At 38.0% G+C, this 121,896-nt stretch overlaps 2 protein-coding genes across 3 annotated transcripts; both read right to left on the minus strand.

Annotated features, from left to right (window-relative positions):
* Positions 1 to 48,721: 48,721 nt before the first annotated feature.
* Positions 48,722 to 66,942, minus strand: rbm6 (RNA binding motif protein 6). Of its 2 annotated transcripts, none has more exons than XM_079840296.1 (23): positions 66,889 to 66,942; positions 66,125 to 66,235; positions 62,694 to 64,242; positions 62,285 to 62,374; positions 62,032 to 62,101; positions 60,623 to 60,696; positions 58,327 to 58,398; positions 57,908 to 58,196; positions 57,653 to 57,810; positions 57,443 to 57,543; positions 57,275 to 57,338; positions 56,905 to 56,989; positions 56,747 to 56,811; positions 56,514 to 56,637; positions 54,022 to 54,119; positions 53,641 to 53,937; positions 53,420 to 53,563; positions 52,358 to 52,429; positions 51,923 to 52,159; positions 49,785 to 49,859; positions 49,517 to 49,593; positions 49,361 to 49,412; positions 48,722 to 49,268 (listed from the first exon to the last, which is right to left on the minus strand). In XM_079840296.1, exons 2-23 carry the CDS (start codon positions 66,169 to 66,171, stop codon positions 49,176 to 49,178), a joined length of 3,933 nt encoding a protein of 1,310 aa, XP_079696422.1. In that variant the 5' UTR covers positions 66,172 to 66,235; positions 66,889 to 66,942; the 3' UTR covers positions 48,722 to 49,175. The 2 variants fall into 2 exon arrangements, with proteins under 2 accessions (XP_079696422.1, XP_079696423.1); XM_079840297.1 differs by having other exon boundaries at positions 66,125 to 66,252; positions 66,889 to 66,908.
* Positions 66,943 to 69,489: 2,547 nt separating this feature from the next.
* Positions 69,490 to 115,216, minus strand: camkva (CaM kinase-like vesicle-associated a). The gene is made up of 11 exons (XM_079840398.1): positions 115,030 to 115,216; positions 78,662 to 78,769; positions 78,303 to 78,434; positions 77,995 to 78,069; positions 76,704 to 76,842; positions 76,312 to 76,432; positions 75,789 to 75,864; positions 75,311 to 75,447; positions 74,535 to 74,613; positions 74,365 to 74,452; positions 69,490 to 73,168 (listed from the first exon to the last, which is right to left on the minus strand). The coding sequence occupies exons 2-11, from the start codon at positions 78,754 to 78,756 to the stop codon at positions 72,935 to 72,937; spliced, it is 1,176 nt and encodes a 391-aa protein (XP_079696524.1). The 5' UTR covers positions 78,757 to 78,769; positions 115,030 to 115,216; the 3' UTR covers positions 69,490 to 72,934.
* Positions 115,217 to 121,896: the final 6,680 nt, after the last annotated feature.

The following is a 121,896-nucleotide window of genomic DNA, read 5'->3' on the forward strand; positions in this document are numbered from 1 at the left end:
AAAATAGACATTATAAATGGTGACTTGCCAATTAACTGAAATGAAAGAAGTTTAAATAGAAGTACTAAATGGAAATAAAATATATATATTATAATCGTTTAATGCACTGCTAGCCGTGGATTATCCCGCTTATGCCTTGGTCATTTGCCAACATTTAACTTAAAGTTGTTATTGATGTTGGCAGCGCAATATTTGACCGGAAGGTAAAATGTATGGTTATTTTCGTCAGCTAGGCCTACGGCTCGTGAGCATTCTGCCCGATTTGAATCAGACACAGAAATAAAGTAGTGTGTAAGATTAGGTTTGAATGAATGAATCATAGCATTTATTTGAATTAATTATCGAGAGAGAGAGATTGAGAGAGAGAGAGATTTGTACCTGATAAATATACCATGTACCATAAATATAAATAAACACACACACATATATATATATAAAAATACATACATACATACAAATAAAACATACATTTCAAAGCACAACAAATTATTAAAACTTAAACTAACATTACAAATTTAAACTAAAAATATAGAAATAGAAGCTGATTCAAAATAATAATAAATACTATAATAGTATATACATATACTAAAATAACACTGTGATGGTGACCTCGGACAAAAGAGGACACGTTTTCAGAAAATTTGAGTCAGATACTCAGACATTTTAACTGCAATTAAATCAATTTCAATTTCAATTTATTTAAATATAATAATACAAAAAAATTGCAATATTTGGGTATATAGAGTAGCAAAAAATGTACACATATGATGCTTGCACAAGGTTGGGCTTTTGTGAACACATCAAGTGCTGTACAAGATCCTTCCTCGCTTTCATCAGCGATATGTTCATTCAAACATGAAAACCCACATCAATTATTTAAAGTTTACAGAATCCAAGGAGACCCACGATCAATTTTTTTCTTCTTTGTAACAGCAACAACCTCCACTGTCGAGTAGTGAGTTAGAGAAAGTAAGTCCTGCAGCATGCCATGAATTTATCATCACAAAGCTGTGGAGCAATCGATTGCACATAGAACGGAGAAGATGAGACTAATGCAGGGTTCAGATTGAAGCCTGCCAACTGAGGCAGAAGGAGAGGAGAAGATGATGGAAAAATCGATGGCCCCCACCTGGCCCTCACCCAGGTGACCGACTTTCCCCAGTAATGAACAGACCAAGCAAACGGATAAACGAGGTGCAGCTCTGGTAGAGCGTCACAGCGCCGATTAACCTTTTTAGCCAGTTTTGATTCACTAAATAATGGTGTATTTGGCTTTTTGCAACATTAGTGCTAAAACGTTATAAAGAAAAGGAAGTGCAAGGGTCCAGCATCTTATAAACATAACATGGTCTCTTTTGACTAGAAACCACCTATAAACGATCCAGAAAACTAATGTGACAAAAACCCTTCAGACAGTTTAGCAACAGAACAGAATTAAAACATCTTGTTTGCTTATAAGAGCATATGAAATGTCTTCTTTTAGAGACATTAAGAAGTAAATAAAGATTTTTTTTTTTCAAAAGCTAGAGGACATTTTAGCTGAAATTATTTGTAGACATTCAGTTAATTTGATTTAAGTCGTCACCATGCATGTACTTCCTTTTCTCTATTCTTTCCATCCAAGCAAAGTGTTTCCCCTCCAGCACACTCGTCTTTCTCTTCCTCTCCCAGGTCTGTGACCCGTCAGTCAGAAGGAGAGATCTTGGCTCCTGTGCTCATTTAGATTTTAACAGCCCTAAGTTCCCCTGACAGCTGCTGAAATTGAAATGATACAGAAATAACAACAGCTGGGTGTTGCACACACACACTCCTGAGACAACCTCACTGTGGCCCATTCAACCATGTATCCATTCGCTTCAGGCTTTCATTAGTCCAGGAGGGACAATATTTATGTAAAAGCTCTCAGTTTACCAGGTTTACTGACAAGAGAAGGCAGACAAATTAACTTCGTAGTTTCCAAGCTGTTTTTCTGTTGCTTGTATACAGGGTTGGAAGAAATATTTTACTGTAGGGTGGAACTTCTCAGACAGCATGATTTGTTTTCTCTTTTGTACCAATTCCAAAGTACTCAAAATCTAATTGAGTAGCAACCATAGAAATATTTACAACACTCTTTATATTTTAAGGGCTTAATTTTGCTTAGCTGCAAAGCTAAGAAAATATGTTTGTTGGTGATGTAAAGTGGAAGCTTTTAGACCGAGCAGAAGCCTCTGCCAACCGACTGCATTAGCAGCCAATCAAACATGTCAAAATCTATTTTAAAACTAGGGAAATTTCTCTGGAATTCATTTAAAATAAGGTATAAATGAATTTAAAGAAATTCTGGGAAATGAAGTGTTCTTCTGGCCCACAAAAGTTAATTTATTAAATGTATCTGTTTTGCTAGCTAGTCCTGGCTTTTTAATCTTTTTTTTTTTTAAACTAAAACTAAACAACAGCTATTACATAAAGCAATTTCAATTCAGTTTAATTATATATCTTTACATTCCGATTCAAACTGCAATTCTGCATCCTGTTTGGTTCAATTCAAATTGATTCGGAATTTAAAGGTGTGATAAACTGGCTTTTTAAAAAAAATTTATACTGTTGTCTAAGGTCAACTTATGACGTTCCTGTGGTTTTTACATTCAGAAACATCATAATGAATAAGTAATAGGCTATTTTCTGCCATGGTTTTGAGGCTCTCTGAAAAACGGTCGGTTTTGATGGGCGTGCCGCAATGAAGACTTGGAAGTAAACACCCACGGCTAGGATTGGATAAGATTTGCATATTAAATGAGCTTCAGCTCCCTCAGTACATGTGGGGATTGTTTTGAAAGCGTCTGGGGAAACGCTCACAGGGCTCGCAAAATGCCTTTATCAAACAAACACAATGATTCATCTCTCATCCATGATTGGAATGTTATTTTTGTATTACTTGGCCCGCCCGATCGGTGAATAACTGCGACCCGTACACACACACACACACACACACACACATACATACACGCGCGCGCAAGAAAGGAATGCTATTTCACTATTTAAGATAGCCTATCGGCAGGCCGGTGATATGTTTTGGTAGCCGTCTGAAAAACACATAGCCCCGGGACTTTGGGCTTTGCGAGCACTGGCATTACAAGTCCGAGTCTGATCACGAATTAACCAATAACACCTTCTCTAGCCTGTGACCGCGTGCTAAGGTATGTAATCAATATATATCAAACGATCAATAACAATACAATACTAACACATATAATTATGTTAATGTTTATGTTTACATATAAATATGTTTTACTCACATAAGTGTGTTGCACCATTCCTGTCGGATCCAATATAGAAGACACAGCATTCTACAAATCCAGTCTCGACCTGTATCTTGTTTACAATCGATTCTGCAGTGAAATGAAGCGAACAAACACGCAATGTCTTACGCACGTGAGCTGGAACCGGCATGTTTATTGCTCGGTAGCACGACCCGTTTAGCTCCACGAGTCGGTGGTTCTGCATTCTTTGATGTCAATGGTCGACATATTCTGAGATCTCTCGTTTTCTGGGCCTGGTGTCAACAAAAGCTTTTCTTTGACCAACAAGAACGTTTTCAGCTCTGAAACTTACAGGATATTCTTATATCACGATTAACTTTTATATATCAAAGGCTCAAAGGAAAATTGATTTCTCAATTCATCACCCTTTTAAAATGCATTCTCCGTTTAAAAATAAATGGCCCACAACCCTAGTCTAAACACGAAAACAAGATCCATTAGCATAAACAAAATTAAATAATTAATCTCTGAGTCAGAATGTTTTTTTCCCCTTGCTTGTATGGTCTAAAATGTTACGTGGGATACTTGGATGTATGAAACATCACTATCCACTAGTTTAACATCACAATAGGACAAGTACCTCAAGAGGATGTTAACATCCATTTATCACTCTACTGCAACAACAACCTTATTCAGTGGTTGCTAATCAAGGGAAAACATTCCCAAAATGAAAAGGTTAATGATGTTATTTACTATCATCTATGTTCCTCAGATAATTCTGACCCAGGAGTATACAGTAGATGTTTAGTGGATTATATAGTTAGCATTTAAGCTGACATCTGAAATGTATAGTCTTTAAACTGGTTCTTTAAGGCAATTTATCATACCAAAAACACGTTCTCTCAATTACTTGGCCATTTTCCCATCACATCGATCAAAGCCATGGGGGTAGCATTCTCACACACTTGAAAGGAGTCATCTTCTCTTGATTAGCAACCAATGAACTGAGATGATTGTTCTGTATCTGCTTCATTTATTCACTAAAATACATCTACGTCATATGATAGATTCTTCAGTAGATGCTACAAGACTCCCTTGTCGCTTACTTCATCCATCTATTCTCTGTCTTGTTGACAATACTTTTTCCGGTTGGCAACAAGTCATTTCTCTTAATTTCCCTACTGAACAGAACTTCAGTCCAAGGCTATTGACAAATGAGAACAAAACCTGGAACCGTTCCACCTACTGTCCACTCTGGGCCCCGGCAAGCCCTCAAACTCCATGGTGGCATTCCGGGGTGGACCTAAGACAGACTCCTGAAGGGTGGCTTTGATTCACAGAAATGCCACTTTTTGTTTCAGGAGAGAAAAGAGCAGGAAAACCTCTGCAATTTCTCACCAAGTCTGAGGAAGAGGAAGAGAAAGAGGAGGGAAGATCAGCTCGGTTGGAGTTAAACCTCTCTCTTTGTCTGTGTTGGGGCGGGTGTTGTTTTGAGGAGGTGATTTTAACCCTCCAAACACTCCCTCCTCCTCAAGGACTCCCTGGAAACCAAAACCTTCTGTCCGTATCATCTCCATTCATTTAGCATCCAGTCAAGTGGTTGAATTATTTATAAAGGCGCCAATGCCTTTTAATGGCTGCTTGGAAGTAGTTTGTTGACACTTCATGGCTAAGGGAGGGAAAACAGACAATAACCCACTGTTCTGTCATTAGTGGATAAAGAAAATGAGAGCCTTGAGAAAGCATACAATGCCACACTTAAAGGAACAGTTCACGCAAAAATGAAAAACTCTGTCATTATTTACTCATCTGATAGCACACTATTAAAGTAAAAACAATCAATACTGTGGGAAAAAACCGACTCAATCAAGTAGTCCCTTAAGTAAGGAATAATTGACGGCCCAGAGTCAATTATTCCGCTTATACTACGGCTACCACACTTCAAAATATTGTTCAGGTGATTTCAAGACATTTGTTAGGTTTTGTCATTAAAACACACAATTTTTACGCATCTAATCCCAAGCCTCCGTTGCTATTTCCAAAACATCATTTTAGAGCTAGTAACAGAGGCTTGAGCCATTGGAGTATGTGTGTTTGTACATAATTAAACCTAATTTTGTGGAAAAAAACATGGAAATAATTTGTTGTTTTTATCCTATTGTTTACTATATTTCTTTGCTTGGTCAGTGACACTGTGGGTTTTGGTTATTTTGCTGTTGTACGCTGTAAAGACATTTGAAATAACTGAAATCATTTGGCGAAGTGATATGGAACTGCAGTGAAGACCTGCCTGGAACAACTTTAGCCATGCTTTTCCCTGAAAATAATTGCACTTAGAACATTCGTCAGCCAATCATATTCAACCATTCAACAGCCCCGTAGTATAACAAGACAATAATAAACTAGTGGTGCACAAATATAATGAAATGAATGAAAGTGACAGGTGAAGGTCAAGTATGGTAGCCTGACGTCGTCATACTCAGATTCTAGTCAGAATCTGAGTCTGATACTGCTCCATTGGGCTGTGATTATGGGTTTCAACCGAACCATGAAAGAAAATGCCTCTGCACTCAATTGGATAGACAGAGTACCGGAGTAAGTGACATGTTGAGTGACGCATAGTTGTCAACAGAACTCAACTGCACGCACGCTGGAAGAAGAAGATGAAGATGAGAGTAAACAATCGTTTCCAGTGTTGTAAAAATAATTTAAGGATACACAGAGTACTTACCAACACGATCATCATTTTTGAGAGAAATAGTAAAATTGAATGCATATATAAACAAGCTCTCCGTTTAGGATTAGAACGAATTCAACCCAAGTGCTCTTTGGTGACATGGATGATTACGTTACTGTTGATCATCTGTCCATCATCGTATAAAGCCCGCCCTGACAATTTGATTGGTCCGAACATCTCTGGTTCGAGCATAGTTGCTCCAATCAAGTCCAGACCGAACTTCCCGACCTCAAATGTTGTGGGCAGGGCCATGTGTTAAGTATGGTAACAGTACCGGGACAAGTGGATTTTTTGAAGGGGCAAGTGAAAAATAATTTTACTTGCCCGACGGACAAGTATCCTGGTTAAAAGGTCAAAACAAAAAATTACTAGGGAATCACTAAAGTGCAATAATGATTCTGCATTCAGTGCATTACATTAAGTCACATTAAGTCACTTACATTTTAGATGCAATATGGACTGTTTTTGTTCTATTTCAGCAGCGAAAATAGTTCCAAACAAATATCACAGCAGAACCGTAACGCATCACACAGCAACAGCGTGTTACTGAATGATTTAATGAATCGGTCGAATCAAAGATTCAATGACCTATTCGTAAACGACGCCAAAATCTTGAATGAATCAGCCGTTTAAACAAATCGACTCAATGACACGACTCAATGAGCGTGTGAACAGGCTTAATGTCGAGCCCTGGGTAACACATATTCAGAATTTGTCCTCTGCATTTATTTAACCCATCCAAGTTAGTACCCACACATTATGAAGAGTGAGTAGTGAACACACACACACACACACACACTTCAAACCTTGCTCAAGGGCACCTCAGTCATTTCCTGACGGTATTAAGAAACCAACCCGTAACCTTCGAGTTACCGGTCTGACTCCCCCGATACTGCCGATATAGCCAATACTGATATTCTATACTATTCTACTGTCTATTCTTGGTCTAAATAAACACAATATAGTACAATAAAAACTCAAATTAATCATTTTAAAATGGTATATTATAGGGCTGTCACAATATCCGATTTTTCACTACACGGTTATCATGGTCAGAAGAATTCACAAAAACGATATATTGCAATATTTATAGAATTCTTAAAAAAAATTATAAATAAATAATGCTATCAGTTAAATAGAAATTATATTATTTTATAGTGTTATATACAGTGATAAAAGCATTTTGCCAGGCCGCAACAGCTAGAGGCTGTCTACACTGGATGCCCCAGCGACCGTTGCCAATCCAATTGTCCTTCCTAGGAGTATCACGAGTGCTTGGAGTACATCACAAATAGAACGAGGCATCAGTTCACAGTCAGGGATTTGTCGTGTCGCGCCACACCGCATCCAGTGCAGACAACATCAATGATTATAATCAAGTGGTACTCACTGCAGAGTCAAATGGCGTCCAGCTCCACCTCTCTGGACGTCTAATGGGGTGGAGGGATAGATTTGTGGGTAGGGTTAGGGCAGGCATTCTCAATCCTGGTCCTCGAGGTCCACTGTCCTGCAAATTTTAGCTCCAACCCTAATCAAACACACCTGAACCAGCTAATTAAGCTCTTCAGGATTACAGGCAGGTGAGTTTGATCAAGGTTGGAGCTAAACTCTGCAGGACAGTGGACCTCGAGGACCAGGATTGAGAACCCCTGGGTTAGGGTGTGGTTGGATATTCCAGCTCCACCCATTAGGCCCAAATTACATTCCAAATGGGTGGAGCTTAAGTCTAGCTCCTCCCCTCAGACGTAAGCTCCACCCATTTGCTCTGCAGTGAGTAGCCTCTCATTATAATGGATTTTCTTTGGTCGCGCCGCAACCGTCCGATGTTCATTTTTACATTTAACAGTGTTATTAAATTATTAATGTTTTTAAAGACTTTACGTGAGCATTATATGCTGGCAAAGACAATTCTAAATGTTAAACTGTATATAAAAAATATACAGCATCAAGTATTGTGCATCAATAAAAGAAGCATTCTTGAGAAGGAATAACAAATGTATTTATAAAAAAAATCTAAATGGGACATTTAATAAAATGTCATTACGTAATCAAGGACGAAGACCAGCTAAAGTACTCCCTGGGATACACATATCCCTGGTTGGGAATCACTGGTGTACATGCAGAAATGAACACCTTTGTACCCTGCAGGACAACAGCAATAACAGCCTCACAGCTGCCCTCTAGCATTCTGTGCAAACAATGCACAACCATGTGACTTCCTAAAGCTCCAGGGTTTTTTTTTTTTGCAGCAGCAGCAGCAGAACAAAGTAGCCAAACTGTAAAGAGCCACCACAGCTGGAGAGCCAGAGAGCACGTCAGGGAGGAAGGAAGAAGGCCAAGCGAGAGAAACTACTTGAATGACACTCCATGGGGAACGTATTCTCAATTTTACTTCACAATTTTCTTTAATATGACAGGGCAGAGGTGATGCTGGATACTTTTGGAAGGTCGTAAAATTTTGCACTGATAAACAAATTCACATGGGACCGGGAAGAGAACGAAAAGAGAAGCCAGATGTTTTCTCTGTCATATTTACTTTACCATTCTTCTAAGAGAATCAATCCCAGCCTTGTTTTGGGTTGGCTTAGCTGGTGTTTTGTGCAGATGTGCTGTAAATAATTTGCATGCATGTCCATCATGTCCAAATCTCCTGATTTTATTCGCAAAATATGGCCTGATTTTAGACATGTCACCCCTCAATATCCAGATTGGCTGACTGAAATTTGGCTTACTAACAAAGCTTTCAGTACTCACAGATATACAACAGTTAGAAACAAAATTAAAGAACTACAACATATTTACAATATAATATTAATATAAAATAAATATGAAGAGTATATGTACAGCAAATGTTCATGCTGTAAAGGAGAATCTGTATCAGCAAAGGAAATATTAATACACTACCATTCAAAAGATTGGGGTCAGTAAGTAAAACAATAATAATAATATTGTAATTTTTGTGTAATATTATTACAATTTAAAATAATTGTTTTCTTTTTAATATAATATAAATTTTAGCTTTATTCTAATGGAAAAGCTCAATTTTCAACAGCCCAGTCTTCAGTGTCACATGATCTTAAAGAAATCATTCTAATATGCTGATTTGCACATTTCTCTTATTAGTGTTGGTTGGTTGTGCTACTTGAAGTGTGGAAAGTGATTTTAGATTAACATTAAGAAAAGCTCTTTAAAATTTTTTTAAAATCTTTCATAACAAAAGTATCAATTTCGTTCAAACAAATATTACTGAACCCACACTTTTAAAAGCTTACTTAAACTACTACATTTGGACCCTTACATCCTTATCTTAGATATCCTAAATGCTCCAAGATTATGGTCCTAAAAGTCTTGAACCAGAGATTGTAATTTGAGATATTTTCATGTTCGTGACTTACTAAATCTAAAGAAGCTGTGGAATCTGTGAACACATTGGTAGCCACAAGCCAAAGGAACATGATCTGGACCGAATCACAAAGAGTTTGACAGACAACAGACACCTTTTTTCAATACAATGGCCATTGTACACCTCCCAATGGCTGCAAGCTGTTACGGGCTGACTTTGCGAACCCCCACTGTGAATATTTGTCTGTGCTAGCCAGCATTCACCTCGCACAGCAATACACATTACTCTGGCATGCCCTTCAGAGAAGTCTCTGCCCAGAGAACCATCTAAATTCTCCTACAAGGTGGAGGTGGAGGAAGGTAGCTTGTTTCAAGGTCAGACTTTTACTACTTTCATTTCCTTCATATTTGGCCTCTAGGCTTGTCCTCATGTCCTGAATCCTCATTTGTATGGGCTATATGCTATGAGGCTGATTTATATGAAATTTTCCAGATCATTTACAAAGAGGGCTTAGCACAGGGGCTAGAGCAACAAAATGGATTTTGTACATACAGGTCTGTCTTTGTAATTTAGCTTTATGACTAAACATATTCTGCATTACTGTTTTTGAATCTTTCTTATACCAGGATCACATTTTTTATGACAATGAGGCTATAACAATCCACCATTAATGAGTTGATATGATATGAACACAATGTGCTGTAGGGGGATGTAAGGTCAGGTGTGTAGTGAGAGTGACAGAAAGACGTGGCTAATATTTGAACAGTTTGATTAAGATTCAGCTCCATTCCATTCTGATATCTCTTCCTCTACCACACTCACTACAGCAGATAATTGACTCTTTATTGGGAAAGCAATTCAGCCAGTAAAAATGTGTGTATATATGAAATGAAAAATGTACCACCCTCAGCCCCATTAAGCATCAAATGAGAAAAAAATCCTCTGCTTTTGCATGCACTGCTCGGAATTAAAAACGTAAAAATAAAACGAGTATCATAAAAAAGTGTTCTCTTTAGTATATTGATTGTTTCTCCAAAACAACTAGACAAATTAGGTCTTCTTGAAGTCTCTTGATTCTCAAAATTGTCTCATGAGAAAAATACCCTAATAGTCTGAAAAGTAGAAGCAGAAGAGATCTCAACAGTGACTCAAAATAAGCAGCATTGATGGATGGATGGATGGATGGATGGAATTATATTAATAAACAAAGAGGAGTATGATAGCCGTGCTAATATACACTGATCAGGCATAACATTATGAAGTGAATAACACTGATTAACTCTTCATCGCAGCACCTGTTAGTAGGTGGGATATATTAGGTATTAGAAGCAGGAAAATGGGCAAGCGTAAGGATTTGAGCAAGTTTGACGAGGGCCAAATTGTAAAATGCGACTGGTTCAGAGCATTTTCAAAACTGCAGCTCTTGTGGGGTGTTCCCAGTCTGCAGTGGTCAGTATCTATCAAAAGTGGTCCAAGGAAGGAACAGTGGTGAACCGGCGACAGGGTCAAGGCACATTGATGCACATGCGGAGCGAAGGCTGGTCCGTGTGGTCCGATCAAACAGACAAGCTACTGTAGCTCAAATTGCTCAAGAAGTTAATGCTGGTTCTGATAGAAAGTTGTCAGAATATACAGTGCATCGCAGTTTGTTGCATATTGTTGCAGACCAGTCAGGGTGCCCATGCTGACCCCTGTCCTCTGCCAAAAGTGCCAACAGTGGGCATGTGAGCTTCAGAACTGGACCATGGAGCAATGGAAGAAGGTGGCCTGGTCTGATGAATCACGTTTTCTTTTACATCCTACGTGGATGGCCGGGTGCGTTTGCGTCACTTACCTGGAGAACACATGGCACCAGGATGCACTATGGGAAGAAGGCAAGCCGGCGGAGGCAGTGTGATGCTTTTGGCAATGTGATGCTTTTGGCAATGTTCTGCTGGGAAACCTTGAGTCCTGCCATCCATGTGGATGTTACTTTGACACGTACCACCTACCTAAGCATTGTTGCACACCATGTACACCCTTTCATGGAAACGGTATTCCCTGGTGGCCGTGGTCTCTTTCAGCAGGATAATGCGCCCTGCCACGAAGCAAAAATGGTTCAGGAATGGTTTGAGGAGCACAACAACGAGTTTGAGGTATTGACTTGGACTTGAACTCCCCAGATCTCAATCCAATCGAGCATCTGTGGGATGTGCTGAACAAACAAGTCTGATCCATGGAGGCCCCACCTCACAACTTACAGGACTTAAAGGATCTGCTGCTAATATCTTGGTGCCAGATACCACAGCACACCTTCAGGGGTCTACTAGAGTCCATGCCTCAATGGGTCAGGGCTGTTTTGGCAGCAAAAAAGGGACCAACACAATATTAGAAAGGTGGTCATAATGTTATGCCTGATCTGTGTAGATCCATGTATATCGACGGAACACATATGCAAATAAATAAGAAATAAAAAAAACACTTTACTTCCACCATGGATTCAAAGCTGCTGTTTATATTTAAACAGATGTGCACAAGCCTCCGTTACCAATTCTAAAATGTCACTTAAGAACTAGCAACGATGGCTTGAGCTGCTTAGTGTATTATTGAGATTACTGAGAGCATTATGAGAGAGATGCTCAGCATGTTCAGTCACTGTACACACTGTTTGTCTCCCAATGAAAACCTCTAAAAATGGAAGAATGCTATCACATCACAAGGCTTGAAACTACGGCAGGAGTTCAGTCTAATGAGGGTACCCAACTGAGATAGGCATCTTTAGGTCAGTCTCTTTATCAGTGATGATATTATAGAGCACATTTTAATGGCTTTGTCTGCTACAACACAAAAGATAATATCTAAAGACAAACAATATTCTGCATTAATGAACATCTCACTCAGACAGGTCCCTCAGCATCAGACCTAATTTCAGCGAACATTCTTCACAGACCGTGTGCCTTCACACAGCAGGAAAACCAGGAATGACTTTGTGGCGTATTCTGCCTCAGGCTACAAATTGCACAGGCATAACAAGGGTCCCATCGTGACAGTGTTTCACACAAAGACATCTGTATTCCACATGCACTTTGAATGTCTTTTTTCCCTTTCTTTTTTGGGAGGTAATGGCCAGGACAAACCTTAGCTAAAGGAGAGCTGTAATAAATAGTCATGTTCCCACGCCTCGACAGGCTGCATCAGAATCAGAAGTCACATTTCTGAGTGTGATTTAAAGAGAATGAAAAAATTTAAAATTTAAAATTAATTTAAAAATTATTTTATTTACAACACGGAAACACCTGGAACTCAAGGAAGTGTTGTGACGCATGACACAAAAAATAAAAGACAGACAGTAGGGGTGTAACGGTACACAAAACGTCTCGGTTACAACTGTAACCTTAGTTCCCTGATAGGGAACGAGACGCTGCGTCAACGCTTTGGGAACGCCTCTGCGTGATTGCGTCGTGAAGCACGTATGTCATCAGTCCAATAGAGAGACGGAACGTCATAGGCGGGTGACGTCATAGACCCGGAAGCTATAAAGCACACTTCTGAAGCTTCTGAACTTAGCTTCTGAAGAAGGCCTGAAACAAGGCGCTTGCGGGCATGCGAGGAGTATGGCCGGGTGACGCAGCGTCTCGTTCCCTATCAGGGAACTAAGGTTACAGTCGTAACCGAGACGTTCCCCTTCAAGGGAACTCGAGCTGCGTCACCGCTTTGGGAACGAGAATACCCACGTCCCCATGCGAGTCTGGATGCCCGCCTGTAACAGCTACGAGGCGAGCACCCGAGACCCCGGAGTAGCAGAAATATCTAGTTCATAGAACCTGACAAAAGTATGCGGCGATGACCACCCCGCCGCATCACACACTTCCTGCAGGGAGGCCCCTGCCAAGAGAGCTTGAGAAGCAGCCATACTCCTAGTGGAGTGGGACCGAACAGCCAAAGGAGAGGGCTGTCCGGCCGCCACATAAGCCAGTGAGATAGCCTCGACTACCCACTTGCTCATCCTCTGCTTTGACACCGGACCCCCACGGGATGGAGGTCCGTAGCAAACAAATAACTGATCAGTTTTCCTCCACAGGGCAGCTCTGTGGACATAGGCGTCTAAAGCGCGAACTGGACAAAGCAGATTTAACTTTTCCTGGTCTGACGTCACAAAGGGAGGAGGACAGAAGGCCTGGAGCACAATAGGTCTCACAGGATTAGTGAGGACCTTAGGAATATACCCGAGCCTCGGAGAGAGAAAGGCCTTAGGGGCAAACTCCAAGCACGAGGGTGCGACAGAGAGGGCTTGCAAGTCCCCAATTCTTTTAAGAGAAGAAATAGCAAGAAGAAAAATAGTTTTGAAAGTGAGAAACTTTTCAGAAACTTCCTCGAGCGGCTCGAAGGGAGCCTCGGAAAGGCCTTGAAGGACGATGGATAAGTCCCAGGCCGGCACCCTGGTGCGTGTCACAGGTCTCAGCCCACGGAGGAAACGAGTTACTAGAGGGTGTCGCCCTAATGAAACTCCACTCAAAGGAGTGTGGTAAGCAGCTATGGCCGCCACGTACACCTTTAGTGTGGAGGGGGCTAACCCAGCAGAGAATCTCTCCTGCGGGAACTCCAGCACCACACTCGCAGGGCAGTTAACTGGATCCCGCAGGTGATCTCGACACCATAAGGTGAAGAGTCTCCACTTTAGGTAGTACAGTTTCCTCGTAGAAGGAGCTCTAGAGTGTAGAATGGTCTCAACAACCTCAGTTGAGAGACCGGAACTTATGAGCTGGGCCCCCTCAGAGGCCAAGCCCACAGTTTCCACAACTCCGGGCGGGGGTGAACAAAAACTCCGCCCGCCTGAGAGAGAAGGTCCCTCCTGAACGGGATCTCCAGGGGAGAGCCGTCGAGAAGAGACACCAGATCCGAGAACCATACCCGGCCCGGCCAGAACGGGGCTACTAGCAGGAGACGGGCCCCGTCCCGGCGCACTCTCTCTAGAACTCCCGGAAGCAGAGCGATCGGGGGGAAAGCGTACAGGGGCAGCCTCGGCCACTCCTGTACCATCGCATCCAGTCCGAGAGGAGCTGGAGGCGACAAGGAGAACCACAGATGACAATGAGAGTTCTCGTGAGTGGCGAACAGGTCCATTTGGGCCCTGCCGAACTTCTCCCAAAGGAGCTCCACCACATCGGTGTGGAGTCTCCACTCCCCGGGCCTTGGCCCCTGCCTCGACAGGATATCTGCTTCGACGTTCAACCGCCCAGGAATGTACATAGCCCTGACTGACAGCAATTTCCCCTGAGCCCAGAGGAGGATAAGGCGCGCCAGCTTGTATAAGCGACGGGACCTCAAACCCCCCTGATGGTTGATGTAGGAGACCACCGATGTGCTGTCTGTGCGTACAAGCACATGATGGCCCCTGAGATGCGGCAGGAAGTGCTTCAGAGCCTGAAACACCGCCAACATTTCTAGGCAATTTATATGCCACGAACGCTGGTGCTCCTGCCACAGACCCTGGGCCGAGCGACCACTCATGGTCGCCCCCCAGCCCGTCAGGGAGGCATCCGTGGTCAGAGAAGTACGCTGACACGGTGCCCCCAGCGACGGGCCCTGGGTCAGGAACCTGGGGTCCTTCCACATAACCAAGGTGCGGAGACACCGCCGCGTTGCCTTGAATACGCGAAAGGGGTTCCCCCTCGGGGAAAAACCCCTGGTCTTGAGCCACCACTGTAGCGGCCTCATGAACAGCAGGCCCGAAGGAATAACGTTGGACGCGGCTGCCATCAGACCCAACAGTCTCTGAAACTGCTTTACAGTGAGCGGCTGGTCTAGCTTCACCCCTTTCACGGCTGAGAGGATCGACCCCACGCGAGGCTCCGACAGACGAGCCTGCATAGCGACCGAATCCCAACTCACCCCGAGATAAGTGATCTTCTGCACAGGAGAGAGAACACTCTTCTTGGAGTTGAGCCTCAGCCCCAACCTCCTCATATGCGCGAGAACAACATCTCGATGCTGAACCGCGAGACGCGCTGACTGTGCTAGTATCAGCCAGTCGTCGATGTAATTGAGAATGCGGATCCCCTGCAAACGCAAGGGAACCAGAGCAGCGTCCACACACTTCGTGAACGTGCGGGGTGAAAGGGCTAAACCGAAAGGAAGCACTCGATATTGGTACGCTTCTCCCCTGAAAGCGAACCTCAGGAACTTCCTGTGCTGCGGAAGGATGGAGACATGGAAATATGCATCTTTGAGATCTATCGTGACAAACCAGTCCTCGGACCTGATCTGAGACACGATCTGTTTGAGTGTCAGCATCCTGAACTTGAGCTTTGCCACGGCTCGGTTCAGGACGCGAAGATCCAAGATGGGGCGCAGCCCACCATCCTTCTTTGGCACTATGAAGTACCGGCTGTAAAAGCCTGACTCCCTGTCCGGGGGGGGGAACCCTCTCTATAGCCCCCTTTTGCAGCAGAGTCTGTACTTCTTGAGTCATAACCAGAGCCTGCACCGGGTCCACCACAGTGGAGAGGACCCCGTTGAAGCTGGGGGGACGGCATCTGAACTGAATCGCGTACCCCAACTTTACACATCGCAGGACCCAACGAGATATGTGAGGCAGATTTTCCCACTCTGACACAAAATCTACTAAGGGAACCAGCCTCTCGAGGCTGGTCTCTGATGTACTCTGCACCGCGAGTGCAGTGCCCTGAAGCGGCGAACCGGCAGGGAACGACTGACTCGACGGCATAGTTTCCCTCCGCAGAGGGTGCGGGCCATCCTCGAATGACCCGCGGGGCTCCTCCGCGCCCCGGCACTCGGGCGGGGTTGGCGGACTGACCCCGTGAGGGTACCGCGGACGCATGTACCTTGGTTTTGAAATCACGGTTCGATACGAGTTCGGTACAGCAGTTTTACAAAATTGCTTTTTAGATTTAACAGTGGTTTACTGAAGAAGAAAAAAAGTGTCTGTCCTTGAATGAATTCAATTATATCTAAAAGTTTACTGAAGACATTTCTGTAAATTATATAGGGAGCCCTTACTTGCAAATTAATATTAAAGGTTAACAAAATAGAGCCCAAACTATTAGCCTAAATTCAGTTGCTATTTATTTTTAGTTATAATAATCAACACTCAAACAACACATTGTATGCAAACATGTAAACTTCACATAAGGCAGTTTTTGTATTAACTTCTAAATCTAATTATAAAAGTTTTTTTCTCCAATTCGTTGTTGAAATATAATAATTTATACACAGTGTATTTATTTATTTAACATGCATGAAATAATCCAGACATCACTAACAGGTTAAGTAGAATATAATGAATATAGGCTAATATAGAGCATATATTTAGTGAAAGAGTTGATTTCTCTAATGAATAAAATTCTGTGGACACTGAATGACTGCCTGAGGTAAATGTGATGCTAACGTTACATGACATTTTACAAGCAGTTATATTGACGTCTTTCCGCCGATGAAACACTGATTTAGCAATTACACCACATGACAGTAAGTTGTAATGTATCCTCAGCATAACTTCAGATGGCCATTCATGTTTATTCTTTAGTAAGAGATGATCGATCGCCTTCACAGATGATCGCGTGGCCGCTTGAACTGTGATCATGAAGTGACCAGTCAAGCCATATAGAGTGTCAAAACGGCATTTATCGTTTGAATTTCGTGATAAAATGGACTGAATACTTAATATGTTCGTGTGGGAACTCGGGTTGAAGTGTGTTCCGCACTTCAAACAAGCCGACTGTGAACTGTTAAAGATTGCACCTGGAAACCGTTCGGTAATGTTACACGCGTGCATTGAACCTACCCCCCACCCCCCCTCCCTCCCAAAACAAAAACTCTCCGGTTATACGCGATTCACGTAAATGACCCAATTGACCAAGAAAACGGCGATTGTCGCCGAAAAGCGACAAGTTTGCAGGTGTGCATTCTCGCTTTTCCGGTCATGAGTATGAGGTAACGCAGCTCTGTTTATCGTATTAGATACATCTGAGTGTGTTGAAAATGATGTTATGATGTTATGATGTTACTCTGTGCGTTCTCTCGGCGGCTGCTATGACACTTGTTGCACTGCAGTGAGAGTAAAGCGTTTCTGCAAAATAAAACCGAGGGTAACGCAGATATGATGCCATTGACAGGCGACTCCCTCACACGTCCCGGTTCCTTGGTTAAAATAGCAATTTCTCACGATTTACAAATAGTTGGAAACATTTGGGATATTGTAAGTACTCAACTGAACAAACTATATAACACTGGCCTAGTGGTTTTTGGATATTTTACTGCAAAAATTTTACATAGTGCACCTTTAATATAACAAGTGCCGTCAAATAGATTATAACAAATATGTTAGATGTGATTAATCGCGATTAATCAATTTGACATTACTAAATATAATATTATAAATATAATATAATTAAATAATATAATTAATCATATAATATAACAATCAAATCAATTAATATAACATAAATATGTTAGATCCAACATATATATGTGTGTGTGTATATATAATATATATATAATATATACTAATATATATAATACATACACACACATATTTTATAAACACAAACTTTGATGTTAGATGTGATTAATCAATTTGACAGCACTAAATATAATTAATATAATATAATCAATATAATATAATTAATATAATATAATATATGCTGTCAAATCAATTTATATAACATAAATATGTTAGATCACATCTAACATAAAGGTTTGGGTTTATATATGTTGTGTGTGTGCATATATATATATGTGTGTGTGTGTGTGTGTGTGTGTGTGTGTACACACATTATATAAACACAAACGTTCATGTTAGATGCGATTAATCTATTTGACAGCACTAAATATAATAATATAATATAATATAATATACACAATTAATAACTACTGTCCATTTATTTAATTTAAAACTGTGTAATAAGAAGGATAATGTTCAGCCAGGCAGTTTTATCTGAAAATAAACTTCAGAGGTTTATTTAGCCATAATGATTGTCTGTTATCCCTCTACTGTACATATAATATTATCTTTAAAAACATGCCTGGCTGTTCTTAATGATCTAATAATGCTACAGTTCTTACAGTCAGCAAACCTCCTTGGACCAATTATGCTTAAATTAATTATGTTAATTACAGTTATTGGCCTCCTCAAATGTCTTTAACACAATTCTTTTTAAAGAAAAAAAAACATTTCGGATTTATGCAAGTGTGCTCCTTCACAATCACCTGTACCTTAATGGCATAACAAGAATCAGCAGGATTGAGCCTGGATCATCAGTATCAACAATTTAGCACAATTACTTTACAAAAGCCTGTGAACATTCCTTGTCATTTAGATGTTTTTCAAAGGAAACTAAGCTGCCGGGGCTCCACACACAGACACTGAAAGCAGGTTTTGAGTGTGTTTGTCAATGTATGTCTGTTACAGCCTTCTGTCAAGTCTCAGCGTCTTATACTGCCCAGTAGTTGACCTTGGGTGGTGACAGAGTGGGTGGAATACATTAAAAGCCCTATCGCATCTGTCAACGAGAACACTAATGAGCCGCCAACAGACGGACAGACAGACAGAGCGCGCGCGCGCACACACACACACACACACACACACACACACACACACACACACACACACACACACACACACACACACACACACACACACACACACACACACACACACACACACACACACACACACACACACACACACACACACACACACACACACACACGTTGTGCATACACACACCTGTGAGTAATGAGGCATTAATGCAAAATGCAATCACTTCCAACTGTCTGTCAGGGGGAAAAAAGAAGAAACTGTCTGGCACGGAATGACAGCAGGCTCTACTGTTCATACACAAGAGGAGGCTGTGGATATTTATTGAGCTGCAATGTCTATCTGGCATTGGATTGTCTGAGCAGAATCTGCATAATGTACATTTCGAATATTAGCAGCCTTGGACACAAATACATGCCAGATACACACAAGACAATAAGGGACACATCACTGTTGTTCACTGCCTGCATCGATTTAAAAATGTCAATTTTTCAAGTTATACTGCATTATTGTTTTATTGTTTTGCTTGTATTGTGTTAGTAAGATGGCATTATGAATCTAATATATGTGCATGATTGTTATGTTTGTGCTTCTTTCACCTAGCACCAACATCAATTTAGTTTTTGGTTTCATATCAAACATTTCTTGGAAGGATTGTTTTAGAAGGATGTAGAAACTTACATTCACTGAAAAAATAAGTTGCTGCCTTACATTTTTAAATATAATCAACTTGGATGTTTAAGTAATTTCAACTTAAATTACATTAAACTGACTTAAAAAATTAGTTGAATCTTGTATAACTTGAAAATTGTTTAACTTATTTTGATGAGTTAAAGCAATGTAAAAACATGTCGTTATAACTTATTGATCATATAATTTACATTATTGATCATATTTGAAAGATATAAAAGAAATTAACGAAATAAAGATAATATGCAAATAAATAATAAATATATTAGGAATAAATATAAACAAAACATTATGAATATTATTGTGTTGGTCCCCCTTTTGCTGCCAAAACAGCCCTGACCCATTGAGGTTTGATGTGGTATCTGGAACCAAGATGTTAGCAGCAGATCCTTTAAGTCCTGTAAGTTGCGAGGTGGAGCCTCCATGGATCGGACTTGTTTGTTCAGCACATCTCACAGATGCTCGATTGGATTGAGATCTGGGGAATTTGGAGGCCAAGTCAACACCTCAAACTAGTGCTCCTCAAACCATTCCTGAACCATTTTTGCTTTGTGGCAGGGTGCATTATCCTGCTGAAGGAGGCCACGGCCACCAGGGAATACCATTTCCATGAAAGGGTTCACATGGTCTCAACAATGCTTAGGTAGGTGGTACTTGTCAAAGTAACATCCACATGGATGGCAGGACCCAAGGTTCTCCAGCAGAACATTGCCAAAAGCATCACACTGCCTCCGCCGGCTTGCCTTCCTCCCATAGTGCATCCTGGTGCCATGTGTTCCGCAGGTAAGCGACGCACACGCACGCGGCCATCCACGTGATGTAAAAAAAAAAGTGATTCATCAGACCAAGCCACCTTCTTCTATTGCTCCGTGGTCCAGTTCTGATGCTCATGTGCCCACTGCTGGCGCTTTCGGCGGTGGACAGGGGTCAGCATGGGCACCCTGACTGTATTCTGACACCTTTCTATCAGAACCAGCATTAACTTCTTGAGCAATTTGAGCAACAGCAGCTCGTACATCAATAAGCCTGTCACCGGTTCACCTCTGTTCCTTCTTTGGACCACTTTTGATAGATACTGACCACTGCAGACCGGGAACACCACACAAGAGCTGCAGTTTTGGAGCTGCTCTGACCCAGTCGTCTAGCCATCCCAATTTGGTCCTTGTCAAACTCGCTCAAATCTTTACCCTTGGCCATTTTTCCTGCTTCTAACACATCTACTTTGAGGACAAAATGTTAATTTGCTCCCTAATATATCCCACCCACTAACAGGTGCCGTGATGAGATGATAATCAGCGTTATTCATTTCACCTTTCAGTGGTCGTAATGTTATGCGTGATCTGTGTATATTATGCAAAGTATAAAAGTCTGCAAAAACATAATTGACGAACCTGACATCGTTTGACAGCGCTTGGCCCCTTAAATATTATATTTGCCTTGTGGACATTTATTTAATATGTACATCTAGGGTGTTTTTCTCACTGGTAGCCTCCAACGTTAAAGCTGCTTTGGAACAATGTGTATTGTGAAAAGCACTACACAAATAAAACTGGCTATACATTTGTTGGAAGAAATAAAGCAGTAAATGTATAATTACCTTTGAAGTTCTTGTCACACTCATGCACATACTGAAAGAACAAAAACAGAGGTGCATGTGTGCATGTATATTTAACGTCTCACCTCGCGATGGTCTGGGTTAATGTTGTGCTTGGCGAGATTCCACATACAAAGAAACCTTATACTGTGTACATTCTCCTCTGCTGTCATATTTCTGCATATAAGCTTGAAAGAATTTGGTGCAATATGTTCCATTCAAGATGTCTTCAACAAAAACAATTATATGTTTGCTATAGTAACTAAAGGCAGGTACTCAACGGTGTAAAAGGACACTACTCTGAACAGTGTCAAGGATTTCTATACATTATAATATTTACATATTCGAACTGGCTATCAAGCAACTATCCTGATGTCTATCCTAACCTGATGACTGTACTGACCCGTAACCTACATCACTTTTTTCAGAAACAAAAGGAATGGAATTCAAGCAAATTCCTACATCGTGAAGGGTGATAATGGTAATTAGTACCCTCAACGGCGTTCAAGTGAAACAATGACAGTTGACACAAAAATTGCTGTGAAGTGCAGAGCAATTTGTGCGCCCATGTCAGAACACACTTATTCATGCAGATTACCGCTGATAAGATTCATATTCAAAAGTGGAGGCATTAATAAAAAAAATAAATTGGGATGTGTGAAAAACATGCCATCATAACAACAGAAAGTCATGAAAAAGATCATGACATTACTCTAATATATATATATATATATATATATATATATATATATATATATATATATATATATATATATTACATACACTCTACTACTACTAAATATACATAAGACAACTATATATATACATAAATCTTTTGGTGTAATATAATAGTATTATGTAAATATAGATGTATATTACTGTTGTAGAATATTAAAGTGAGTTTGCTGTGTTATTAATAATAATAATACAATTAACTCTACAACTACTTCTAATAATATTCAATGACATTGAATTAATATTATTAATAATAATATTAATAATTGACTTCAATATGCATAGACAACTATACACACACACACACACACACACACACACACACACACACACACACACACACACACACACACACACACACACACACACACACACACACACACACACACACACACACACACACACACACACACACACACACACACACACACACACACACACACACACACACACACACACACACACACACACACACACACACACACACACACAGTATATACTTAATATCACTTTAAACTCACTTTAATATGCAAATACAGAGATTAACATTATAGTACTATATTACACAATAAGTCTTATAATGCAGGGCTCAACATTAAGCTTGTTCACGTGCTTGTCCTTCGGAGTCCGAGTAAAACATGTGCTTGTCCGGAAAAAAAATGATATTTTTTGTGTGTGTTGTAAATAAAATGTATTCTAAAGCAAAATTCTCACCAGTGTTCAATCAGCTTTGACATATTTAAATCTGCATATTTGTGATATTTTTACCTTTTATAAAGGGCATTTTCCCCCTAATCTTATTAAATACAGGCTATGCTTCAGCTTTCCTTTTATATTCTTAACTTTTATCAATAAATTTAATTAGAAGACGACACTGGCTGTTACCAGTCAAATTAAATAATTTACAATGAAAAATTACAACTGCATTAAATAATGTTATGAGATTGTTTTAAATATTTTTTGAATATACAAATAAGAAAAGTAAGAAAGAATGTTTAAACATGAAACTAAAACGCCAGTAGGGGGCTTAGGTGACCCTTTTAAAGGCGGCATGAAATCAAATTTTACAATTCGTATTTTTATATTAATATTGTAGTGTTTACTATAACTAATTTATCTGTGCACTTCATTATTTTTTAAAAATTCATTTACTCTTATAATCTTTAATCAAATATGTTAACTTTCCCTCCCCCATCGAAACGACCTCTCTTCTCTCCAGGTCATGTGCTATGGCGCGAGGGCGGGTTTATCGCCCCGTCTCGTTTCTGCACCGCCTCTCAGAAACATGTCACTGATCATGGTTAGGAGCATTTTTCTCGGTATACACAATACCTTCTTCAAGAAGGACTTGAGGCAAAAAGAGAGAAATATATGAGAAATAAAAGCTTTTTTTTTTATGTAAAAATTACTCAATATAGTCGGACGAACAGCTTATCGTGACGACGCGCACTGAGGAATGCAGCGTGTGAACGCGCTTACGGCGCGCCCCCCTTATAAGGGAGAGCTGAGAAAAAAGCTTTACAGAAATAAAGCCATAAAAGGCTTAAAATACGTAAAATATGTAGCATAAACCAGCGAAAAGTGAGGAAATATGCTCAGTAACATTATGTAGAAAAGATTTAGAGAGAAAATACATTTATTTAAGAGATAGATCGAGTTTTTCTCCACAACTGAGTGCAAACTTCAAATCTGCCTCCATTTTGTTAGCAACGCCCAACTTCCAACGATCCAATCATTTCCCGAAGGACGAAATCAAGCCTCGCCCTACATTTTTTCTAATTTCAGAAGCCGTTTCACTCGGATATACGTCACAATAAGGAGAAAAAGACGATCTCAACTTCCGTTTCATGCCGACTTTAATGAGTGAGTCATTGAGTCGATTCGTTCAAACGGCTGATTCATTCAAGAATGAGGCAGTCGTTTCCGAATAGGTAATTGAATCTTTTTGATTCAACCGATTCATTCAAAACGCTGAATAATTCACTAATACGCAGTTGCGGTGACACACGTTCCATGTTTGGAACTATTTTCGCTGCTGAAATAGAACAAAAACACTCAATATTGCATCAAAAATGTAAGTGACTTAATGTTAATAATTGTTTATGGAACTGTCATATGAAATCAGTGTAATGTGGTCGCTGCAACTGTATCATATGTTATGAAAATAAATAAACTCCACATTTCTAAATTTTTACAGCAGTGTGTTAACTTAGTTTCTCTGTGTGAGCGGTGCACATTTGTTTTGATTTCTCCTCAAGAGGCTGCTTGAGCCTCAACAGCGCAACGTTATAGTTACAGTCAGTTCATTATACATTATATATTATTATCCACTATCGATCGGCACTTTTACACTAATGAATGCAGAATCATTCTTGCATTTTGGTAGCCTGACAAGCCAGACCCACGTCAAGATGTTTGGTCTGGAAACTCACCATTGGCAGGGCTCAATCCGAGGGGCGGGATAAACGGTTGTCTTTCAAATTCCCTCTGCATGCAATTGGATAGCGCAACAACCAACCGAGGCGGAGCTAACGTTAGTTGACAGATTAAACTCCGAACACATCTTCCTTTCTTACGAATGACTTAAGTGCCGTTCTTTGTTCTTTCCTCAAAGAAAAGCTTAACTCCAAGTCTTCCAGAGTAGCGGCCAAAACCGATTTGAAAGACGCTGATCGTCAGCTTCTTTGTTTACCTGTAGCACGCAGAATCTCCGCAACTCCGCTCCGTCATTATGTTAAGCCCGCCCACCGACTCTACACACGCTGTGATTGGCCTGACCAAAGTTTGTTTTTTCCAGCTCTGAGGTCTACAGAGAGTTGCTAGATTACACTCGCGGCAAAATACATTTTCTGCCACTAGGGTGCGTCTAGATTTCTAGGCTAGCATTTTGGTGATTCCCTAGTTATTTTTTGTTAATGACGTTTTATCAGACTACTTGTCCGGACGGGCAAGTAAAATTCTCTTTCACTTGCCCCTTCAAAAAAATCAAAAACAAGCGTTAATGTCGAGCCCTTTAATGTAATGTTTGATATTAGAAAATAATACCTGCTGAAAGCATGGATTACATAATGAAGGTGTCTACGATGTTTAGAAACTATAAAGATGCCTGCATGCATAGGCCCACAGTTTTATGCTGCCCCTGCTAATGCCAGATCAGATTTCTGTGGGAGATTTATACTGGGGCAGCTGGGCAGTCTCGCAACCTGTGCTCAGAAAAACAGTAGGTGAGAAACGGTTGTGTAACAAAATCCGAATAACCAAATCAATCCATCAAGCTCAGAGAACTGCGGATAATTATCCATGAACACAAGTGGCCCGACATTAGGGAAGGTTTATCCGATCCACTAACAATCCACAGCAAACCTGATACAGGATACTTCAGTCTCCATCATCATGAGCTGAGCTACTGTTTTCTGCAAATAGCTGACAGTTTATTTGGTTTTCGTTGTCATAGCACTTGCGGCTAGTTCCCAAATGCCAAACAAAAGTCAATATATAGCATGGATAAGGATGGCATAAGGCGAGCAATTATTTATTTATCCTGTAATTAAAAAGTCCATATGACAGTTCCATAAACAAGATGTTAATAGTAACTGATATTTCAGACACACTATGGCTAGCTATTTTTGTTCATTTTAGCTCCACTATCTCATATTATTTGTATAGAACAGTTCAAACAAGAAGTTAATATTGAACAACTTACACTTTGGATACAGCATTACCAATATCTTTGTCTATTTTTGTTCCATATCCGGGCAACACACAGTAGTGGTGTGTCATTCCTGAATTAATCATTTGAGTTCATGACTCAATGACTCGTTCAGTCGCTTGTTTTGTTCCTGAATGATTCTGTCTGAGTCCAAAATCGCATACTTCCCTATATAAAGTGAGAAATAATGTGAGAAAAGAAGCATGTCTGAATTCACAGTACTCATAAAAGTGTAGGCAAAAAGTACCTGGATAACCTACTACTTCTGACGAGATTCTGAAGAGTGCATACAATGGACATTTTACTATCCCATGAGGCCAAGTGAATCGACGTAAACTGACGCTGGTAGGTCACATGATAATGACAGCATGGCAAAGTGCATCCAGATTACATTCATACTATATATAGAACATACTTTTTAGCAGGCGTGCATTAATTACTTATTCAAAATAAGTACCTATTCAAGAGAGTATGAGATTTCGGACGCAGCCAGTCTCAGTTGTTTCAAATCCTTTCAGTGAATGATTCAATGACTCGCTCAAAAAAACAAATCAGCTTACTGAATGATTTAATGACTCACTCAAGTCAATTGTTGCCACCTACTGGCGTACAGATGTAGTGCAGAACTAACTGATGTATAATTCCTATAGGCCTATTATAATCCTTTGATATGTGACATACTGACATTATAAAAACATCAGTGTGATACATTGTGATCCATTGAACTGCTCCAGTCAGAAAGTGACATATAGTTCAAGACAGTGCATGTGATTGGCTTGATCAAAAGGTCAATGCAAGCAGTTTGTGAAACTGACATGCAATATGGTGTGAAGTTTAACCCTAAAGCCACGTTTAACACCACAGCATCAATTACATGTCGGACCAATGGCACCATACTTGACACTGAGGACAGATCTCCAGTGTGAAAGTCAAACGTGTGGCAGTCAGTCAGGGTGGCCTCCAGAGGCCACTTACTCTCACTGTTTGACGACAATGCCCAGTTCAGGTTTCCAGCACTCGCTGGGAGGTCAGACCCCGAGCAGGAAAAGTGGGGTCATTACCCTCTTTTGACCCCAACGACACCTCCCTTCCCTGATCCATCACGCTCATGACACACACACTCCCATTCCCACAGTCCAGAACACACACACACGTGAACGGAGAGCGTTTGACCTCATCTGATTTATTGTCTCGTGCATTATTCGCACAGGTCCAGGTGTGGTCAGCACCACTTTTAATTCAGTCAGACAAACCACTCTTTCAGAGGCATTCAAACACTGTGAAAGCTTCTAAATGCTGGGTTGCTTTTAACAGAGAAGCCCATCTGAGGAGCATACTAGCCACTAGAATGTAGAGAGTATTAGAGAATATATGCATTATTTCCATTAATGACAGAAAAAGAGATGCAAACAAAAATGCTGGAATAAAATAAATGATGTTCTCAAAATTCGTTAAATGAACAAAATTTAAGATTAAAATAAACTGAAATTGTTATCCATTCACAAGTGTGTCTACAGATTTTGGAGCTGACACAAGGGGGAGGTACACTTCAGTTCATCAGCTAGTTGACTCGATGTATTGGTTGGTTAAACTTTTGTTACCTTTTTGTTAAAAACAAAACTGCATGCATTATGCGGAAGAACATTGTTTTGGTTGTGCTTCGCTCTGCATGACTGTACGGATAAATATGATTACAACATTCACTATTAGGCTTAAAGGGATAGTTCACCCAAAAATGAAAATTAGCCCATAATTTACTCACCCTCAAGTCATCCTAGGTGTATATGACATTCTTTTCAGACTCATATAAAATCTGAGTTATATTACAAAAGTCCAGGCTAATCCAAGCATTAGAATTGGATTAATAGTTGCTCTGTTTTTGAAGTCCATAAAAAGTGCATTCAAATAACATGCTCCGAGCGGCTCGGGGGTGTTAATAAAAGCCTTCTGAAGCGAATCGATGCGTTTGTGTAAGAAAAATATCCATATTTAAAACTTTATCAAGTAAACTTTCGACCGACGGCCTTCCCTGTTCAATTTATGGAAAAATTGTCAAAAGACTGACACGACCAGGTACGCTCATCATCACGTCACGTACGCATCTTGAGTTTCACTTTCAACATTCAACACTTTTCCAAGGAAGGCGGTCGGTCGAAAGTTTACTTGATAAAGTTTTAAAAATTTATATTTTTCTTACACAAAATGCGTCGATTCGCTAGGCCTTTATTAACACCCCGGAGCACGTGGAGCACGTTATTTGACGGACAGATGCACTTTTTATGGACTTCAAAAACAGAGCAACTATGAATCAAATTCTAATGCTTGGATTAGCCTGGACTTTTGTAATATAACTCAGATTTTATTCGTCTGACAGAAGAATGTCATATACACCTAGGGTGACTTGGGGGTGAGTAAATTATGGGCTAATTTAAATTTTTGGGTGAACTATCCCTTTAAGTGATATAGGGCCAGGAGTAGACAAAGTTATTTTTGCGGCTGACCTTATTGGTTATGCATTTGTAGGAGTTGGAGGAGAGTATTTAAATGAATCATGAAAGGTGATTTACTAAGGTTTGCGTTTGTCAATTTAATGGTATTTGCACCATTATTTACCGCCCCCCCAAAAAAGCATGTCTTAAACCAGGCATTGCTCTTGGTAGATTGCGTTGGTCATTATGGAAATGATCCGGCTGCGTCTGTGTTCTTTAATTTGCGTCATCATTAGATCACGCGCAGAACATTCCACCCCCATCTACGCTTTTTTTTTGGAATTACGCTCCCACACTGTTTAGTAAATCTGGCCCATAACCTGTTAAAGGGTTAGTTCACCCAAAAATGAAAATAATGTAATTTATGACTTGTAACGTTCCACACCCGTAAGACCTCCGTTCATCTTCGGAACACAAATGAAGATATTTTTGTTGAAATCCGAAGGCTCGCGGTTCGGAGCGCCAAAGTCACGTGATTTCAGCAGTTTGGCGGTTTGACACGCCGATTATTACTATAAAAGTCATTATTTAGTTTTTTTTGGTACACCAAAAATATTATCGTTTCTTTATAATATTAATATTGAACCACTGTACTCACATGAACTGATTTAAATGTTTTTAGTACATTAATGGATCTTGAGAGTGTAAATTGCTTTGCTCCCTATGGAGGCCTCACTGAGCCTTCAGATTTCAACAAAAATATCTTCATTTGTGTTCCGAAGATGAACGGAGGTCTTACGGGTGTGGAACGGCATGACGGTGAGTAATAAATTACATTATTATCATTTTTGGGTGAACTAACCCTTTAATAAATGATCTCAAGTTGACTAGCTGAAGACGTTACTGTAAGTTACCAATTAATAGACATACAATAAATAAATTCTAGCACAGCGCTACAACCATATGAAATTATCCTTCACAATAGATAGATACTGCTTTACAATGACCTCTGTTCTTTATTAAAATATCTCCACTTCACTTTTACAACATTTCAAATCTCTCAGTTCTCACCATCTCCGAAAAGCCAAGCCAAGGTTGATTCTCATTTTATTAGGAGCTCTGTCGAGTCACAGACAAAAAGTTCAGTGTTTTTTTTAAAACGGGTGATTCTCCTGAGGTTGAAGAATTAGCTGATCCATGTCAACCTTTCTCAATCATTGTGATAGCTAACTATGCTACTCCCCACCATAAATACGCCAAAGTAGCCGGAGCAACTTATCTCTATTTACGGATATGATGAGACACGCACGGGCGAGTGATGTATGTACACAATTTCCAGTGAAAAACATCACGACAGGTCTAAATTACAAACGCTTATAATAGGCTTACCATAGTCAATCAGGGTAAGACAAAGCATGTTTTGGAAGAAGGATTGGTGAGGAACAGAGGTGGACAAAGTACACAACTCCTTTACTTGAGTGAAAGTAAAAGTACTACTGGTCAAATATTACTCCGTTACAAGTGAAAGTAGTTAAAAACAGTTTTTACTTAAGTAAAAGTACAGAAGTACTCGCTTTTAAAAGTACTTAAGTCTCAAAAGTAAATTTCCTTTTTTTTTGTCAATGCATTATTTTATTATTGTTGTATAAATGCACGGTGGTTTAAGCCCTTCAGTGATGCTCCATCCGACATGCTAGCATACGACCACTTTGAACTAATTGAAATACTTAAGTAAGCTGCTGTCACTTTAAGGGAGAATACACAAATCCTACACACTGATACACATCCGATATTCCCCCAACTGTTTACGTTCACTTAAGACATAATCAACTTTGTTTACATGAATACTTTCCAAAATGAAAATTTACATTGTGGGTGTATTGGTCTGTTTAAGTGCGAAAAACCCCCCGCAAAAGAAAGTTCTATTCAGTACTCGTGCTCTGGCATCTCAGAGGCACAAAAAACCAGACTAAACTGAGCTCTTTCATCATACTTTTTCAGATTCATCCATATGTCTATGCTTCTCTTTCTCCCAGACATTTACATTTTGCAAAAAAAAATAAACTTTTTAAGAAGAAAAAAAAATCATTTTTAAAGACTTTTAAAGCTGCTACAGAAACAACTTTTGACTTCGAGGATCTTGATAGAAATGTAGTGGAGTAAAAAGTACGATATTTGTCTTTCAAATGTAGTGAAGTTAAAGTAAAAGTATCCCTAAAAAATAATACTTCAGTAAAGTACAGATACTCAAAAAGTGTACTTAAGTACAGTACTCAAGTAAATGTACTTAGTTACTGTCCACCTCTGGTGAGGAAATATCATAGTGTACCGTACATTACAGAGTCTTAAAATAATTTATGTACACTATGCAGTATTCAAACAACAAAAGGTATCTCTTTAACCGAAAACATTTTTCCCCCCAGTAAAACAAGATAAATGCACAAAATTGTAAACTGCATTTGAGTAACAGAATTTAATGATAACATAAAATTGAATGAAAGTTAATGATAGCAACATATGTGATGAACAACCTAAAAATCTTATTTGTCGTTTGAGAGCATTTGTTCTGTTAAGCGTCTAATGCCCTCATGCGAACCTACTTTTAGTGCATTTTTTAATGCACAAGCTCAACAAATGCCTCTGTTTACACCCGCGGGTCACTTTTACACGTTTAAACTGAGAACAAACTAATCTCCAACATCAATTATACGACTCGCCAATAAATTACAAATAATTAAGACTTGCTTCTATTTTGGCGGTTTGACCTTTCGGGTACAAACACTCATCAAACATAATTAGGAAAGAGGAAATGAGAAATTTGCTGTTTGTCAAGGCTGCCTGTCATTACACAAAACTCTGACAGGTCATAATGTGAGAAGTGTCATTCATTTAGTTGTGTTTACCTAATGAGATGAGATGGCAGTTATAGAGCGAGACTCATGGATGAATTATGAACGTTACTGCAGCTTATTCTATGTTAAAATATATATCTTTTAGATCTAATCTATCCAATTTGTATGTCTGTCTGTATGTCAATCTATCAAAAACATTGGAAGGAGAAATATCTTTGTTGGCTCACGATTGCTATAGCAACAATACACCGGAAATACACAGAAAAACAATTCAACGTTCCTTTCATTCTTTTGCAAAAGAGCTTTTTAATATACAAAAGAAAGGCAACATCAGTTTCCAGCTGTAAAGAGGGAAGCCTATTCTCTATTCTTCCTCAAAGCCCAGGGCTATTATTCCGGCAGTCATCCTGCACAATTCCTTTCAGGTGAAATAATAAAGTCTTACGGCCTCATGTCTATCGTGTGGTTTACAATATGTCCTTTCAGTGAGGTTTTTTCCAAAGTTGGCACAGATTACAAAAAGTATGTACGAAGTCTTAGCAAGGGTGTTGTTCCGCAGGGCTTTAATTGCTGTTATCATGCCCCATTTACAATGATTAATAGTGTGATTTTTTTTGCATAGTAAAGGCGAACAGCAGTAAATTGTAGATGGATGACATGAAAGATACAGTACATGAAAGAGGAACATGATGATAATCAAAAAACATGGCTCATTTTTTATTAAAATGGATGTTCTATAAGTGTTGAGGAAATATCAAATGTCTTATACGCACTACAAAGAAACGAGCTACCTGATCCATTCCAGCAAATAAATGATTACACATGTTAAATATCGAAAAATGTGCTTTTCCAAAAAAATGTCTCTTCTCTGGCCAAGAGAACCCACTGACCTCCTTTAAACTTTGGACACTGACCTAATGCATGAGTGGCAACCATTGCATTCATTTCTAGGGCAGCGAAGACATGCCAAAATTAGCAAGCCATCTCAGTGTTATACTTCGTTTTTCGTCTAAACCGGAGAGGATGTAGAGTGTATGCGTTCCCTTCGGCCAAGGTGGACCCACAATGCGTCTCAAAGTAGCGCAACCTGACACCAAACTTAACATAAACAATCGTCTGACTGCATGTTAAATGCATTTGAGCGCGGAGTCCATTAAGAAAAACGTACAAACAGATCCTGCAGGGACAAGGGAGTACTCAAGCACTGTAAAGGAAAGGAATCAAGCGCTATTAAGATATAAGATGACCAAAATAACAGATTATCTCCTACCAAGAAAAGCTCATAATCAAAGTGTCCTTGTGTGTCGAGATCACTTACATGGGAAACGCCGTCCTAGAATAGTTTGAATGTTTAGCCCTCGGGCTGTTCAGTATTTTATAAATATATAAGCAAGTGCCGCTACGAAGCCTAATGACGGTAAACATGGTGGTCTTTGAATCCTCTCTATAGGGGCCTTTCTCTGCTGTCATCTAAAATGGAGGGTAATGGTTACTGTACACCACTCTAATGGCATGCGTAAGGGTCTGCATTCTTATGCTAAAATTGCATGCTGGCCTTTCAACCCCAGGAGAGAAGCTGAGATGCTATAATAGGCTTTTAACAGCCTCTCACTATGACAACAATTAAGAAAATAAGAAATATGAGATGAGAGAACATGCATGTACTTTATGAAAGAAAATAGGCTTTAACTTTAGATCTGACAGCAGTATGTCACAGTTGGCAATTTATTCATTTATTTACGCATGACACCATGGACACCTTGCATTGCACGTCAGCCTTGCAGTTTGCATTACAGAATTTAAAACACTGTGATATGTTTTTAATCGCCTTTTGTTTCCAAACCTGAAACCTACTATTACAGTTCACCCTCCAAGATATTAAACACGTTTATATCAGCTATCTAATGCACTTTTCCCACCACAAAACAAAATTTAAGGGACTGGGAGGCTGTGCTGAAAATTGACCTTTGAACTTTTAATCCCAAGGAATAATGTCAACTTTTGGCCAGGACTGTAATTCATTGCACCCTCAGAGATATTTAATGTATTTGTAGAAACACGAAATAAAACATTAATGTTTGTATGTACTGAAAACCCTTTGAACCTTTAACCTCCATAAGGAATACAGCTTAGAGAACAAATCCCCATATAATATATTTTTTGCTGAAAAAACACCATGGCAAGGAATTTTTGAAGGTACAGAAAACAGAAAAGTAATATATTATATAATAATATAGGCATGGGTCTAAAGCACTTTGAGGCTATATTTGTATAATTTACCTACAAATCTTAAATAATGCATAAAATATAAAGTCCACAAAAAAAGTGTACAATAAAGCAAAATTGCTAACTCGTGTTTTTTATTCGTGCCAAAGAACCATTTTGAAGGCAAACCTATTAATGGATTGTTTGCTATTCATTGCTAGAAAAAGGAAGGTTCTCTCAAAACAAAGCAGTCTGAAAAAGGAAGAGAATGTTCCAGCTTGAGGCGTTTGTATGAAAGGTTAGAATAACTATATCATGTTCACACCAGCAGAAAAAAGATTCAGTGTGGTGAAGTAATAAAACAGAATGATCCTAATATCGAAGCTAAAATGGTTCTCTTTCTCCTCTGCCAAGAAAAATGAACACACACAGAAAAATATAATTATCAAACCCCTATATTTTTAGTTTAATGTTGAAAAAATAAGTCTTAGGAAAACTAAAACTATGAAATAACTTTCACCAGTATCTATAGATCTATCTATCTATCTATCTATCTATCTATCTATCTATCTATCTATCTATCTATCTATCTATCTATCTATCTATCTATCTATCTATCTATCTATCTATCTATCTATCTATCTATCTATCTATCTATCTATCTATCTATCTATCTATAGATCTATCTATCTATCTATCTATAGATCTATCTATCTATCTATCTATAGATCTATCTATCTATCTATCTATCTATCTATCTATCTATCTATCTATCTATCTATCTATCTATCTATCTATCTATCTATCTATCTATCTATCTATCTATCTATCTATCTATCTATCTATCTATCTATCTATCTATAGATCTATCTATCTATCTATCTATAGATCTATCTATCTATCTATCTATCTATAGATCTATCTATCTATCTATCTATAGATCTATCTATCTATCTATCTATCTATCTATCTATCTATCTATCTATCTATCTATCTATCTATCTATCTATCTATCTATCTATCTATCTATCTATCTATCTATCTATCTATCTATCTATCTATCTATCTATCTACATGTCTGTCTGTCTGTCTGTCTGTCTGTCTGTCTGTCTATCTATCTATAGTATGTCTATCTATCTATCGATCTATAGTCTGTCTGTCTATCTATCTATCTATCTATCTATCTATCTATCTATCTATCTATCGATCTATAGTCTATCTATCTATCTATCTATCTATCTTCTGTCTGTCTGTCTGTCTATCTATCGATCTATAGTCTGTCTGTCTATCTATCTATCTATAGTCTATCTATCTATCTATCTTCTGTCTGTCTATCTATCTATAGTATGTCTGTCTATCCGTCTGTCTATCCATCAGTCTGTCTGTCTATCTATCTATCTGTCTATAGTATGTCTGTCTATCCGTCTGTCTATCCATCTGTTTGTCTATGTATCTATCTATCTATCTGTCTGTCTATCTATCGATCTATAGTCTGTATATCTATCTATCTATCTATCTATCTATCTATCTATCTATCTATCTATCTATCTATCTATCTATCTATCTATCTATCTATCTATCTATCTATCTATCTATCTATCTATCTATCTATCTATCTATCTATCTATCTATCTATCTATCTATCTATCTATAGTTTGTATGTCTATATATCTATATTATGTCTGTCTGTCTATCTATCTATCTATCTATAGTCGGTCTATCTATCTATCTATCTATCTATATTCTGTCTGTCTGTCTGTCTATCTATCTATAGTATGTCTATCCGTCTGTCTGTCTGTCTGTCTGTCTGTCTATCTATCTATAGTATGTCTGTCTGTCTATCTGTCTGTCTGTCTGTCTGTCTGTCTGTCTATCTATCTATCTATCTATCTATCTATCTATCTATCTATCTATCTATCTATAGTCTGTCTGTCTGTCTATCTATCTATCTATAGTATGTCTGTCTATCTATCTATCTATCTATCTATCTATCTATCTATCTATCTATCTATCTATCTATCTATCTATCTATCTATCGATATATAGTCTGTCTGTCTATCTATCTATCTATAGTCTATCTATCCATCTATCTTCTGTCTGTCTGTCTATCTATCGATCTATAGTCTGTCTGTCTGTCTATCTATCTATAGTCTGTCTGTCTGTCTGTCTGTCTATCTATCTATAGTATGTCTGTCTATCCGTCTGTCTATCCATCAGTCTGTCTGTCTATCTATCTATCTATCTATCTATCTATCTATCTATCTATCTATCTATCATCTATCTATCTATCTATCTATCTATCTATCTATCTATCTATCTATCTATCTATCTATCTATCTATCTATCTATCTATCTATCTGTCTGTCTATCTATCGATCTATAGTCTGTCTGTCTATCTATCTATAGTCTGTCTGTCTGTCTGTCTGTCTATCTGTCTATAGTATGTCTGTCTATCCGTCTGTCTATCCATCTGTTTGTCTATCTATCTATCTATCTATCTATCTATCTATCTATCTATCTATCTATCTATCTATCTATCTATCTATCTGTCTGTCTATCTATCGATCTATAGTCTGTCTGTCTATCTATCTATCTATCTATCTATCTATCTATCTATCTATCTATCTATCTATCTATCTATCTATCTATCTATCTATCTATCTATCTATCTATCTATCTATCTATCTATCTATCTATCTATCTATCTATAGTGTGTATGTCTATCTATCTATATTATGTCTGTCTGTCTATCTATCTATCTATAGTCTATCTATCTATCTATCTATATTCTGTCTGTCTGTCTATCTATCTATAGTATGTCTATCCGTCTGTCTGTCTGTCTATCTATCTATAGTATGTCTATCCGTCTGTCTGTCTGTCTGTCTGTCTGTCTATCTATCTATAGTATGTCTGTCTGTCTATCTATCTGTCTATCTATCTATCTATAGTCTGTCTGTCTGTCTATCTATCTATCTATAGTCTGTCTGTCTGTCTATCTATCTGTCTATCTATCTATCTATATGTCTATCTATCTATCTATCTATCTATCTATCTATCTATCTATCTATCTATCTATCTATCTATCTATCTATCTATCTATCTATCTATCTATCTATCTATAGTGTGTATGTCTATCTATCTATATTATGTCTGTCTGTCTATCTATCTATCTATAGTCTATCTATCTATCTATCTATATTCTGTCTGTCTGTCTGTCTATCTATCTATAGTATGTCTATCCGTCTGTCTGTCTGTCTATCTATCTATAGTATGTCTATCCGTCTGTCTGTCTGTCTGTCTGTCTGTCTATCTATCTATAGTATGTCTGTCTGTCTGTCTATCTATCTGTCTGTCTGTCTGTCTATCTATCTATCTATAGTCTGTCTGTCTGTCTATCTATCTATCTATAGTCTGTCTGTCTGTCTATCTATCTGTCTATCTATCTATCTATATGTCTGTCTGGGTAATGGGGCAAATCTATAAACATAAAAAAACTCATGGTTTTAAAAGTAGAGCCACAATATGTGCACAATATAACCATTCCTGTGGCAACATAATAGCTAAAACCTTAAAATGATTACTGTAAAACTTACAAAAACAACTTTACAGCTCATATAATACATATTTTTAACAGAAGAATGAATGAAGTGAGTGCTTTTATCAAATTAAAAGCTTCACTTATCTGCTTTTAAAACTTGGGGAAAAAATGGAAATTCATCAACATTATGCCATAAATGCTGTCAATTGAGCCTATTGTATTAAACTATGAATATGCCTCCCATAGCTAAGCAGATATCCCTGATATCCCCACCAGGTAGGTTGAGGCAATGTAGCACATTTCCTTTAAAGCTGACCACTAGGGACTGAATGTTTAACCAGTCTATGTTCAAGCATGCCGTGGTCTGGTTTCTGATATGTTAAGTTTAGGTAATGGTCTGAAGCTAATTACGGGACGTTGCTTTAGTTTAGCGGGCGAGTGTTGTAAGCCCTTTTCAACACTACCTTGATTCGCTGCACATTTAGGGGCCCGGTGTGGTTAGGTATTACCTTTAAATGCAACAGTGGGGGCCCCCCCAAGTCCCAGCCATCCTTCAGTCTCACATATACGCACACTCACGTGTGTGCACACACTGATGGACCTTTGCCATTAGTCAGTCGTCACACCGTAGAATTGCAAAACGATTGAGCAGCTGTTTGGGGCTGTGGAAGAAATGCTACCATCTGGGCTTAACCTCCAGGGCATTACCACCTCTTTCCTCCCACAGAGTCCAGAATATATACAAAGCAATACATATAAGCTAACATGCGTGGGACAGCGTCCATCTAACAGCTAGATGTTGTTACATTTCCTGAAAAACTTTAAGTGGTGCTTGCCCATGCAAGCCAGGGTCCAACTGCTAAGGTGTTCTGACTGTTTTTTTTGTTGTTTTCTTTAACTTGTTGCTATGCGGTTGCTAGTTGAATTCCTCCGGTCAATGCCAACATGTAGAGGTTGTGTGACATTCCCTCATCCTTAAAAACCAAGAACAAATAAATATATGCAACAAGGACTACAATGTGTTTCATGCAATTAATTACTGTCTGCTAAAAATATGAAACCATCAAATTTCCAAAGACATTTACAAACAAAAAACACTAAAACAATAAAGACAGACAATGTAAAACGAAAAGGTCAGTTTTCCGGCCTATTTCATGCAGCTTTTTTTTTTTTTTTTTACTTTTCAACTATAAAAAAATGTAGTACTCTCTTAGTTCGTTACTATAAGATCTTGGACCATAAGCAAAAACCATTGAGTAGATAAAGTATAATCTTGCTGATATTATTAGGACACTATGCAAAAAAAAAAAAAGAAAAAAGATTAACCAGCCTAAACTGGTTTGCCGGTTTAGTATAGTCTCTAGAGCCACCAAAACACCTATAAAACCAGCCAAAAGACCAGACTGGGAGACCAGCAAACCAACTTACACTGGTTTAAGATGTTTTATGATTTGGTAGGATAATTTTCAGCAAAATAAACGTGTTGTTGCCCGTAAACTGGAGTAAACATTTGCCTATTAAATAGAGATTTCTTATGGAGTTTTGGTCTGAGCGGATGGTTTGAGGAACAAAGAAATTGAATCAAATAAAGTAAATAAATAATTAAAATAAGAGCGTTAGGTGGTGCAGGGATTAAGAGAAAAGGGGCAAATGGACAAAACAAGAATGAAATGTCCAAGGGAGTGAGCAACAACCTTTCATTTCCCCAATATATCTCTGTAGGCCAGCGGGACAGACATCTCTACCCCCAGTAAATGACACAATGACAGATTACTGAGAGCAAACAGATAGAGGGGGGAGAACAAAAGAGCGTAAAATCCATACATCTCTCATAATGTTTTTGCGGAGCCCTTTCACCCAAACTCATCCCAGGATGGCATGATGACAGACTGCAGACCTTCATTCTCTCCTTTCCTCCCCTTCATTTTTGCCTCTCACTCCTCCCTGATGGTGCTAGTAAAAACTAGAGAGATGGTGCCATTAATCTCCTGTCAGAGAAGATTACACTTGATTCCAAAAGGCTAAACAAGGTTAAAGACATGCTTCACTTGCTGAAAGGCCGATGTTAACAGCCAGGGCCCACAACGAAAGTTACTTTGGTTTGTTAGCATTTATCAGTCTTGAACTGTTGGACAACACTATACTTGCTGATGAGATAAATGTGGATACTGACACTGGCTGTCGTTATGACAAAGAACCTCAGAATGAATGTGGAAATAAAGCCTGTGTGCGGTTGGGAAAAGGACAGACGTGTCAACAGTGAAAATGATTTGCTCTTCACAGCACCGTTTAACAAACAAATTACTGAACCATCACTGCCTATCGTTTGCACCTTGTCTGACAGTGACGTATGGAGTCAAAGCGTTTCATTAATAAACTTAGAAATGAGATGTATACATCTGAGGGAAAAATGTATCCGCATATGCCCAATAAGCAGTCCTACGTTACATAGCGAATGCAAACTGCTATATTTACGGCTAAATGAAGCTGACAGTTACAGAAAATGGACCGCGAGAACAAAGCTAGGGCAATAACTGCAAATATTCTGATTTATGAGGAAGTCAGAAATTATTGCAAGTCCTCATGATGACTGCAATAAAACCAGCTGATGACAACTGGAAAAAGACAATAAATACGTTCAAAAGAAATAAGCTATAAGTTATGTAGCAGAGCAGAACGCTGCTTGCCAATTGGCCAAAGACTTGATTCATTTCTTAATCACGGTTTTTGAAGTTTTTCCAACTGTACAAGCAAATGGTTTGGTGAAAGGATTTGAATTACAAGCCCCCTTTAAATCAAAGGTCAGGGAAAAAAAGATGTGAAATTTTACAGATATGAGCACTGAGCATTGCTTTAATTCAGGACCAACCAAACGATAAGCCATCCTATTTTCATTTCATACAATATTTTATTTACATACAAATGTATATGTAACCCCTCAGGTTCCCGGGTCCGCCGGCATGAGAGTCGGACGCTCTAACAAGGAGGATAAAGGCTGCAACCCCTAGCGTCAGTCGTTAGAGCGTCTCTTGAGATCAGAGGAGTGAGGTTTACTCGCACAGCAACTACTGGCTGGCCTCTGTTACATATACTATTATGAAACACACCCTATATCCGAATGTATGTATTGGACAGCATGGAGCAAAAGGCCCCCCAAGTATTACAAACACTAAAGCACATTTTTTTGTGGTTGTAATATCTAAGTTTTAATACTTGTTCAAAACAATCACTTCAGGAAGTTTGTACCATTCTGTTTTGATAAATAAAATAGTTTAAATTACTTTTGTTTTGTTCAATAAATACATTGTCATTAAAATGTTCATTTTAAAAATAATGAAAATATTAATAAAAAACAGATTCTGAAAACTTACACTGCTTAAAGGAGATCTCATTATATTGTAAGTGTATACTATGCAAAACTGCATGCATTTTGCGGAAGAACATTGTTTTGGTTGTGTTTCGGCTCTGTTTGACAGTGCGGATGAATATGGTTATCCTACTGCTCATAAAACATTCACTACAAGGCTTAAGAGATATATAATGTTAACCAGTTTTGATGGAAAGCTTAAAGGGTTAGTTCACCCAAAAATGAAAATTCTGTCATTAATTACTTACCCTCATGTCGTTCGACACCCGTAAGATCTCCGTTCATCTTCGGAACACAAATGAAGATATTTTAGTTGAAATCTGATGGCTCTGAAAGGCCTCCATTGGCACAATGGCACGGTTCACTCTCAAGACCCTTAAAAGGTACTAAAGACGTTGTTACAAAGTCCATCTCACTACAGTGATTCTCAAATAACTTTATGAATCGGCGATAATAGTTTTTGTGCGCAAAAAAACCCTAAATAACGACTTACATAGTGATGACGATTTCAAAACAAGGCATCATGAAGCTTCGAAGCGTTATGAATCAGCGAGTCGATTCAGCGGTTTGAATCTGCAAATTTCAGCAGTTTGGCGGTTTGACACGCGATCCGAATCATGAATCGGCTCACTGATTCATAACGCTTCGAAGCTTCATGATGCCTTGTTTTGAAATCGTCATCACTATGTAAGTGCCATTGTGCCAATGGAGGCCTTTCAGAGCCATCAGATTTCAACTAAAATATCTTCATTTCTGTTCCGAAGATGAATGGAGGTCTTACGGGTGTCGAACGACATGAGGGTAAGTAATTAATGACAGAATTTTCATTTTTGGGTGAACTAACCCTTTAAGCTGAATAGCTTTATTATACCCATTAATTGACACGGTATTTCCTTGAAAAATAATTTCCAGCTCAATACTACAACAACCATTAATGAAATCACCCAACACAATATATAACATTACTGCTTTACAATGAACTCTGTTAAAAAGCTATACATATGGCAATATATCTGTTCAATAAAATACCTTACTCACCTATTGAGATTTAAAAACGCCATCTCCCCGTTACTTTTACAGCATTTCAAATCCCTGTTCTCGTGCATCTCTGTAAAGACAAGCCAATGTTGATTCTCGTTTTATTACGAGCTCTGTCACATTCTCTTTTTGTCAGCAGACTGTTCCAAAGTAGGAACCAGGCATACATAATAGGCTACATTCAGAATGTCAATTTTGGGGATTGACATCCGCAATTAGTTACAGGTGTTAGTCTCGAAATTTCTTGTTCACACAGCAACTTACAGTAGCATCTCGAATACTGTTTGTATGAATGTGCAAAGAGAGTCAAGCCTGTATTCTCTTACCAGTAACCATAGCGACAGTGACCAAAGTCATATCAAAGATGGCGACGTCCATAAAAAAAAGACGGAAAAGTCTTATCACTTTTGACAAGACAAGTCCAATTGAGACGCGAGTTTATCCGTCAAATCTTCCTTAACCGACAGAATCTCGACCCTTTACCGTTGCACTCACGTCTAACGTCGCAGCCTCTCGCGCATGGCACGGATTTGAGTCGCGCATAGAACACAACTGACAGGAGCCGTTCGGTGGAGAACAGTGACTGGAATCTGGATCTATACACTTCAGATGACACACACAGCTCCTGTAAGTTACTGAAACCACACACGAAACCCTTCAGCAGATCTGCTCTCTCGCAGTCTATCACGTGACAGACGACTAGTTGTCCAGCGCGGTTCCGTATCCGTTCACACATCGCGGGTTTTCCGAGAATGCGGTTGTGAGTCCGGTTTCTGTGTGTGAACGTAACCAACTTTTAATGCTAACTTACAAGCCTGAGTCAGAAGGCCTGGACTAGGAAGGACACAGCATCACGAGGATGCAGCCTTCCATTTGAGAAGGAACCATGTTGGGTAGCAACTACAGTCAGAGCAGGGGGTAGCCTACATTGAATGAACAAAATAAGAGATTTAAGTATTGTTTGAAATAAAATAAAAACTTTACATTTATGAACACTAAATTTAGCTTTAAAAAAAGTAGCAGCTTAATTAATATTCCTAATGATAAGATTTATCATGAATTAAGATTTAAACTAATAAAACATTTTCAAAGCACAGTTGAAAGCTGGGCATGTTGGGTATGTACTACACCTGGAAACCAAACATACTTCATCACCAATACAGAAGTTTGAATTCAAATGTAGTACATACTATAAAAGTACAGGATTGCAGATGCAGCTCTGATATTCCCGTGTATTTCAAACATGCATAGTTGGATACTTAGACTAGAGTTTGTTTGTGGTAATTTTACACTCTTTCTTCAGATGGAAATTATTGCAAGTATAGCCGTCTTTTCAACTTAACTTAAGGGTCCTGGGGCCCGTTTCAGAAAGGAGGTTAAGTGAAAACTCTGAGTAGGTTAACCCTGAAATAAGGGAAACTCTGGGTTTTCTGTTTCAGAATGGGAGGTATGTCAAACCCGAGAAAGCAGGATAAGTCAAGCCCGTTTCTGAAAGAGAGGTAACTTATACTCAGAGTCAGTTACCAGGGTAACTTACTCTGTGAACCTAACCTGGTCAGAAGCAGGTTTTCTTTGGTAAACCCAGAGTTTGTTTCGTTCTCCTCCCATTTTTTAAAGCACCAGCAGTGTTTAAATACTTCATTCATTCCTTCAAACGCCACAAATGCTTTTCTTACTGAGTATTTTGGTCGTATTTCAAGTATAAATATAAAAAAAATTATGAATTTAATCTAAATCTAAAGTAAACGAAGTTTACTTAAAACAAATTAAATTATCTACCACTTGACAAAAATGCAAAGTAAGAAAAGCATTCTTTGCAGGAACATTCATTCATTGCTCATATTTTCATCATGAGGACACTGTCAAAGTGACAAAAATGGCATGTCCTTTTATACAGGATCCTGACGTTCACTTGATAATCCTCTAGAAGTAACCTAATAATTAGAGTTTCCTTTAGGATTTCCAGTGGTTGGATGCATTGACACTCATATTCCCATCATCACACTTTCTGAAAACGGATTATTGTATGGAATGGAAGGATGCTGCCAGATGGTAGTACAAGATATATGCCATAACCACCACCACAGCTGTTAAATACATTTATTTACATTTTTTTATAGTCATCTTTATTTCCTACAAATACTTTATTGTTTTTCCTGTTGGGTGTTAATATTCTTCCTCCATCTCCTCTTCATCTGTCAGTGGTGCTGGTGTTTGGCTGGCCTGAGTAGAAGTCAAATGTTAATGTCATTACCCTGATTAATAAATGTAACAGGTGGGATTAGAGAACATTTCATTATGTGGAAAGAGCATAGACCCTTTCACATTTCTGGGTTTCCGAAGCTGAAGTCGTCATAGTTGGGTTAACTCTTATAGCGGTGAATGAGAGAATACATTAAATATATATTTTTGTGTCTCCATTTGCTCAAATTGCAAAAGAAAAACTCCACAATAGTGATTTCACAACTTTCAAAAAGATGGAAAAATTAGAGTGAGATTGATAACGGAAGTGAAAAGAGAGAAAGATGTTAATTTTAACTATCACTCCCATAGACGCTGAATTAGAAACACTCTCACAGCAGCGGTAACTTGTTTTTTGTAATTTGATGCAAAAGTAATATAATACAAAGTATTAGTGTTATAAATGTACATACATCAAAAAAAAAAATACAAAAAACGTTGCAGGATTTACGATATTGATGACCATTAAAACACGTCATCACAGTCTGTGAAAAGGGTTTATGTGGGAAAAGCTGCTGCACATTGGACACTGAATGATATTTATTTAATATGTCAAATGTTTGTAAAGTCTACACCCATGAACATTTTATGCTTAAAGCTTTTCCTGATTGAATTGTTTTTTTGTTTTTTTTTAGCTGCTGCCACATTCTTTGTTTGTCTTTTGGATACCATGAAAATTAAACTTATTTAAAATAATTAAGAATTAAACTTGTGTATTGACCCGGAAGTATGCAAACATATTTTTGTTGGGTGCTGTTGCCATGGTTAATCGTAATTTCGGAGCTCCATTGATCATGGCTTTTAATAGTTGGAGTGCACGAGCTTAACTCAGAGTCAGTCTACTCAGAGTTGATTGAACTACCTCAATTCAGCTGTTCTGAAACCCAAAACTCAGAGTTTCCCATCTCAGAGTAAGTCAACTCAGAGTTCAGGTTTAAACTCAGAGTTGGTTGAACCTCCTTTCTGAAACAGGCCCCTGGTGTTTTAATGTTGTTAGATCGTGCTGATATAATTACGATTACACATTGTGGTGGGATCATTTTCAGAAAAATAAACTTGCAGTCCCCTGGAAATCACAAGTGAATGTAAACATTTGCACAGTAGGCTACTTATTAAATTTAGATTTCTGTGGGTTTTTCTTCGAGTTTCGTCGAGGAAACGGAAGAAATGGTCCAATGAATCTGGCGTCCATCTGATGGGGAATTAACATGAATATATTTGTATACCTATATATAGAAATTAAATGTAATATACAGATCAGTTTGCACATTAAGATGGTCTATGGCAGAAATCTGAGAATGGGAAAGAAAAAAAAAAGTGCCGTAGTAAAAAAAAAAAACAATAAAGCACACACATCACAAACCAACCACATTAATGTTGAAATGAAATCCCAGTTCTACACAGATGAATTACGTCTTTAATTAAAATGCTAAAATAATTGCTTCCTCTTGTATTGTTGGTTCAGCCCTGCACTCTGACTGTGTTGTGTATTTTCTGAGGGCCATCTCAAGGCTGGTCAGAGACCCCATGCAGCTCCCGCTCTACGCGCAAGAAGAAGCTTTGCCTGGAGATAATGAGACCCCCCGCACGCTTTCCACAGTCAGTCCTGCTGCCTCTGAGGACCCGAGCCGCACGTGCAGTGGGTACAAAACCCCAGACCCCCACATTCATCTTCACCGGCCCGTCTGTATCTCCACTCTAATGGTCTGGACTCATCTGAAGGCCAAAGGTAATTTGATGCGCTCCGCAGTAATGAGCATGGTGTTGCTGACATCTGGCCCACTAAGGTGCGAGAAGACAAGCGAGAATACAATGATGGATTACAAAAATACGGAGGACTGCAAAGTCTTAGATACAGAGGAGAATCTTTTCTTGTACTTGCAGAAAATCTGGTAGGACTGGAACTCCCTTAAGCCATCGAAGACCTTTGGCAAATAAAGAGGAAAGAGAGGTCAAACCGTGAAGCCAACACGATGCATTGTTGTTCGACTCTGCTGACAGATGCTCATCCAAACATTTGGAACACATTTGTTTGACAATCAGCAGGGTCCAAATGTCAGCATTCCAGGGGCCTGTTTCAGAAAGGAGGTTAAGTGGAAACTCTGAGTATGTTAACCCTGAAATAAGGGAAACTCTGGGTTTTCTGTTTCAGAATGGGAGGTATGTCAAACCCGAGAAAGCAGGGTAAGTCAAGCCCGTTTCTGAAAGAGAGGTAACTTATACTCAGAGTCAGTTACCAGGGTTACTTACTCTGTGAACCTAACCTGGTCAGGAGCAGGTTTTCTTTGGTAAACCCAGAGTTTATTTCGTTCTCCTCCCCCTTTTTAAAGCACCAGCAGTGTTTAAATACTTTATTCATTCATTCAAACGCCACAAATGCTTTTCTTACTGAGTATTTTGGTTGTATTTCAAGTATAAATATATAAAAAAATATATAAATTTAATCTAAATCTAAAGTAAGCAAAGTTTACTTAAAACAAATTAATTATCTGCCACTTGACAAAAATACAAAGTAAGAAAAGCATTCTTTGCAGGAACATTCATTGCTTATATTTTCATCATGAGGACACTGTCAAAGAGACAAAAATGGCATGTCCTTTTATACAGGATCCTGACATTCACTTGATAATCCTCTAGAAGTAACCCTGATAATTAGAATTTCCTTTAGGATTTCCAGTGGTTGGACGCATTGATGACACTCATTTACCCATCATCACACTTTCTGAAAACGGATTATTGTATGGAATGGAAGGATGCTGCCAGATGGTAGTACGAGATATATGCCATAACCACCACCACAGCTGTTAAATACATTTATTTACATTTTTTATAGTCATCTTTATTTCCTACAAATACTTTATTCTTTTTCCTGTTGGGTATTAATTTTCTTCCTCCATCTCCTCTTCATCTGTCAGTGGTGCTGGAGTTTGGCTGGCCTGAGTAGAAGTAAACTGTTTAATGTCATTACCCTAATTAATAAATGTAACAGGTGGGATCAGAGAACATTTCATTATGTGAAAGAGCATAGACCCTTTCACATTTCTGGGTTTCTCAGAGCGGAAGTCGTCATAGGGTTAACTTTCATAGCGGTGAATGAAAGAATAAATTAAATATATATTTTTGTGTCTCCATTTGCTCAAATAGCAAAAGAAAAACTCCACAATAGTGATTTCACAACTTTCAAAAAGGGAAAAATTAAAGTGAGATTGATAACTGCAGTGAAAAGAGAGAAAGATGTTAATTTTAACTATCACTCCCATAGACGCTTTATTAGAAACACTCTCACAGCAGCGGTAGCTTGATTTTTGTAATTGGATGCAAAAGTAATATAATACAAAGTATTAATGTTATAAATGTACATAAAAAAAAAATACACAAAACGTTGCAGGATTTACGATATTGATGACTATTAAAACACGTCATCACAGTCTGTGAAAAGGGTCTATGTGGGAAAAGCTGCTCCACATTGGACACTGAATGATATTTATTTAATATGTCAAATGTTTGTAAAGTCATTAAACCAACACCCATGAACATTTTATGCTTAAAGCTTTATCTGATTGAATTATGTTTTTATTTTATTTTTTATTTTTAGCTGCTGCCACATTCTTTGTTTGCCTTTTGGATACCATGAAAATTAAACTTCATTAAAATAATTAAGAATTAAACTTGTGTATTGACCTGGAAGTATGCAAATGTCTTTTTGTTGGGTGCTGTTGCCATGGTGAATCGTAATTTCGGAGCTCCATTGATCGTGGCTTTTCATAGTTGGAGTGCATGAGCTTAATTCAGAGTCAGTCTACTCAGAGTTGATTGAACTACCTCAATTCAGCTGTTCTGAAACCCAAAACTCAGAGTTTCCCATCTCAGAGTAAGTCAACTCAGAGTTCAGGTTTAAACTCAGAGTTGGTTGAACCTCCTTTCTGAAACAGGCCCCAGGTGGAAAACTAGAAACAAACGTTTAGAAATGACTTTGTCATTTAAAATGTCCATTATAAAAAAACGATAAAATTATACAAAAACGATAAAACCGATGGATGTTTATGTTTGAGGACATTGCACATTTCTATCTTATTTTAGCTGTAATTTAACTTCACACTGTGAACTAAAGGATAATCCTACAAGTCTCACCCTGGGACACGGTTTCTGGACTTCTTTAAACCATAGACACAGAAACAGGCTGAGAAGTATGTATGGGAACAAACTCGGAGAAGATTCAATACGACAAAAGTTCTCCCCTTCAAAAGAAGCTGGCTGAAACGGACATTTGCAAGCTCTCCTTTAAAGAATGACTAATTAAAAAGCAATTACAGATGACAACAACCATGAGGAGGAAGGAAAGCAAGCCGACCTTTGACATGCTCTACATTATACCATGACTACAGGCAAGAGCCATTTACACATCAAAGCAGAGTCTGATAAAAAACAGAGTACTAAAATTTGCTCTGTGGAGATCTGGACGCGGCGTCCATATATTACCCTAACACAAGTATTATCAGCTTTTATCTGCGACTGAAAAGGGAGGTGGAAGTGTAAAAGAAACCTTTTTGGGGTGTATTATTCTTTTTTTATGGTCTTATACGCCTGATCAATCATTCAAGCATGATTGACCAAAACAAACAGTCCACATTCCTCTCTTTCAACAAGCTCAAACTCAATGGACAGAGACTATTTGTCCAGCAAGAAAAGGATCAAACGCTCATTGAATGTCAGAGCGATGGATCTTTATTGCAGGTTCTGCTGATGTATTACTTGCTGCTGACCCAAACATACGCTTCTAAAAGTACATGTTATGCACATAAATGTATTTAAATTAGGTCAGGGGTGCCCAATCCTGTTCCAGTTCAGATCCAACCCTGATCAAACACACCTGTCTGTAATTATTAAGTGCTCATAGATCTACATTACCTGGTTCAGTTGCGTTTGATCAGGGTTGGAACTTTGCAGGAAGATAGATCTCCAGGAACCTCTGAATTAGATGCTTAAACATGAAGACTCATGTCGCACAGAGGTTATTGGCTCTAACAAACTACACGAGTTCAACATTTTATAACAAAGCACTAAAAGGTTCGGTGAAGGCTGTAGAACTTTGAAATCTAATCTCTGCCTTTGCATGCAGTGAACTAAAGCACGGTTACCGTCAATGCATCACTTTCAAGTTTAACTCGAGGCACTCTTCTACGAAGGAACCACAAGAAAATGGAAAATAAAGCCAAGGGGGAAGGCTTAATGAAGTATCGATGAAATTCAAGACTGCATGTGTAGATTCATTCTTTCAGCATTAGACATTTCTGAGGTGCGGCTTAATGTGAAATTTAAGCGTTGACAATAGTTATGTACTGCCACCTGGAGGAGGGTGTCGGAAACGGGCTCTATCCTCTTGTAGTGACCCCTGACACTTTTGAGACCACCACAAGCAGTAAAAATAAGATGTATTTATGTAAAAAATAAAAACTCTGTATATAAAGACAACAGACAAACCGTTTATTTTCAGTCACATTGAGGCAGTTTATTGACCCAATGACAAACTACAGTAATGTTTAGGCTCCTTAAATTCAAATATTTCATTTTACAAATGAAATACTACTTAAATTTACTACATAAAAAAGGGGAAAAACATGGTACAACATTATCAAATGAGAAAATATTTTAAAAAAGCCCTGAAGAATAGAGCTACAAAAAATGATTAAACATAAGAGTACATTTGGCTGCTAGGAAATAAATCATTTTACACAGGCACACATCACCATTTCCACAAAATGAGGGGTCAGTCACAATAAGCTTCTCCAGGAATTTTGTATCAGTTCAGAGTAAAGCCTGGAACGAGCTGCCAACAGACCACACAACAATGTGTGTGTGTGTGTGTGTGTGTATATATATATATTCACAAATTCTTTTGTGTGCATTCATTTCACCGTCAGTCTAGCTCATTGAAACGTGCAAACATGGCCTTCCGAACTGCCTGCTTGTAAGTGGCATGATTCCAGACGACGGGTTCCTTTTTCTTCCGCTTTGGTGAGAAACAAAAGAGAGAAAGCAGATGAAATCGATGACCCTCAACTGCCATAGCTCAAGACATCCTGTAGCTGAATAGACACTCACCTCAACAGTTTCTAAACCCAAGCCTGGTCTCTCGCTGCCTTTATGACTGTCCCTGCAACAACAACCACCATGTCACACGTCACAATTCAGGTATGAGTGTCCATATCAATGCCAAGTTTAAACGTATTAGGATACAGGAAAAACTAAATCACAAACCTTGAACTGCCAGCCCATGTGTTTTGCGGCTTTCTTCTTTTTGCTTCAGGTGAACCGTTCGACTCTTTCATTTTCATCTAAAGGACATGGGTTCAAAAGGGAATCATTTCAGGCTACTGTGAGAAAACAATGGAGAATATACTTGTAATCATGGAAAATAATTTGATTTATTTACTTTATAAGTCCATGCTGACCTGAAATTATTAAATATCTACTAGAAAATGACAAATGATTCAGATGTACATAATTGACAAAGGGAAAATTATACCTCTTTTTCCTGGTTTTCAAGAGCCTCAAGTTCTCTCTTCGACCTTTTGATTTTTAGGTGAATCTCCATATTTTGCTAAAATACAGACAAAAACAAAGTGGTCAAAACCTCACCCACAAGTTTTTAGAACATATATAACGTCTTACTTTATATTAGGTGTCTTTAACTACTATGTACAAATTGATGTTTAAATTGATCATTTAATACAATGCCCTTATGTGCATATATGTTTTTACATTGTATTATTATAATTACTAAGGTTGTGAATCATCACTGGTTTCTCAATTCGATTACGATTATCATGTCAACGATTTGATATGATATCACGATGCGCTGCATCCTCCATGTTCAATATTAGTGCACATGGCTACATTTTTGCCAATGAATACAATCAGTCAGATATATGAACTCCTTTTTATTGCATCTGCTCCAAAAAAGTACACTTCCTGAATGTAGCAAACATCATTTAAGTCTGAACACAGCAGATGACAGAACCATTTAAAACTATCAAACACTAGTAAATACTAAAAGCGTATCAAACTGTGGTGTACTGAAGTTACAAGTGTAGTGTACTTTAGTTACAATAATGCTTACACACTCGCAGCCTCGCTCACACACGCATGCAAGCCTTGCGCACACGCTCACGCTCGAACACAGACCCACACACTTGTACACACATGCAGTAAATGTTAAGAAGTCAAAGACACCTATAAAGTGTGCCCTAATATAATAATACATACAATAATATGCAATAACAATTCTTCTCTACATAATTTTAATAATCGATTTGTGAGACCTTGCATTACGTCAACAGTCCTCAAAGTAGGGCTGTAATCAACCAAAGAAAATCTTGGTCGACTGAAGTCCTGAAATTTTCGACTAAAAATCGACTAAAAATGACGTTAGGGAAAAAAACGTTAAAATAATTAGCTGCGCACTGTGCGCAGTACTTGGTAGCCTTGTTGTCTGCATAAATGAATTATAAATAAACATAAAAAACTAGTAGGCTATTTGCAGTATATTAAATAGTTTTTGAGCTGATTATTTTGCACTGAAATGAGTCTGACACACGAGTCTGTGTCAGCTCTGACAGCGTTGCATCACGTGCACCTGCGCAATATCATAGCCTATGATTTCCCAAAATATAGTACTATTGTCAGCTAGATATCATCACAATAACTTTTGAGGAATATGCAACATAATTTAGACAATTGTTTTTGTCATATGTATTATAATAACTGACAGACAGTACAATTTCAGCCGCACTGTGCAGCTCGAACAGGAGCTGAGCTCAGCTTCGCGGCTGAGACACGAATAGACTATTAACTTAAAGTTTTTACTCTTAAACACAAAAGGCACGTCCACTTTAATAAAAAAATGAATATTTATTAAACAAGCCAGATCAAGAGCAGAAAAAACGCTCTCACAATTAAATAAATAATATAAGTTACAGAAAACTAGCCTTCTTCAATCTGTCTCTCTTCTCCAGTGGGTTGGGCTAATCCAAAAGTGAAAACAATGGGGGTGTTTTGAAGACAGACTGTTACCTGTGAAACAGGGGTGCTCTGAAAACACCCCCATTAGCAATTAGTGCTTTCCACCTGATGAAATGAACGCGGCGCGGCAAAACTGATGAAATGAACGCGGCAAAACTGATGAAATGAACGCTGCAAAACGGACAGTACAGATCCACTTTTGCGGCACGACTGAAGCGTGGTGTTGTGACGCTGTATGTTGATGGGCGTTCCTCAAGTTTACCGCTATTGGCGTGCGTTTGAGCCAGCGGGGAATGAAAAACAAAGGACGGGCGAGAGACTTCTCTTCGCCAGTTGGTTGGGCTAATCCAAAAGAAGTGAAAACAATGGGGGTGTTCTGAAGGCAGACTGATACCAGTGAAACAGGGGTGCTCTGAAAACACCCCCATTAGCAATTAGTGCTTTCCACCTGATTAAATGAACGCGGCGCAGCAAAACTGATTAAATGAACGCGGCAAAAACTAATTAAATGAACGCTGCAAAAAAATCGACCAATCAAAATTTTGGTCGAGCCAGAACGTATCGACCAATAATCGACTAATCGACTGGGAGATTACAGCCCTACCTCAAAGACCATAAAAGTTTTAGTCAGAGATTTGGTACCTTATGCAGGTCTGAGAGCTGCTGATGGCGGAGCAGAGCGTCTTTATTAGGGAACTGCCTCCTGCACAGTAGACACGCCATCTTCTTCCAGTCTGTCAACCTGTCGTCCTTCTCGTCCGCCAGCGGCTGGCTCTTTGTGGGTCGTGCAGCTTCCTGCTTCTCATGTTTCTCTTCTTCCTCTTCATCGCTGCCTGCCCCGTAGTCGGCCGCCAACATTCCAAGAGAGCCCATGGGCCGCTGCCAACACACAGAGGGAGAGGCTTTGATCTACAATGACACTCGCTGTAAATCTGCTTTAGTGTGGGTTATCAAATATCCTTCATCAATCAGGGTCAAGGTAATGTGTGCTCTTTTAGCTGTTTGGGAAAACTGAACCCATGAAGTTTGTTTGTGTGCATGTGTGTGTGTTGTTGATGCTAAAGACTGTAAACTCACCTTCGATGATTTTTCATCTTTTTGCTTTGGAGGAGCAAGAGGCTTCTTGAATAATTCATCTGCACCAGAGACCTATATGAATAAGGAAACATTATGGAAAAATAACCAACATTAAAATGTTTGAAAGAAAGATTTAAACTTCGCTTTAGTTTATTAGGCTTTTATAAACCAATGACTAAAGGGTGGAATTAGACACTGTTAACCGACAATTTACTGAATTTTAAAAACATGATATGTCTGGCCTATTGCATTTCCATTCTTTATCAACGAGGAAGCTAGGAATTAGAATAAAAATGAGAATAAAGTTTAAAGCATGTCAGTGAAAACAGATGAGGGGAGTGACACGAGTAAGCACTGGAGAGAGAAAGTAGATTTCAAATGCAGTCCAATGACATAATTTACGGGACACTGCAACCCACAACACTCTATAAGACTAAAAATACTATGTGCTACAATATTTTGCCGACAGATAAAAATAGAACATGGCACATGCAACCCAATCAGTTTAAGTGAAAGGTAATCATTATTTGCAGCACATTCTCAATGATGTTGTAGATATTTCAGCAAACAGTTGCTTTGTAAATTCAATTTAACAGCATTAAAGAGGGCAAATGTCACTCAACTGAACTCTGCACATGGATACTAAACACTTACATTAAGTTTCCATGCATACATGTAAAGTTCCATGCAATAAATGCACATCCATGACTGAGGTTTTATAGCGTATTTAATTTAACTGTAGGTAATGTCAATGGTATGACCCATTTCAGAGGTGGCCTAAAATTATATGACACCCCCACCCACTGCTAGGGTATTCTGGATGGCTGCTTAGTGGACCAAGTCAAAAAGTAATTCTGGTCTCTCAATATGGCCCAGGTTCCTTCCTTTGATATATATGGATATTTTTTTTGTCCGTTTTAACATCTACAAAGTGAAAATCCGATTTACAGTATTCATATCAAAATCACAAGACAGTTTGTGCTATAGTAATATGAGTCATAGTAATAGGTATGTTGCCAATATCAATATTTATGGACAGGAGAAAAAAAAAAGCTATCCAACCTTTCTTTCAAAGATGGCGAAGGCTGCATCAGCAGCCTTTGAAGGCCTTTGGTCATCTCCACACCTGAGGAGAGGTGAAGGAGCTCGTACGCTTTCCTTCTGTCTGTTCTGGATTTTTGCCCATCGCTCCATGTCTTTCATTATCTGATGATCAGATCCAAAATTACCTCACAGATCGAACACAGCGTTTTGGTCATTTCTAATAAAAATTATGTTAGTACCTTAAAAGCTGCTAAACTTCTGGGTTTTTCCTCCTTTTCCTTCTCTTTCTTTTCTGCACGTGTTGAAGCTTCATCTTCCGACTGTCCCTCTGCCACGGACTCTGGAGCCACCTCTGGAACCACCTTCACCTCCTCCTCAGTGATGGGTGCGGCTATGACCTCAGCAACAGTTGCCACGGGAATACCAACTTCAGGGGGTGGCTCGTGAACATCAGTGGAAGAGCTCTGGACTGGGACGTAGGTTTTTGTGGCACTGTCCCAGTACAGGTACTGCTGATTCTGAGCATCATAGAAATACTACAGAAGCAAAAATAAACATTTAGTCATTGTACATTGTATTTTATTCATCAGGAGAATCAAAGGGCCATTTTCTGTACTTACCCTTGAGTTGGGATCATAGTACAGGGTAGTCTGAGGGTCATAGTAGAAGCCTGATGTAGCATCGTAAAGAAATGCTGACAAATCCGGAGCCTCAGATCCTGCAGTAACAGGAGCACAATTATCAGACGAGATCAAAAATGACCTTCAACTAGGGCAAGTGAATACTGTAAATATACATCTATGCACAATATTTTGAACATTATTGAATATTATGATAATTTACTGTGCCTTATTACTCATCAAGTTTCTTAAAGACCACAACATTAGTTCCAGCCTGTCATGTACATTCGACAGTGTCAAGACAGATGTTTTAATAGCATTTCAGATTTAAAATTAAGCAGCAAACATGTTCAATTAATTTAGGTTCAAACTGTCTGATTTACGAATCAATTCAAAACTCTGATTCAACTATATTCGAGTCATCACTCAAAAAAAAAAAAAAAAAGTTTACACTTCGCAAAGCCCCGCCCTCCTTAGTTACTGTTGCTACGCCTGACAAGCTTTCGTGCCTGGCACGTCTATTACAGTGGGTGCTTCTCAATCAGCTCCCTAGTTCAGTAGTCAGGGCACTGATCAGGGAATCAGTCAATGGGCTGTTCTAGGGAGCTGATTGAGACGCACACAGTATGTATGCGCCGGTGTCAGTCATTCCCAAGGAGATTAGTAATTTTTAGCGAACAGGTGAAATATCTAAGAGAGCAAGACAAAAGGGACTGCTGTGCAGTATGCATTCTAAGGATATATCTACAACATAATATGCAACCGATTAGAGAATAATTTAATCAAAATTTAAGCTAAAGCCTATCCCAGCGCAAGCAGCAGCCGCCTTATACGCCGACCATTCAAATGGGAAACACAACTTGAGGAACAGCTATGTTCATGCACAGCAGGGTAAGTGAAATTAAAAAATAATCTAATAATTATAAATCAATCAGCTTATCCATAAATCTTGTGGAATAAACACAAGATTAGCCTGACCACTTTGCAATGATAACATTCTCCCGCTTATATTTTATATACAAGTTATATATTCTCCACCACTGCTTGATCCACAACAATCTGATGGGGTATTTTGCACTGTAAAATCGTTTTCCCCAATAAGAATCTTCAGTAAAGTTATACTGAATTATTTCACGCAAGTTAGTCACAAACGCTATCTCACAGTATTTTTTTTTCCAAAGCGGTAGCATGGATCGATAGATATAGCTATAATTTTGCGCTACAGTAGGAAAATCTGACACGGTAGGACAAATCGAAAATTGCACATCAGATTTATGTATCAGATATCAGATTTGCACAATCCATAAGCACAACGCTTCGGCATGTTTCCCTCGCTCGAAAGCTTGACAGACCTTCCGCGCCTAGTTACAGTTGCTAAGCCACGATTGGCCTGGGGTGGTTTTCGAGCGTGGCATATATATTATATATATATATATTCATATCAAAATCACAGGACAGTTTGTGCTATAGTAATATATAGTCATAGTAATAGGTATGTTGCCAATATCAATAATTATGGACAGGAGAAGAAAAAAAAAAAAGTTATCCAACCTTTCTTTCAAAGATGGCGATTAGTAATGTTTTGTAAAATGTGTTTTTTTTTTGTAAAGACTTTCGTTCATCTTCGGAATACAAATGAAGACCTTTTAAATAAAATCTGAGTGATTTCTGTCCCTCCACTGACAGCTACAACTACTTTGATGCTTCAAAAAGTTAATAAAGAGATTGAGTGGTTAAGTCAATTTTCTGAAGACACAATTGCTTCATATGCTGAACAGATGTAATTTTTGCTTTTATTCACATATAAACATTCATCAACAAACACGTTATGATAAACGGAAGCTCATGCATGCTAGAACCAATGAGTTCATTCTCGTGTTACGCTGCACGTTTTGAGCTTCCGATAGAACCAATGAGGTTCATTCTCATGTGTTACGCTGCACGTTTGAGCTTCCGCAAGCGGTTTGTTCTCACGCGTCAAGCAAATTAGGTTGAGTTTCTCTTATGTTCGCTGATCAATGTTTATATGTGAATAAAAGACTAAATTCAATCTGTTCATCATATAAAGCGATCGAGTCTCTTTAGAAAATTTTGACTAAACCTCTCGATTCATATGGATTTAGTTTTATCTCTTTAAGAACTTTTTGAAGCCTCAAACAGGTAGTTGCATAGCTTGTCAATGGAGAGTACAGAACTGGCTCAGATTTTAGGCTGTAATAAGATTATTAAAAAGATATCCATTTGTGTTCTGAATATGAACACAAAGTCTTAAGGGTTTGGAACCACATGAGGGTAATGACCATTATATAATTATTGTAAAAAGGCTGAAATATAGAAATAACAGATAAGATAGCACAATAAACATTATATTAACAAGAGTACCAAAAAGTACCACGATTCATGATTTAAACTCAAATGAATGCCCTTGGCAAACGCAGCGTTTCCAAACGTTCCACAAAACCTGTTAACCTTTAAACCGAACAGTGCCATACCGTAGCTGAAGCTGTCAGTGGACTCCGGAGCTCCAGGGAGAGCAGCATCAGATAAAGCTGCCGTCTGGCGCTCAGCTGTCTGGCCGGACTGCACCATTGCTGTTGTCTCAGAATACATCACACCCTGTGCACAGCCTGAGAGTCAGGTACAGTCCAAAAACCAATCTCTCCTGGCTTAAAATGGCCACCCTGTCTTGAAAATTTTCTTTGTGCAAGTAGAACAAGAAAATCACCTGTGTAAAGCTTGAACTCTGCATTCCAGCTGAAGACAATGTGGCATCCGCTCCCATTGGTTCACCTGCGGGAAGTCCCACAGAACACATCCCTAAATGTACTATTCTACAATCAATTTCAAAACCATAATCATGAAAAAAAAAAAAGGACCATATACCTTGCACTGCAGGTGCAACACCCATAGCTGTATGAGAAGGCGGAGGATAAAATGGCTGCTGTGGCTGCGGATACTGATGTTGTTGCTAGAAACAGAAAAATTACACATGGAAACTTTAATACAAGATATCTGATGTGACGAGGGACAGTTTACACTAGGCTATTTTGGCACTAGATAGAAGTGAACTCTGACAGATATAGATACAAATACAGATATATTTTTGATGTTTTTCAGCATTTCACACATTGGTTGTTGTTTTTTTTTTTAAATGATGTGTCAAGTTAAAGAAAGCTCAAACTTATAAAACAGTGTCTAGCTGTCTGATCACAACTTTTGTCCACAACTTATGTAATGCATAGAAATGACCTACCATCATAACATCTGGAGGGAAACCCAGGAGAGAAGTGTTTGACTTATCATTGTCCCTCCTATAGCTGCAGTGAAAAGACGAGTTACCTTAAAAAGCTTCTAAGCTCGAACAACTATTCACATAGAAATATCTTCTCTTATGATTTATTCCAGCAAAAATGAGACTTACTTTTGGTTTTTTAAAGGCTTGGCAACCTCAGCATAAACTCGGACTCCATCAATCATGATAGGGCGGGGTTTGGTGAGCAGCTCCACCAATCGTGTCACATGCTGTATATAAAAATGAGTCGTATAGTTTCTAATGGACCAACCAACACCGTTGACCTTTTTGAGATATTATATTATAGTCAGAATAATATTGTATGAAGGAATAATATACCTCATGCGAGTCCATATCGACAAAGCAGAAGCATTTGGATCCAGGTGACTTCCCTTTAACCAGACGTACATTGCGCTCATCCAGGTACGCAAACGGATCGAGGGCTTGCAAAATGGTCTCCACGGTGGTGGTGGGCAAAATGTTCTTAATAATCATTGCTAAAAATAAGACATGAAACTTTAGAACAATCTGACACCTTTTATTCATTTTTTCTTTTGATTTTAGAAAATGTCATTCATTGTTGACATCACTTACTCTTGCTCTCCTTGAAGATTGGATCAGAATGTTGCAAATTTTGGCGTGATGCTCTCTGATTGGTCCATTCCTCTGTCTGTTGCTCCACCTCCTGCTGTTGTAGCTGCTGATCCACTTGCTGTTGCCATGCTTCCGGAGTCAAATTGGAGCTTCTCTGCCACACACCTTGAGAGGCGGGATCCTGCACAGGTTCGGCACCGGTTTCCTCCTTTATATTCAGTGGTAAGACTGGATTTGGTAATAAACCGTCATCGCTGGCTGGAGCAGCTTTAGTTGGTGGTTCATGATACTGCAATCCAAATGACATAATTATTACATTTAAGAATTTCAATCACATTAGTGGATGAGTTGCATCATAGTTAAAACTAATGCAAATCTCTACCATATCAATCCAAAGCTTTTCCAAAAAGGAAGCTCACCTGTTCTTTCACATTTTTGTCGGGCTGGATATATTTGAGCAGAGCAGTCTTGTCACCAACCTTAACAGATCCCTAGAAAACAGGAATTAAGTCTTTTAATGCTAATTGATTGACATCTTCCCAAAAAACCAACCCAACTTAAAAAAGAAAGGTATTTCCAAAAATGCCCAGCAAACCCATTTGAGGCCATAAAAACAGGCAGGTCTGATCTGGGCTTTGCTTATGCCCAGGTTTGGACTACATTTCACTTTATACTTTAGTTTTTCCCATCTGCCTTTTTTACAGACACTACAATATGAAAAATGTAAGTAAAATCTTTGTGGTTTGTTATATATGGTTTGTGTACTATCACCTTAATGTGATTGCTAACCTGAAATTACAAATGGAATAGTGATGTCAAAGTAAACAAGAATCATCCGTAACAGGACGAATAAAGAGAAAAGTTTGGCTTCTTGCAAGTAAGAATACGGTGCAAACATAGCAGGGGAGCAGCTTGGCAAAAGTTCACCACTAGGACACGATTAACTTTAATAATGGGTTGGACGGCCACAGAATTTGAGTTTTAAAGAGAAGGAGAAAATAGCGCAAAACAGCAGTGACATTCTATATAAGCTAGGCCATCAAACTTTCACATTTTAAAATCGCATACATTTATGCTGTTTATAAATAGGGTTTCAAAAGACAGTCCATAAATTGACTGGCCCATCAGGAAAAGTCCCGGTACTCTCTACTGTCACCAGTTCATACCTGATCAAAGATTATAGTTTATGGACTAATGTATAAAAAATTTAAAAAAAGCATTTATCTTTAAAAGCTCTTCAGCTTTTAGATTGAAAGAACATTCTAGGTAAGTGACCTAACGGTGCTATGTGATCAGCATTTTATCATCTTACCCACCATCTTGCTGGACCACTGTCGCAGTGATTCGTTGTAGATTATTTTTTTTTTAAGTGCATCAAATACAAAAATATATATATAATTTTTTTTAAATTAAGTTATCCTGCTAGCTGGCCAGCAGAGAAATTGTTTGCAGTTTCAGGAGAAACAAGAACCCTGAGCAAAATTCCTTTCTAAAAGGTACTTTGGCAGACATTTAACAAAAACCGGGGAAATAATATGCCGATACAACCAGAACAACTCACTGGGAATTCAAGTTTCAGCACAACTGCCAAATAGCTCTCAACACAAACCCAAGCAAACTTCAAAGTTGTTGTACTCGCCTTATATTTACAGTACAAGTTTGATTAGAAATGCGTAAATACTACTACACAAAAGTCTACATTTTCCAAGTCTGAAATGTCCAAACAAACATCAGCATGGATCTCTATACATCCAGACACACCACCATGAAGTCAGTCAAGCTGGAGTAAGCAGGAATTGAAAGAACAAATTTGTTGTGCTGGAAGAAATAAGATGCCCAAACTCAAGATGATGAAATCACAATCCAGGCAAAGATGAATAAAAGACTTTGGGCTAAAAGCAGAACCAAAGAGCACAGTTCTGGAACTCCATAAGGAGGAAATAAGTGTGGACAGCAAAAGTATGTGTGCATAGTGGCATAAAGCTTCACCTACAATCGTAGAACAACCTATTCATCAGAAATATAAAAAGGAGAAAACAGCAACTACGACTTTCCTTTAAAGCCAGCAAAATACGACAATCTACAAAAGGAAGCTACATAGAGCATTTCAGTCAACACAGAAATCTTGAAAATCCAATGTTGAATCATTGGAATTAAGAAAATACAGGAGGCTAAAGAAGAACGCTTAGTTTTGCTTCATTACCACTTCAGAATGTGCCAGAAGGAGAAAGTAAAAAGTGATCATAAGACCATGACAAGTTGGACAAATGAGGGAAATAAAATATCATATGGTTCAAAATGATGAAAGAAATATCAATGGTCTGGTGTACTACCACCTAAGAGTTGAAGAAATGGTTGCTGCACAACTTGTTGCACAGATGCAAATCCAATTCCAAACTCAGTATGCCATGAAACTATTCAATATCTTCTTCAGTGCAAGTCGTCGAAAACAATTACTCAGCTAATACGCATGTGGCAATCAAAGAATATTGGATTCCTTAACACTAAAGCTCATTTGCTATGTCTGAAAACTAATGTTGCAAACTAAGAGGCGTGTTTTAATTGGTCATGATTAATGAGTGGGAAAGGTCTTTCCTTGAAGGTCACCCATCTACCCCATTCCCACCCAGAGCCCAGCCACCTCCCCCCTCCCCAGGCCCAAGCCTTCTTCCTGTTAGCAGACAGAGCCGTTGGATGAGGACGAGGATGGGCCACCTTGTTGGACTCCATGAAGTGGACAGCATCCTCGAGGTTTAAAAACTCCACATAGGCCGTATCGTAGCTGTAACCTGGGAACAGCATTTGAAATACAGATGGGTTTGCGTTAGTTAATGCAGGTAAATAGGAGAATTTTCAAGAGAAACAAAAGCAGTGGTTCGTTTCACGAGACATGTCATAAAGCGAATTCATACAGGATGTCTTTTGCCTGTTTTGGCACAATTTATTTCATTAGCAAGTCAGTGACAACGAAACAGAGCAGCCTCAATTCAGAGACACATCAGAGGCCAAGATGTACATTTATAAAACATAAATAAATTAATCAAAATAGTAGTAATAGTTAAAAGAGAACCAAAGTGTAATAAAGAGCTTAATCTAACACTACAGTAACTAAAACTGAGAGTTGCTAATATATGTCTAATCACATTACACCTAAAACACATCATAAAAGACCCACATGCAAAAGCAACAAACTTGCAACAGTTTGAACAATTCAAAAATAAAGTATAATGAAGCAAGTGTATGGGATCACATGGAATATTGGATTGAAAAACTGGACTGATATATCATATAAAGTTTGAATACAAATAAATTGAATTGAAGTTCTAGGGATGCCATGGCTACACATGATGCCACATTAACATCACTGCCAGTTTATAGATGCTTTGAAAAATGAAAGATAATTCTGTAATTAAATACAGTAAAAACTAAATCCATAACTTTTGCAGTAATTTACCATGTCTGGATAATATTTACAAGCATTTTAAGATGTACAAGCATTTTAAGATTCTTCTAGCTGAAGAACTAATTTAGTTGTAAAAGTATTTTGACTACAGAATTTAATGATTGTATAATAATTATTTTTATTAATTTCCAAAAATGTTTATTCCCTTATATTTTCAGGTTTTGCAGGGAACACTGAACAGAATATTGGTAGATTGGATACAGTCTTTTGTGGAGAAAGGAAACTATTCTGGCATATTCAAAAACCACTGAAACCTTTGTCAAACGAACCCAGAGAAGAGTATTTTGCAGCAACACTTCGTAGGGATGGTTGGTACCATCACAAAGTAGGCCTGGTTGGTATTTGCGTTTCGACAGTTAATGACTTGTTAATAAAGGGATCCGTGTTTAAGAAATTCCAAATTCCCTCCAAACGCATACCACCTTAAAGATGGAAGCTGCTCAGAGAAAATTCGACCTCCCGCACAAGAACATGGGGAAAGGGGACAAGAGATCCTGTAGCATGTTCGGAATACTGATGAGCATTTCTTTAGAAAGCAAAGCGACTCAAATGCAGAAAGTACAATCGATGTAAAAGAGACAGTGAGCGTAAGATTCGGAGAGCGAATAGCGAAATGTGGTTGCGAATCGGTCAGCAATGTTTACAGCGAACAAAATCTCACCTGGCACGACGTCCTTTATTTTCATGCCTTGCATTGGCACACCATCACGAACTGCAAAGGCATCCAAAATCTATAAAATAAAAAGAAATATTTCAAGTAAATACAAAGAATGCTACAGTCAGAGACAAAAACACTACATTTGACAATCATTCCAGTAATTTGCGTTGTGTTGTTTTAAAAAAAAAATCTCTTAAGAATAATTTTTCTAAAAGTATGGAAATGATCAAAGTCTGAGTAATACAATTATGCTCACCTGTTGCATTGTGGCAGTTTTAGGAATTCCAGAGATGGAAATGGTTTTTGAGACTTTTTCCTGGACACCTGCACTCCTGTAATCCTGGTCCTTTGTTTTAAAATTCACAGCAGTTTAAATATTCAGATGATTTATAAGTCGATCTGTAATACTAGTGCGTCTGAATCTAAATTAAGTTTTAAATGCAAGTCAATAAACGATTAAAGAAGCAATTAATAAGAATTACCCCCCATGGGCGAATAAAAAAGGCAATTAAAAAAAATTATAATAATTTAATTTACATTTATATATATATATATATATATATTTAAAAATATATATATACTTAATTCAAGTCAGAAAAAAAAATTGTAGTTGGAATAGAAAAAGAGATTTCCTTGCTTCCCATAAAACAAAGACAAAAACTAACCTGAGAACCAGAGTCGTCTGGTCTTTGAGCTGGACCCAGTTTGGATTCCTTCACGTCTTTCTCAGGTCCTTGAAGATCCCCAAGATTGTAGTCGTATTTGCGCCCTGAGCCGGTGCGGTAGTCAATGTCCCTATAATCCTGATCCTGTCGCTCAGCTCTATTACTCTGGGTTTCCTTTGGCCCGGACACCAAGCTTTCTTTCTGTGGTCCCTGATCTGAAGCCATTTCACTGGATCCCTTAAAGGGCACACGATCACTTGCGAAAAGATGTTCTTGATTTGGCGGGTTCTTGTCTTGAAAATATGGAGTTCTACTTCCTACTGGAGCAGTTCTGTCAGGCTTTTCATCTCGGTCACTTGGCCAAGGTTTATCACCTTCTCTACTTGGGGCATTTAGAGGGGGGTCCATTGGAAGAAGAGAGGGCTTCTGAGTTGGATCTCTGCCTGGGAAATCACTAGGAATATTTTTGTCCCAGTTTTGGAGTTTGGAGTCTCTTTCTGATCGATTAAAGCCTGTGCTATCTTTTCCCAGAAACCCAGGCTGCCTGTCTCGGTCTCTGTCCTTGAACGGAGACCGCTCTCCAAGGTCTCCATCTTTTCCACGGTTAAAGAACTTATCTTGCGCCTCTCTCTGGAAAAGTGGCGGCGCTCTGCCCATCATCGGCGGAAGAGAATCTCTGTCTCTTACGCCATGGCTGCGCCACTCGTCTGAGAGGGATTCGGTTTCTCTCCCTCTGAACACCATGGGGCTGTCGACAGGCTCAGGGAATTCTCTGTCCCTGAGGGTCAACTCATCGGCTCTGATCATGGCTTCTGGGCCACCACGACCTAAAGGCAAATCAGGTCTTCCTCTGATATCCATGGGAACACCATCATTGTCTCGAAACATCGGAGGAGGCTGGTCCCTAAAATCACTTGAGGATCCCATGCGGTTTCTCATATCCATATCGGATTCAAACCTTCCTCTTGGATTAAGAGGAGGAGTGACACCTCGTCTGTCAAAATCCATCATCGGTCTGTCTCTGGGTGGCATGTCCATGCTGAAACCATCAATGCCACCCATTCGTGACCTCTCCCTGTCTCTCATGTCCCCGATATCGCCATTTCCACCCATAGCCACCATAGCAAGTCTCCTCCTAATGTCAATGGAGGGAAGCCCAGGCATATCCATTTGGAATCTCTCCCTCTCCCTCATATTCATGAATCCGTCATCCAGACCCCTCATATTACCACCTTGCATGTCTCTGCCACCCATATCCATTGGTGGCCTGGATTGTCCCATAAAGCCTGGAGAATTCTGAAGGTTGTTTCTCTGATCCATTTCGAAGCGCCTTCGAAAATTCATGTCCATTTCATCTCCAGGCCTGAAAAAGTCTCGGGAAGGCTCTCTTCCTCTGTCATGAAGACCCATGTCTCGTCCTCTCATATCGGGTGGGCAGTCGAACCGCCGCATGTCCATGGGTGACCTGTCCATATTCATGCCGTCTCGACCTCTGAAGTCTGGCATTGGCCCATCTCTGCCTTCAAACATGCCTCCACGAGGTTCCCCACTGCGAAAAAAATCAGATGCATTAGTGCAACCTTGCAATCTTTTACTTTTTCACAAAACATACATTAACCTCCTCAAAATTTACAAAGATGTAATTCATCATATTAACAATGAACATTTTCCAATAAAACCCAATAGACGTGTTTTTGTGAGACGTTTTGCTTTTTTTTTTTTTTTAATAAATGTGCTTGAGATATATTTCTTGAAAATAAAGGCTAATTGGTTTGATACTTTGTCTGCTTCAACACAGGTTATCTGCAGGTTTTTTTTAAATAATATGTAAGGCTTTTTAAGACCTGCACAAATCAAATTAATATCAGATTTAATATTTATATGATAACCATCTTAACAGTAAAATGACCACAAAACGATGTAAACAACAATACAGTTCAAAAAAGTTTTATTAATTAATAAACCTCACCTTTAAACCATTTTTTAAGAAAATTAATTATAAATTATCTGTTCTCTTGAAGACTTTTTTTAAATACCATTTAAGATATTTAAGCTGTTTTAAGACCTTAAATTTGATAAAGCAAAATGAAAAAGCCTTAGAACCCTCAGGGACCCTGTAATCTTTGCTGACCATAGTAATGGGGACTTAAAAGTTAAAATATGTTTTGGGACCACTCTACATAAAATAAAAAAATTATATATATATAAATATTATTTTATTTTTTTAATGAAATATGTCTTAGACGGCATACTCATGTGTTCTAGGGTGTCATGTCACCCTAGAGCAGGGGTTTTCAAACTTTATGATGCCAAGGGCCCCCAAATATGATGAACCTTTTATGAGGGACACCCTTACTAAAATCCATCTATATTTATGCATGAAAAAAAAACATTTAAACTGTTAGATAAGTAGTAAGTGTGACATTATAAATACAACATATTGTTTCCAAACTTAAATCAGCTATGCTTCATGTTGGATCTTGGATGTAGAAACCCGAAGAAGAACATTTTCAATTAAAATGATTTGTATAACCAACTTTAACAATAAATGTATACACGCAGATAAAGGGGACTATAGTGAGTAAAACTCATTAGAAAGATACAAAGCAAACATGTACTATAATTCTGGAAACTATATATACAGCAAGAAAGGAGAGAAACATTTAGAAATGGAACAGTTAGAATGTTCGGTAGACTTTATCCATTTTTGCTTTGTCTTTTTATTCCCTGAAATTTTCTGGGGAGCCCTTAGAACCTTCTGGAGGACCCCAGTTTGAAAACCCCTGCCCTAGAACACTTTGCCCATAAGTATGCCGTCTAAGACAAATATCATAAAATATTCCTTCCATCATGTGGCAAAATCACTAATTTTTTAAGTGAAATGCCCACTCGCAGCAATTAATTGCAGGTACTTTACATTTGAGTAATTTTAGACAAAGTTCTAACAGAAATCTTACGTTGCATGTTCAACCTAAAATTAGTATGACTGCACTCCAATAGGAACACAACAATTGATGACATAATGTGTGAGAGCACCCAAAGATGTGTACTTAATCTAAAAGGTTAGTTCACCCAAAAATGAAAATTCTGTCATTAATTAGTATTACTTAACTTACCCTCATGTTATTCCAAACCCATACGACTTTCATCTTCAAATTGTTTTGATGAAATCGAGAGCTTTGTCTCTTCAGAGAATTTGGACTACACCGCTTGATTCATATGGATTCGTTTTTCTCTTTATTAACTTTTTGAAGTGGTAGTTGCATAGGGGTCAATGGAGGGACAGAAAGCTCTCAGATTTCATCAAAAATATCTTTATTTGTGTTCCAAAGATGAACGAAAGTCTTACGTGTTTGGAACCACATAAGGGTGAGTAAATAATGACAGAATTTTAATGGAGTGAAGTAAGTTAACTCTTTAATATCTCTTACCGAAAGGGCATTCCTCCTCGTGGTCCAGGTCTTGAACCGTTCCACATTGTGGTGTTCCTCTCCTTGAAACTTTCCTTTTAGCACGAGTTTCGCGTGAAGAACGTCGTTTCACTTGGAAAATAAAGGACCTGATCATTAAAGATCGATTCATTTGTCATTTATCCTATTGCTATTTAACACATAAGCACAATTCGAACAAATATACTTCACTGGAAAAGGAAAATAATGATATTCTGTCATTAATACCATAACGCATTTCATCCACCATTACACGTTCTGGAAGGGAAATGCGATATTTGCATAGCAACACGATAAGTCTTATGAAAGTCGTTTTAATATACATTTTCAGGATTGGGAATTTAGGATTGAGTGTCAGACTGAAAAGCAAGTAAATTAAGTTGTCAACCCCTCATGCTAACACAATACGTCTGGCTAGTAAGGCGATGAAGACAAACTAGATGTCAAATAAATCGTTGTGTGAGTAATACACATGAGCATCATGTCAAACTACTATTTTGAGAACTCAAATATGTATCAACAAGAAGGCAGGGTATTGCTTTATTCACAAATGAATCCCGCCCTCATATTAGAAGGCTAACGTGCTAACTTTAGCCTTCAAGCAAGACATTTTCCTCATTTCACGAAGATATGGACGAATTAAACTACGTTTTTTAATCCATTTTTATTTTTTTTACAAAAAGCTACCACTAACAATGGAAACATCTTCTCTTTAACGTCTGTAAAACTATTTTAAGACATCTCACCTAGCTTGAGGTGTTCTTTTCGCAGGGTCCTTTCTTGGTTTCCCGACAAAAAGTGGCGGAAGCGTTGAGTAACGTTACATACTTCGTTTCCGGTGAATGAGGGCTTATGGGAATTGACGTTTTAAAAACAAAAATAATCACTATGAAAGCAGCAAATGTAATGGGTATCAGTCAGTCTGTCTGTCAAAAAAGTAAGTAACACTTTACAATAAGGATGTATTGGTTAATAAACATTAGTTAATGCATTAGTTAACATGAACTAACCATGAACAACATGGTTGAGCATTAGTTAATATTTGTTAACATAAGTTAATAAAAATACAGCTGTTCATGTCAGTTCACAGTGCATTAACACGATTTTAATAATGCATTAGTAAATGTTGAAATTAACAAAGTGCAGTTTATTATTAGTTCACGTTAACCCTCTATGGCATAGTGTTGCCCTCAGGCAACAAACCACCTTTTTGGACCTCACACCGCCCCTTTAACTTTTTTTAATATTTTTTTTAAATACATAATATCACCTGACATGTCTGTTCAATGAAATGAGGGGCTGAAGTGGGTGTGACTTTTTGTTTGGGGGTAGAGCAGTCCTTTCATGAAGCAAAGCCACATGGGACACAGTGCCATCAATTGCTTGGATAAATATCACTTTTTAACATGTTTAAATTGAAATACATTTATTAAAAAAAATATATGCATGTGCATCAGCATGTAACAAAGTATGTTTGATTGTTTAAATATTTATTTTGTTTTTATTTATATACTAAAACTGTGTTTTTTTGTTTGTTGCCTCAGGGCAACACTATGCAGTTAGACCACTTTTGTTCAGGCAATATCATAGTGTTAGTACCATATGGTGCATTCAAGTCTTCCTGGGAAGTTTGTTTTTACACGTTCAGAAAACTCAAAGAATGTGCATTATGAGTATAATTTATGTTTTTTATTATTATTATTAACACCGATCAGGCATAACATTATGACCACCTCCCTAATATTGTGTTGGTCCCCCTTTTGCTGCCAAAACAGCCCTGAGCCATCGAGGCATGGACTCCACTAGACCCCTGAAGGTGTGCTGTGGTATCTGGCACCAAGATGTTAGCAGCAGATCCTTTAAGTCCTGTAAGTTGTGAGGTGGGGCCTCCATGGATCGGACTTGTTTGTTCAGCACATCCCACAGACGCTCGATTGGATTGAGATCTGGGCAATTTGGAGGCCAAGTCAACACCTCAAACTCGTTGTGCTCCTCAAACCATTCCTGAAGCATTTGTGCTTTGTGGAAGTGTGAAAGAGTTAAAGAGGCTACAGCCACCAGGGAACACTGTTTCCATGAAAGGGTGTACATGTACTGCAACAATGCTTAGGTAGGTGGTGCATATCAAATTTACATCCACATGGATGGAGGACCCAAGGTTTCCCAGCAAAACATTGCCCAAAGCATCACTGCCTCCGCCGCCACACCTTCTTCCCATAGTGCATCCTGGTGCCATGTGTTCCCCAGGTTAGCCACACACATGCACCCGGCCATCCACGTGATGTAAAAGAAAATGTGATTCATCAGACCAGGCCACCTTCTTCCATTGCTCAGTGGTCCAGTTCTGATGCTCACGTGCCACTGTTGGTGCTTTGGGCGGGGTCAGGGGTCAGCATGGGCACCCTGACGGGTCTCAATGAGCCTCGGCCGCCCATGACCCTGTGGCCGGTTCTCCACTGTTCCTTCCTTGGAGCAGTTTTGATAGAGACTGACCACTGCAGACCGGGAACACCCCACAAGAGCTGCAATCTTGGAGATGCTCTGACCCAGTCGTCTAGCCATCACAATTTGAACCTTGTCAAACTCGCTCAAATCCTTACGCTTGCCCATTTTTCCTGCTTCTAACACATCAACTTTGAGGACAAAATGTTCACTTGCTGCCCAATATATCCCACCCACTAACAGGAGCCGTGCCCACTAACAGGAGCCATGATGAAGAGATCATCAGTGTTATTCACTTCACCTGTCAATGGTCATAATGTTATGCCTGATTGGTGTATGAATATAATACATGAGGTGTTAGTTGTAATTAGTAGTAGTGTTTTTGTATTGTTTGTTTTCCAAAATATAATTTTATCTAATGCACATATTGCTTGTTTTCCCTATTGAAAATCTATGTAGAAAACCTTGGAGTTTTAGTACCCTTATGGCACAGTGTTGCCCTGAGGCAACAAACCAAAATCTGGTTCAGGGGTGGGGGGGCGACACTTTTTATGATGGATATATTATCAGGGACCCCCAAGCTCCCAAAAAATGGGGTGAAATATTTTTTTCCCCAAAAAATAAAAAGTCATGCCATAATGGGTTAACTAATGTAGTTAACAAATGAACCTTAGTGTAAGTGTTACCAAAAAGTATTATAATTCAAAGGATTATAAATGTTATATGGATTTTTACTACTTCCATATGCTTTAAGCCAATACCCATACCCATTAAGCACAATACCCAGCCAATACCCATTCACACAATATTGCAATTGCTATCAGAGCACACAAGAAAGGTTTATATGCAAAATGTTTTGTTTAAATTTAGTACTAGACCAGAAATAAGAAGCACCATAGATACTTACACTGTCCAAAAACATTTATTCTGCATACCGAGTAACAAAATACAGAAGCCACAAATAAACAGTGACAAATACTTTAAGCTGAGCTGATACATGAAAATGATGAATCACACATATTTAAATTAGATTTTGTACGATCACTTATATTTCTGCTCTGTCTTCTATTACGAAAACTTTTCTCAGAAAATATATTTCAATGTTTACAGAGCCTGCAGTCAGTGCATCCTAAAGAGGAAAACATAAACAGGAGAAAATTGGTTCCGATTTTCATTTGAGGTCAAAATAATGCACATAGAGGTCAAACAAAAATGTACGTCCTTACAGTACCTTTTACATTACTGAGATAATACTAACAGATAAAACTCAGTGAAGCTATATACATTGAGGAGTATATTTAGCAAATGCTTAAAAATAAACATGTGATTGTGATCACCATGAGGTCATGCCAAAGACAGTTATTTAAAACTAACAACATTAAACAAATAAATAGGCCATAATGGGCAGTAGCTACAGTGGGATTTGCAGTTTAAAGACATTTTGTTTCATCTCTCTCCACATGGACAGTAAAAATAAAGTCAGAATACATTGACTGGACATAATATACAGCTATAAGATCATGTCGAGTACGCAAACGACCATCGAGAGCAAATTGCTTGGCTACCTGTATGAAATATGGCAGGAACCTGTATAGCAGTTTCACAGTATTACAGCAATATTCATATTGCTTCATTTGTACTGCACATTAATGATCTGGAAACCCTTAGGCCTCGATGAAACCAGTTGCATTCTATAGAAAATGCAGTGTTCTTCGGAATACAGATATATGGGCAGATTGAATAAAAAGAGCTACATAATTTCTTGTAAGATTGTACAGCGAAAGAAAAAGAAACATTCAGCAGTACAAAAACACCAAATAATATTATATTGATATGATGATTGTATTGATAAGAACATAATGATTTGTACATTAATGAAGTACAGCAGCAGTTTTAGTTGCTAGTTAGCCAATATTATGACACAAAATATTGATATGAATTCAGCAGCTGTGTTTTTCCGCATTAAACAGACAATTGGAGAAGGTCATATGAAAGTCTACATCAAATTCCAACTTTTTTATGCAGATTTAAAAGCATAATATTAATTTTGTTTGTGTTTAAGTGAGTTATCTTCTATAATGGCTCGAATATCATTCAGTTGTATTAAAAAACAAATGGTCCAAGACTTGCAATGTGAGAAAAACAAAAGGTCTAAAAAATATAGCTTTCCACTTGCAAGTTTCAATATTTGAACCACATAAACAGAACTTAAAGGGGTACTTCAGCGCTGGGAAGATGAATGTGTATTTAAACTGGGTCATTTATGTAGTAGAAATGTGAAATAATTTTTGAATTTGGTGCCTTCTAGACTGAGAAAAGACAGAAATTTTATTTTTGTCTCATGTGGATGAAAGACAACAACTCCCAGAATGCACTTGCTTCGCTGCTCAACCAGGCTACTCCCAAAGCCAAGGCTACTGGTTATATCACTTGCCCACCGCAGCACCGCTCCCACCGTCGTTTTGATATTCATAGTAATAAAATCATTTCGTTCAGTTAGAGAACAGACACTACAATTAAAAACTGAACGTGTCTTTTCAATAAAGTGTGAGTGACGCAGCCAGAGTCAGATTTCATTCATCACGAGAGCGAAGAGCTGAGCAGAGCTGAGGTAAGCGCGGCAGTCATTCTCGGCGCGTTATCAGATCATGCCTATGGAAGCTAAACTTTCATAGGAATTCATTGAAAAGTTGAAACGCTCACTTTGCTCCATACCGCTCCGTTATTAAATGCCCGAGCCGAGCGGCAGCGGCCGTGCACATTTATATTCTGTGAGTGAGATCCCACCCCTATTGGCGGGTTGAAAACCTCCTTCTACTTGCTTTAGTCTCTAGCCTCTGGCCAAAAAATCCTCCGGTGACGCAAAATGACGATATTTGCGTCATCTGAGGATTTTTTCCAGAAATAAAATGCGTAATTCTCTCGTCTCAGGGGGACATGAGGGGGGAAAGTACCATAATTCGAATATACCACAGGGTTTCTACTGATACAAAGCTTAATGCTAAATCGCTGAAGTAACCATTTAACACATAAACTTAGTAAAACTAATCACTAAATAAATAAACAAACTGTAATGGCAGCAAAGGTTTGAATTAACAATGACAAATTCTGAATTAAATCACTGTGTATTATTTGAGAAGTAACACACAATATTTCTTTGATAAAACTATTTAAGAAAATACATATAGACTACTTAGGGTCTGGGATTGACATTTTAAAGTTTTCGTAGATTACAGCATTTTGCTCAAATGAAAATGTATGTGAAATTATTTTTGAATTTGGTGCCTTCTAGACAGAGAAAAGACAGAGAATGTATTTTTGTCTCATGTGGATGAAAGACAACAACTCCCAGAATGCACTTGCTTCGCTGCCCTACGAGGCCACTTCCTACACCGCTCCCAACGTCGTTTTGATCTTCATAATAATACAATAATTTCGTTCAGTTAGAGAATAAACACTACAATTAAAAACTGAACGTGTATTTGCAATAAAGTGTGAGTGAGCCGAACGAAAGTCACAGGACAAAAAGCAGGAGTCAGATTTTTATTCAGCACGAGAGCGAAGTAAGATCTGAGCAGAGCTGAGGTAAGCGTGGCAGTCATTATCAGCACGTGTCAGTCTTGCACGTTTTCTGATCGCATATGGAAGCTTAACTTTCATAAGAAATCATTGAAAAGTTGAAACACTCACTTTGCTCTGCACCACTCCGATTATGAATGCCCGAGGCCGAGCCGAGCGCATTTACATTCTGAGAGTGAGATCCCTCCCCTGTGGGCGGGTTGAAACATGCGGAACTAGCTCCCTCTACTGGCTGTAGTTTTTAGCCTCTGGCTAAAAAAATCCTCTGATGACGCAAAATGACGATATTTGCATCTGAGTATTTTTTCCAGAAATAAAATGCATAATTCTCTTGTCTCAAGGGGATATGAGGGGGGAAAGTACCATAATTCAAATATACCACAGGGTTTCTACTGATACAAAGCTTAATGCTAAATCACTGAAGTGACCCTTTAATGCTAAATCGCTGAAGTAAGCCTTTAACACATACACTTAGTAAAACTAATCACTAAATAAATAAACAAACTTTGAGAAATTTGAGGAGTAACACACAATATTTCTTTGATAAAACTATTTAAGAAAATACATATAAACTACTATGGGTCTGGGATTTACATTTTAAAGTCTTCGTAGATTACAGCATTTTGCACAAATGAAAATGTAAAATGGCGATCAAGCTTCTAAGCACAATTGAACTTTGCTCCACCATTAGATTGCAATATGGTGCTGCTCTATTTGTCACTATATTTCTCTGAAAGTAATTAGCCATTCTATTCCTCCCTAGTCTCCCCACTAACGCTGCTGGGATGTCAACATCTCTCCATTACACCGTGTTGGAGCTGATGCCTCCTGTCCCTGGGCCTCGGGGTGATCTTGGGGAGGCACTGGTGTGGCAGGCAGGGGAACAGGGGTGGTGCTGGGGGTGGCAGGTCCTCCTGAGGCTCCCAGTGCAGGACTAGAGGCTCCAGAGTCACTCTGATCTGGAGCCCTGAGTCTCTTCATCATGGTGGTCACACGAACAGCTTTCTGAATAACAACAATAATAATGATGTTTTAAAATATATGTTTTAACTAATAATAAAAAAATATTGAAATTATTAATAAATTTAAATGACTTTTTAGTTTGTAAACCCATTGCATTTAGGCCTATACACTACTGTCCAGAAGCTTTGTGTCAGTGAGTTTTTAAAAGAAGCATTTTATGCTAATCCAGGCTGATTAATAATACTTTAAAACAGTAATACTGTGAAATATTTAAATATATTTTAAAATGTAATTTATTCCTGTGTTGGCAAAGCTGAATTTTCAGCATCATTACTCCAGTCTTCAGTGTCACATGATCCTTCAGAAATCATTCTAATATGCTGCTCAAGAAACATTTCATATTATTATAAATAAATAAAAAAAGCTGTGCTGCTTTAATATTTTTTTAGGATTCTATTCTCATTAATAGAAGGCAGTGGCTATTTACTCTAAGTGCAAATAGCGATAGATTATATTTACGTGAAAATATTGTGAAAATAGCAGCATTTCTTAGTGATCTGCTATTTACACTAGTTAGAGGATATTTATACTTATAAATAGTGGCAGATACTATTTGCACCTCAGTGTTGTTGTACATTAAACAGTATGCAATAATAACAAATAATAACAATAATTAAGTGTAAATTATTATATTTGTTAAAATGATTAAATGAATGCCGTCTTATTGGGACAATAAAGCCCTCCCTAACCGATAAACACATGCTAGGCACTTTATTTCCACTTTTTGAATATTTTCTTAATTTTTATTGAAAATAAATTCCTTTCCGATCTAATATGTGATGGGAAAAGGGATTTGAGCGAGTTCGGCAAAAGGTGAATTTGAACCTCGGGTCGTTTTGCGTCAAAACTCTCTGCCACTTGTTTTACCCCTATACTACTGCTACTATACATAAACCAGTGTCTTCCGTCCTTTTGTCTGGCCCAACCAGACATCAGTGAGCGGAGTTAGTACAAATAGCATTTGCCAACAAGGCAGGCTATTTGCACGTAGTTCAAAAGAACAGCATTTATTTTAAATAGAAATCTTTTGTAACATTATAAATGCCATTACTCTTTTATTATCAATTGAATGCTTAGTGAATAAAAAAAGTATTAATTTCTTACTTACTTACTGACCCCAAACTTTTGAATGGTAGTGTATCTCAATGTAACGACTAGACATAAATAGATCATCTTACCTTCCATTTAGCTTTAGCAAAGTTTTTCTCGATCTGAGCACAAACGCCATCTTTGATGTTCTTGTCTGAGGCAGCGTTTCCAGATATCCTAAACAACAAACACACAAAAATTACCCAGCAGTTGTTTTTTTAAAGATTAATTATAAAGAGCACTGGAAAAGGCTCCTTACCACTCATGGTTGATGGCTTCCTGTGCACTCAGTCTTTGGTCCTGGTCCACATCCATTAAACATGCAACTAGGCTTTTTGCTGCAATTCAGATAGTTAAAGGGTTAGTTCACCCAAAAATGAAAATTCTGTCATTAATTACTTACCCTCATGTCGTTCGACACCCGTAAGATCTCCGTTCATCTTCGGAACAGAAATGAAGATATTTTAGTTGAAATCTGATGGCTCTGAAAGGCCTCCATTGGCACAATGGCACTTTACACTCTCAAGACCCTTAAAAGGTACTAAAGACGTCGTTACAAAGTCCATCTCACTACATTGGTTCTAAAATAACTTTATGAATCGGCGAGAATAGTTTTTGTGCGCAAAAAAACCCTAAATAACGACTTACATAGTGATGACGATTTCAAAACAAGGCATCATGAAGCTTCGAAGCGTTATGAATCAGCGAGTCAGCGATTCATAAAGTTATTTTAGAACCAATGTAGTGAGATGGACTTTGTAACGACGTCTTTAGTACCTTTTAAGGGTCTTGAGAGTGTAAAGTGCCATTGTGCCAATGGAGGCCTTTCAGAGCCATCAGATTTCAACTAAAATATCTTCATTTCTGTTCTGAAGATGAATGGAGGTCTTACGGGTGTCGAACGACATGAGGGTAAGTAATTAATGACAGAATTTTCATTTTTGGGTGAACTAACCCTTTAAGTTGAATTTGTGTTATGATCAGAACCCCATAGATTAATTCCAAGCATACACTACAGTGATTTGAGTATTGTACCTGAATCTGAGATGTCATCCCAATAGGGTGAGTCAAACTCGTAGTCTCCAGACAGAATTTTCCGGAACAAGTTCTTATCATGATTATCATATTCGTCATCATCTGTCTCATCATAAAAAGGTGGGTTTCCTGACAGCCTGTTGAAAATGATAATATGAGTTAAAATTTCCTAGGGCAAGAAGATAATTAGGACTATAACATTACATGATATGATAGATTAGAAAGAGAATTAGATACAGAAAATGAAGTGCACTTACAGTGGCAATGATCATCTAAACACGCAATGTGACTACAATGGAATGTACATGCTGATGAACTCATGAATGACTCCAAGGACGTGTCAGGCAAGTGACTCCAAAACAGATATCTATGGGGTCTACTAATAAACAAAGATCTCGTTCAAGAGCACAATGAATTGAACATGTTAGACTGTCTTACACAATGAATCAAATGCATAGATGATGACGCATGAACTCACAGGATGTACATGATCACCCCGATGGCCCAGCAGTCCACTGGTCTGCCATATCTCTGTCTGCCAACCACCTCTGGAGCTATAAGATCGAAAGAAAAAGCCTGAATTATGATAATGGGACAAATAAATATGTCTGACATGATTAAAAGGTGAACTTTATTTAAAAAAATACAGTTCAAAACGCAAGTTCTTGGACATGTTTCATGTTGGTTTCATACATTTTTGCAAAACATTTATGATGTAATAGCTAAAAAGTGGTGCAACCATTGAGTAAAAGTATTCAAATAACTTCAGGAGACCTTGAATACAAATTTGAATACAAATACAGAGTCCCACAAAAACTTTTTTTTCACGAAATTATCGAATTTCTGATTTTTGTCTGTATGAATTGTATTTTTTTAAACAAATTAAACTGATTAGTGTAACATCATTGACCCTAATATATTATGATTATATCAATATATTTATTAATAATCTTAATTCATAATATAGGGTGCATCTAAAAACTCTGACACGTTTTCCTTACCAAGGTACTCTGGTGTGCCACATGGCTCTTTGATGAGACCATTTTCCAGTTTGGCCAGATGAAAGTCACTGATTACAATCTTGGAGTTCTTCAGACGGTTGTAGTAGACCAGATTTTCCAGCTGACAGGGCGTGATATAGAGGTAAAAGCAATAAATTGTATTAAAACACAAGAACTTCACATTGCAAAACCTTTTATAAGACGTTTTAGGATTGTATTAAAAAACACGAGATGGAAGACATGTCAATGATAATAGAATTTTCCTTTTGGTGTGAATTAACACTTTAAGGTGTCTAGACTATTCAACATCTGTCTCCTGACACAAGTCTAAGATTGCATTCCGGTGCAATACCATGTGGTGACCATTAGATGGAAGTAAAGCCCCAAGTCACCTTTAGGTTTCTGTGAACGATGTGGAGAGAGTGCAGGTAAGCCACAGCCTCAAGCACCTGCCGAATCACATTGCTGGTGTCTCGTTCTGAGTAGTAGCCTTGGTCTAAGATCCAGTCGAACACCTCCCTTCCTGTGGCCCTGAAGTAAAGCCAAACCAAATATTCACATGTAATAGTCAAATTTGTGCTTGCAATGTATAGGATGATTGCACAAAGATGTTCACTTTTTGGTTTATAGAGAAAAATGATCAAGTTACAAAAAAGGCAAATGCATTTTTACTTAAAGAAACAGTTAATCTAAAAAATAAAAATAAAATTGTCAACATTTCAACCATTTGCAGCTTAAAAACCCCAGTCCCTACTTATGTCTCTATTGGGTAAATACTGTTTGATATTCCATTATTCTATATCCTTTCTATATTCCTTTCTATATCCTATATCCTTTCAATATATATATATATATATATATATATATATATATATATATATTACCCCTAAATGGTACCTTAGGGTAGTGCCCCAGTGACAGCGCTGTACCATATTAAAAAAATTAGATATATATAAATATAAATAAGCTATGTACCTGTTATTCCCTATCAAATGTCCCCAACAATGATAGTAATACCAGTAAATTTTGATCTTATGGGGACATTTTTTGGGTCCCCATGAGGAAAACAGCTTATATATCATACTAAATGAAGTGTTTTGAAAATCTAAAAATGTAGAAAGTTTTCTGTGATGGGTAGGTTTGGTGTAGGGGGATAGAACATACAGTTTGTACAGTATAAAAATCATATCGTCTATGAGAAGTCCCCATAAAACATGGAAACCAGTGTGTGTGTGGGCATGTTTTTGTGAAATATCAGGACACAAATGTGTATAATGACATGGGTTTGACATAGGTATTACAAGGACAGGGTGAAATATGAGGACGTTACCCATGTCCTCACTTTTCAAAAGGCTTATAAATCATACAGAATGAGGTTTTTTTCACAGAAAGTAAACTGTGCAGTTTCCTGTGGTCGGTAGGTTTAGGGGTAGGGGGATAGAAAATACAGTTTGTAATGTCCCCACATTTCACAAAAAAAAACCTGTGTGTGTGTGTTCCACAAAAGAGAAAAAGTAACATGGGTTTGGAACAACATGAGGGTGAGTAAATAATACAATTATTTTAATTTTGGTTCAAGTATTTCTTTAAAATCTAAACACAATGGAAGCAAATAGTATTCTTTCACATTCTTGTATTTTCTATTTCTCACTCATGCACATACAAAAATCCCAAAGCACTTACAGCTCCAGAAAGAGGAAGTACTCTTTTCTCGTCTCAAAGACATCTACCAGCTGGAGGATGTTATGATGCTTCACCCTGCGGGGAGAGACAGAGAGAAAGCAAGAGAGAAACTGTGACACTGTGAAAGGAAGCAGGCTAGAAACTGAAAAGAAATCATGACGATCTGCAAAAATAAAATCATTTGCATGGTAAAGAGTCGACAGCATTCTGCTACTCTTGTCAAACAAATTTTAGCACTGAGCACCACCTGCAAGCACCTTTCTTCACTAAAATGTGGAACATGTAAATAACCTGCACGGAAAACGTACATTTTCAAGATGAGGATCTCGTTTTTGGCTGCTTTCCGTACTTTTCTCCCGTCTTTCTTCAGGAACTTTTTACAGGTGTACATTTTCAGTGTGTTCTTGTCCTTCGCCCTGAAGATTTCACAAAACTCCTCCCTGGTAACACAGACAACAAACAGTGCTGTTGAGTCAACATTGAAAATCTGGGATTTTAAATCTAATTTAAACCTGGAAAGAGTTTTTGGAAACGTCAAACTGAATTTGTAATGAAGAAGAAAATACATTTAATTAGAAAAGTGCACAAAAGGGGCAGTTTCACAAGCGTACATTTTTCACAGAAAGATTACTATAAACAAAGAACCAAACCATGGATTTGTACTTACGTTTTCACTACCTGTCCCAGGTCATACTTATCGGTGACCTCTGAAGGATTGTTGTAGTCCTTCTTCTCTCCCAGAGTCAAACAGCCAAATGGCATGGCTGCTCCTGCCCTGGAAAACAAGCACAAAATCATGGTTTTTCAAAAGGCATGAATGATTTCAAACCAAGTGGTGTATTGAGGGATTTACAGCACATGTGCCAGAACGCTCTAGCATTGTAGTGGTGAGTTTTGAATGTTTGAATTGACAATGAAAATGTAAGAATTTTTTATTATATGTACCTTAAAGGGGTGATGAACTGAGAAATCAACATTCCCTTGAGCTTTTGATATATAAAAGGTCAAGGTAATATAAGAATATCCTGTAAGTTTCAGAGCTGAAAACTTCCTTGTTAGTCAAAGAAAAGCTTTCATAGACACTAGTGTTAGACCGATATATCGGCCGGCCGATATTTGCGATTTTTACGTGTATCGGCATCAGCCGATACAAGGCTGCTGCGTTCGCCGATATTTTTTTCCCTGCATTATTTACAGACAGGCTTCCACAGGCAGCTCTCACCATCTTCAAACTTTCTTGCTCTCCCTCCCTCGTGCATATTAATCAAAATCAATTGAGAATTGACATGATGGTAAAAGGTCGAAAGACAGAAGTTTCACATGGAGCATTGGGAGATTTTTTTCCTGAATTACCGCTGGTGTTGCTCTACAAGAGATTAAGTTAAGTGCACCTAAGCATTAAATTACTAGGTTGTAAATAGTTTTAAAATTAAGTACAGTACAGTTAGTGTGCACTTTATTATGCTGCTTGCTTGTTGATACTGTGTGCAATAGTGTAATTATTTTATTTATGCTTAAATATTTATTTTCAGAATTTTTTTTCACCACTGAACTCTTGTTTTTTTTCTTGTTCTACCTCACCTGTTTTTACTATTTGTTAAATATTGTTTTTTTTTTTGTTCAATAAATGTTCCTTTTTTAAATTGTAAATTGTAAATTGTTATCATCATGATCATTGTGTCATTTTTATGATGTAAATTGAGGGAGCAAAAGTAGTATCGGCTCCAAATATCGGCTCAAGAAAATCGGCAGCCCGTATCGGTCATCGGCTAAGGCTGATGAAAAAAAATCGGTATCGGGATCGGCACTAAAAAATCCATATCGGTCGATCCCTAATAGACACCAGCCCCAGAAAACGAGAGCTCTCAGAATATGCGAACCTCTTACGTAACAGGACCTAGACTCTAGACCGCCTCTACAGATAAACATGCTTCTGTAGCCCTGCCCACCGACTCATGAGCTAAGGATCGCGCTATCAAGCTATAAACATGGCGTTGCAGTCCCTGCATACGCTTCCTTCTGAACACACACTGATGTGACTAGGCTAAAATATGTTTTTTTATATGTGTTAGTTTTGCATAACATTACAGATCATTTGAAATCTATTGATAACATACCTTAGCACGCTGTCACAGGGTGGAGGAGGTGTTATTGACTTGTAACGTTATGGGCCAGGCGCGAGTGAGTGAGTGTGTGTGTGTGTGTGTGTGTGTGTGTGTGTGTGTGTGTGTCTGTGTGGGCATGTTTTTGTGAAATATCAGGACACAAATGTGTATAATGACATGGGTATGACATAGGTATTACAAAAAGAGGGTGAAATATGATGACGTTCCCCATGTCCTCACTTTTCAAAATGCTTATAAATCATACAGAACAAGGTTTTTTTCACAGAAAGTGAACTGCACAGTCTCCTGTGATGGGTAGGTTTAGGGGCAGGGGCAGTGTAAGGGGATAGAAAATCCGGTTTGTACGGTATAAAAACAGTTACGCCTATGGAATGTCCCCACATTTCACAAAAACCCCCCTGTGTGTGTGTGTGTGTGTGTGTCCGCGCGAGTGAGAGAGTGTGTGTGTGTGTCCGTGCGAGTGAGAGAGTGTGTGTGTACACGCGAATGAGTGAGTGAGTGAGTGTGTGTGTGTGTGTGTGTGTGTGTGTGTGTCTGTCCGCGCGAGTGAGTGTGTGTGTCCGTGCAAGTGAGTGTGTGTGTGTGTGTGTCCGCGAGAGTGTGTGTGTGTGTGTGTGATTTAATCGTGGTTGTTTGATTTTTTGCGAGTCCTCTGAGCATTTCCCCAGTCGATTCCCATATGGACTGAAGGTAGCTGAAGCTCATTAAATATGCAAATCTTATCCAATCCTAGCCGTGGGCATTTACTTCCAAGTGTTAAGTGCTGCACACCCATCAAATCCGAGTGTTTTTCAGAGAGCCTCAAAACTAAGGCAGAAAATAGCCAATTACTTATTCATTATGATGTTTTTGAATGTAAAAACCACACAAACGTCATAAATTGACCTCAGACAACAGTATAATTTTTTTTTAAAAGCCAGTTCATGACACCTTTAAGATAACATTGCAACAGCATATATAACAGCATTGACTGAACAGCACTATGATTTGGTACTTTTCAAAGGGGACCTATTATGCCCCTTTTTACAAGATGTAATAAAAGTGTCCCCAGAATGTGTCTGTAAAGTTTCAGCTTAAAATATCCCATAATCATTTATTATACCATGTTGTAAATGCCCATTTTTGTTTGGAAGGAAAAACATGCTGTTTTCGTGCATTTGTGTCTTCACTTGCAGATGAGCGGCTGCTCCCCGCCCCCTTTCCAGAAGAGGGCGGAGCCTGTACAGCTCAACCCTTGGATTCTCTGCCAAAAACGAAAACATCTGTTTGGTTTTGATTATCATCTCTATCACGGTCATAATAAGAATACATTTCTTACTTGAATGCTGTTAAATGCTCTGGCGAGGAGATAAACATGGCGGACTGTGTACAGCTCACTCAGGGCGGGGTCTATGCTAAAAGGGCAGAGTCCGTCAGCTTCGTGGGCGGGGCCTAAGCATATGTGACGTCACATTGCCCAGAATCAGCAAACGGCTTATTCTGAGACACTGCTTATGATTTATGGGGATTAAAACACAAAAGTGAAAGTGAATTTTGCATAATAGGCCCCTTATACCAGGCATGATAATATAATACAATATAGTTCAAAAGTTTGTGATCAGTAAGATTTCTTTTTTCTTTTCTAAAGAAATTAATACTTTCATTCAGCAAGGACGCAATAACAATTGGTCAAAATTGACAGTAAAGACTTTTACACTGTTACTAAAATTTTCAATTTCAAATAAGCTGCATCTTGAAGTGCTGCATCATGTGTCACTGTGAAAAGTTCAGCTTTGCCATCACAGGAATAAATTACATTTTAAAATATATTTGAATAGGAAACAAGATATTTTAACAATTTCACAATATTACTGTTTTACTGTATTTTTGATCATATAAATGCAGCCTTGGTGAGTATAAGAGACTTCTGAAAACATCTGTAAAAATTCAACGACCACAAATGCTTGAACGGTGACATGTACATACAACAATACAAGCAAAAACCTGAAATGAGCCCCTGTCACAGCAATAGTAATGTTGTAGAGGCACACAAATCAACACTGCATCAGTCAAATCCTCCTCTACCTTACATGTTCAACATTACCAAGCAAATTATCAGCATCTCAATGCACAATATCTTTGATGATTAGAGATTTTTTGTCTGAGTGCACATTTTAATTGTGCATGTTTTGAAAAGCCGCTGATGTGTTGATGATGGTGTGAATTTAATAAATTATGAAGAGAGTTTTTGCTGTGAAGCCTTGAGATGCCGCTCCACAGTCATTCATTGACAATTAAAATGCACGCAGTTGTTTCTTTTTTTCTTCCATTGAGCTGCGAGTGAGCTCCGCGACCCTGCGCATTTCTCTCTGTCTAAGCCAGAACTCAAAGAGGAGGAATAAATTCTCATTTATCTGAGAGCGAGAAAAAAGTCTGTGAGAAAGAGGGGGAGAGAGATATTTGGCAGACAGCACACTCATATCATTATCCACACATGAGTAATGCCTACAATTTATTCCAAAAGTGACAATTTCCACTTGTGGCAGGAAGTAGCTCTAACAAATTCAGATTCTTTGAACATGCAGTAATCATGCTTATTTATGACAAATCTGAGAGCAAGCTTCAAGACCGAACCGACATCAGATAGTTAAAAACGACATTCATTGAACAGTTTTAATTTATGTGCATTAGGATAGCAAATGATGAGTGATATTGGGTCCCATCAAAATAAAACATAAATTGATAGTTCACATAAAAATAAAAATTCTGTCATTATTTGTTAGGGTATTTCTGCTGTCGAACACAAAATATATACAGCCCCAAATCAGAAAAAGTTGGGACAGTATGGAAAACGCAAAAAAAAAAAAAAGAAGTGATTTCTAAATTTACTTTGACTTGTATTTCATTGCAGACAATATGAACACAAAATATTTCATGTTTTGTCTGGTCAACTTCATGTCATTTGTAAATATGCATCCTTTCCTGTCATTCAGACCTGCAACACATTTCAAAAAAAGTTGGGACAGTAAAGCATTTACCACTTTGTAATGTTGCCATTCCTTTTCACAACACTTAAAAGACGTTTAAGGACTGAAGACACCAAGTGATGAAGAGTTTCAGGTGTAATTTTGTCCCATTCTTCCTGCAAACAAGTCTTAAGGTGGGCAACAGTACGGGGTCTTCGTTGTCGCATTTTGTGCTTCAAAATGCGCCACACATTCTCTGTTGGAGACAGGTCGGGACTGCAGGCAGGCCAGTCAAGTACCCGTACCCTCTTCCTCCGCAGCCAGGACTTTGTAATGTGTGCAGAATGTGGTTTTGCATTGTCTTGTTGAAATATGCATGGACGTCCCTGGAAAAGATGTCTTCTTGAAGGCAGCATATTATGCTCCAAAATCTCTATGTACTTTTCAGCATTAATGGTGCCTTCACAGAAGTGCAAGTTACCTTTGCCAAGGGCACTGACACAACCCCATACCATGACAGACCCTGGCTTTTGGACTTGTTGCTGGTAACAGTCTGGATGATCCTTTTCTTCTTTGGTCCGGAGCACACGGCGTCCATTCCTCCCAAAAAATACCTGAAATACTGATTCATCTGACCACAGTACACGTTTCCACTGTGTGATGGTCCATCCCAGATGCCTGCGAGCCCAGAGAAGTCGACGGCGCTTCTGGACACTGTTAACATAAGGCTTCCTTTTGGCACAGTACAGTTTTAACTGGCATTTGTGGATGTAACTACGTATTGTGGTACTTGACAAAAGTTTGCCAAAGTAGTCCTGAGCCCATGTGGTGATATCGCTATATAGATGAATGACGATTCTTGATGCAGTGCCGCCTGAGGGATCGGAGATCGCGGTTGTTCAGCTTAGGCTTGCGCCCTTGTCCTTTATGCACTGAAATTCCTCCAGATTCCTTGAATCTTTTAATTATGTTATGCACTGTTGAATGTGAAATATCCATATCTCTTCCTATCTTTCTTTGAGGAACATTGTTTTTAAACATTTCAATAATTTTCTCACGTATTTGTTAGCAAACTGGCGATCCTCTGCCCATCTTTGCTCCTAAAGGATTAGACCTTTCTTGGATGCTGCTTTTGTACCAAATCATAATTACAATCACCTGTTGACATCACCTGTTTCAAATCACATCATTATTTAACCATTTTACCTCATTACCCTAAATTGCTCCTGTCCCAACTTTTTTTGAAATGTGTTGCAGGTCTGAATGACAGGAAAGGATGCATATTTACAAATGACATGAAGTTGACCAGACAAAACATGAAATATTTTGTGTTCTTGTTGTCTGCAATGAAATACAAGTCAAAGTAAATTTAGAAATCACTTCTTTTTTTTTTTATTTGCGTTTTCCATACTGTCCCAACTTTTTCTGATTTGGGGTTGTATATTTTTTGTCCATACAATGGAAGAGGGGTCAGTCCAATGTTGTTTTGGACCCCATTGACTTTAATTATATTGACATATTTTTTTTAATATCTTCTTCTGTGTTCCACAGTAAAAAAAAAAGAAGCAATACAGGTTTGGAACAACATGAGGGTTAGTAAATGATGACAGAATTTTCATTTTTAGGTAAACAATGGCTTCAAAGGAGGAATTCACTGCTGGCAAAATAAGCTTTTAATAAAACTTGGCTGTCTATGCAGAAATGCAAATAAAAAAAATTAATTAGTGGTGGGGAAAAATTTATTGTGATTAATCGCATCCAAAATAAAGGTTTGTGTTTACATAATATGTGTGTGTGTAGTATATATATATATATATATATATATGTATATATGTATGTATATATATGTAAATACACACACATGTATATATTTAAGAAATATTTGCATGCATATACTGTATATATACTTTATCTTACACATTAATATATATAATATATAACATATTTTTCTTAAATATATACATGCATGTGTGTGTATTTATATATAATAATTATACACAGTACACACACATGTATTATTTAAACACAAACTTTTATTTTGGATGCGATTAATCACGATTAATTTTTCCCCAGCACTAAAAAAATTACATTGGTGCTACATGACTAGTGAAAACAAAGAAAAAGGCTGTAGGGTTCCCTTTTGCCAAAAACTTCAAAACCCATAAAGCACTTATGATTTAGGTCATCAACTTTCTGCTAAACCGACTGTCCATGGGCGGGAATACAAAAAAGTTTGAAGCCCTAAGCTGTCAAAAGTCAAAATGACGAGTTTTTTTAATCACCCGGCAGACTTTTGCTGACAAATAGGCCTAATTGGGGATATATGTTCATTTATTGACATTGTAACAATACAAAGCTGGTTGAAAATCAGTGAACGACGTTCACAACCCATATTACTTCTGTATTATGATGTCCGAGTGAAACTTTTGAGCAAGTTATATTTTGAGGAAACATTGCAAAGATGGCTTTTTCTTTTTTATGATCTGGTACAAAGATGGTTGTTCTTTCTGTTTCATTTTGTGTGTGTGTGTGTGTGTGTGTAATCATCACTAGAACGCATGATAGCTTAGCATTTTCTCTTTGTGTTAGTACTTGGACTTTAATGTGCACTTTTTTAAAGGTTTCCTGGGGCTTTATTCCTTGGGTAGTAAACCCTACAGCGTTTTGCATTAAAATTAACCAGTGAACTAGTGAAACAACCAAAGAAGAACAAAGTGCTCAAATCTAAATGCATCACACGCAGAGCCCAAAAGTCCCCTACCAGTGTTAAATTCCCCTTATGCAGCACATCATGTGATACTCCGTTAGTTTAATCTTCTCTGAAGAGCCTGAATAGACTCTCCAAAATGTGGTGACTCTTCTCAAAATGTCACTTTACTGTTTTGAGAGCTGGGAGGACAGCTATTATCTATTGCAGTATAACACTGTAACAAACGACAAAAAGGACTCACACAAACAAGCAATTACGCATCAGGCTGGCAGTACAATTGCACCGCTACTCGGGTCTGACCCAACAATTTGCCAAACACCATGACAGTCCTCAATCACACTGAAGCTCCACCGGATAATGTGACAGGATTTTGTCACGAAAGCCTTCAGGCTTCCGACATTAACAAAGAACCAAGACAAAAACCTGCACAATAGTTCACATGCACTGCACGCCTCGGAACTCTGCTGGGCTTGAACTTACTCTGAAACTCTTTGTTTGATGTTACAGTACAAAAACATCCTATTTTCTCTCCTACACTCTCCCAGAATAGTCCAGAAAAGGCAGGAGAGCAGACTGAAGCATCATTACCACCCAGCAACGGAGTATCAACCAAAAAAAAAAAAGGCCATTCCTGATATCCACAGTAAAGGAGGCATTACATAAATTACAGGCTGAGAGAGAGGCTGTTTGCTTTGCCCGTCAGAAGAGCACTAAGGTCTCTAATTAATCTCCCCTTGGCCCCGATGATTGCAGGAGACACTGGCTTTGCAAGGCCAATATATGCATGGTAATGAGGGGAGAGAGGTGCTTTAAAAGACAGTTCAGTTCGGAGAACAGGAGAAGAGATGTTTAAAAACCTAACTGGGACTGATGTATTTAGTAATAATGCTAACGTTTTGCATAAGCAATTAAGATGCGAGTATCAAATGTGACACATCATAGCATGAATGTCTCGCCAATCATTATATTCGGGCAACTCCGATATATATATACTCTCCTGATAATTTAATAACGACTAAAATAGAATAAAATAAAGCACATTTCATTAACTTTTGGAACTTGAAGGAGTGGATTTTGAGCAGATGTTTTTACCATCTTCACTGTCATCGTCAGAGCTAATTTCCCCAGTACATTCAGCATCTGGCTCATATTCACAATCTCAACCATATTCTCAAAACAATCTTCAAAATCAATATTTTGATTGCTGACAACATCTTCACCAGATCCACCATCAAGTGACAGTTTAAGATTTGATTGCGTACCACTCTAAAAAGTGTTTACCTGTTACCACAACTTAAATAAATGCATGGTTGCAAGTTAAGTTGCAAACATTATTTTGTAGAGTTCTGTTGACATAATGATGATCATTGCATCAACTTAATATCTCAAATGTCTGTGTTAGTTGGCTTTTTTTAAAATTAGGGTGTAGTAACTTAATGAAATTGTCTTGATAACTTATTAGGCAGTGGATTTCTAGTTCCCAGCATGTTTTGCATAGGACTGGATGGGGAGAATAAATGTTGAAATTAAGTGTTAATTTATTTGTTTTAAGTGAAGGGAAAGACCTGTTATATACTATTATGTTTGACATTTAAAACATTTTCTGTAATGTTGAAGTTTTTGAGGTTACCATTGTGCTGAAGAGTAAATACATGAAGGTAAACACTACATTGACTCTATAAGTAATGACTGCGCTAATGCCAGTGACAAGTAATATCTTACTTGTTCGTTAAATATACATGTTAAATAAGTTATGTTGGCATGTGCTATGATAGCTGTTGATTTGAACTGAAATAGATAAGATTAATTGGTTCCAGGGCTAAAACTCTGGCTTAATTTTTTTGAGGAATCAACTTTAAAATGTGTGTTTATGCTACAAATTATTAATTTCCTCTAACTCAGTGTAGCTTGCTGGTTGAACATACATTCAAGTTTATATAACTCAAAAGAAAATGATGCAAAATGTTGAGCCAACACATAATTTTTTTAGAGTGTACTTGCTCTGCAGTAAATCGTTGAGGCATTCTAAGTTTTGCTGAGGATACTTGTGAATTCTTTTGTTTTATGCCTGCAGTAATTATGAGTGAAACATCACATTATCATTGTGTATCGGACATTGCCACTTTTACCCCTTTTCCACCAGCATGAACCGTGTGCTAGTTCAGAGCTAATGCTAGTGGCGGTTTGGAGTTAGTTCGACTGACAAGCCTTCTAAAGACCCGGTTTGTCTTTCCAGGGCCTAAAGAGCCACCACAGAGCCAGGTCTTACGTCACTGTATTGTACTGTATTGTGTTTCCCGCTAGTGAAACACAAACACACCAGGCTTGTTCGAGATGCATCGGCGCTGCGCAGACCGATCAGCGTATGGCATCAAAGTACTGCAAGAGAGATTCAAAAGCATAAGGAGTCGTATGCTCTCGCTGAACACTCACCGAAAGGATTATTAGGAACACCATACTAATAGTGTTTGACCCCCTTTCGCCTTCAGAACTGCCTTAATTCTACGTGGCATTGATTCAACAAGGTGCTGAAAGCATTCTTTAGAAATGTTGGCCCATATTGATAGGATCGCATCTTGCAGTTGATGGAGATTTGTGGGATGCACATCCACGGCACGAAGCTCCCGTTCCACCACATCCCAAAGATGCTCTATTGGGTTGAGATCTGGTGACTGTGGGGGCCATTTTAGTACAGTGAACTCATTGTCATGTTCAAGAAACCAATTTGAAATGATTCGAGTTTTGTGACATGGTGCATTATCCTGCTGGAAGTAGACATCAGAGGATAGGTACATGGTGGTCATAAAGGGATGGACATGGTCAGAAACAATGCTCAGGTAGGCCGTGGCATTTAAACGATGCCCAATTGGCACTAAGGGGCCTAAAGTGTGCCCACACCATTACACCACCACCAGCCTGTAACAAAGCATGATGGATCCATGTTCTCATTCTGTTCAAATTCTGACTCTACCATCTGAATGTCTCAACAGAAATCGAGACTCATCAGACCAGGCAACATTTTTTTCAGTCTTCAACTGTCCAATTTTGGTGAGCTCGTGCAAATTGTAGCCTCTTTTTCCTATTTGTAGTGGAGATGAGTCGTACCCAATGGGGTCTTCTGCTGTTGTAGCCCATCCGCCTCAAGTTTGTGTGTGTTGTGGCTTCACAAATGCTTTGCTGCATACCTCGGTTGTAACGAGTGGTTATTTCAGTCAAAGTTGCTCTTCTATCAGCTTGAATCAGTCGGCCAATTCTCCTCTGACCTCTAGCATCAACAAGGCATTTTCGCCCACAGGACTGCCGCATACAGGATGTTTTTCCCTTTTCACACCATTCTTTGTAAACCCTAGAAATGGTTGTGCGTGAAAATCCCAGTGAGCAGATTGTGAAATACTCAGACCGGCCCGTCTGGCACCAACAACCATGCCACGCTCAAAATTGCTTAAACCACCTTTCTTTCCCATTCTGACATTCAGTTTGGAGTTCAGGAGATTGTCTTGACCAGGACCACACTCCTAAATGCATTGAAGCAACTGCCATGTGACTGGTTGATTAGATAATTGCATTAATGAGAAATTGAACAGGTGTTCCTAAAAATCCTTTAGGTGAGTGTACTTTGATGTCATATGGCGATAGGTCTGCGCAGCGTCGATGCATCTCGAACAAGCCATCCATCAACAAGGGCAAATATTGCGTTACTATGGATACACATGGCTTTGCGAACCTACATAGGAATCAAAACAGCGAATCCAACGCATTTGTGCAGCAATGTTTTGGTGCTACACTCAAAAAAAAAAAGGTTGTGGTGCTTCAGTGGTTCTTCAGTGGTTCTACAGAGGTTCTTCACCGGTTCTTTGACTAAGGTGCTATAGCACCGCTAACTAAGGTGCTATATAGCACCGCTACCATGTACAGAACATGTTAAGATATGGTGCTATATAGCACCAAATGTGGTTCCTCTATGATTACGATGAAGAACCATTTTTGGTGCCATATAGAACCTTTTTTTTTTTTTAGAGTGTAAGAACCACTTTTCCTGGTTCAGAGCTGGTGCATGGGTGTCGAAAGACAAAGAACTGATTTGAAACTAGGCTCTGGCTCTGAACCAGCACTCAAACTGCCTTGGTGGAAAAGGGTTTTTTGAGGAATAAAGGTGAATTGCCCTCATTGAGTCATCTGAGATTCAATTGTTATTGCAAAAAAAAAAAAAACACCTAGCGACACTACATTTTTCACAAAGAAAAATTATTAGAAAAAAGATATTCTTTTACAATTTTTTCTTGTTATATTGTTTATAATGAAGGGACTGCAGAATACTATGGCTGATTTGTAACTTTAAAAAATGAAAGAGGTGGAGGGTTGTGAACGACGTCCAGGGTCAATAAAGACCCGAGGTATACGTTTAAGGGTTAAGGGATGTTTATTCATACATCTCTCACTCATTATTGTATTGCATTGCATTGCATCATATGTTTTGCTCCCACTATAAAAACTACAGATTTTTTTTTTTTTTTAAACGAAGCACATCTTACTAAGATATATTAGGGGGAGATATAGATTGAAATCTGATATTTATATGCATTTTATGCAGGTAGTCTGCTATACTGCTATAACCGATCTCATTGATTTACATTAAAAGATATTAGAATTTCATCTTACTACTTTTTGGCCATATAAATATCAGCAACTGCGCCAAACTGCATATTTTTGCTCAGTTTTGGGATTTCTGAATTAAAAACTGAGGTGTTTTTTGCTCCTCCAGGATTACATATTTTCACTACATCATACTGAGCCAAAAAAAAAAGAGCCAAATATAATACTCAATAATGATATGCAAACTTTATTTTATATTGTGGCTCAAAGTGTTCCATTAAAAAAAAAAAATTTATATGTACAAATTTTACAGGGTTAAATATCACCCTTGACCCTTAAATGAAACAAAAAGATATAGAGCTATCAAAGGAATTTGAAAAGCATAGCTCAGATAATCTTGGATGAATTTGCTAAGAAATGTTTGAGATCACACTGATCTCTGACTTCTTGTTTGCAAAAAACTGTTGTCTACGAGACACAACTGAGATATTAAGAGATTTCATTAAGAGATTTCATTTGTGATTTATCTGTACTTTTCCTGAAAGGCTCACCACATCTGGGGTGCATGTAAAAATGCAATCATTACAAGTCTGACGGAATGTCCATTAGGGAGCACAATAAACATATAAAATAATAATTTGGACTGTACTGTCTCAGTGGCAGCTGCACTTTTTCTTTGGCAGCAGAAGTTAGGAAAAGGGCAGATGCCAGGACACTAGGGAAATTCATTTCCATTTTGAAGTACATTTCTGGTGGGCAAATTTGTAAATGAAAAACTCCTCTAAATGTTTCTGGCTGAAGAGATGCTCAAGCTCAACCAGCAGGGAGATATTACAAATGCGTTCATCTAAATCTTTTGAGGATTGGGGGTCATCTGTGTCTTTTGTATTCATGTGTTAGAAAACAATAGACACAATATGACCCTTTTACCTTGTTTCTGATAAATTATGCAATCCAGCCATAGTATTTGTGTGCGTGCATGTGTCTATTCGACGTGAAAGCTGTCTGTGCTCTGTAAAGCTGAACATTCAGCTTGAAGCCTTGGGCATTGTTTGTCTCTCTCTCTGCAGAGCTGCCAGCCGTGTCTACATTTGCTGTCACTCAGCCTTTTCTATAAGACATGCTGCAAAGCTATATAGTGTTCTTACTGCCTTTTGAGCTTAACATCAAATAAGATTTTGGAATTGTTTCAGGACCACCCCTGTTCAAACAAATAATGATGTTTGGATTCATTCGTGTGCTGTCATGAGTTTACCTGGAATGTTTTACCAGTTAGCTGAAAGCACGCATTAGAAAGATAAAACACAAGCCAGGTTTCTTGTTTTTTGCGGAAAAAGGTTTAGCGTATCAAAATGCTATAGCTGATGGAAATGTCAAGTATCGCTCATTTTTTGCAAATGTTGACAATCTTTTTCCGTTTAACTTAAGCGCATACATTCTATGTTGAGAGTTCAAATGCTGCAAAAACTAGTTTGGAAACACTTGTTGTCGTGTAAAAGGGCTTTAACGCAAATAAATGTGGAGTCACATGACAGAATTAGCCTATTATATACAGCGTCGGCGCGTGGCATTGCTCCCGTTAATGGACTCTGTAGTTCAAAGGCGCACTAAATCAATTATATTCATATTATTACATTTTATATTAAATTATTTTATTACTATTGGTAAGAATAAGACGTGTTACCTCTCAAACATCATTCATCCTTATTTTTGTAATTTTGTGTATTTTACAATCTAATAAAACTTCAGAATAATCAGAAAAACTAAAGAAAAGTAATAGCTAACTGCACCCGTTTCTGAATATTGCTTGATCAAGTATTGATCTGAACAGTGTTAATAAAAAAGTTTAAAAAAAAACATGACACTTGTTAATATAAAATGTTTTATGTATAGGGCCAACAATTTAATAATATATAATAAAGTTTTGTTTAAAAATGGATGAGGAAAATACACTCTAAAAAATGCTGGGTTAAAAACAACCCAAGTTGGGTTGAAAATGGACTAACTCAGCAATTGGGTTGTTTTAACCCATGGGATAGGTTGTTTTAACCCAGCGATTGGATGAAAATAAAAATGGCGCGTCTGTCAAATGAAGGAAGACTGTTAGAGTTTCTAATACTGACAAAAAGAAAGGTAAAATACACAACATATTACGTCTGTATCTGAATAAATAAAATTAATGCCATAAAATCACGATTTCCTGGGCAGGATCTGGCTACTTGAAAAATGAAAATCACAAACATGACAATGAAATAATTTTATCTAAAAATAAAATAAAGTCGGTTGAATTAAAAAACAAAAAAGTTATACAGCATCAGTTATGCTAGACTATTAAAACAATTAAATATAGGTTACACAAATAAAACATTTAGGTTACAGCTGCATCTGTCTCTGAGAGAGAAAAAAATTGCAGCAATTTGATGTTATTAAACTCTGGAACCAGATTGAATAACTTATGTTTGAATGATCTGACATGCGTTCTCGGCCACTGGCTTGACTGCATGTTCAAGGCTTCCGTTAAAGATTGTTGCTGACCAAACATTTTACTGTACCAATCTATTTTATGGATAGTAAAATGTTCCATATGGGACCAATGAGCTGCTCAGTGTCCAAACGCATGGGCTTCGTCATAAAGGCACATGCATTCCTGTCAGACAAACTGTCCCACTTCTCCGTGAACTTCTGATTAATATTCCCTAATTTAGTAATTATTCTGAAAATAGTAAGTCAATTTCAATCTTTTCATTACTCTCTGCATTTTACAAATATTTGGGACATGAAAAATACAATGTAATTTGCAATATATATGTGAAATTATGTATGGAAACGACTTGAGGGCAGATTTTTTAGCGATACAACAAAATGTATGCGACAATTACGGTCGTTTTTTAGGGATGACGTCATTACGCACACCATTTTATCGGCCAAAAAAGGCCAATTGGATGGAAACAGGCTGGAGACAGCAAATTGCGCAATCTTTTTTTAACGCATATTCACTTTGTCGATAACAAAATAGTGGAAAAAGTGGATGGAAACTTGGCTTGATGAGATCTGACGGCAATGAAATTAAATGGAAAGCAAATGGAGACTTTTGTCTTCTGTGTTTCAGATATTTCTTCTGAGAAAAAGAACGTCTTCACAAGCATCTACTCTAGAGATTCAACAGAGATCTCAACAATGCTTTAACTGAGCTCAGATTTGCCAAGACATCAAAAGTCAGAGATTTCGGTAACATTTTACAATAAGATTTAATTTGTTACTATTAGTTAAAGCCACAATATATAATTTTTCACCGTTGGATGTCGCTTATTTAAAACAAAGGCGTAGCTTGATGACGCCTTGATTCGCGGAACTTTTATTATGCTGCAGACGGCCACTTCCATGTGGGGTAACGCAGCGCTATTTTATCATATTAGATGCATTTTAATGGTGTTGAAAGTTATGTTATAATGCTTCTCTGGGCCCTATTTTAACGATCTGAAACGCAAGTGTCAAAGCGCGAAGCGCAAGTAACTTTGTGGGCGGGTCTCGGCGCTGTTGCTATTTTCCCGGCGGGATAAATGGCTCTTGCGCCCGGCGCAAATCTAAAATGGGTTGGTCTGAAGTAGCTTCATTATTCATAGGTGTGGTTTGGGCGTAACGTGAATAAACCAATCCGAGCGTCATCCAACATTCCCTTTAAAAGCAGGTGCGCAAGTTCCATTATGGATTGCTATTATTATGGCGTATTTACCAGGCGCACGCCAGGAGCGGTTCACAGCCGAGGAGACTGATGTTCTTGTAAGAGCAGTGAAAGACAGAGAAGTGAAGTTGTAATGTTGTACATTATGGTAAAGGAGATTGCACAGTCTTTTTTTTTTCAGTCTTTCAGTTTTTTCAGTTTTTCAGTCGATTTTTTTTCCTGGTTCTTGACGGACAAACCAATTTGTCAGATGTCCTTATATACATATATGTCTTGCCACTATTGGGCAAACAGGTCTTATCCTTAATTATTACAATTAGCCTGAATCATTTGTAAGCTAGATTTATGCCTATTTTTTCACATCTTCGTGGCACACCACAATGATTTCCGTCATCTCATGTGTTAATATTTTTTTAGTGTAACAATTTATGATTTGCAAAAATAACTGTTGCATCTGTGTAGATTACATGACCAAAGTGTATGCGCGTTGTGCACGCTATACATTATGGTCAAGCATGCGCCCTTAAAATAGCATAATGAACAACGCGCAACGCACCACTGACTTTAGACTAGGTTTTTTCTGGTCAGTGGCGCAATTGTTTAATGGAACAGCAAAATAGCACCAGGGATTGTTTGCGCCGGAACACGCCGACTTTTTTGCGCTGAACCGCCCAGGGAGCGCAAGTTCATTCACTAGTTTAGCGACGTGATTCTGTGGAGGGAAAAGCGCGCTTTGCGCGGGTGCAAAATAGGAATGACACATGCGTCGGTGTACAAAGTCAATTGCGCTGGGTGCAAGATAGGGCCCTCTGTGCGTTCGCTCTGCGGCTGCTATGAGACACTTGTTGCACACTAAAGTAAGCTAGATGGATATTAGGCATGGTAAAACATGGTACTCGCTGAAAATCAAAGATTTAAAAGATTCAAAGAAAACAAGATTTAAACTAATAAGACTAACTGTGTTGAGCTATATAACAATGATTCGTTTTCTGTCGATGAATGCATCCAAACAGTTGCTCGCCTGTCTAATAAAACATAATATATTAAGCGTCTGTGGTGTTTCCATAGTTTCTACAAAATAAAACCAGAAATCGATGGTAATGCGGGTTATGTCATTGATAGGCGATGCACAGACACAATTCTGGTTAAAATTTCTCTGGATTTAAACATTCTTGTTAAAATGTGGGATAATGTAAGTACACAAGTTAAGTGCAACATTTTAGCAGTAAAAATGTCTTCGGAGCAGTTTTATATAAAAGAATAGTAAACATACACAAAATGCAATCAGATTTACATACTTTTATATAGAGAAAGATATACGTAAACGTCTTATAATAACCCAGTTACAATTTGTCCTGTAATTCCATTATGTGTGTCTACGTTCAATTAGCAAAGTGCCATTTGAGCATTTAATACTCTAAATTGGCCATCAAGCCTCCATCGGCCATAACAAGCGTGTTTTATTCTCCTCTTACCTAAAGCACGCTCTCTTGCAGCAATCAAACAAATGAAGAGACATCACATCAATTAGCTGTGAGTCAACAAATGGAGACAGACATTATTTATCAAAACACATTTATATGGATGAGTTTATTTTTAGAAATGTGTACTTAGTAATCTAATTGATGGTGCATCATGTTGTTTTGTCTCTCATTTGGCACAATCATAGCATTAAACTGTTTGTTGTAAAATGTACTCCGGCCATGAAAGCTGAGGCTTGATTAAAAACAAAGGAACTGCCCCACAAACTGTTTTTGATCATGGGCATTACATGAACATTTTTTGTACATAAGTAACTTTTCTTAGTGGAAGCTTTAAGATAAGTTAAAGGGATAGTTCACCCAAAAATGAAAATTCTGTCATGAATTACTCATGTTGTTCCAAACCCGTAAGAATTTTGTTAATCTTCGGAACACAAATGAAGATCTTTTTGATGAAATCTGAGAGCTCTCTGTCCCTCCATAGACAGCTACACAACTACCACTTTGACTAATCCATATTAACTGAACAGTTTAGTCCAAATTTTAGACACAATTGCTTTATATGATGAATAGATTGAATTTAGGCTTTTATTCACATATAAACATTCATCAATGCACACATTAGTTATGATAAACGGAAGCTCAAGCATGTTCGCTTGACATGTGAGAACAAATGAGGTTCATTCTCACACGTCAAGCAGGTTCGGTTGAGCTTCCGCAAGAACCAATGAGGTTCATTCTCGTGTTACGCAGCACGTTTGAGCTTCCTCAAGAACCAATGAGGTTCATTCTTGTGTTACGCAGCACGTTTGAGCTTCCTCAAGAACCAATGAGGTTCATTCTCATGTTACGCAGCACGTTTGAGCTTCCGCAAGAACCAATGCGGTTAATTCTCGTGTTACGCAGCACGTTTGAGCTTCTGCAAGAACCAATGCGGTTAATTCTCGTGTTACGCAGCACGTTTGAGCTTCTGCAAGAACCAATGAGGTTCATTCTCGTGTTACGCAGCACGTTTGAGCTTCCTCAAGAACCAATGAGGTTCATTCTTGTGTTACGCAGCACGTTTGAGCTTCCTCAAGAACCAATGAGGTTCATTCTCGTGTTACGCAGCACATTTGAGCTTCCTCAAGAACCAATGAGGTTCATTCTCGTGTTACGCAGCACGTTTGAGCTTCCGCAAGAACCAATGCGGTTAATTCTCGTGTTACGCAGCACGTTTGAGCTTCTGCAAGAACCAATGCGGTTAATTCTCGTGTTACGCAGCACGTTTGAGCTTCTGCAAGAACCAATGCGGTTAATTCTCGTGTTACGCAGCATGTTTGAGCTTCTGCAAGAACCAATGAGGTTCATTCTCGTGTTACGCAGCACGTTTGAGCTTCTGCAAGAACCAATGCGGTTAATTCTCGTGTTACGCAGCACGTTTGAGCTTCCTCAAGAACCAATGAGGTTCATTCTCGTGTTACGCAGCACGTTTGAGCTTCTGCAAGAACCAATGCGGTTAATTCTCGTGTTACGCAGCACGTTTGAGCTTCCTCAAGAACCAATGAGGTTCATTCTTGTGTTACGCATCACGTTTGAGCTTCTGCAAGAACCAATGAGGTATATTCTTGTGTGTTACGAGCATGTTTGAGCTTCCACAAGAACCAATGAGGTTCATTCTCGCGCATCAAGCAGGTTCGGTTGAGCTTCTGTTTATGTCCCCCTGATCAAAGTTTAAATGTGAATAAAAGCCTAAATTAAATCTTCATCATTTAAAGCGATTGTGTCTCTTCAGAAAATTGACTAAACTGCTTCATATGGGTTCGTTTTACAGTCTCTTTATGAACTTTTTGAAGTGTCAAAGTGGTAGTTCTGAAGCTGTCAACGGAGGGACATAAAGCTCTCAGATTTCATCAAAAAGATCTTCATTTGTGTTCCAAAGATGAACGAATAAAAAATAACTCAATATTGGTGAGTAATAAGCTGGAAATAGGTACAGTCAGGTTTACATGCACAACACATTTCTACACTCTCCTTCAACGCACAAAACTCAACCATCGGGAGGCAAAAAATTTATTAACTTTTAATCAAGCCCAAATTCGTCATGTTTATAGCCTGAGGCATCCAGAAACTAAAGAAAGATTAAACTGCAACCTAAAAGCAAGTCAGAAAAATATTGATTACTCATTTGAATGACATACAAAACTATTTATTGAACTAATGATGGACATTAGAAGACATGAGACTTACAATCTTTATACAACAACACCAATAATACAATAAATAAATACCTCACTAATTTACATAAAGCAGGAGGAATGCAATTTGCATAAACCCTACATGACCCCCACCTAATCTATATTCAGAGCACAGAACTCTCATTTACAGTGAGCTCAACTCATTTACTTGTTTATCTTTCTCAACACTGCAAACAAACACTGACAAATAACATTTAGTGTTATTAACCACATTATCTACTGTTATTCACCACATTTAGTGTTATTTACCACATTACATTCACAACAATATTCTTCACAATGATATTGTGAAAGAAAATATAAGCGGATTCATAATGCGCAGTAAATGCAATGTAAGATATTTCAGATTTTTTTTTTAACTATAAGAACGTCTCAGTCTTTCCTTTTTTACCATTTCTGAGAGCTTGTCAAAATGATTTAAGGAGTATTAAATTAAAAATGTGTAAGTGTTTTAAAAGAGCGGGAAAATAACCTTGGTAGAACTCTCTTTAAAAAAAAAGGAGAAAGGTTTTAGTTCATGTCTTTGAACTGTCATTCCTCCATAGTCTAGTGAGATGGAAATTGGAAACTTACTTCCAAGAAAATCAGTTAGTGTACTTCATTCATTTTCTTTTATTATAACTTCTTCCACAAAGACTTAAAGTAAAACTACAAAGAATGCAGTTTCATCTCTGCCTTATGATTTCTGATCCAAGCAAATCATTTTTGTGATTACAATGCCAATAATCACAAATATGCATGATTTTCTTGCTAATTTACTGTAGAAAAATCAGCAAATAAATAAACCAATTAGCATACACACACACACACATATATATATATCAATATATATTTTGATAAAATCTCTTCCTGTGTTCCACAATAGAACAAAAGTATCATGAGACCAGAAGGTGCGTAAATTATGTTTAAAGCAAATGAAGGTGAGACTTTGAACTGACCAAATTTAGAAGTGTAAATCCATGTTTTCTGCCAAGTACATTGTTAATATAGCCTACACTAACAAACAAAAATAAATCTTGGAAGATAAATATAAAATCAAGCTCCACGGAACTGAATTCCTCATATTTTGTCAAAAACACGGCATATATATCTTATGTATGACTTAAATAATGCAACGCACCAGATTTCTGGTGATAGAGGTCTGTAGATGGTCACCACAGGCCTAGCAGACAGCAGGATCCTTAGGTCTCTTCAAAGGGTGAATCTTATCAAGCTGTGGTGAAACAGTAGGTGCCAGATGGCTTAGTACAGCACCAAGACACACACGCACACAAAAAAACCTCCCTCTGATGTTACACCAAGGAGAATTCTGACACAAATGATGGAACTCACTACACAACAACTACACATTTTATCCATACTAAAACGTACAACTGTACTTTTTGTAGTGTAAAAGGTCATATGGAGTGTGCGTGAAAACATTCCCGAGACTCAACGGACAACATCAAAGAGCACAATACAACCTTCAAAGAGGGCAGTGCATCTTATCTTACCTGTCTAATACCTCCACAACGCCACAAGCTGCCGCAGTCAGAACCTTCCCTTCCCAAAAACACTTGTGTGGACTCTCTGAGGAACGGCTAATTGGAGGAATTCTGTGCGTTTTAAGAACCCTGGATTCGCTTCACACCAAGTCGGCTAATCTGTCCATTCTGTTCCTTATGTTGTTTGTTGCCTTGGTTACAGTCATACATAAATGCAGTGGTACAGTACAGTGCGGCTGCTTTAGAGTACAGCCAGCAGTAGTTGGGCTGGTGGATTCAAGAGGAGGGGAGCTCATTGTGCAGCACTGCACAACAGGAGTAAACAATTCTACATTTAAGGGCACACAAAAATCTCTCCCCAAGGTATGCCAGGAATATGACCAAAACTTTTAGATTTGTGTCCTTGGCCGGTGTGGGAGATGACTTTTGAGAGTGTTTAATAAATCCTAACTGTACTATTCTGCCGTGCAATGGCAAAGTGGAGTTACTACACGTTTCGTCACAACTGAGTTATGACCAAAATGAAAAAAGTAGTTGCCTCGCAGCTACAATCTCTCTGCTAACAATCTTCTTGATCCCAATCAATCTGGTTTTCGATCAAGCCACAGCACTGAAACAGCATTGGTAAAAACTAGTAATGACCTCCTAATATCTGCTGTCTCATGTGGTCTTACTGTTCTCGTCATGCTTGACTTAACAGCTGCCTTTGACACTGTATCTCATCACTATCGGTATGACGGGTAGTGCTATGTCTTGGTTTATATCATATCACACTGATGGGTATTTTTTTATTGCTCTCCATAACTTTAAATCTTCTTCGTGTTCTCTCTCTCAAGGTGTCCTCAAGGCTCTGTTCTTGGACCACTTCTGTTCAATATTTATTTGATAGCTCTTGGTCACATTATCCATAGTCATGGTCTCAGCTATTATTGTTATGCTAATGACTTGCAAATTTACATATCAGCTCGCTCTGCCTCTGCTCTTCCTCTGGACTTATTGAACATTCAAATCTGGTTACATAGCATCTTACTAAAAGTTAATAATGATCAAACTGAGGTTGTTGTTTTTGGTCTGAACAGAACTCATCTATGGGGGCTGTATTAATTCCATCTCTTACATTTCAATCTCATATAATTTACCAAGACTGCATTCTACCACTGTCGCAATATTGCCTGACTGCGACCTGCTCTCAGCACTAAAGACACTGAAACTCGAATTCATGCTTTGATAACCTCTCGTCTTGACTACTAGAACTTGCTTCTTATTGGGCTGCCCACTAAAGGAATCATTAAATTACAATATGTTCAAAATTCTGCTGCCAGTCATCAATCAGGTCAAGAAATCACATATCTGATTTCTGATTGCTCTATAATCTACATTGGTTACCTGTTTCTGTCCGCATTTAGTATAACAATTCTCTTGTTAACTTTTACACGTCTTCACGGACTTGCTCCTGATTATTTATCTGAACTGCTGCAATATTATTCACCTCCTCGCTCTCTGCAGTCATCTGACTTAAAGCTGCTTACGGTACCTCATTTTCGTCTTTTATCAATGGGTGGTAGATCTGCTGTGGCTCTGAAATTGGAATTGGAACTGGATTGGAACTCTTCGTGACACTTCTACTATATCCTCATTAAAATCACAACTAAAAACTTCTTACAGTATTTCAAGCCCTCCTCTGTATATATGATGCATATTTATGTTCAATGCTGTGCTTATGTATTATCTCTTTGTACAGCGATCTTGAACCTGGGAAAGGAGTTTTATAAATTAAACATATTATTATTATTAAAATCAAGTCTCTTAGATTAAGATCTGTCCTGTGACAGATGGGTTTGGATCAACTGTGCTCAGATTCAGAGACAACAGATTGTGACTGATATCAAATCAATCAAAAATATTTGAAGCCATTTTTCTTAGTTTCAGTGTTGGGTTTCTTCATTTTGCCTTTGCTTTTTTATATGCAGGAGACAAAGCACTTAAAGGGACAGTTCTTCCAAAAATTACATTAATTACTCACATTCTGATTGTTCCAAACTCATAAAATATATTTTTTTATATTTTTATTTTTATCTTATTTCCTATTTTTATCTTTTACTTGATTTATTTATAATTCTACTTATGTTAATACTTTTTATTCTAATTTTATTCTATTTCTATTTAATTTCTTGTAACTGTTATTTGCACTGTCCATGGAGCGGACCTGTTTACATTTCACTGCCAGTTGTATATTGTGTATATAACTGTGTATGTGACAAATAAAACTCTTGAATCTTGAATAAGACTTGATCTTCAAAGCACAAATGAAGATATTTTTAGTGAAATCTCAGAGATTTCTGTCCCTCCATTGACAGCAAATTCACCCAAAACTGTGTACAGTTCAAAACATTCATTGTTAATTTAGGCTTTTATTCACATATAAACATTGATCAATGAACATATGTAAGCACTCAACTATGGTAAACGGAAGCTCAACCGTACTTGTTTGATGCGTGAGAACAAACCTCATTGGTTCTTGTGGAAGCTCAAATGTGCTGGTGTGACGTGAGAATGGATCTCATTTGAATGAACCTCCGTTTTTCGCATCAAGCAAGCGTGTTTGAGCTTCTGTTTACCAAATTTGATGTACAACGTGAGGGTGAGTAATTAAGGACAATTTATATTTTTGGGTGAACTAACTCTTTTAAGGCAAATTTGCTGTCATAAATTGCCTGTCATCAAATATTCATTTAATAAAGATAATTTCACGAGTTCGCACTCACATATAATTTATAGAGAGTAATTCAATGTGTATTTGGCGTGCTGTCCGGGGGGGAGGGCTTCGAGCTCGGAATTAGGCCCAAACCCAGAGTACCCCCGTATATGTAAGTGGTTTTAGAGTTAAAAGGTGTGGCGAAGCGGTGGTGGAAGGGTTGCTGAGAACTGTCAACAAACGGAGGTAGGACTGCTGCGTATATATATACACCTCTATTGTTGATTAGCTGAGTGCTCTCCACCTGTGTCAATTATCTGAACGTGCTTCTCCCGAACCTTGTTTATAAAACATCATGTAGTCTCGCGTAGCCATAACTTCAGACTGACAGTATGTCTGGACTCCATAGCAGCTTTCATTGGTCATGGACCACCCAAGAGGACGTCAGACAGACATGTAAAGCAACCAATCTTAATTTGTTTTCTTCAGTGTCATGTTTAGGGATGTTAAAAAAGTAAAGTTGATGTCCCACAATAACAGACTGGCGTGCAATTCAATTTAAGAACGTTGTGCAAGTTTAACGCAACAATGTTGCTTTTGAAAATCCAGTGTTTAGTTGATCCTGATAAGCGCTCATTGTCACAGTTGTAAACACGATGGCTTTCTTTTCCATAAGGAGGTTTGGTGACACAGCGGTTTTGTTTCCAAGTGGACCGTTAAAGAAAACAGAAATCAGATTAGGACTTTGAAACTCTCAAAGTGTTTCCCATTTTGGGCGCCATATGCATCAGACGTTCAGCCAACAGTCCGTGGGTGTGACGTCTGAGGCTGAGACTAAAGATAATGCAACTATTAGTTGAAGAAATGAAATGACGCAATGAGCAACGCAACACTTCCTCTAAATAAATATGTCAGGTGTCAGGGCAAATACTGACTAATTAACTAAGTAACCAACTAAATAAATAAATAAAATGAAATGGTTATTCATCAAGAATTGAATGGATGGTGAAAAATTATCTCTATATTACAGGTAGATGGAGTGGAGAAGTTGGAAAATAAAAGGGTTTTGTTTTGTGACGTCAGTACTAGGAAGACAATGCTATTTGACTTTTTTAACCCATAACTTTCAGAATTTTTTTTCACAGACTGCAGATAAATGTGTTATGCCACTGCACTGAACAAAGAGTGCTGCTCAGTTAACTTCATTTCCTGCCTGTTCTGGGCATGCTTCCACCGAAAAACATTGAGGGTGGATCACTTAACAACAAGCACCCGCCTCATGATAACACCGTTTCCCAGGCAACAAAAAAGGAGGGAAAAGCAATAGCGTCTGGATTCCAACAGACTATAAAAGCAAAGATGTTGCTCTATTTTATTCCATGGCTGCTTTTCAAGTATTAGCTTGCAGTGAGAGAACCACAACACTTCTCAAGAGAAGTCTCAAATTTTCAAGCTTTAACTTGGAAGTCTTACATCAGACTGCTCTCTTGCGGAGTTGGAAATCGTTTTGGGAATCAGTGATGGGTATGTTAGCAGCAAGCAATATTTCCTGAATGCTGGTAATATAATAAAACATATCCCTCCGAGCTTTTCACATTACGACATTTGGCTTCCATATTCTCACTGCTAACCCAAACCATTGTTTTCAAATAACAGTAACAGCTAAACAAAAAAAAAGAGACACAATTAAATCAAAAGCATAAATTAAAAAACAATATCAAACTCAGTTTACAAAGACAAAGCCCCTCAATCTTCTCAACAGAATGAAGACCAACACTAAATTAGAAAAAGAAAGATATAGTGATCAATGAAATTCAGTAGTGATCTACTGAACATTTAACTAAACTGGACTCGAGCTAATGTTAAAACTAAAATAAATAGTCTTTCTAAGAGAACCATTATCTTCTGTTACAGGAAATATTACGCAGCTGTGGTGCTTGAACTTGTGTGAAACTAATGACTCCAACAAATCCACTAACCATGTCCATAAGTCCAGCTCCATTAGACCTGCATGGACTAATGCATCTCCAGATGGTAATGGAAAAATGACTGTGAAATGAGTCAGTGGGTGAAATATTAATTAACATCTCCATTTTAAATTCACATTTATATCTGCCAATGGACAGACAGTCAACAGTCACTTTCTGATGCTAGTGGAGTAATACATGTCCTTAACCAGAGAAGTGAACGTTATTGTATTTTCATATAAAATAACATGTAAATGTAAAATTGACAAACACAGTTCATTACATCTCATATTCGTGGCAAATAAAGTTATCCTATTTGAAATCAGTGTTTTTTTCTGTCAGTAGACAGGACAGATTGAGACACTCTTGAGGGCATGAATGTAGGTCATGAGGGCATGTGTCATGTGTGATGCTGAGTTTTATGGGCCCCAACAAAACTCAGAAACTGTAGATTGTCCTGTTATTTTTTACTCCAGTCTCTCTTCTCTCATTCACACACATACACAGACACACTGATACTTGTCCTCTTATTTTATATCCTTAGCAGCTCCAGGGTATTTGGTGTCAACTGGAGTTTTTTTATTTAAACAGAAGAAAAAACAGATGAGATCTCGCATCAAACATCTCAGCTATGGCAATATAGTGACACTGTGTTAAGCACGATATATGTGTTAAAACTAGATTTGTTTTTGTTTCTTTTCATTCACAATTAAAACTGTATTTCTAATGCATTTTCTACATAATTATTATTTCTGATGCAAGCATACTATAGCTAGTAGAAAATATGTTTTAATATGTTGAAAAATAGCAGATTAACTGATGCATTCTGGAAAGGTATTTGGCACTATTCATATATATTTTAAATACAACCTGCTTTTACATGCTTCTACATAAAGTCTAAACTTATCCAAAAAAAAATACCAATGTCCAAAAATGTAATAAATGTAATTTATTTATTAAACATTTCAAGAATTATAAAGACTGCACTTATGACCATTTTAAGTCAATTAAATATTTTTAGAGCATTAGGGTTATTAGAATACATTTTAAATCACTTAAATTTCAATCACTCCTAATTTTGTTCATTTCAATAACTTTTCCATGCCAGGAAATGTAAAATCCGTTGATACTTCCAGGTGTTCCATGATTGAGTTAAAGTATGTATGTAATGTTTTGTGAAGTATTTTTTTTTTTTTTTTTTTTTTGACTGTACTAAAGCATAAAATATCAGAGACCTGAGAAAAATTGTAATGAATCATGCTACACTGAGAACCAAAGAGTAATTAAAAATATATCAAAACAGTTATTTTAAACTGTAATCATTTTTCACAATATTACTGTTTTTACTGTATTTTTGATCAAATAAATGTAACCTTGGTGAGCATAAGAAAACATTAAAAAAATCATACAAATCCCAAACTTTTGAACGTGTATGTGTACGTAATTCTGCAGAAAATTATTGTCTGCATCCAAAATTTCTTATATTATAGATGGAAAACAGTACTAAAGTGATGTGTTTAAGTTTATTTAGTTGATTTATCCACAAATTAATATGCCTATGTACATGGAGCTTTTTAGATCGATAGCAAGGCTTTTTAGGTTGGATATACTCTGCAATCTCTGTCCCAGTTTGTGCTTTCCACCAACTGGCAACCCGGGGTGTCGAAATACTATTGAGTAAATTGGCAGTGGGGGGGATCACACAGACCAAAACAAAAACAGACATTCCGACATGGAAACGCACTTTTCAAAGTAGAATAACTAGCTGTAGCATTTTGTTTCTTAGAAACATGCATGTGAACTTAGAATGTTTCCTAAATATCTGCAAACATGTTATGGTATTTCTCAAAACTACTTGTTCAACCTCCACATCATTAAGTCATTAAGTGGTTTTGAACAAATTGCAAATGCTTTGGTACAGTCATGCAATCGATTATGTGCAATTGTCTGCTGTTTCCTACATTATCAATTGCTTAGGTCATGTTTTTTAAAAATTTATTATACTGGTTCTCATTGAACAGGCATTAGTTCCTTGCATTAAATAAGTCATTAAATACAAAATGGTTCAACTAGATGTCATAATGCATTGTGTATTTTTTTATACATTTCTATTAGACTTTTTTTGTGTGTGTAAATGTGTCCTGAATTGATGAATCGCGGAGGAGAATGTTGAATTTCAGCAATGAAGGGAAATGTAAAATGCTAGATCAACCAATGAACAACCAGTTCTCTAAAATAGCTCTCTGAGACACATCTCATGAACCTTCATTTGGCAAGCATACACTCTTAAAAATAAAAGATTCTTAAATGGTTCTTTGTCATGAAGAACCTTTAATATCCAAATAACCTTTCCATTGCACAAAAGGTTCTTTATAGCGTAGAAAGCTTCATTTACAATATAAAATGGTTAGAATAAAATGGTTCTTTAAAGAACCTTTAACAAAACGGTTCATCAGGGAACCAAAAATGGTTCTTCTATGGCATCGCCGTGAAAACCCCCTTTTGGTTCTTCCTTGCACCTTTATTTTTAATGATGTATATAGACAGACAACACAGTTTCAATTTCTTATAATGGAAGAACAACAAGGAAACAAACAGGGTCAACAGCTTGGAAGAAGAAGAGGAGTAAGAATGTGTGGTGGAAGGGTATGGAGGCAAAACAGTGGAAGCGGTAGAAGAGGCCAAGATTGTAGACATGTTTCTGAAGAAATAAGGGCCACTATTTGGAAATGTTGAAATGTAAAATGTATATATGCCATACAGATAGAGTGCAGTCTTGTGAATTTTCAATCATTGTCATCAAAATCGTAGCCATAGTTTACATCTGAAAATACTGACAGAGTACACTGTTATATTGACAACATGACTGAGCATTTTGACTATCTTGTTTGTGAACAATGACACAAGGAATTGACATTCTGATGGCACTGATACACTATATTGCCAAAAGTAATGGGACGCCCCTCCAAATCATTGAAATCAGGTGGTGTTCCAATCACTTCCATGGCCACAGGTGTACAAAATCAAGCACCTAGGCATGCAGACGTTTCTACAAACATTTGTGAAAGAATGGGTTGCTCTCAGGAGCTCAGTGAATTCAAGCGTGGTGCCGTGATAGGTTGCCACCTGTGCAATAAGTCAATTCGTGAAATTCCCTCACTACTAAATATTCCACGGTCAACTGTTAGTGGTATTATAACAAAGTGGAAGCAATTGGGAACAACAGCAACTCGGCCACGAAGTGGTAAGCCACATAAAATCACAGAGCGGGGTCAGCGCATGCTGAGGCACACAGTGCGCAGAAGTCGCCAACTTTCTGCAGAGTTAATAGCTACAGACCTCCAGACTTCATGTGGGCTTCAGATTAGCTCAAGAACAGTGCATAGAGAACTTAATGGAATGGGTTTCCATGGCTGAGCAGCTGCATCCAAGCCTTACATCACCAAGTGCAATGCAAAGAGTCGGATGCAGTGGTGTAAAGCGCGCCGCCACTTGACTCTAGAGCAGTGGACACGTGTTCTCTGGAGAGACGAATCACGCTTCTCTGTCTGGCAAACCGATTGGCATGTCTTGATTTGGCAGTTGCCACGAGAACAGTACCTGCCTTACTGAATTGTGCCAAGTGTAAAGTTTGGTGGAGGGGGATTATGGTGTGGAGTTGTTTTTCAGGGGTTGGGCTTGGCCCCTTAGTTCCAGTGAAAGGAACTCTTAATGCTTCAGCATAACAAGACATTTTGGACGATTTCATGCTCCCGACTTTGTGGGAACAGTTTGGGGATGGCCCCTTCCTGTTCCAACATGGCTGCGCACCAGTGCACAAAGCAAGGTCCATAAAGACATGGATGAGCGAGTTTGGTGTGGAGGAACTTGACTGGCCTGCAGAGTCCTGACCTCAACCTGATAGAACACCTTTGGGATGAATTAGAGTGGAAACTGCGAGCCAGGCCTTCTCGTCCAACATCAGAGCCTGACCTCACAAATGAGCTTCTAGAAGAATGGTCAAAAATTCCCATAAATACACTCCTAAACCTTGTGGAAAGCCTTCCCAGAAGAGTTGAAGTTGTTATAGCTGCAAAAGGTGGGCCAACTCAATTTTAAACCCAACAGATTAAGAATGGGATGTCATTAAATTTCATGTGCATGTAAAGGCAGACGTCCCAAAACCTTTGGCAAAATAGTGTATGTTCATTGATGTAAATACTTACTTTTGAAAGAGGAACTAAGCATTTTGAGAAATTTAAATGCTTTTGCAGGTAATTCATTGTGTGGTGCTGTTTGTACAAATAGTTTTGAGTGGTTTGCAAATCTTAAGGAAGTTTAAAGGGGTACTTCAGCGCTGGGAAGATGAAAGTGTATTTAAACTGGGTCATTTATGTAGTAGAAATGTGAAATTATTTTTGAATTTGGTGCCTTCTAGACTAGGGTGACCACCATCAAACAAACCAAATGTGGGACAATTACTAAGTTTGTATGGGACAATGTGGGACATGTTACAGACACTAAAAAATATCCTGAAACTGTTACACAATGTCTATCTAATAGGGGTGGCACGGTACATGGAAAAAAACCGAACCGTTCGGTTCGCTTGTCTCGGTTCGGAGTGTGTGCGTCGCACGGTTCGCGCATGCGCAATGTATCCTCGTGCCCCTATGTTACCTCAGACAGTGGGTGTGCTTTTCGCGCGAAATAAGAGGTGTGTGTGGACATACAGTAAAGTAAAAGTGGAGTGCTGCAGGTCACGTCACATGTAGAAATGAAAGTGGGAGAGATAAGGAAGGCTGCCCAGAGTTGGAGGATGCACTAGCAGTGCAGGAGGAGAGCGGGAGCCGCGCCGCGCGTGCCCGTTGCGCATACACACACTCTCGCGAGTCGCGCAGCTGAACCTCGGCTCGTGGATTGCAAATACAGGCAAATATAGTCCATTCTGTCACATTTTCCGGTGTTCTCCTCCGACCCCTGTCTGTCTCGTGCTTTGATGTCTCATACACACATGCATATGTTGTATATAAGTTCACATGATAAATTTAACATTTAAGATATGCTTCTAGTTCTAATAATTTAAACATGCCTTTTAAGTTTGGGCAGAAACTTCTGGCAGTGTTGTGTTTTCGTGTATTTTATGTTATTTTTTCACAGCGCTGGATGTCATATGGTGATTGTGAAACACATGGGACACTTCATGGTGAAATGTGTTCATCAGGTCAGCTGAATTAAAGCCACAGTGTATGGTTCTGATCAAAATTGAAATGATTAACATGAAAAATGTTACGCCAATGTGTCAGACTAGGTAGACAGCCAGTTAGGAAACAACTTGATATAACAATTTTTAAAACTGTATCCTAAATTGTGGATGATTAAGCCATATATACCATATGCTGAAGTAAATTTCTGGAGTGTTAACGATTAAAAAACAACAACAACAAGAACCGTACAGAACCGAAAACCGTGACCCTAAAACCGTGATACGAACCGAACCGTGGGTTTTGTGAACCGTGCCACCCCTACTATCTAACTTAATAAAAACATATGTATTCTGCCTTTCAGATGATAAAAATACTTTGTTCTTTAGTCACTTCCAGAAAACACCATTACATCACAATGTAACATTGTACATGTCATTTAAATTCAACATAACTGAGCCCAAAGGCAGCAGGCATCAGATCTGACCAAGTCCAATAATGAACAAATAAAATATAAAGCAACATGAAATTAGTTCATTGACAGTCTTATATATTATATTATATATTAAGAATATAACCAATTTACCGAATATCCATTCGTTTTCTACATGGAAAGAATCACCGCTCCACATTTTGATTGACAGCCGTCACAACCTACTAGTGACCGTGTTTACTCATTTCTTTTCAACCATTGGATAGGATTTTAAAAACGGCTGTTGTATTTGTGAAAGGCGGGATGTTACGTCTGACGAAGCGCTGTTAAATATGTCTAGGTGAGGCAGCAAAAAGAATAAATTAAATGCTTTCTTAAAAAGGCAAAAGAACTCATGCATATTTTCTTAATATCATAATTAAAAACCAATAGACTGATGAAAATGCGGGACATTTTCTCAATATGCGACGTGCGGGACAAGGGGTGAAAATGCTGTGCGGTACAACGCAAAGCGGGACGGGTGGTCACCCTATTCTAGACTGAGAAAAGTCAAAAAATGTATTTTTGTCTCATGTGGATGAAAGACAACAACTCCCAGAATGCACTTGCTAAAGCCACAGCTACTGGTTATCACTTGCCCACCATGACACCGCCCCCCACCGTTGTTTTGATTTTCATATAGTAATAAAATAATTTTGTTCAGTTAGAGAACAGACACTACAATTAAAATCTGAACGTGTCTTTTCAATAAAGTGTGAGTGAGCCGAACGAAAGTCACGGCACAGGGCTCCAGACTAACTTTTTTCACTAGGAGCACAGTGGCCCCCAACTGAAAATTTAAGGGGCACAACCAGAAATTTTAGGGTCGCACACCGTAAATCAACATGCTAACCAAATCTACTAATTTCCACTGTATTACTAATAGGGATCGGTATCGTTAAGGTTTTAATGGTATTACTACTCTTACCGATACTGCTTATCGATCCGGTACTTTAACAGTATACTTACTGGTTCTTTTTATTATACTTTATTTAATTTTTTTATAATAAAAAAAAACATAATTAAGAACATAATTAACATGGCTTTATAATCTGAAAAGTAAAATATCTATAGCAAAAGAAACCGCAAAGTTTGAACAAAATATAAAACATCTATTTGTAAATGGACCAGTGTGCAGGCATTCGGAAGGTCTGCTAACATTAATATTACAGTAAAGAACAAACCTACAAAGAAATCTAATAAAGTGATGAAATGTAAAATAACACTGCATAGTTTTCACTGCAAAAATTGATAGATTAATGCTTATAAAAGCTAAAGTTATTAATTCAAGAGATGTGAATATTTTCTATTTGCCTTTTGTTCGATTCGAATGAATGGCTCAATCGTCAGCAGGTTTATTAGACGCTGCCCCTTTAAGACCGATCGAATGTGAACTAATATCATATTCTCCTATTTCTCCAAACTATTTACGCCCATTTAAGATATAAACTGTTAAAATAACTACTCTCCAATCCGGTCATTTTGACACCGGCTATTTGTTGTTTATTTGATGGTTTAGAAGCGCACACGAAGCCTATAAATATTAAGTGCAAGTCGGTCCATTTCGCAGCACACACACATAAACCGCCTTGAAGTTGGAAACAGCGTCTCTTGTGCGGATTATTGTGCATTTAATAGCTCTTTATTATCAAACACATCCCGCAGTTTAGCAACAGTAGAGACTACAGTTTACAACAATCACTGAATCTGACGTTTAGTTTAGGTTTAATGAGAAATGACAGCGCAGCTGTGAAGGGAAGGATGAGCTCGACTGAACACGGAATAGTTTTACCTCATACCATCTTTTTATAATTCTTGGAAGCCAAAATCGAAAATAAAATTAGATTAATATCACAGCACATCCCTAAAGTTTAAGCAGACTAAACTTTTGTGTAGTTCTTGGCCATCGTCACTCATTAAGCTGACTGTGCTGTTGTGTTCGCTGTAGCTCCACGTGAGAGAGCTCACTCGCTTTCTCTCTCTTCTGGATTGCGAATGGCAAAAATGCATCACGGACAAATGGTTTAATATTATCTCATATAGAAACGGCTGGCAAAGATAGAATTTTCGAGACATAACGTCTATCAATTATAATTAGTAAGTGTATTTTCTTAATTTCTCCAGTACCGACAGCAGGCAAATTTACTGGTCGCACATGTGCGACTGGATGTAAAATTCAGTCGCACACTCTCAAATTTTAGTCGCAAAATGCGACCATTTAGTCGCACTCTGGAGCCCTGCGGCACAGACGCAGCAGGAGTCAGATTTAATTCAGTCATTCTCGGCGCATGTCCAGTCTGGCGCGTTCTCAGATCATGCCTATGGAAGCTTAACTTTCATAGGAATTCATTAAAAAGTTGAAACACTCACTTTGCTCTGCACCGCTCCGTTATGAATGCCCGAGCCGAGCGGCAGTGTGCATTAACATTCTGTGAGTGAGATCCCACCCCTATGGGCGGGTTGAAAACAAATGCGGAACTAGCTCCTTCTACTGGCTGTAAAAATCCTCAGATGAGGCAAAATGACGATATTTGCGTCATCTGAGGATTTTTTCCAGAAATAAAATGCATAATTCTCTCGTCTCAGGGGGACATGAGGGGGGAAAGTACGATAATTTGAATATACTACCGGGTTTCTACTGATACAAAGCTTAATGCTAATCGCTGAAGTAACCCTTTAAAGAAATGTACCAAAGCAACTGAGAAAAACTGTAATATGCTGATTTGGTGCTCAAGAAACAACACATCCTTAAAGCTACACTGTGTAACTTTTTTAGTTTATTCTTAGCTAAAAACACTTAGTTCTTTCAAAAATAGATGTGCTCATTATTGTATTTTTACTTCTTTCAAGTAATAAAGTATTCTCGTAAGATTATAATATGCCATTGAAAATACATACGGGTAATGGGATCGAATGCGGGTCGCCATGTTGCCCCTCCATCTTGAAAGTACATCAGCCATAGAGGGACATAGCCGTGAATTCAAGATTCGCCTTTCGCATTTTAACACTCGATGGCACCGTGTCGAATCCATATTAATCTTGGACTAAATCGGCCACCGTAGGAGTTAAAACGAAATCGGAATTGAGAGGAAGAGAAACTAATATTCACTGGATGGTCATATACCTTTTAACCGCTAGATGGTGAAAATATCAAACAGTGTAGCTTTAATAAATACAAATATTTATTTATATATTTAAAAACAACATTCTTGCCTCAAACTTTTCAAAGGTAGTTTATGGAACGTTATGTAAAAAAAACATTAGTCCGAAAAAGCCAAAACTCTGAGCTCTAATATTTCTGCAACAGGCACTTGAATGGTGGAAAAGAGCACGTTGAAAGGACCAAATCGTTGGATTATATTTGGTTTGGTTATATTTTTTGGCAACCTCCATCTGAAACACTGATCAACAGGTTGCTGAGAAAAGATAGAAAGATTTGACTTTTAAAATAAAAACTCTTGACTACTGTGGCCAGTGGTTCGCCATTATAGAGAAGTGTATTGTTTTGATTCAGTTTTTGGGAAAACTGCAGTGGGGAGGGGGAGGGTGGTGCTCTAGTTCATCACCTTTGGTGCAGTGCGGGTGTTGGCTGGGGGTGGAGGTGGGCCAGGTGTTATGTTATATAAAGGGATGACGGCCCTGCTAAGAGCTCTGAAGAACAGGATGGTGTTTTGAACAGAGGTGGTGGGTGGTGTTTTAGCCCGTGGGTTGCATTCACACACACATACTGTACAGACACTGACACAAACACAGTGTCCGGGCTTCTTTGTGCCTGTCTTCTATGGGAGCCACAGAGAGCAAGGTCAGTTCTGCTGTTCTATCTATTGACGCCATAACATCCTCAAATCTAGCAGATGGACTGCTTTGAGCAGATGTATATATACAGATAAAATTATGTCAGACAACAAATTAAGAGGTGGACACGCAACACAAACTGACTGAATTTTACAATAAAAAGATTAATGCTATTTTTCTCCTCTTTCATGAGTAAAAAAATAACACAATGCAACAACTAAACAACCAAAATGTGTTGTAGTGCAACAATCATTGACTGTTACATAAGAAATAATTGCCACCTAAACCGTCCCACTAAATTACAGGCTGAGAGTGTTTAAAACAAATATCCTAGGTTAAACTTCATTACCACAAAAAAACAAAAAAGGATTTATGATAAACATAAAATGTTGACAATTTGTAATCATGTTAATGGATGTTAAATTACAGAACTAGTATCATTTGAACAGGCAAGTTATCTTTAATTTAACATATAACATCCACAAAAGCTTTGCATCTACATGTTTAAAAAAAAAAAAAAAGATCATGCTTGACCAGATGGGGTGGGTTGAAACACCTTCCATTGTATGTCTACTGGACAGTGGACACACAATGATTTTTTTACTCCAAGACCAGACAAAATAGCATAATGGTTACGCACCACACATACATACAAACACACAAACACACACACAGACACTGTCTGTTTTTAGTTTTACTAGGTTATGTATTTGGTTTATATTACTAAAATGTCTCCTATTTGTTCACATTTATGAATGACATACATTTTATGATGATCCTATCTTTATAATGAATGACGTAAATTTGATCACAATTAAGTAAAAAGTAGAGTAGTGTGCTAGGTTGTAACAGCATTACTCTTTGTACTTTACACTAATTTACACAATTTATGTATAAACAGTACATTTATTAACAACTTTAATCTGAGCATAAATATATATATACGCTGAAACGAAACCCTGAAAAAAATAATTATGTGCAGCATTGGGCAATGTGGTGTCATGGACTGCAAAAAAGCAAGTATTATTTTATTAACCGCAAAAGAGTGAGCAGCATCCATACACGATGTCTATTACCTGTAATTTACCTGCTTTAACAAATTACATATCACATTGTTCACCAATACCACACAAAATTGCACTTTTGCACATTCCAAAATTGCACTTTTGTCATCTAGCAGAAAGGTTCAAACTCACTTAGTCTAAATGCACTAGTGGTGGGATTAACCTCCAATTAACATTCATGACATGAGGTTGAACTTTTTCTGTCAAGAAATAACGACCGAAAGAAACTGCAGTGTCAACCTGCGCAAAATATACTCAGTGATTTAGGGTTGATGCATGCATACTTTTGATGTATTATTTACACTTAACTGATCAAATTCACCAGACGGAAGCTCAAACTGCAAATACATGTAAATACGAGCATCATGACTGTGCGCGGAACCTCTTAAAGTTGCTGAAAGAGTTTGTGCTATCCGCTAGTTTCAGTTACAGGTGGTGTCACGGCCAGGTGGATTTGCTTCAGAAAAGTAAAATAGCGACCCAGTCTGTTAAACGTAACTGACACGTTCTACTACGAAAGCGTTGGGTAAAATCATTGAGGGGAAACAACTAAGCATTCAATGACAACCTTATAGGTTGCATTAATGTAACCACGAATACTTACCGGATAATTTGAACGTCTCGGTGAAATAGGTTTATGAAGGGCGGCGTTCTTGATCGCTTCCCCCAGAGAGTCTCCTGATGTTTGAGTTCGCGGTAATTTTGTCCAATATTCCGCGTGCCACGCTCTGTTCGCGCGCTCTGCTGCCAACCCAGAAACCTGCACTTGGAGCGCGCTCACGCTCTTTCTCTCTCTCTCTCTCTCTCTCTCTCTCTCTCTCTCTCTCTCTCTCTCTCTCTCTCTCTCAGGTAGAGGTGCAGTATGTGTTTAGTGCTACAGCTGAAACTGTTGGTTTAACACAACTATAACCCCCCGGAATCTGTTTAATCAGTGTCTGGGGATACAATCGTTTTGTATCAAAACGTAAAGTTTTAACGTTCATACAGGTATTGGTTTGTTGTGAGAGCACAAGTCCTCAAAACGGTTAAATGGTCGAAAAACAGTTGCGGGTTAAAGGAAAAGAGTAAAAAGCTGCCTGCTATGCAGTAGGCTACATTTTCATGTCTCTGTTTATGCATGTCTTAATAATATCTTAATGACAAAATTCAAATCTTTTAAAGTGTATATTTCATCCAATATATTAAGTTGATATATTGGATGGAATATAGGCTACTTTAAAAGATTAGATTTTTGTCATCTTTGTCACCTTTTTTTAAAGGGCACACATTTAAAATGATTGTACTACTTTGGTTGAAGCAATTTATAAAGAAATCTAAACTGTTTGAGTTTCATCTGGGGCATAATTACACGGTAAAAAAAAAATCCCTGTAAAATTTACGGTAAAAAAACGGCAGCTGTGGTTGCCAGAACTTTACCATAATAAATGCGGTAGCAACATTTTAGGTTTTACAGATTTAAGTAAAATTTTATCAACTGAAATAATGTTAAATTACCAACCTATTGAAATACTAATATATGTTGTACCTTTGATATATACTGCCAACCACCAATCACAATTGTGATGAGTCACATGATGAATAAAAGCTTCTAAGAGAACAATTCTAATATAGAGAAGGTGCGCAGTGTCATTCACACAAACATTAAACACCAACATGACATTTTAAAAATGCAGTAAACATTAATTTAGCAACATAAAACCCTAATGTACATCACTGAATAGAAAAAACTAAGAAGAAACAGTTATTTCAACGAAAATAGGCCTACATCAAAGAGAAGTGTCACGCAGGTTTTTTCACTGCAAATTACACAACAACTTGTTCTTTTCACTTCCAAAAACTTTTAATTAGATTAAATGTAAGGTTAGATCTATTACAGTTATTCACCGTATATAGTACGGAAACTTTCTGTTAACCAGTTTTTAGAGCATTTTTACAGTCTTTTAAAATCACAATCATTTTTTACAGTATACCCCCTCTCTCTCTCTCGGTTACTGTCCTGTAAAATAAAGGCAAAAATCCTTAAAGTAAGCATTTTTCTCTCCACTTCACTTTCTTGTTATTGTGTAAATAAATCAAGTTATACATATGTAATATAAGGGCCTGAGATTGACCAGAGCATATTTCTGAAAATATTATGTTTATAAAAGCTTTCTTTAATTCAACACAAGAATAATCATATTTAAAAAGTCACAGAGTTCCAGAGGTACCGCATAACAGGAATGACCCAAGTGCAAAAAGAAACAGCTGCAAAATACTTTCTCTTTTTTTCTAACAACGCCTCCTGCAATTACAGTTATTTCTACAAAAAGGCATGTAGGCCCATCTAAAATTAAGCTTTGTAACTGCATGGGTGTAATTGTGGTGTGTGTGGCATCTGTTACTGCTCTTTTGGCTTGGTATGATTGTAGCTCTCTCACACATAACTTATTATTATTATAAATAGTGTGTTAATGTTGCTCGGTTTTCTTAGTTCTTAGTTGTTAAGACGATTAAAAACAGTAAACCTTCAGTCATACCAGTTATATGGGAAAATAATCAATAGTGTCATTATAATTTTTCCCCATAAATTTGGTCATCTGGGGTGTGTGCCGATGCTTTCAGAAGTTTAAATGTTTAAGTAGCTTCTACAGAGTTTGCGATTAATCTCTGCATATCTCTGCTGTTTTTACAGTGATTGTAATTGTGACATTATCTTTAAAGTTGAATATTTCAGTTTTGTCATTTAAATCTGACACTTAAATTTCATATTTTCATATTTTGTTTACAAATTGTTTGTAAATAATATATGGTGTCCAAAAGTCTGAATAGTGAAAATACTTTTATTTTGTATTTTTTTCATATCTTTGAAAGAAGTCTCTTATTTGATCAAAATGATAAAACAGTAATAATTATGGAAACTGTGATGCATTGTTTTCATGATTCTTTAAGGAATAGAAAGTTCAAAAGAACAGCATTTATTTTAAATACATTTTCAAGGTGTCCTTACTGTCAATTTTGTGTTTCCTTGCTAAACCAAAATATTAATTTATTTAAAAAAAAAAAAAAAAAAAACACGAAACTAATACTTTTATTCTGCAAGGACGCATTAAACATAGTTTTTACCTCATGACAATTGCTGGAAGGTGACAGGTGAATGCTCAGGTTTGGTAACTTCAAAGATTGTGGATTGCTAAATATTTATAATGCTTTACCTCTGGGTATAATTGATTATGTGAGAGAATGTTTGTGAGTCAGCTGGTTCGTATAGCCTATTGGGGGCTGGACACCTGCGCCATATTCCAGCAACGTGGGTGGACTCTGATGTGGCGCACCAAAGTTGTTTCATTAGTGACGCCATCCTCACAGACGGCCTTGTGTTGGTATTTGTGTGTGTGTGTGTGTGTGTGTGTGTGTGTGTGTGTGTGTGTGTGTGTGTGTGTGTGTGTGTGTGTGTGTGTGTGTGTGTGTGTGTGTGTGTGTGTGTGTGTGTGTGTGTGTGTTTGTGTGTGTGTATGAATAAGGCAGACAGAGAGACATACAGGCACATTCAAACTCACCAAAAAAATTAATAGCTATGTTTAATATTTAAAGATTCCAACCCACTCTTTTTAAAAAGCTTATCCTAGTATAGGCTAATAAAAATAACTTTTAATTGGCTGTTCATGCTTTTTATGTTTGACCTGATGCTTTGTCATTCTCTCTCTCTCTGCCCCACTTTGCTAATTATGACATTTGTTTAATTCAATCATCTGGACTGTCACTTAGTACAGCGCGACGGCGTAAAAAAAAGTGAATGTCAGCCTGGAGAAATGACAAGGTTTGAATGGAAGGAAGTTGCTTAAAAGGTTAGTTTGAGGTTTTGAGGTTATAAGATTTGTGTAGATTGAATAGTCTGCGTAGTAAGATATCACACTTCCTATTCATGATCGCATTAATATTTTCCCAGCAAAACGCTTGTAATCAGTCAGTCAGTCAGTCTCTTTGTCTGTCTGTCTCTTCAAAAGGGACAGTGAAGATTAAGATTCAGCCAAAAGGCTAATTTCCTTTGCCTGATGTTATTGGGCAGAAAACTGTAAATATGCAGAATATAAAATACAAATACAATGACATTCTTACTTAAATATGTACAGTTTAAAAATCTGATTTTAGATTATGCTTCAGGATCCTGAACATTTCATTCACACCAAACCAATATTTCTGTGACCTCTATAAATAGCACGTTCAGAATCAGAAAGAGGCGAAGCATGTTTTTCTTTCCTAAATATTTTTAGAAAAGGGTCTCGGCTAACTCCGACATCATTGACCCTGGTTTTCAAATGCTATTTGCATTATGAGTTCTTTAAAGATGATTGGTTACCTTGACAACGATTGTCTGGTCTCGTTTTCTACGAGCATCATGACAGAGCGCCTAGGAGAGAGCGAAACGTATCAACTAACAAGCCTCGGCTTGCTGGGAACAAACTGTCTCTATTACAGTTTTGTGAATAAAAAATCTTTTGGGAGGGAGACGCATTTGCAATGAAGTGGTGAAGAATTAGAGGCCTGACAGAGAGTAGTAGAATGAGAATAGTAAAGAGTAAACCGATATTTCATGCTTCCACCATGCAAAATTTTGCATATTTGAGTATACAATCAACAAAAAAGTTGACTTTTTACCTAAAGATATACAGTCAAGTATTTATTTAGCCGACAGATTAATCCAAAGTGACTTATTTTAGGGAGAGTCTTCTTGAAAAAAGGCCCTCTAAAGCACTCATGGGGAGATTCGAACTTGCAACCTTTCTGAACAACAGCTCATAGGAAACAGATGCTTTTACCATGACTTAAACCAGAACTGTAGTATGTTGTATGTACACATATGTGTGTGTTTGTGTGGGCGGGTGTGTGGTACAGACTCAGAATCATGAGCTCAATCCCCTCAGAGCTTTGCCACTGTAGATGACAAACTCTCATGTTGTCATGGTTACCACAACACAGATGCCCCAGTTACGTCCAGTGCCATGAAGAGTGGCACATTCTCCATCACAGATGAAGACATCTTTCATAGACTGAATGTTAACATTAACGTTGCACAAATGTTTAGTTAGACCAGAATGATCTGTGAACAGCTTCAGGTGGTCATTTTACGAGTTCAGATATAAAATCAGATACGTTTTTCTGATGATATAACTTTATTGATGCATTTTCAGCAGTGTTGTGCAAGTTACTTCAAAAACGGTAATACATTATAGATTACTTGTTACTGTTATTTAAAAGTAATTCTTTACCTTACAATATTACTGTCTCAGAATTGTTATGCGTTACATTACTCCTGTACTACTTTTGAGTTACTTTCACCAAAATAACTACAGAAGTAGAACTTAACATTCTAAAATGACAAAATGTAGGTTACTACAGAGCATTGTACATCCAGTTGAAGGCGATATGATGTAGCATAATGACTGTGGGCTATCCAGACTACTAACAATATAGCATATAATTGGCAAAGTGAAAACTCAAGACAATGCAAGAAAGGATGAATCACAAACGATCCAAGTCGGTTAAAAGTATGGTAGAGGTATGTGATTATCTGGGAATAGCTTGGGTCTATTCACACAACAGAACTGTATGTAAACTCTAATGCCTTGACAAGATGCACATTTGTTCTTTTCTTATTGTTGTCATTGTTTTATTCTCTTTGAATTCAAGAGGTTCACTGCACAACACAAAACCGTCAGGCACAAAGTGCAAGAGATGTTTTTTTGAAATATCTAGTGCTATTACGCGACGTCGATAGTTCTTTCTGTTTTAGACAAAGGGTGCATTTGACTGCATTTGCATTTGACTATTACGTTCTTCTTTGTCCTTATCTCTGACAAACTCTTTATTTACAAACTTGGACACCACACGTGGCAAATGACTGACCACGAACAGGTAATAACTTACCTGCATTTTTCATTTGGTAATGTCTCGCGTCTTGCTGTTTTGTTTGTTTGTTTTTTTTTACAATAAAATTTTGGGCTAAAACTGTGTTGTAACGTGTGTTGTAAAAGTGTGTTGTAACACACCCTCCAGGAGCTTACGTTCTGCCAGTGAACGACGCCTTGAGGTGCCATACCAGAGAGGCATGAAATCACTCTCACTGCCTTTTCCTGGACCGCCCCCACTTGGTGCGGCCGAGTCTGTAGCCATTTTCAAAAAACAGCTAAAGACACATCTCTTCCAGCAGCACCTGACCAATCAAGAATAGCACTTATTATTCTATTCATTCTCTGTCTGTCTAATTTAATTATAAAATAATAATAATAATAATAATGTTCTGTGTTAGATTAACTGAGACTTACAGCACTTGCATATTGTTGCCCTTGACTGTTCTAGTTGCTTCTATTGCTCTCATTTGTAAGTCGCTTTGGATAAAAGCGTCTGCTAAATGACTAAATGCAAATGTAAATGTAAATGTAACGTACGGTGACGCATTGCTGCCACATAGCCTACATATAATTTTTTTCACTCAATTATGTCGTAATAACGAGATCTGTCGTTTTAACAATATCTTTTCTTGTAATGAGATGTTATGTCGTTTAAACAACATCTTTTCTTGCAACGAGATGTTATGTCGTTTTAGCGACTTCTTTTCTCGTAATAAAGAGATGTTATGTCGTAAAAACGACAATAATAACGAGATCTTATGCCGTTAAAACGACATATTTTTCTCGTTAAAACAACATATATTTTCTCCTAATAAGGACATGTATTGTAGGTGATGTGTACAAAATATGCCTGTATCCACATTAGAGAATTTATTTAGCCCATGCCTTTGTCACACTTGTTTGAAAAGCAGAAGCAAGCTCAGCGTAAAATAGGCTCTTCAGCTGCCTGTATCAGTGGCAGTGCCCATAGCACGAAAGTGTTGTAATTTATTGATGTAGACTACAGTTCTTAAAAGGATACTGCATCGTTTTTTTCATATTGAACTATGTTATTCCCTTAACTAAGACGAGTTGATACATACCTCTCTCATCTCAGTGTGTGCACTTAATCGCTCTGGCGCGCGGTGACATTTTGATAGCACTTAGCTTAGCCCACTAAGCCCAGTTCATTCATTAGGTACCAAACAGAGATCAAGTTAGAAGCGACCAAACACATTTTTCTGTTTCCCCTATTTAAATACAGTTACACAAATAGTTGAACGACCAAGTATGGTGACACAAAATAAAACGTGGCACTTTTTTTAAGCGGGTTAAAAAGGATAACTATAATGTATGGCGGAATAGCACTTTTGAGAGTACTTTGACTCACGCCGAAAAAGTCACGCCGGAGAGGATTATTTATCCTGAGAGGATTTTTCAGGCTTGACTTTTTACTGCGCCGAGAGAGGTATGTATCAACTCGTCTTAGTTAAGGGAATAACATAGTTTAATATGAAAAAACGGTGGAGTATCCCTTTAACAGCCATGGGTAACAGGTGCTATGGACCGCTCATGATTAGCCTCAGTGGCGTAACTTTAACCTA

Source organism: Gobio gobio, assembly GCF_949357685.1.
Source record: "Gobio gobio genome assembly, chromosome: 17".
Lineage (NCBI taxonomy): Eukaryota > Metazoa > Chordata > Actinopteri > Cypriniformes > Gobionidae > Gobio > Gobio gobio.

Bases quoted from the DNA above. Each gene is read 5' to 3' on its own strand.
- rbm6 (XM_079840296.1), bottom strand. From the start codon at position 66,171: ATGTGGAACGGTTCAAGACCTGGACCACGAGGAGGAATGCCCTTTCG. The intron at 64,243-66,124 runs GTAAGAGATATT...TTTTTTTCGCAG, and splicing joins CGAGGAGGAATGCCCTTTCG to TGGGGAACCTCGTGGAGGCA. The intron at 58,399-60,622 runs GTGGCCCATCCT...CCTGTTTTCTAG, and splicing joins ACTTCATGGAGTCCAACAAG to GGATCTGTTAAGGTTGGTGA.
- camkva (XM_079840398.1), bottom strand. From the start codon at position 78,756: ATGCCATTTGGCTGTTTGACTCTGGGAGAGAAGAAGGACTACAACAAT. The intron at 75,865-76,311 runs GTAAGGAAAACG...TCGATCTTATAG, and splicing joins TGGCACACCAGAGTACCTTG to CTCCAGAGGTGGTTGGCAGA. The intron at 74,614-75,310 runs GTACAATACTCA...TCTGAATTGCAG, and splicing joins GGATGACATCTCAGATTCAG to CAAAAAGCCTAGTTGCATGT.